Consider the following 144,179-nt stretch of genomic DNA (forward strand, 5'->3'; position numbering starts at 1 on the left):
AATATTCCTTAAAATGTTTGCCTATTCTCAGACTGTCAATGTAACCCTTGAGCTTCCACCTGTTTGTGGTCTCACATTTATTGATAATAACAACAGAAAGAATTATCATTTGATATCTTTATCATGTGAGAACATTCGTTATTTTTCTCCTGATAAGGTGGCTCAATTATTTGTTTCATTGATTGGCTGTAACATTCTCTATCATTTATCTCAATTAAATAGCACAATGCCTGGCATATTATAAGTGCTTAGTAAATGCTTGTTGTTCAGTCATGTCCAACTCTTCATGACCCAGTGGATCATAACATGTCACTATCATCCATAGGGTTTTCTTGACAAAGATACTAGAGTGGTTTGCCATTTCAGTCACCTGTGGATCAAGGCAAACAGATGTTAAATGATTTGCCTAGTTAGTAAATGTTAGACTGCATTTGAACTGGGTTTTTCTGACATCAGGCCCAGCATTCTATCTACTGAGCCATATAGCTGCCTCAGTGTTTACTAAGGACCCTCTCTGGTAATTTTTACAAATATTGACCTCCTCTTTTTTATTTAATTGAGGCTCAGAGAGGTTGTGACTTTCCCATAATTAAGCAAAGTGTAAAAAGCAGAATTCAAATGTGGATCCTTTCTGATTCCTTTCCATTATTCCATGCAGTGTTTTAATACATGACATGTCCTGTTTCCTTTTTCATTCATTGCAAAAGTAGAATGTATTCTACTTCTTTTTTGCAAGCCATGCTAGGTGGCCTAATCACATCCACAGGGTGATCCATTGTTCACTGGATCAGTCACAACTTTGATTTTTCTAACAGAAGACTCTCAGAATTGGAAAGCTACCAGTCATCTCTAAATTATCTATCCAGTGACATTTCTCAACTTTCATTCTTCTTGAACTCTCTGTAGCTTTCAACATTGTCAGTCAGTCACCTCTTCTCTATGATACTTCCTTCTTAATAGGTTTTTTGAGATATTACTCCCTCCTGATGGTCCTACCTATCTGACCACTTCTTCTTAATCCCCTTTGCTGGATTATGATCTAGATTAAGCCCACTGACCACAGGTGTCCCACAGGTCTCTGTCCTGGGTACCCTTCTCTTTTCCTTCTGTACTGCTTCACTTGGTGATCTCATTAGTTCCCATGGATTCCTCTATATACTGATGATTCTCAGATCCTAATTCAGCTTCTCCTTAACTTCTAGTCTCAAAATCCAAATTATCAAACACTGGACTGTTTTTTTGCAGACAACTTAAACTCAGCATGGTCAAAATTGAATTCATTGTCTTTCTCCAAAAACCCTTCTCTTTCCAAACTTTCCTATTACTATCAAAGACACTACCATTCTCCTAGTGACTCCTACTCATTAGGTATCCTTTTTAATGCACCGTTGTCTCTAACCACCCAAACTTAATTTGTTATCAAGTCCTGTTGACATTATCTTTGCAACATATTTAAATATATCCTCCCTCCCTTCACTTTTTTCTTCTGATACTGCCTCATCACTTCAAGCATGAAGTACTGCAATAGTCTGTGACTGGTCTGCCTACCACAAGTCTCTGCCACAAATCCAGTCTTAGACATTTGGCCCAAACAAAGCAATCTTCCTAATGTTCAGGTCTGACCATGTCACTCCTTTATTCAATAAACCAGTAGCTCCTTACTACCTCCATGATTTTTATAAAGCCCCTCTTTGATGTTCAAATCCTTTTAAAATATAATTCCATCCTTCCCTTTGCAATCGTATTCACTCAAGTGACAAAGGCCTCCTTGTTGTTCCTCAATTCAATCTCCTAACTGGCCATTCTCTAGGACATTGTTGTCCTAAAATGAGCTCCCTCCTCATCTTCACATATTGCCTTTCCTGGTTTCCTTCATGTCTAAGCTACCCCACCTACCTGATTTCAAGTTCAGCTTTCCATTCCACATCATTGCTACAATACCCTCAACAAGTGGTTTTCAAGTCTTTGTTGAAGAGAGGGGGCAACTAGGTGGTCCAGTGGATAGAGCACCAGCCCTGAAATCAGGAGGACCTGAGTTCAAATCTGGTCTCAGACATGTAACACTTCCTGGCTGTGTGACCCTGGAAAAGTCACTTAACCCCAATTACCTTGGCAAAGAAGAAGAAGGAGGAGAAAGAGGAGGAGGAGGAAGAGGAGGAGGAGGAGGAGGAGGAGGAGGAGGAAAAGGAGGAAGAGGAGGAAGAGGAGGAGGAGGAGGAGGAAGAGGAGGAAGAGGAGGAAGAGGAGGAAGAGGAGGAAGAGGAGGAAGAGGAGGAGGAAGAGGAGGAGGAGGAGAAAGAGATACCTAGAGAGAATGAAATCAATGCTTCCTGAGGTGGTCCATTCCACTTTTGAATAACTATCATTATTATAGTTTTTCATTATATAAAGCCTACAACTAAGGCTACAATTTCCTTCCAGTGCTTGTAACATATCCCTCACAAGTCAGATACAATTCACAGAATCATAAAAATTCACAATCCCCTTATTTGTACTGATTTTTAACTTCTATTAACCATTTTTTTTGATCTTCACAGTTTTTTTCCTAAACGATGGAACAGCTCTGATTTCTTTCCTTCATTCATTATCCTCATTTCATCCACTGCAAGTCTTTTCTTTGAGAAATATCTTTTCCTCCAATATATTTGAAAAATTCTATTTTATTTTTCTTAGCATTAATTTGATGACCTCAATTCTCTAGGAGCTTTTGAGCTCTTAATACCATTCCAATATTACCTTGTCATGTTTTTGTTTTTGCCTTTTCTGTCTTGGCTTCCACCTTCTATGAACATCTTTTTAAAGATCCAAGTGGATCATTGCATTCTTGCGCCATATCTTTGTCAAGCTTAGTTTCATCTCTTCCTGATATTAATAGTGAACAATACATCATCCCCTCACACACACACACACACACACACACACACACACACACTCCATTCCAGTCTTACACATTACTCCCAGTGACAATGGCTTCCTTGCTATTCCTAAATGCAACATTCCATATCTCACTTCCAGACATTTTTATTCATTGTCTCTATCCCCATCTCTGCCTCTATGTCATGAAATGACTCATTGAAATAAATAAGCAAACATACTCTTTTAGATTGAATAAATACTATGAAACATGTGTATTATTATATTCATGTATTAATTTCATGTATTAGTGTTATTATGATTAATAAAATATAAATGTATTTAAAAGTACTGATTAGAGCAGCTAGATGGCACAATGGATAGAGCACTAGCCCTGGAATCAGGAGGACCTGAGTGCAAATCCAGTCTTAGTCACTTGACACTTCCTAGCTGTGTGACCCTGGGCAAATCACTTAATCCCAAATGCCTCATAAAATAAAAATATAAGTATTGGTGAATTCATAATAAACCACTACAGAAGCAGAAAGGGACAGCATGGCACTAAAGACTCCTTTAAAATCTTTCTATTTTTCCTGGTTTGTCTTTATATAGTGAATTCATCATGTGTACTTATTTACTCATAGACTCAATAGCATATATATTATCCCAATTACATGCACATTGTAATTCAGAGAAGGAAAAAAAAGAAAAGGAGTGAAAATGTCTTTACCAACTGATAAATATCAATATGCAATTCAGCTACACACAAAGGGACAGATTGGACGCTAAGTGGCAAATTTGGGGACTGTGATGACAAAGGGGATCCTTGCATAGGTTGTTGGACTAAATGAAATAATCTCTGAAATCTCTTCTATTTCTAAAATTCTGTTTATGTGGCTTGTGAAATATTTGGGACAAGAGGGAAATTACTAAACAGCTTTAATTTTTAAAAGTTAGTTATTTAACTAAACAACTAAGCAGAAATGTTTTTTTCAGTTTCAGATCCAGAAAAAAACCAAGGAACTCCACTGGAAGAGAGGAGACTCCTAAGGTTCTCATAACTACATTTTGACCAACTTCTGCAACATTTAGTAAATGGAGATCTCTGAGACTGAGGAGAAACCAAAGCATATCCTGTCAGAAAGAATTACCTGATGGAAAACACAAAGAGCATCCCATATTTGTCATATGATAAACTAAAGGTGCTGCTATTTCTGATGTCTTGTCAACAAGAATCAAAATATGTTTCCATAGAGTTCTCAAATACAATGACTTTATTTATGTCTGTGAAGGAGGTCCACAATGCTTTTTGAGGACATGATAGCCAAGAAATGAAATGCTCAGGGTGTCTCACTTATTTTTAGACATGCAAATACCACTCACATCAGAAATGTTTTGCATTCCTATCTTAGAAGTTAAAGGCAAGGGTATAGTTTTGGGTACTGAGAGATGTTTGGGGTTTTATTTATTTTTTTCAATCGAAGCTCAATTCCCAATGGAGTCATTTCTGAAGCAAAAATATTTGGCATTCCCTATAATATAGAAATAATTTTGTAATATTCATACCCCAAATGTTTGATGTACACTAATATAAAAATTTTTATCCTAGTATTTGAAGATATTTTGTAAAACATTGACTCTGCTTCCCAGATACCCTTCTTAAGATAGACTAATGGCAAAAGTCTTTATGGTTGTAAAGATAAATTGTAGAGGTAAAAAAACTGGTCAAAGATTCCCATCTGCCATTACCCCTACATAGAGCGAGGAGGATAGTCTTTGGCCCTAGTACCAGCATTCTTATACAAAGTATCCTCATGAAAAGTCCAACTTTTTCAGTATTCCTTTTGAATATGAGAATCATCCTGTTGTACTGCACTTGTTTACAAATCAGATATTTCTATTGTATGTTAGGAAAAGTTTAAAATTAAAGTGTACTACCAGGTCATCTTATTGACATGGATATTGCCACACTAGTATTCATTTGTTCATGACAATAATCTGACCTAAGCACATTTTAAAATGGAATCTGCTAGAAATAGGTTTTTGGGTTGTTGTTTTTTTTAATCGTTAAAAACATCCCTTTTCCAGAAATAGTTTCTCTGTTTCTGAGCACTACTGTTCAGATGTGCCCCCATTTTTCCCATTGTATATTGTCAGTGACAGGCATCATGATTTAGGGTAAATTGATTAAATTAGCACTCCTGTTAAGATGCAAAAATTTGTGTTTAATGTAGGCTAGCTTACACACTTAAAAATCAAACTGAAAATGTTAATGTTCCTGCTCAATCTTTACATGGCACTCTCTCTGAACAAATCCTTGTTATCTAAGTAACATACATTCTACATACATTCCTCTTTAAAATATGTTTTTTCTGAAGAAAAATAGGAAAACATCATTACAATAAGCTGACTCATTTTATTCCCCACAATTTATGATACTACAGAGTATATGAAATAAACTACTAATAACCACAAGATTTTTTTTCTTATATTTTCTGTGGTTCCTGAAAAGAATTTTCTTTGACAGAAAAATTTCCATGTTAAAAAAAACCCACTATTGGTTACTAGTTTTTAATATATCTTCAGTGGCTCTTGAAAAGAATTATCTTTGACAAGGAAACTTTCCAGATCTCTAAGTGCTTTTTAAAGAAACTTCTGATTTGGCATTTAAGCAAGTTTTTTTTTTTCTTTTTTTTTTCATCATTTAAATATGCTCACCTCAAAATCTTTGACACTAATATCAGTTAACTTTCTTAAAAGAGAATTTGTCTGAGGGTGCTATTGATTGTTAGATATGCATATAAATGCATATATATAGAAGTATTAACCCATTAAACCTATTGTACATTATTACAAATGTAATTTTAAACATATTAAAGTATTTTATAAATCTCATGGCCTTTATAGAGCAAAAAACTTAAATAAGAATTTTTAAATGTTTGGTATTGTGGGGGTTCTCTCCCTATTTTCACTCATTTATTTTATCATTCAGTTTCATATATTCTAGGAGGAAAAAAATCTGCCTTTTATGGGCCTTAAGCATTTACTAAGCACATATTGTATATATGATAAATGTCAAATAGCAAAGAATTTATTCGGTAACATCCCTATGATACTGTTTCACTTAGTGGTTTTTTAAATTATGGTTTGATCCCTGAAAATTATATATGATCAAAAATATGAAGTGGAACTGAAAAGAATTTTTGGAAAGGTCATAATGTATTCCCTAGTTAACAATGACTTGAATTTTAAACTGTTAATGATTTCAAAATGGTACAACATATATAGAAATAAGTGCCTTAAACTTCCTGTATTCTTCAAAGATTATAAATGTTCTAGCTGGAAGGGACCTAGGGATTACCTGATCCAGTCCCTTCATTTTACAGATGAAGATACTGAGACAAAGAGTTGTGACTTGCCCAGTCACACAGCTAAAGGCTAAAAGAGACCCTACAGTTTATCTAATCCAGCCTTCCCCTGTCCCATTCTACAAATGGGTAAACTGAGGTCTAGAGAGGTGAAGTGACTTAACAAGGTCCATATAGCTAATAAGTATCTAAAATGGGATTAAAACCTGAATCTAAGGCCAATAATATCTACTGCCATGTTCTGCTAACTCAGCTGGTATTCAAACCATTTTTTGATTCCAAGGACAGACATTACTAAGAAATTGTTTTATTTCATTATAACCATCTTTTGCTTTCTTTGGAAACATCTGTTGCTTTGTATTTGAACATTTGATATTACAAATTAGTAAAGAGTAAAATGTTTCTATTTCTATTGCCTGATTACTTATTTATTTAAATTTTATTTAAACTGTTACTGCTCTTTCCCCTAAGTGGAGGCACAACCCTCCCCTCACCCAATCCCTGTAAATACAAGTTCAAGGGTGATATATCAGGGTTTTTAAACTGTCAAATTTTTTTACTTTAAACATTGTTTCTGCCTTAAAGTGAAAAGGTCAATATGGTATATTCTATTTCTATGATATTTTTAGTATATTTCCAAGTTCTTCATATTATACTTAGTAACTATAAAGCAAATTATGGTTTAGGTAACTGTGTAAAAGAAGTTTACTAGAGAGAAGATATTTATTAAAATGATGTTCTAGAAGTACTTGAGGAGTTCACCGTAATTCTTTCTCAGGAAGTCATAATCTCTGCAAATACTTATGATATCAAGCATTGAAGTCCCAAGCAAAAAAGGTATAGGATAGGTATAAGTCCTAAGGCTTGTTCAGATAAATCTGCAACCTTGTTGCATTCAATTCTTGTTGCCAGCTCATGGCTTCCACCCCCAGAAAACTACAATTATTTATTCCAAATTTAGACTTTCCCGATTATAGTTTAAATATATCATTGGATTGGCATAAGAAATTAAATGGGAATTTTTGGGGAGCATTGTAGAAGATGCAAATGACACATAAAGGCCAGCAAACAACACAGAAAAAGTTTAGAAACTCAGAAATGATATATGTATAGCATTATATAATATCAACATATTTTAATCTTTTAATACCATAATAATTCAGACTTCTCCAAATAAGGGGGAGAGCCAAAAAATTTTACACAGAATTTCCAGATAGTGGGGAATGCTATATTTCCACTTCTATAGAAGGGATAACAACCATATTTCCATCTTCTTCATAGTTCTTCCTCCTAGCAACTCTTGCTTTTTTTTTTTCCTAGATATGTATTTTGATTCCAATGTATTATGGAAAAGTGAGCCATTTTTCCAAGTGATCTGTACCACCCTTTCCATCCATTGTGTGCTTATTTCATATCTTTATGCCATTTAATGTATTCTGGGAATTTTTTCCCCCCATTCTTCGTAGTCTGTGGAGTCTAGTAGTAACTTGCCCAGTTGAATAGGTTGTTCAATAGGTCTTTAGTTTGAGAGAACTCAAAGTCCATTCAGATAAACAGTAGCTCAAGGGAAGAAACAGTTTCAGGAACTATGGATGTCTCACAGGTGTGTGTCTGGGCCTCTCCCTGCAGAGACTAAATAAATGCCGGAAGATGTCTCTGATTAGTTAATTTGGGAAAGGGGTCTAGCATCTGTCCCACACACTTTCTTTAGGAGCCTAACTACACACTGAGCTTCTCCTGTGTCCCAAAGCCATATTCTAAAGCAGGACCCCTTAACCTTTTTTTCTGTCATGGACTCCTTGGGCAGTCTGGACTCTTCCTCAAAATAATGTTTTTAAGTGCATAAAATACAAAGGATTATAAAGCAAGCCAAATATACTGACATGTACTCCTAAAAATATTTTAAAAGTTCACTGACTTCAGATTAAGAACCCCTGGTTTATAGCCACTAAATCTTTGATTTTAGAACACTGAGGTACTCTAAAGGGATAATCCCAATTGTTCAAAATCATAATTATTTCAATGATATCCCCTCCTTTAAAATTCAGACCCTCTCCTTTAAAATAGCATTTTATTGCTGTTTTTGTTGTTGTTTTTTGCACCACTATCACTTCCTAATACATTACCACCACCATTCTCCTTGTACAAAGGACAATTAAACTCTTCTAAAGAGAGTTTAACAATTGAATAACATTCTTCACAAAAGGAAACATGTATCAGTGCTGATCCTCTAAAGACAAGATTGGTCATTGCATTGAATCTGAGTTTTAATGTCTTGAGTTGTTTTCATTTACACTATTATGGCCCATACACATACATATATACATCTTCTTTGACTTTAGGCTAGTAATAACAATAGACAACATGCTTAAAGTTCATTGAAAAGTATAAAAAGGAATCTAATGAGTGTTCTTATTAATCTGTTTTTCCTACTGTGATTTTACTCTTGTCTGTCAGGTATAAGATGATGTCATTACATTGATGATTGTGATTAAAATGATCTTTAGTCATCTTACCCACTGGGGGAATAGATAAAGAATTTTTCAATTTTAGTTTCAGTCAGTATTACCTAAATAAATCTCTGACTATTTGCAACTCAGCTTCCTTGTTTTACATGCTGCCTCAAAGCAGCATTCACTTGTATAAGCTCTCCTTTAATTTCACCTGCTTGGTAAAATAGATGTCTAGTAGCTCACATGTATGTCATATCACTGACAATCACACCTCCATCTTATTCAATTACTATTATCTTCTATACAGACATCAGAGCTTTACTTTGGATGATATATTTGTATTTGAATAATAAATTTATTTGAATAATAGTTTAATCATATTTTAAAAATAAGAATATCTGTGTGAAATATGTAGAACATGAGAAATCCTTCTGTGACTGACCTGTCTTTGTTATATGCCCAGTAGTGGAATTACAAGGTCAAAAAATTGTGTATGGACTATTTATTAATTTTTCTTACATAATTCCAAATTTTTTTCAGAAGCCTTGGACCAGTTTAAAATACAACAGTGTATATTTCTCAACAATAATTTCCTATAGCCCTCTGTCTTTTAACATGCTTGAGAATTTGCTGCATATGAAATGAAATAAAGTATTTAGAATATTTTACATGGTTCCTTATCTCTTACATTTATTTCTGGCAAATTGTTCATAATCTTTGATAAAATATTAGGGAATGGCTCTTGGTCTTCTTTAATTGTGTTAGTTCCCTTTAGAACTTTCAGACTTTTATTAAAAATATTTGATGCAAAAATTTCTTCTCACTCAAAAATGTATCTATATGCTAGTTGTATTGATCCTAATCAAAAGAGGCATTGGGTTTTTTTTTTTTTAGGTTTTTGTCACTAAAATGATCTATTTTGCCTTTTGTAGTCACTTCTATCTCTTGTTCAATTGTGAATTCTCTCCTTAACCAAAAATCTTAAAGGTATTTCTTTCCATTCATCTCATTTTATAATATGGTCTTTCACATTTAGGTTGCTTATTCATTTGGAATTTATTGTGGCATATGATACAACTATTAGTCTAAACCTAATTTTTTTCCTTCCACCCTTTTACTCTTTTCAGTAATTTAATGGGTTTGTCAACCACCAAGTTTCTTAGTTTATTTGTTTATAGGACTTATTTATCCTCTTTCATTAATCTACTTTTCTGTTTTTTAAACCAGTGCCAAATTGTTTTGATGATGTCTATTCTGTAAAATATTTTGAAATCGGGTAATGTTTATTGCTGTTCAATCATTCAGTCCTATCCAATTCTTCATGACCCCATGCGCCATATTGCCCATTGAGTTTTCTTGACAAAAATACTAGAGTGGCTTGCCATTTCCTTCTCCAGTGAATTAAGGCAAAGGGAATAAGTATATTGTCCAAGGCCACACAGAGAGTGCCAAAGATCTGAATTCAGATTTTCCTGATTCCAGGGCCAGCTCTCTATCCACTAAGCTATCTAACTGCCTTTAACATCTGATTATGTTAAGCCTTTATTACAGCATGTTAAATTTTATTTCCTTGACAATCTTAAACTTTCCCCAAAAAATTAATTATTATTTTGTCAAGATTACGAAGTAAGTTCTTATCTCTTAAAGGTAAATTGTGATTTTAAATGATATACTTTATGCTCATAAAATTAAGGATGACTGTTTTTCTAAGCTGCTCCAAGTAATTCAAGTGTTGTTGATTTAATGCCATATTTCTCAAACTTTGATTTGTTTTACTAACGTCTGCAAAATGTTTCAAGCCCTACTCTGATTTTAATTAATGTCCAGCTCAGCTGAGTAACTGACTGACAAACACTATAATTAGAAAATAAAATTGCTAAGTTCCTATTGTAGACATAATTATAAGATACAGTCACCTAGCAAATCCAATTATGTGACAAGGGAAAAAAGAAAAAAAAAGAAAGAGAGAGAGAGAGAGAGAGAGAGAGAGAGAGAGAGAGAGAGAGAGAGAGAGAGAGAGAGAGAGAGAGAGAGAGAGGAAGAAGGAGGGAGGGAGGGAGGGAGGGAGAGAGGGAGAGAAGGAAGGAAGGAAGGAGGAAGGAAGGAAGGAAGGAAGGAAGGAAGGAAGGAAGGAAGGAAGGAAGGAAGGAAGGAAGGAAGGAAGGAAGGAAGGAAGGAAGGAAGGAAGGAAGGAAGGAAGGAGGGAAGGAAGGAGGGAAGGAAGGAAGGAAGGAAGGAAGGAAGGAAGGAAGGAAGGAAGGAAGGAAGGAGGGAGGGAGGAAAGAAGGAAGGAAGGAAGGAAAGAAGGAAGGAAGGAAGGAAAGAAGGAAGGAAGGAAGGAAGGAAGGAAGGAAAGAAGGAAAGAAGGAAGGAAAGAAGGAAGGAAGGAAGGAAAGAAGGAAGGAAAGAAGGAAGGAAGGAAGGAAGGAAGGAAGGAAGGAAGGAAGGAGGAAGGAAAGAAGGAAGGAAGGAAAGAAGGAAGGAAGGAAGGAAAGAAGGAAGGAAAGAAGGAAGGAAGGAAGGAAGGAAGGAAGGAAGGAAGGAAGGAAGGAAGAAGGAAGGAAAGAAGGAAGGAAGGAAGGAAGGAAAGAAGGAAGGAAGGAAGGAAGGAAGGAAGGAAAGAAGGAAGGAAAGAAGGAAGGAAGGAAGGAAGGAAGGAAGGAAGGAAAGAAGGAAGGAAGAAGGAAGGAAGGAAGGAAGGAAGGAAGGAAGGAAGGAAGAAGGAAAGAAGGAAGGAAGGAAGGAAAGAAGGAAGGAAGGAAGGAAAGAAGGAAGGAAAGAAGGAAGGAAAGAAGGAAGGAAGGAAAGAAGGAAAGAAGGAAGGAAGGAAAGAAGGAAGGAAGGAAAGAAGGAAGGAAGGAAGAAGGAAGGAAGGAAGGAAGGAAGGAAGGAAGGAAGGAAGGAAGGAAGGAAGGAAGGAAGGAAGGAAGGAAGGAAGGAAGGAAGGAAGGAAGGAAGGAAGGAAGGAAGGAAGGAAAGGAAGGAATGGAGGAGGAAGGAAGGAAGAAAGGGAGGAAGGGAAAGAGGAAGGAAGGAAAGAAGGAGGGAGGATGGGAGGGAGGAAGAGAGGGAGGGAGGGAGGAAGAAGCTGCAGTAGACAGAAAGAGATTTTTAAATGCATATAACTGAGTTTGAACTTTGGACTCAGATCTTCCAAATCTGCTCCCTTCCTTATTCCTGGTTATATTAGGATAAAAATAGTCAATGTTAACTCTTTAACTAATTTATTATTAGCAGGACAAGGTCTAGAGTTTAAAGCTCTCCCAACAAATTCTTTTTTCAACTAGTTTGTGAATTGAAAATGCTAGTAATCAACCTAATTGTAGAATTGTACAATCATAGAATAAGAAGAGACTTTTTGAGACTATTTGGGCCAGTTTGATGCTTTTAGGCAAAGTGAATATCTAAACCAGGGATAGTTAAACTTTTTTGTGTCATGGACCTATTTTGGCAGTCTGGCAAACTCTTCTCTGAATAATGTCTTTAAAATGAATACTAATATTAAAATAAGGATATAACTTTTTTTTCCTGTCCAAGTTCACAGAACCCCCTAAAAACTATCTACAGATCCCAGGCTAAGAAGAATCTAGTATGCTTACTCATCTATGAAGATACCAAACTTTTAATCAAATATTTATTACCTTTGAAGAATGTCTCAAATTCAATCAAAATTTCAAATATCTTTCTAGCCAAGGAGTTCTTAATCTGAGGTCCAAAGGCATCTGTAGATGTGGAACTTGGATGTAGAAAAAAAATTACACTTTTATTTTCACTAAGCACTAATTTAGCATTTTCTTCCATTATAAATGTAGATAGCAAACTACTTCTGAGGAGTCACAGATGTCATCAATCTGCCAAAGGGGTCCAGGACACAAATCACTAATTTAGATCCATTTTATCTTGTTTTTGTTAAAACTGTTAAGTAATCTTCCATGAAAAATGTGTTCTGATATTAAGAAGTAACAGTGAGTTCTCAAAGACTTTAAAAGCAGAGCCAAAGTTCTAGCTCGTACAAGTCAGAAAAGCTTTTTGAGGTTATGAATCTTTGAGTCCAGTGAAAAATAAAGAGCAGATATGATAAATTCAAGGTAAATTTGATGAGGTCTAGAATTGGGGTACCTAAATGAAATTAGGATTTAATTGAGGTCTAGTGGCAAGTTTGGGGTACAGGGAGTCAGAGCTCCCCTGCAACCCCTTTGGATTCGATGCAATGGAATTAAATGAGGTCTAGTGGTGGTGCAAGAGTCCTCTATAAAGGGATTTATAGACCTGAAAACCTAGACTGATAAAAGAGATATATTATGGGGTTTGGAAGTAAGGTTAAAGTCTAGCTAGTAAAAGGTGAAGGTAGAGATAAGAGGGTATCAGAAACAGTATTCCAGTGGGCATAAGTCCTTGGCATTCCAGGTGTAAGGCTGCCATGTTTAGGACCTCTGCAAAGAGAGGACTCCAGCTTGGCTCTTTTATAATGAGAGATTTAGCTGAAGGGGCCTGTGAGTATAGTCCTAAATTGGCTCAGATCTGATGGGGGCTGTAAGAGCCCAAGTTGGCTCAGATCTGGTAGGGGGCTGGGACAGGCCCTGATCTTCAATTGGAATTCAAAGGGACTAGGATTTGTGAATCAAAGATCCTAGCTTCCTGAATTAATATTGCATCAACTAGGAGGGGTTGGGAATCAGAAAGGAATAAATCAATTTGAAAGGACTAGTCTTATAGGGAACACAACCCACATCAAATTCATCATCAGGTTAGACTCAATGATGAATTTTTACTCACAGAAATTCAGGAAAATCATTTAATATGCAAAGGACTTCTGATCTGCAATTCTCAGGATACTCACAGTGAGGATTAGAATAGAAATTTCATCTTGAAGTATCTAAGTAAAAAAACCCACATACTTGAAAATATCAAAACACTTCACAGAGAACAAATTACATATTATTATTAAAGATTATCCTTCTCTGGCAAATAGACCCTGAAGAGGCTTTGTTTATAAAGGCAATATATAGAGAAATTATGAAGATAATTGTAAAAAGCATAATCAGCCAATTCTAAAAGAATGGGAGCATAGAAACAGTGAATAGAGAGGCAATGATCAGTGACATTTTCGTAATGCTAATGATTTTAATCAGTCCATTTTAAAAAATAAATTTTATTCATATCTTTTGTTTTCAATATCAATTAAATTATTCACTCTATTGATCCTTCCAGAAAGTCATTCCTTTATTAAAGAAAACAAAAGGGAAAAAACAATAGTTCAGCAAACCAAGATATTGAAAAGAATTTGATTTGTATTCAGTATTCCACACCCATGATGCTCCACCTTTACAAAAAAGAGAGAAATAGGAGGTGTCTTCTCATATCTCCTCGGAGATCAAGTTTGGTCATTATAATTTCATAATATTCAGCTTTTATTGTTTTGTGGTTTATTTGGTTTTATTGTTGTTTTTTTTTCTATTTGCAGTGGTGAACTTGTTTCATATGTTCTTTTCCTGGTTCTGCTTACTTCAGTTTATATTGGTTCAGTATTCAGTAAGTCCTGCAGTAGTTTTCAAGCATGTGGTGAGAACTGGGGATATAGAAAAACAAGACAGTCCCAGATCTCAAGAAGCTCATAAACTAAATGATTTGAAAATATGTAAACAGAGATAGTTCTTACTTTATATAAATGAACCCGTCTGCAGAACTCTATATAAAGCAATTTTTTACAGATTCAAAATGTGCCCAGGATTTGGGGAGTGGGAAGGGGAAGGGAGAGAAAAGGGAAGAAGTGCCCATGAAGGAAAGGACCACCACAGAAATGAGCCAGACTAAATAGTGCTTGGCCAAAATAGAGAAGAGGAACGTGTAGAGGGGTGAAGGAGTGAAAGATTGGGACACAGATAGGATGGACCACACGGGGTCAGAACAGTACTGGAGGCCTGGCATGTGGGCAGGCAGACAGAGTAGGCAAAGATCTTTTTCAGTGCTGAAGGTCTCAAGCCAAGTCCTAATCAGGCATGGTCATAGTGGCAGTCTCTCTAGTACATCCATTCTTCTGCTTTCTCTTGTCAAGGTTTTTTGTTTGTTTGTTTGTTTCTTTTGGGGGCAGGTGAGAGGAAAGAAAAGGGCTGAGCTGAGGGGCATGAGCAGAGAGAGAGATTATATTAACATTAAAATTAACATAGGATTGGTTTGGGGTTTTTTAATATGGTTCTTTTGGAATTTTTCATGAATTTACATAAAGCAAGAACTGACATATACAAATAAGCTATATTTGGGATAAATTAGAAACAGTCAATGGGAGAAGGCACTAGAATTAAAGGCAATCAGGAAAGGTTTCCTGTATTAGGTGAAATTTTATCTGGGACCAGAAGAAAGCCAGGAGGTAGAGATAAAAAGGAATTGCATTCCAATTATGGGGGACAGCCAATGAAAATACCCAGTCAAGAGATGGAATGTATTCATTGTATTCATCCTTTCTTTCAACACTGAAATATCCCATTACATTCATGTACCATAATCTGTTCAGCCATTTCACAAAGTACTAGTATCTATATATACACTGTTTTCAATTCTTTGCTGCTGTGGAGGGAGTGACCTGTAAATTTTGAGGAAACATCTCAGAAACAGTAACCTTAAAAATCAAAGAAACAGAGCTATAGGGTTGTGTAAAAAGAGACCCTCAAAGGAGGAAGGATGGGATGAGACATAATGATTTCTGTGTTGAAGAAAACCTCTCCTACCTTAGAGATTTCCTGCCCCACCAGGAAATTCTGAAGAGATTAATTTCAAAGAAAACAAACCAATAGAAAAAACTTGATCTTTGACAACTCCTAATACCAAGAGATTAAGATTCTAACTCCAATATTAACACAGTTTCTTCCAAATCACCTGAACTTCTGTCCTTTTATTACTTAATGGCCTGAATAAGGAAAGTGACTGAATAATCTCACATGTAAAATTGTATATATGTGCACTTTCCTTTGTTCCAAACATTGCTTACCCAACTGGCTAGGATCCATCAATAGATATTAATTAAAATTTTTATCTTTTGACCCAGTTTCTTAATTTATTGATTATCAATTAAATGGACCCAAATGGGAGAAATTACTGCCCTTGAGAATTTTAGGACCTTTGGGTTGAAGAATTCCCCAAACTAACCTAAGAGTAATGCAGCAAATATGTTGATATACATTGGGCTTTTCTGTCTGTCATTGACCTGTTGGACCAAATCTAGTAGTGGAATCTCTGGGGTAAATGGTACTAGATATTTTATAATTTTAGAATAATTCCAGCTTGCTTTCTTGTAAAGTCAGATCAATTCATAATTCTACCAATACCTATTGTTCATTAAATTCCTGTCTTTTGTCATCTTTGTCAATTTGCTGGATAATGTAGAACTTTACTTCTTTGTAACTTCCCACATTTTATGGATCTGGCTACATTTCCTTGTGCCCAATAAATATTGTGATACTAAGAGATTTATCTTTGTGTTTGGGTGTCAAAACTAAAATATATTCTTTATTACCTATGATTTCATCCAAATGACAAGGTGCTCTTTCTATTAGCAGGTCAGCAATATCATAACAAATTTTTTTTTGGGTTTAATGTTATCTAATAGTTTAAGTTGTTGAAGTTTACATTCTAATTCCTGCCTGATCATCACTGACAGATATGAAAAATGTGTAACTCTCATCATAGGTTGTTTCCCTCTGGTTTGTAGGCCTCTTAATGAAGCTCCTGGGGCTCAGAAAAATTTGCCTAAACAGCTTTCATTTCAAAACCAAATATAAATAATTTTAGGATTTATAAGACTTTCAAGTGCCACTCCTTTCTTAGGGTGAGAGAAGAGTAATTTACATTTACAACTTTTTTTTAGAAAGCATTTTATTTTATTCATTTTGAACTCAACGACAAAAAGACAAAAAAAATTTCGTGTAGGTAACAAAATGAGGATTCAATATAAAATCATGAATCTATTTTTTTTTAAACTATGGAATAAACACTACTTGAGTTTTCTTTTGATCTCTACTATGCCTTTTTATTTTTTTCCTCTCACCCTACACTAGAGAAGGCCCATTACAGAGACACAGATACACACGTGGGTATAAAACTATACTGTACAGGATTTAATTTAACCGTTTTTTCTCTGAAGTTGGATAGCATCTTCCTTCCTAAGTCCTTTGAATTTGATTTGAGTATTTATACTTAAAATAACTTGGCCCTTCACAGTTGTTCTTCGAACTACAATCTCTTGGTTATGCTCCCGTCACTCTTAATTGTTTCATGCATACAAGATTTACGATTCTTCATCTTTTTTTGAGGAAGATTAAGGAAGAGGTCCAAAGACTCCGAGAGGAAATCTTGATTTGAGCATGGATTGTGTTTAAATGAGGCAGAGCTTCCTTACGTCAGCAGCTTCGTGCTCTCTCCATCCCCGAGGTCCGGCGGAACGAGGTGGTCCGAGGATGCCGCGGGTGACTTTGGCCTTTCTAATTTAAGGTCAGGCCTTGTGGATAAATAAGGACTGAGAAGTTAAGCGCTGTCCAGTACTCAATAGAGGAAGTTTCTGAGTCTAGATTCTATCTTCATTTTACTTACACTTACTTTCACAACTCCCCAATTTCTATATAGTGTATCTTGTTCCAATAGAGCAAGCCGTCCCTTACAATAGAGAAAAAAGCTCAGAAAACTAACATGGCAGCTAAGCCTGGCGGCGCTCGCGTGGGTCAGAGCCAGGCTCAGCAAGCCCCTTCTCTAGAAAGGTTTCCGAAGATCTCTCCTTTCCGCAGAATTCTCCTGCAGGTGGTCCCTTTAACTGAGCTTCCCCCAGGTTAGGAGACCCGCGCGCTTCCTCCGCCTTCCTCTGGGAAGGGCCAATTGCGGCGCTCTCTCTGCAGGGGCTCGCCCCAGACTGGGACCAGGAGGCCTTCCCCGGGGCCGGGAGAGTGCCTGGGGGGAGCATGATCCTGAAGATCCCTCACAAGGGAGCGGGAAGAGGGAGCCCAGTCACCGCTGAGAAAGCTCTGGGTCAGTGGCCCCGCCCCGGCCCGCCCCCGGCCTCCCAGCCCCCTCCTCCTCGGTGGTGCGCTGCTCTCCCCTCCCCTGCTAGTTAAGGCCGGAGCGAACTTGGCTGGGGGCGCTTAGTCAGTCGCGCCGAGCAGTCTGCCGGGCCGGCCCTCCGCGCACGCGCACTCCGGCTGCTCCTCCGCTCGCCCGTCCCCTCCGGGGTCCGGGCCGCCTTCCATCGCCCCGGCGCCGCCCGCGACATGCGGGACTACGACGAGGTGACAGCCTTCCTGGGCGAGTGGGGACCCTTCCAGCGCCTCATCTTCTTCCTGCTCAGCGCCAGCATCATCCCCAACGGTTTCAATGGCATCTCTGTGGTGTTTCTGGCGGGGGTCCCCGAGCACCAGTGCCGGTTGCCCGCCTCGGCGAACCTGAGCAGCGAGTGGAGAAACCACAGTATCCCGCGGCAAATGCAGGACGGCCGCGAGGTGCCCAGCAAGTGCCGGCGCTACCGGCTCGCGGCTCTGGCCAACTTCTCGGCCCAGGGGCTGGTGCCCGGCAGGGACGTGAATCTGAGCCAGGTGGAGCTGGAGCCCTGTCTGGACGGCTGGGAGTACAGTCAGGACACGTACCTGTCCACCATCGTCACCGAGGTGGGTGCCGGGCCGGGCCACGCGGGGCGCCGGGGACAAAGCCGCTCGGAGGGCGGCCCCCGCAAGTGAGTGCCGCGTGAACGGTAGTGCTCCCTGCAGCCCTCCTAGCGCCGAGCTGCAGGGGTCACTTCTTGCTAGTGCCTGTCGTTCGTCCGGCCTCTGCCCCTTTAAAGCATCACTGCAGGAGATGGGTTAGAAGTGTACCCTCACTCTTTCCTGAAGCCGCTTGGTTCATGACTGCCTTCCTGACCATCTAAAAGCCCCCTGAAAGCTGTATGGCTTTCAGCCTCTCCCATTGCGCCCCCTTCCACGCACACTCCAAGTGGAGCCCCAGAAACTAGTAAATACATTCACAGTCTTTTCTTTCTTAGATTCTTCAGTTCCTTAGGAAAGAGACAGCTCCGATAGCCATCTACCCCCTGCTCTACGGTGGCATACTTTCTATCAGGAAGGACTAGAACTTTCCTAGAGGGTTAGGATGAAAAGGACTCTCAGAAACCTGCTGGAGTAAATGTCGCGATGCTAAAAGATAGCTTAAACCTTGTGCTTGTCTTTGCGGTTGGGGACACTGAGGCTCCTGGAGAGGAAGTAACTTAGTCAGGGTTACATAGTAGCGATGTCAGATATACAAAGGTGCTTTGTCCTCAGCCTTTTCTCCTATAAACGTTGTTCACTTTCAATAACTTTTACTGATAACAAGAACAGCCAAGTCGTCAACAAAGTGAGTCTCCCCTCTAACACACAGAGGCGTCCTTCTCCTGCCTCCCCCCTCTCTCCTCCAGCCAGTTTTTTATTTGTTTTAAGGGATTGCCTCCGCATTTTTATACAAGAACTTTGCATAAATGAGACGGAAATCCATGGGATATTTCCTGTTTCCCTGCAACTCATCCCTTCTTTACCCATAGCTTCATGTTAACCTCATTTTAAAATGAAAGCAAGTGTATCTGTCCCTAAGAATCCATTCTTGGCACTCAACTACCTAAATGGTATAAATGAGTTTTTTCTTAGTTAAGGGAAAGTGGTTTCATGGGTATCAGTTGAGAATATAAGATAAACTTTGGCAGTTGTTCATATCTTATGATGATGAAAAAGTTGTAAATTTTATTCTTTCATCAATGCATCAATGTTTACAAAAGGCAAATAATGTAATGGAGAAAGTTGTGAGGTCAGACCTCCAAGCTGCCTTCTAGTTTTCACTATTTATGATTTTACCATTTCTTTTTAAGCCAGTGGAAAGAACATCGGATTTAGAGTCAGAGATCATGTTCTTGAATCCTGGCTCCTTGGACAAGTCCCTTAACTTCTTAGAACTTCAGTTTCCATCTCTGTTTTTTAAAAAAGAAAGATGTTATGGGCAAGTTATTTATTTAAAAAATATATAACCTTCCAGTTCTAAATCCTGCATAGGAGTAGGATAGTATAAATGGAAAAACCACTAGAGACTGTGATCAGAAAACCTGGGTATGAATCTCATGAAAGTGTGTTTAGAATTTTGCTGCATTAGTTGTTTAAAAATTTGAATAATACATGTGTAAATAACTTTAGTACCGGAGGAGACAAAGGGGATACAAGGATTGTGAGCATCAAAACACTCAAGGAAATATGTGGAATAAATAAGGCTGCCAATCCTTCAGAAGTTCCTCTCCTCCTTCCCTATTCTTTTTAGCCTAGGAGACTTCAGGGCTGTGGCCTATACCAGTTTTTTCTTCTTCCTGAATTGATCACAGTTACTGATGACTAATCAGACTTTAACATGGGGACAGGGAAGAACTGGTTGTTCTTATTGTGGACTTAGTATCTTTTGCTTTATAGAAGTCCATCATAACTTACTTTCCCTATAGACATAGGGTTTCAGGTTTCAGGGTGGTCTTTGTGTCCCATTCTGCTTTACTTTACAGTAAAGTTGGTGTGTGGTTTCCTTCTCCTTAGTGGCAAAAGTAAAATAGTTCTGGCAGAAAACAGACTAGTTACTTAACAGCCTCAGTTTACTCATCTGTAAAAACAGGGATAATAATTATCTCACAGAAGTGTGAAGACAGTACTTGAAGTCTTAAAATTTGCAATGGCCTGTTTTGCTTTTACCAGAGTGATACTTACAAATTTTGACAAAAGATGTTTATGTGTTTATGTTGGTAAACATAATGAATCAATATGAACTGGTATCTCATTACCAGAGGTTTTTTGGTTGTTTTTTTTTTGCTTGTTTGTTTTTTTTTTTGTTTGTTTGTTTGTTTTTAAATCTAAGATGGTGTTTCAATTCTTTAATGGAAGTTTGGGTAATCCTCCTCAAGAATTACTACAAACATTGAAAACTAGCCTGAGGCATATAGAAATAAGTGATTTAAATGACTGAAAGGTTCCTTTGAAAGTAGGATTTGGAGGTGCTTATAAAAGAAAAGAGTTCTCTTTGGTCACCTGGTATTATTAGGTATTCACTAGGTACTAGGTTTTGTGCTGAGCACTATAAATAGTTACTGGCAGTGCTGAAGATGATACCTGAGTTAGGGATTTTAAAAAGGGAAGGATTCTTTGCTAGATAGAAGGATTGGACCAGATCCTCAACTGTTCCTTCCTTTATCTGGGATTCTCTCTCTTACCACAAAAAACAAATAAGCCAGTTTTGATTTTTGTATCATTTTAAAATATCTTTCTCTTCATTTTGCTTCACTTTTTTCATCTTCAAAGTGCCTTCCTGAAGGCTCAGAACTAGAGCAGACTTTACTAGATTTACTGATGCTAGATTAGTGGGCTGTTATTCTGTCACTGGTGGAGTAATTAATTACTGAGCCTTACCTTTTTACCCACAAGGTAGTAGTGATTTATGCTAACTCAGGAATGGCGCAAGAACTGAGTGCCCTTTCCCCTACATTCAGGCTATCAAAGTTATCCCTTCCTAAGTTTGCTTGAGAACCTCTAGGCCTGGATTTCTTATATTTCTTTGTTCACTGTGACAAACTGTCACTGTTGAGCAACTCATATGCTTAATCTCACTATGCTTTCTTTTTTTCAGAACCAATTTTTTTCCCCCTAACACTGTAGTTTAAGATAAACTGTGCCTTAATCAGAATTTATGGTTTGGCTTGAGGATTGACCTATTGCAGCTTTTCCTTTTCTCAATTATCATCTCCCTTTTTCATTCAAATAAGCAAGGGATCTGAGAGCACCAGAACAAAACACAGACCTCAGAGTCTGCAATCATTACCAGATGTAAGTAGAGATTATGATGCCTGATTCCTAAAATGAAAATGATAGTTATAACTGTCATATCACACTTGAAAGCCTGCAAAACTATTTATAATGGATAGAATTTATATAAGGTTTTAAAGTTGGTCGAGGGCTATCCATATATCATTTGACTAACATATTATCTTGGCCAAGATCACTATACTATTTTCACAGCTCGAGAATGAAAATAATTCTTCAGTGCATCCTTAATTAGCAAGTATCATGTTCTAGGTACTATATTATAAAGGATTTTTTAAAATGAAAGTAATTGAATTCCTGTCCTCAAGGAGTTTACTTTCTACCAGGGGTATTATAAGGGATAAACCTAAAATATAACTATCAGGTTAAATATCATAGCATTGGGGTGATGTAATAGACAGAGTATCCTTGGAGTCAGGAAGCCCTGAATTCAAGGTCCACTTCTATGGCATTCTGGCTTTATGACCCTTGGCAGCCCGTCAAGAGTTCTAGACAACCTTTTAAGATTAGAAGAAACAGAAAAGGTGCCTACCCAAATTGTTAGAAAAAGTTCCTCACCCTGAGTTTCCAAGACTAATGAAATCACAAATCTCTTTTTAAAAGTGACAAAAAGTTATTAGGAAAGTTTACAAAGGAAGAACTCAACTCTAGCAAGGAATGTGAAGATTTGCTGGCCTTTAAAGTAGAGCTAGCATCTGAGCAAGACTTTGAAAAGGAGGATATTGGCAGTTAAAGGTTATCTGAGAAAGACATTATAGGTAGAGAAGAAGATGTAAATAAAGGCATAGAATTAGGAGTTAAGAAGGAGCAGGATGTGTCCTGTGATAAATAAGGCACACTGGCCAAAACAAGAGATGTGCAAAGCGGAGTTCTGTGGCAGATTCAAGTAGGTTAAGGTCAACTCTGGAGGGTTTTGAATTCTGGACAGAGTATAATCTCAAAACCAGTTCTGAATCATATTATTTGATCTCAATTAGTGACCCAAGTAGCAAGCTGGGGGTTAGATGTTCCAGGTTCCAAGTTTTAGTTCTATTGTTAATTCATCTATGAGATGATTCACATGTCCTCACTCAGCCTCAGTTTTTCCATCTGTAAAATGCAAGAGCTAATAGGGTGTTAGTGGCTTACTGCTTAGGTATTATGTATTCCTATCATCCTTTAGCCAGAATTAATTAATGTGAATGCCTTATGTTGAATCATCTCATTAATGGGCAAACATTAGTAAATCATTAGCTTTACAGATGAATAGTGCTTACATACTCCTTTCTTCCTCCTTCTTAAAGTGTGCCCCTACATGAGCCTTCTTTCTTTCCATTTGTCTTCATTTAGTTATTTCTACCCAAATTTTGCTGCTGCCATATTTCCATTTATCCTACTTTTGGGTACCTGTTTAGTTCCTAATTCTTATAAGGCCTAGCCTAGCCTACCTCCAAGGTAAAAAATTAATAGTTAAGCTCACTTTACTTTACACAAGGGTCTTCTGGGGACAATGTATATTTGTTTTTACTTCTAAAATTATTTATCTTAATTAAATAATATATAAAATAGGACAGATGAGGTCATTGTAAAATCTCTCTGGTATTACTGAAAATACTTATATTAAAACAGCTTTTCAGAAAGTTAAATTCTAGGAATATACAAAAATGTCCCTATCCTATGAAAGGTCCACTGAACCAGGTGAACCAGATTCCATGTAGCTCTAATATTGTGTCCCAGTTCCCTCTGGGGACCCTTCTTGCTCTATGCTCTATGCTTAAAGGTCTGGTTGAAGAGTCTTAAGGATTATGGACCTAAGGAAAGTGAATTTTTTTCTTTTGCCTTTTGTAGTAGTTAGGCAAATAAAAGTAGATGGATTGTGGCAAGATGTGGCTTAGCACATGCTACTGATTTAGATAGGTGCTATGGGCTTAGTGTAGCATGGACAAGGTCGTGTTATACAAAAGAGAGACTTTCTTCAAAGGCATCCTTATGCTTTATGGCATGTGTTCTCAAACTATGCTCGCTGAGGACGTTTATGGAGTCCACCGGGTTATGGCAAATGGGCTGAGGGGCGGAGACAGTGTGAGCTTTTATTTTTACTATTGTCCAGCCCTCCAACAGTCTGAAGGACAATGAACTGGCCCCCATTTTAAAATTTTGAGGACCACTGCTTTATGGTCTCCTTAATTCTGGCAACATGGCACACATGGAAAGAGAATGGAGAACTTTCTCTTCTCACTACAGAGGGACAACATAGAGAATGTATCCTATAGATGAAGAACAATATAGTATTCCAGATTTAAAACTGAAAGGAACCTTAATCTAATCTACTTTTACCTTTAATCATGTCCTTGAACTATAAATTTAGCATTCTTTTCATTATTGCTCTTATCTTGTATGGCTGCTTACTGACTCTATTGAATTTGCCGAGATAAATTCAGATTTGCTAGAACCATGGTATGGGACAATGAAGCTTAAACTAAGAGTCGGAGGACTTTTGTTAACTTGTTTATGATGATGGATCTGTGTCATTGTCACAGAAATTGCCTAAAATGCACCTCATACTATTAAATGATCCATGACCCCAGCCTTTAAAAAGTACACTAGAGAAGGAATTAGGATGGACTCCATTCAATCAAAGCTCCAGGTCCTGGATCCAAAGGCAGAATAAGGAGATTGAGATCTGGGATGGGGGGGGGGGGGGAAATGGAGCTCACACTTTTTACCGAGAACAAGTTTTGTTTTCCTCTTTTCTTCTCCTTCCTTCTCACTCTCCTGTTTCATCTGTCAGGACCTCATATCCTTTATATTTTAGGGATTTTCTTTCTTTCTTTTTTTTTTGCTGAGGCAATTGGGTTAAGTGACTTGCCCAAGGTCACCCACCTAGGACATGTTAAGTGTCTGAGGCCAGATTTGAACTCAGGTCCTCCTGACTTCAGGTATAGTGCTGTATCCACTGTGCCACCTAGCTGTCCCCTCATATCTTTTATAAATGAAGAAGATGGCAGTCATCTTTGTTACTTGGCAACTAATTAAAATGCATGCATGCCTAATGGAAGTTTTTCAAAGGCTGACTCAAACCAGTAATATCAAATCCTGTTATAAGAAATGACTATAAGCAACAACTACTTTAATATTTACCAGACAGCTAGGCTGGGAGCTGGTCCACTTCTTGTGTTGTCTCTTAAGTCAGATATAGGGTTTCCACACAGCATGATGGAAATTCAAATCTACTTGGGTGACAGTAAGAGAAGAGTGGGAAAGTCATTGAGTTGGCAGTTCTTGAATCCTTTGGGAAAGGATTCTTGTAGTGGTGGGAGGAGTGTTTGGATATAGAGAGTAACATGGAAGGGAGATAAGGAGTTTTACCTTTTTGAGGCTGGGATTGCACAGTGGATCAGGCACCAGAGTTGGAGACAGGAAGGCCTGAATACAAATGTAACTTAAGATACTTATTGGCTGTGCTGAGAGGGTGGACAAGCCGCTTGATCTGTTTATCTCAGTTTCCTCAATTGTAAAATAACAGCATCTACCTCACAGTGTTGTTGTGAAGATCAGATGAAATATTTTCAAAGCACTTAATGCCTGGCACTTTGGAGGCACTTTAGAAATGCTAATTTCTTTTCCCTTCCCTCCTACCTATAGCTCTAGACCAAACACTCAAAACAGAAGGTGAACTCCAGATCTCTCCTTCTGGTTATCTTGTGTTTATGAGAACATAGTTCTGAGTGAACTGAATGAATATTACATGTTCAAAAACAATAAATGAACTAAGTCAGTGTGGAGTCTGTGTGTTTTTTTAAATACAGTTCTATAATGTCACTGCCTTACTTTAGGTGGGAGAATTTAAGAATAGACTCAATGGGGGACTTCAGAGGGATTAGAGGATGAGAATGAGTTGGAGTATCAGCTTCCATTAATCTCTCTAACGGCAACTTCAGGAAAACCAAAAAGAAACAAAACTTCTAGAAATATCAACAAGAAAAATAAGATGGGTTACATTATAAACAAGATGGAAGACTAGATATTTTCTGATTTCCTTATATCAGAGAAACTGAAACTTCTCCAAAACAGAAACCAAAGATGAAGAAAATCTCACTTGTCTTTGTAATTTAGAGCATTTGGAATCCAAATGAAAGAAATAAAATCCATGAACTGATATCTAGATTAAGCTTACTTAGAACTCCATGCCCATACCCCACATTGAGTAGTGAGGCTGCACCAATTAAGCCACATGAGGTCAAAACAAAACCCAACTGCATACCTGATCTCCCATTCCTCTTTCCAGTGCTCTGTAGACTCTGGCTTCATTCAGGTGCTATGGGAAACCCAGCCTGTGGAAGTCCATTCTGGCCAGGACATATAGATAGTATGCCTCTGTAGGGCTCTAGACCAAGGATATTTTTGTGAGACCAAATAGCCAATACTATCTCAGTGCTTCAAAAGGGGTTGGATAGTATTTGGGCTGTATACAGAGTTCAAATCACATCCTACCCCCATCCTTTCCTTCCAGAGCCACAGAGATCTAAGTTAGAAAAATCAACCCAGTAGCACCAGAGTGTAGCCTTCTGAATGAATAGGGTTAAGGAACAAAGGACATGGGATTGGAAACAATGTGTGCATTAGTGGGTGAAGGGGAACAGCAGGGTATAGCTTTGGGCTCTCCACTAAGACTGAGGGAAAGTGCTCAGCCTCCTGCTGGGGCCAATTCTGACTACCCAAAAGTCACTTGGTTGATAGAACTTTAGACTGGTATGCTAGTGAATTGCCTCACATGGGAGGAGACTGATACACTTTTGAAATTCAACTCCCAAGGAAATCATCAGAGAAAAGAGAACCAAGAAGTGAATAGGAGAAAATGGGGAATTGGTTGGAGAAGGAGAGGAGAAAGAAACTGTAATTCCCAAAGATCTCAAGAAGAAAACTCAAAGACCTTAAACAAAAGCAGATAAATCTACAAGGAAAAATCTAGTAAGTGGGTTCAGGCATCTAGGAATAAATATTTCAAAACAAAGAAAAATGACCCAACATTTGATAAGATGCCACTCCTCTAGTTTAAAAGAGAAATAAGAATTATGAGAGCAAATTTTATGGTCTGCCACAAAAAAAAAAAAAGATGAGCAAAATTGAAAAACTGGAATTTGTAATGGTAGATTTTGCCAAAGAAACAAGAGAAAACAATAGGTTGGAATACAAATACACAGAAGTAAAAGGAAATCTGTAATAAGAACCATAAATGATTACTATGGTGACATAGAAGATGTGGGTTCAAACACAGAACAACACAGTGAAGTTAAAACAGCTACTTCTTCAAAGAAAAAAGTAAAATGGTCATTAAGCTCAAAAAGAGTTTGTGGAAGACCTTAAAAAGAATTTTAAAAATCAAATAAGAGAAGTTGAGGGAAAAATTAGAGAAAAAAAATAAGAGTAATGCAAGAAAATTATGAACAAAAAGGTCAACCAATTAGAAAAAAAGATTTTAAAACTTATAGGATAACTCATTAAAAATTAGAATTGGGCAAAAGGAAGCTATTGACTTCATAAGGCAGCAAGAAATAATAAAATCAAAAAAGTAAAAAAAATTTTTTAAATGTGAAATATCTCATTAGATGAACAACTAATCTACAGAACAGATCAAGGAGAAATAGTATAAGAACTTCTGGACTACCTGAAAGTTATGATAAAAAATAAGAGTGAAGAAATTATTAAGGAAAATTGCCTGAAAGTTTTAGAATTAGAGGATAAAATAGAAATCGAAAAAAAATCCACCAATCACCAGACAAAAGAGATACAAAGATGAAAATTGACAAACAAGTTCAAAACTCACAGGTTAAGGAGAAAATACTACAAGTAATTACAGGCTGTGGAGCTACAGGCAGGGTAACACAGATTTAACAATTTCTATATTAAAAGACTGAAAGGCACAGAACATTGTATTCCATAGAATAAAGAAGCTGGATTTGCAACCAAGAAGAATTTATCCAACAAAGGTAAGTATAATTCTGCATAGGAAAAAGAAAGAGGAGGAAGAAAAGGAGGAATTGAGAACAAATGAAGAAGAAAGAAAAAAGATTTAAGATGTATTGAATTAAATGACTTTCAGATATTTGTGAGGAAAAGACCAGAACTGAAGAAAAATTTGACCTACAAAAATTGGTAGAAACATAAGAAGGTGACATTAAAGACCAATTATAAGGGCTTAGTAAAATCAAACTGTTACATATTTGAGACAATATTCTCTGTGACTCTTAAGAATGTTATTACTTGGGCAATTTGAAAGAGTATACATAGATGGAAGATTTGGGTTTGAGTTGAATATAATAGGATGATCCTAAAAAATAAAATTGGACAGGAAGAAATAAAATGGAGAAATTATCTCATATAAACAAGGTATGAATAAAAGAACTGTTACAGGGGAGGCAGAAGGGAATGGATAATTGGTAGTGTTAGAAGTTTATTTTTATAGAACTGGGTTAAAGAGGAAATAACATCTAAAAGGGTTTTATACAAATCTTTTTAACTTGCAAAGAAACAAGAGGGTGTTGGGATTGGACAGATTCTTAGAAGGGTATGCAGATCAAGAAATAGGAGGATAAGGGAGGGACTCTTAGAAATGTAGTAAATTAAGGAATAGAAAAATAAGGGAAGAGGATAAGGGGAGAGATTTGTAGAAGGGGTGAGGATTAGGGAGGCAATAGAAGTAAGTTAGATTTTGAAAAGGGATAAGATAAAAAGTGAGGAAAAGTAGGATAGAGGGAAATGCAAAACTAGTAATTATAAGTGTGAATATGATTGGGATGAATTCACCCATAAAATGAAAACAGATAACAAAATGGATTAAAAACCAGAATTTATAAGAAACACATTTAATTGGAGCCAAGATGGCAGAGAGGAAACACAATTTTTTCTGAGCTCTCCCCTTAAATTAACAGCAAATTAAGCTTCTAGACTGGTTTTGGAGTGGCCACAAATATTTGGAGTGTAACAAATTTCCAGCAAAAGATAATTTGGAAGATCAGAAAAGGTCTGTTTCAGTTGGGTACAGAGGGAGGCTGACTAAGTGTAGGCAGTACAGAGACCCAGGCAGAGGAATCTACGGCAGTATTGCCTACTCTGTCCTGATTGCAAGCCAGTAGATCACCATTTTAGATGTGAGACTTCCAACACAAATACAAAAAGCAAATAGTGAGCCCCTAAACCCCAGAATATCAGGACCTGGCCATGCCCATCTAGCACCAGAAGTTAGTCAGCACTGACCCAGCACAGCCACTGTTGCTTATAAAGGAAACGTGGACAATCTCTCCTTTTCCCTAAAACAGACCTCAGCTTAAAAAAAAAAAAAGCAAAAAAGCAAAAATAACTCTGACCATAAATAGTTTTTGTGGAGAAAAAGAAGAGCAGATTTTAAACCGTGAGGACACTAAAAGCAGATTGTCTCTAAATGAAGCCCCCAAAGGGTGATATAAATTGGTCCCCATCTCACAAGGCTCTCTTGAAAGAATTCAAAAAATACCATAAAAGAGAGCTAGAAGAAAAATGGGGAAAGGAAATGAGAACTTTGAAAGAGGGTTTGGAAAAGGAAACACAGAAATTATGTGAAGAAAATTCCTTACAAAATAAATTTAGCATAATGGGAAAAGGATATAATTCCTTACAAAATAGATTTGACAAAGTGGAAAAAGAAAACAACTCCATAAAAACAGAATTTGTGAAATGGGGAAAAAATCCATAGAACAAAACAACTAAAATTCAATTGGCCAAATATAAAAAGAACTAAAAAACGTAACTGAAGAAAATAATTCACTAAAAATTAGAACTGAACAAATGGAAATGAATGACTCAATGAGACATCAAGTCAAAACCAAAAAAGAAGAAAAAGAAGAAGAAAAGAAAAAAATAGGAGAAATGTAAAATACTTCATTGGAAAAACAATTGACCTGGAAAATAGATCTAAGATAATTTAAGGATTATTGGACTTCCTGAAAACCACAATGAAAAAAAGAGTCTAGACATTGTATTTCAGGAAATCATCACGAAAACTTCCCTAATGTCCTAGAATCAGAAGGCATAATAGCCATTGAAAGAATATACTGATCACTTCCTAAAAGAGACCCCAAAATGAAAACTCCAAGGAATATTGTAGCTAAATTTCAGAATTATTGGACTAAAGAAATAATATTGCAAGGAGCCAGAAAGAAACACTTCAAATATCGAGGAGCCATAATCAGGATTACCCAGGATCTAGCAGCTTCCAGCTTAAAGGATTGAATGGCCTTGAATTTGATATTCTGAAAGGCAGAGGATCTTGGAAGGCAGCCAAGAACCAACTGCCCAGTTAAATTTAGCATTATCTTTCAGAGGAGAAGATGGACATTCAATAATACAGACGAATTTCATTTATTTCTGATGAAAAGATTGGAGCTGAACAAAAAATTTGATCTCCAAATACAGAAAGAACTCTTGAGAACTATATCTCTGTTATGGTTATACTTAGAGAATGCAGGTATAATTTGATTTTACTGCGATAATATAAAAGAGAAATTAGAGGTGGAAAGGGGATTGTACTGGAAAAAGAAGAAAATGGAAGTAAAATGAGGGAAAATTACATCTCATGAAGAGGTAAAGAAGACCTATTATAATTGAGAGAAAGAAGGGAGGGGGATGAACGTTGTATGAATCTTACTGTCTTCAGAGTTGTCTCAAAGAGAGATTACATACATTTGGTTTCACAGAGAAAATTGTCTGACCTTAAAAGGAAGTGAGAGAGGAAAGAGGGGAACTAATAGAAGGGAAAACAGACATAGTAGGGGAAAGATTTAAGAAAGGGGAGGGAGCTATAAAGGGGGAGGGCTGTTTGAGAGAGGTGGTGGTTAGAAACAAAATACTGGAAAGAAAGAAAAGGGGAAATGAAAGAAAAAAGCATAACTTGGGGTAAATAAGATGTGAATGGGATGAACTCTCCCATAAAACAGAAGCAGATTGCAAAATAGATTAAAAGCCAGAATCCTACAATATGTTGTTTAAAAGAAACACATTTAAAGCAGAATGATATATTTAGAGCAAAGATAAAGGACTGGAGCAGAATCTATTATGCTTCAGGTAAAGTTATAAAAAAAAAAAAAAAAGCAGGGGTAGAGATCCTGATCTCAGATCAAGCAAAAGCAAAAATAGATCTAATTAAAAGAACTAAGGAAGGAAACTATATCTTGCTGAAGGATACCCTACATAATGAAGTAATATCAATACTAAACATATATGTACTAAAGCAGGGGTTCTCAAACTGCGGCCCGTGGGCCAGATGTGGCCCGCTGAGGACATTTATGCTGTCCGCCAGGTTATGGCAAATGGGCTGAGGAGCAGAGACAGAGTGTGAGTTTTTGTTTTTACTATAGTCCAGCCCCAGAGATCTTAAAGAAGGAAAATGAACCTGTATGTGCAAGAAATGTTTGTGGCAACCCTCTTTGTAGTGGCCAGAAACTGGAAACTGAGTGGATGCCCATCAATTGGAGAATGGCTGAATAAACTGTGGTATATGAATGTAATGGAATATTATTGTTCTGGTAGGAATCACCAGCAGGATGATTTCAGAAAGGCCTGGAGAGACTTACATGAACTGATGCTGAGTGAAATGAACAGGACCAAGAGATCATTATATACTTTAACAACAATACTATATGATGATCAATTCTGATGGACATGGCTCTCTTAAACAGTGAGATGAACCAAATCAGTTCTAACAGTGCAGTAATGAATAGAACCAGCTACACCCAGCGAAAGAACTCTGAGAAATGAGTATGAACCACTACATAGAATTTCCAATCCCTCTATTTTTGTCCACCTGCATTTTTGATTTCCTTCACAGGTTAATTGCACATTATTTCAAAGTCTGATTCTTCTTGTGCAGCAAAACAACTGTATGGACATGTATACATATATTGTATTTAACATGTATTGGTCTACCTGCCATTTGGGGGGAGGGGATAGAAGGAAGGAGAGGAAAAAATTGGAACAAAAGGTTTTGCAATTATCAATGCTGAAAAATTACCCATGCATATATCTTGTAAATAAAAAGCTATAATAAAAAAATTTTAAAAGCTAGAAAAAAATTTATCTTCTCCAAATAAATACCAAATTTGAAATTCTGAAAATAACAGGATAAATTAATAAAATTGAACATAAGAAAACTATTGAATTAATAAATAAAACTAAGAGTTGGTTTTATGAAAAAACCAACAAAATAGATAAGTCTTTAGTTAATTTGATTAGAAAAAGGAAAGAAGAAATCAAATTGTTAGTCTCAAAAACAAAAAGGGAGAACTTTATGCTAATGAAGAGAAAATTATGGCAATTATTAGGAGTTATTTTGCCTATATGTCAATAAAGTTGATATTCTAAGTGAAATAAAGGAGTGCCTATAGAAATATAGATTTCCCAGATTAACAGAAGAGGAAATAAATTGTTTAAATAGACCCATCTCAGAAAAAGAAATAGAACAAGCTATTAACCAATTCCCTATGAAAAAATCTCCAGGTCTAGATGGATTTACATGTGAATTCTACCAAACATTGAAAGAACAATTAATTCCAATATTATACAAACTATTTAAAACAATAGGGGAAGAAAGAATCCTAACAAATTACTTTTATGATATAGATATGGTGCTGATACCTAAATCAGGTAGGGTGAAAACAAAGAAAAAAATATAGACCAATTTCCCTAATGAATATTGATGCTAAAATCTTAAATAAGATATTAGCAAAAAGACTACAGAAAATCATTAATACATCATGATCAAGTAGGATTTATACCAAGAAGCTGTTTCAATGTTAGGAAAACTATTAGCATAATTGACTATATCAATAATCAAACTAACAAAAGCCATATGATTATCTCAATATATGAAGAAAAAAAAATTTGATAAAATCCAACATCCATTCCTATTAAAAACACTAGAGAGTACAGGACTTTTCCTTAAAATGATTAGTAGCATTTATCTAAAACTATCAGCAAGCTATCATATGTAATGGGGACAGACTAGAACTGTTCCCAATAAGATGAGGGGTGAAACAAGGTTGGCCACTATCACCATTACAATTCAGTATTGTATTAGAAATGTTAGCTTTGGCAATAAGAAAAGAAAAGGAGATTAAAGGAATCAGAGTAGGTAATGAGGAAAGCAAATTATCACTCTTGATGATATGACAGTATACTTAGAGAACCCTAGAAAATCAACTAAAAAACTAAGAGAAATATTTCACAACTTTAGTAAAGTTGCAGGATACAAAATAATTCCATATATACCATCAGCATTTTATGTATTACCAAAAAAAATCCAGCAGTAGTAGATACAAGAAGAAATTCCATTTAAAATAACTATTGATAATATAAAATATTTTGGAGTCTATCTGCCAAGGCAAAGTCAAGAACTATATGAACAAAACTATAAAACACTTTCCACACAAATAAAATCAGATCCAATCAATTGGAAAAATATTAAGTGTTCATTGGTAAACTGAGTGAATATAATAAAAATTGACAGTACTACCTAAATTAGTCTACTTATTTAGTGCCATACCAATCAAACTCCCAAGAAATTACAGATCTAGGAAAAAAAATAATAATTCATCTGGAAGAACAAAAGGTCAAGAATTTCAAGGGAATTTTTTTTAAAATGCCAATGATGGTGGTCTAGCTATGTCAGACTTAAAATTGTATTATAAAGGAACAATCATCAAAACCCTTTGGTACTGGCTAAAAAATAGAGTAGTCGATCAATGGAATAGGTTAGATTGACAGGACAAATTAGTCAATGACTATAGTAATTTAGTGCTTAACAAACCCAAAGACCCCAGCTTTGGGGATAAGAACTTGCTATTTGACAAAAAAAACTTTTGGGAAAATTGGAAACTAGTATGGCAGAAACTAGGCATTGACCCACACCTAACACCATATACCAAGATAAGATCAAAATGGATTTAGACATAAAAAGTGATATTTTAAAATTAGAAGAACATAGGATAGTTTACTTCTCAAATCTGTGGAGAAGGCAAGAAGTTGTGACCCAAGAAGAACTGGAGCTCATTATTGAACACAAAATTGATAATTTTGATTACATACAAAACTAATAATATAGACAAGATCAGAAAGAAAACCATAAACTAGGAAAACATTTTTACATTCAAGGGTTCTGATAAAGGTCTCATTTCCAAAATATATAATTGACTCAAATTTATAAGAATTCAAGACATTCTCCAATTATTAAATAGTCAAACAATATGAACAGTTTTCAGATGAAGAAATTGAAATCATTCCTAATCATATGAAAAGGTACTCTAAATCACTATTGGTTAGAGATATACAAATGAAGACAACTCTGAGATATCACTACACACCTCTCAGAATGGCTATGATGACAGGAAAAGATAATGATGATTGTTGGAGGGGATTGGGAAAAGTGGGACACTAATACATTGTTGGTGGAGTTGTGGAATGATCCAACCATTCTGGTGAGCAATTTGGAACTATGCCCAAAGGCTTTCAAACTGTGCATACTCTTTGATTCAGCAGTGTTTCTACTGGGCCTATCTATATCCCAAAGAGATCTTAAAGGAGGGAAAGGGATCCACATGTGTAAAAATGTTTATGGCAGCCCTTTTTGTAGTGGCTAGAAACTGGAAATTGAACGGATGTCCAATTAGAGAATGTCTGAATAAGTTGTGGTATATGAATGTTATGGAATATTATTGTTCTGTAAGAAATGATCAGCAGGATGATTTCAGAGAGGCCTAGAGAGACTTACATGAACTGATGCTTTATGAAATGAGCAGAACCAGGAGATCATTATACACGGCAACAACAATACTATATGATGATCAGTTCTGATGGACATGGCTCTTTTCAACAATGAGATGATTCAAGCCAGTTCCAATGAATGGTCTTGTGATGAAGAGAGCCATCTATTCCCAGAGAAAGGATTGTGGGAACTAAGTGTGGATCACAATATAGCATTTTCATTCCTTTTGTAATTGTTTGCTTGCATTTTATTTTCTTTCTCATTCTTTTCCCTTTTTGATTTGATTTATCTTGTGTGGCAAGAGTATTGTATAAATATGGGCATACATTGGATTTAACATATATCTTTACCATGTTAAACATATATTGAATTACTTGCTCTCTAGGGGAAGGATGAGGAGAAGGAGGACAAAAATTGGAACACAACATTTGCAAGGGCTAATGTTGAAAAATTATCCATGCATATCTTTTGGAAACTAAAAAGCTTTAATTAAAAAAAAGAAACCTATTTTAAAAGGAGATGCAGGTAGAGTAAAAATAAAGGAGTAAAGTAGAATTTATTATGCTTCAGCTGATGTGAAAAATGCAGAGGTAGTAACTGTGATCTCATAATTAAAGCTAAAATAGACTCAATTTTAAAAGATGAACAGAGAAACTACGATTTGATGAGGTACCATGGATAATGAAGTAATATCAAAACTAAATCTATATATGCCAAATGATATAACACTCAAAGTTTTAAAGAAAATCTAAATGAATTACAGGTGGAAATAGATGGCAGAATTATAACAGTGGGGTACTTTAACCTTCCCCTCTCAGATCTAAATAAATCTAACCAAAACATAAGTAAGAAAGAAATCAGGAAAATGAATAGAATCTTAAATAAGCTAGATATGATAGATATCTGAAGAGTAGTTTATGGTATCTTTACAAAAGCTGACTATATTTTAAAGATGGAAAGTATATAGTTAAATGTAGAGAAGCAGAAATATTAAATGCATTCTTTTCATATAATAATGCAATATTAATAATATTTAACAAAGGATCATTAAAACACAAATTAAGAATTCATTGGAGACAAAATGACCTAATCTTAAGGAATGAGTATGTTAAAGAACAAGTCATAAAAATGATCATTTTATTAAAGAAAATGGAAAAATGAGACAAATGCCAAAACTTATAGAATGCAACAAAAGCAGTAATCAGAGGAAAACTATATCTCTAAATACTTATATCAATAAAATAGAGAAAAAGCAAAACAATGAGTTGGTTATGCAATTCAAAAAACTAGAAAAACATTTAAAATCCCCAATTAAACACTAAATCAGAAATTCTAAAAATTAAAGGAGACAGTATAAAATTGAAAGTGCAAAAAGAGAGAGTTAAGAAATAAAACTAGGAGTTGGTTTTATGTGGGGAAAAAACAATAAAATAGATAAAGCATTGGTTAATATGATTTTTTTAAAAAAAGACAACAAATTGCTAGTATCAAAAATGAAAAGAGCAAATATACCATCAATGAGGATGAAATTGAAGTAATTATCAGGAATTATTTTGCTAAATTATATGCTAATAAATGTAACAATTTAAATGAAATGAAGAATACTTTTTAAAACTTGTGTAGATTAATAGAGAATACCCAAATAAAGCTATTTTAGAAAAGAAAATTGAAAAAGACCATAAATTAATTTCCTAAGAAAAAAAATATCAGAACAAGATGGATTTACCAGTAAGTTCTACCAAACATTTAAAGACAACTAATTTTAATATTAAATTAGTTATTTGGAATAACAGACAAAGAAGGAATTCTACCAAACTTCTTTTTTTTAAAATAAATATAGTGCTGATATCTAAACCAGGAAGAGCAAAAACAAAGAGAGAAAATTATATACCAATAGCATTAGGGAATATAGGTGCAAAAATCCTAAATAAAATACTATCCAGGAAACTGCAATAATGTTGATCAAGTGGATTTTATATAGGAATGCAGGGATGGTTTAACATAAGGAAATTTATTAACATAATTGATTACATCAAAGACAAAAGTAACAATCAAATGATTATATCACTAGATTCAGTAAAACCTTTTGACAAAATGCAGTACTCATGCCTATTAAAAACACTTCAAAGTATAGGTATAAGTGGATTTTTCCTTAAAATGATAAGAAGCATTATTTATAATGAGAATAAAGTAAAATTCTTTCCAAGAACTGGGCATCAAAGATATCCATCATTACCAATATTATTCAATCTTGTATTTGAAATGCTAGCAGTAGCAATAAGGAAAAAAAAAAAGAAAAGAAATCGAAGGAATCCGAATTGGAAATGAGGTAATAAGCTATCTTTTTGCAGACAGTTATGATGATATATTTGAAAAATATTAAAATTTTAACTAAAATCTTATTTGAACCAATGAATAATGTTAGCAAAGTAACAAGATATAAAATAAACCCACATAAATTATTAGCATTTCTATGTATCACCAGCAAAGCCTGTAAAGAGATACCCCATTTAAAATAACTAGAGTATAAAATAGCTAGAAGTATACCTTTTGCCTCATATTACCTTATCAGATTTATGGATAGAAGAAGAATTTATGAATAAACAAGTTTTGTGAGATGTAAAATGGATAATTTTGATAATGTTGAATTCAGAAGGTTTTATACAAATAAAACCAATGTAGCCAAGAAGAAAAGCAGAAAATGGGAGAAATTTTTATAGACACTTTCTCAGGTAAAGATTGCATATCTCAAATATATAGAGAACTTTGTCAAATTTATAAGAATTCTCTAGTTGATATATATGGTCAAAGTATATGAACAGGAAGTTTTTCAAAGAAGAAATCAAAACTACATATGAAAAATTCTCTAAATCATTTATTAATTTAAAAAATGAAAATTAAAACAATTTTAAGACCTATTAGATTGGCTAAAGTGATAGAAGGGCAAATGACAAATATTGGAAGAGATATAGAAAAATAGGGACATTATTGCTGTTAAAACAATCATTTTGGAGAGCAATCTAAAATTTTGGTAAAACAGTATCAAATTGTGTATACCCTTTGATCCTGCAATACTGCTATTAGGTCTGTTCTCCTAGGTGATCAGGGAAAAGGGAAAAGTACCTATATATTATAAAATGTTTATAGCAACTCTCTCAGTGGTGACAAATTTTTTTTTTTTAATAAAAAAAGGTAAATTGAGCAAATGACCATTAGGGAATGGCTAAATGTTTAAACAAATTCTAGTATATGATTGTGATGGAATACTGCTCTGCTGTAAGAAAAGACGAGCTGATTGATTTTTAGAAAAAATCATGAAATAATGAAGAGTGAAATGAGCAGAACCAAGAGAACATTATTTGAGAACAAATTTGGCCATATTTCAAAGATTTTGATTTGTAGTATTTATAGTTTAATCTTCAAATTTTGTTCATTTCCTTTTGTAATTATATTCTTATTTAATTCTAATTTTGCTAAATTGTTTCTAAAATAGTATGTATATCATTTTCTATTTGCTCATTCTATTGGTCATTTTTTGTATATGTGACTGTTTCTATGAAAGATCTGTGAGCATTTGAGATTTTTAAAAAATTATATTCTTTACTTTTTTCCATTTTGTTTTCTCCAGACATCTGTTAATTCCAATTTACTTATTTTTTACTTCAATCCTAGTTTATTAAAATTTAAGAAACAATAAATGACTGTGTAGTCTATTCAAAGGGCATTTGTTTCCTGTTTCAGTAAGATATTAAATTACTTGATTCAGATCATTTTATGGAAATAATGTAATTGAAATGAAGATGTTGACTCATTTTTGCTGCAGAGCATTTTAAACTTTGTTTTGCTACCATTTTAAGTTCTTGGATGTGAAATCATGATCCTAATCCTTTCCTAATGAGAGAAAAATGAAATATATGCATGTTAATGACATTGGGGGGAAAATAGGAATAAATCTTAAAGAAAGTAGGAAAAGAAAAAGTAATCAAAATATTAATAAACAAATTATGAATATAAAAATGCAGAACAATATGAGAAGACCTTTATTAATTGATGACAGTAAGCAGTATCATGGGAACAATATGTACAATTAGTAAACCAATGTAAATGAAAAGATCAGTAAAGGAAAGTCAAAAAGAATTTTCCCCATTCCAGACTGAACTCTTTTGTGACAAAGAAAACAAGCACAAACCTTAATACAGTGAAATTTGATCATATATAAAAGTCTGCCTTAACAATCTCCTTGCCTACCTCTTTTCTGTGAGCAGAAGGGAACGTTTTGTTAGTAGTGATTATTTTTGCTTAACTGGTTTTCATAGTTACAATTGAAGATTCTCTTTTGGATTTGTGTCAAGGAGACTTAGGGTAAGTTTATAAAAAGACTGTCATGTACAAACAGAAGAGATCAATAAAATGATTTTAAAAGAAGGTGATAAATAAAGTAAGCTTCTAAAATTTTTGATAGCTTTTATTTCTCCAAATATATGCAAAAATAGTTTTCAATATTAACCTTTGCAAAACCTTATATTCCAAAATTTTCTTCCTCCTATGGACAGCAAGCAATCCAATATAGGTTAAATGTTCTTTTAAACATATTTCCATAAGCATCATGCTGCACAAGAAAAATCAGATCATTCACAGGACAAAATAATCAATGATTATAGTAGTGTTTGTTTGACAAACCCAAAGACCCCAGCTTTTGGAATAAGAACTCACTGTTTGACAAAAACTAGTGGGAAAATTGGAAATTAATATGGCAAAAACTAGGCATCAACCTATACCTAACATCATATACCAAGATAAGGTCAAAATGGGTTCATGATTTAGACATAGTGATATTATAAGCAGGTTAGAAGAACATAAGATAGTTTACTTCTCATCTGTGGAGAAGGAATTTGTGACCAAAGAGAACTAGAGAGCATTATTGAACACAAAATAGATAATTTTGATTATATTAAGTTGAAAAGTTTTTGTACAAACAAAACTAATGCAGACAAGATTGGAAGGGAAGCAATAAATTGGGAAACATTTTTACATTTAAGGGTTCTGATAAAGGCTTTATTTCTAAAATAGATAAAGAATAGACTCAAGTTTATAAGAATTCAAGCCATTCTCCAATTGATAAATGGTCAAACAATATGAACAGACAATTTTCAGATGAAGAAATTGAAACTATTTCTAGTCATATGAAAAGGTGCTCTAAAATCAGTATTGATTATAGAAATGAAAATTAAGACAACTCTGGGGTACTACTACACACCTGTCAAGATTGGCTAAAATGATAGGAAAAAATGATGAGGAATGTTGGAGGGAATATGAGAAAAAGAGGGACACTAATACATTGTTGGTGGAGTTGTGAAAGAATCCAACCATTTTGGAGAGCAATTTGGAACTATGCCCAAAAGGTTATCAAACTGTGTATACCCTTTGATCCAGCAGTGTTTCTACTGGGCATATATAATGGACAGAGATCATAAAGGAAAGGGACCCATATGTGCAAAAATGTTTGTGGCAACCCTTTTTATAGTGGATAGAAACTAGAAACTGAGTGGATGCTCATCGGTCGGAATAGGTTATGATATATGAGTGTTTTGGAATATTATTGTTCTATAAGAAATGATCAGCAGAATGAGACAGAGAAGCCTGGACAGATTTACATGAACTGATGCTAAGTGAAATGAGCAGAACCAGGAGATCATTGTGCATAGCAACAAGATTATATGATGATCAATTCTGATGGACATGCCTCTTTCCAACAATGAAATGATTCATGCCAGTTCCATAGATCTTGTGATAATGAGAGCCATGTAAACCAAAGAGAGCACTGTGGGAAGTGAGGGTAGATCACAACATAGCATTTCCAATCTGTTTTCTTGAATTTTATTTTCTTTCTCATTTTTTCTTTACTTTTTGATCTGATTTTTCTTGTGCAGCAAGATAATTGTAGAAATATGTTTGCATATATTGGATTTAAAATACATTTTTGCCATGTTTAATATATGTTTTATATATTGTACCTAGGATATACTATAAGATATTTAATATGTATGGGAATGCCTGCCATCTAGGGGAGAGGGTGGAGGGAAGGAGGGGAAAAATTCGGAACAGAAGGGAGTACAAGGGATAATGTTGTAAAAAATAACCTATGCATATGTACTGTCAAAAATGTTATAATTATAAAATTAATAAAAAAAAACACATTGGATTACTTGTTATCTGGGGGGAGTAGGAAGAAAGGGAGGGAAGAAAAGGATTTTTCAAGAGTCAGTGTTGAAAAACTATCCTTGTATATGCTTTGAAAATAAAAAATTTTAATATAAAATTAAAAAGAAAAATCAGACCAAAAGGTGAAAGAAAAAAAACAAGCAAAAAATGCTATGTTTTGATCCATATTCAGTCTTCATAGTTCTCTATCTGGATATGGATAGTTCTTAACATCACAAGTCTGTAAGAATTGCCTTGAATCATATTATTGTTGAAAAGAATCAAGCCCATAACAATTGATTATCATATAGTTTTGTTGTTGCTGTGTATTATGTTCTCTTGGTTCTATTCACTTTGCTTAGCATCAGCTCATGTCTTGATTTGCATTTCAATAATAGTTTTGAAAATATTTTCATATAATTAGAAATGGCTTTAATTTCATATTCTGAAAATTGTCTTCATATCCTTTGGCCATTTATCAGGTATTGGCTAATGGTCTGTATTCTTTTTTTTTTTTTTTTTTTTTAACAAAAATTTTATGCATAGGTAATTTTCCAGCATTGACAATTGCAAAACCTTTTGTTTCAACTTTTCCCTTTCTTCCCCCCCACCCCTTCCCCCAGATTGCAGGTTGACCAATACATGTTAAATATGTTAAAGTATAAGTTAAATACAATATATGTATACATGTCCAAACAGTTATTTTGCTGAACAAAAAGAATCGGACTTTGAAATAAAGTGCAATTAACCTGTGAAGAAAATCAAAAATTCAGGTGGACAAAAATAGAGGGATTGGTAATTCTATGTAGTGGTTCATAGTCAACACCCAGAGTTCTTTCACTGGGTGTAGCTGGTTCATTTCATTACTGCTCTCTTGGAATTGATTGCTTCATCTCATTGTTGGAGAGGGCCACGTCCATCAGAATTGATCATCATATATTATTGTTGTTGAAATGTTCCTGGTCCTGCTCATTTCCCTCAGCATCAGTTCATGTAAGTCTCTCCAGGCCTTCCTGAAATCATCCTGTTGGTCATTTCTTACAGAACAATAATATTCCATAATATTCATGTACTATAATTTATTCAGCCATTCTCCAGTTGATGGGCATCCACTCAGTTTCCAGTTTCTGGCCAGTATAAAGAGTCTGAAATGGCCTGAATTCTTAGAAATTTGAGTCATTTTTCTCTATATTTTAGAAATGAGGCCTTTATCAGAAACACTGGAATTGTGTCTTGTGAATCTAATCTATTCCACTGACCCATTACTCTATTTCTTAGAGAGTACCAAATGGTTTTAATGACTGCTGCTTTATAATTTAATTTTAGGTCTAGTAGGCTAGGCCACCTTCCTCTGCATTTTTTTTTTCATTAATTCCCTTAAAATTCTTGACCTTTTGTTCTTCCAGATGAATTTTGTTACTATTTTTCTAGTTCTATAATTTCTTGACAGTTTGCTTGGTATGCCACTGAATAAGTAGATTAATTTTTAGGTAGAATTGTCATTTTCATTATATTAGCTCAGCCTATCCATGAGCATTTGATATTTCTCCAGTTGTTTAGATCTAACTTTATTTGTGTAAAATACATTTTGTAGTTGTGTTCACATAATTCTTGTCTTTGTCTTGGCAGGTAGACTCCCAAATATTTTATGTTATCTACAGTTATTTTAAATGGGATTTCTCTATCTCTTGCTACTGGACTCTGGTGGTAACTTATAGAAATGTTGATGATTTATGTGAGTTCATTTTATATCCTACAAGTTTGCTAAATTTGTTAATTCTTAGCAAGTTTTTAAAAGACCATTAAAATTAACAAATCAATGACTAATGTAAAATTTTAAAAGGAGGGAAAGAGAAACATGGAAAGGAGGGAACACAAATTTCCCAAGAAGAAAAAGTGAGATGGCTATAATTAAGTAATATTATAAAATCAGGTGATATTATATTTAGCTGTGTGTAGATGGGTATTTGCAAAAATGTAAAATATTGGGGGCAATGAGGTGGCACAGTGGACTTCTGTACAGCCCTGGACAAACTGAATCAAAATCTGGTCTCAGATTCTTGACCTTTGATTAGCTTTGTGACTTTGGACAAGTCTTTTAATCTCAGTTGCCTCATTTCCCCCCCCCCCCCAAAAAAAAAAAAAAAAAACAATTTATGTGTGTGTCTGTTGTTCAAATTAACAAAACAATAAATAGACAATTTGGACTAATTTTAGAAGAAGCATATCTCCCTCTTCAAGTCATTAATGAAGTCATAAAAAGTAGCTAAAGAGAAGATACAAATAGATACATAAGTTAGACAAAGTAACACCATAAATTAAAGAAGGAAGGAAACTATAATCTTTCAGATCTATGGGTTAAAAAAAAGAATTTATGATCAGACAAGGGATAGGGAAAATTACAGAAGACAAAACAGACAATTCTGACTATATAAAATTGAAGTTTCTGCACACACACACACACAAATAATGGATCTAAAATGGGAAGTCAAGTAAGTTTCTCTGATAAAGGTCTCATTTCCCAGAAATATAAGGAACTGAATCAAATTTATAAGAATCAGCCATTTCTCAATAGCTAATGGCCAAAGAAAATGAGCACATTTCAAAGAGAGAAATACAAATTATGAATAGCAATGATCAAGCCTACTTCTTACCTCCTAATAAACCCCTGAGTATCTCCTAATTAATTCTAGGATATAGAGGTGTTCTGTAGCTATGGAGCACCCACCAACTGACTCAGAAATCAGAGAAAAAGATGCAATGGAAGAAGCCATTGCTTCTCTTTCTCATCATACTGTTGTTAGTCTTTTTATTCTTCCCATAATTTTCCTTGCAGGGTCAAGGCTAAGACTGGAGGGGATGATGCCCCAAAAGCTCAATTTGAAAAGTATAAATGTTGTAAATGTTTTGTACTACTTTTGATAGTCCAGGTTGGGTATGCTATGCTCAGGGGACACGTCACCATTAGGTTATTTGCTGATCCAGAGACAGTGAGAAGTCTCTAAGCTTTTGAAATCATTAATAATAATAACTGTAGTTAAAGTCTATCTAGAGGTTTCTACATTAAATGTTGAGAACATAGACTAATTCTTTTGAGTGTTAAGTTTGTGTCTAAAGACAGATCTAGGGCAGCAAGATGGCTTAATGGATAGACTGCTGAGTCTTGGATCAAGAAAACCTGAATTCAAATGTGACCTCAGACACTTACTAGTTGTATGACCCTGGATAAATCACTTAACTCCATTTGCTTGCGTTTCCCCATCAGCTGGAGAAGGAAATAGAAAACTACTTCAGTATCTTGGCAGAGAAAACTCCAAATATGATTATAGAAGAACTACTAAAGAACAAGAACAGGCTTAGGACTCCCTAGCTATACCCAAACAGCATCATTCCTTTTAGGGAACTAGCAACTCTCAGAGGGTTTTAGAGGTCTGCAAGATAGAAAGAGAGGATGGGCTAGGGAAGGTGGAAGAAAATAAGACTAGGGATGGAGATGAGGAAAAAACAAACCTGGCTCCAGAGACAGGTGTTTCACTCAACCATCTTGGCACCCAGCAGTGTTCAAAACTAGCTCCTTGTTAGGTTGCTTAGTGCTTTCTGTGGCAGACATTTTTTTCAGTTGCTTTTGGGGAATTGGCAGTACTCCCTGTTAAGAACTTCAAATGGATATAGGGCATGTGCTGATCCCTATCTCTGAAGTTGGACTATTTAATGAATGCCCTAAGAACTAGAAATTTAGCCCTTTTCCAAAAGGTCAAAGGAAGAGTGTTTTGTACTTTGTTTCAAGACAGGGATTGGGAGGAAGAGGATGACTTTTGTCTGATTTTGTCAGAGAGAAAAGCTGTTGTTCTCTAAACCAAAAAGTAGCCCTTTGTCCTGGGAGGTGCAAGTACTGGTTTTCTTTGCTTTTATTTGTTTGTTCTCCTGAAGGCTCATTGCTAAGCCAATATACAAAAGAAGAGGGAGAGAGGGGAGGAGAACATTGATTACTGTTCCCAAGAATGTCTTAGTACTGTGTCTTTTGAAGAAAAAAAATCTCAATGTACTAGGGTTTTTCTAATTCCATACCATGTGTCCATGTGAAATATGTCTTGGAACCGTTTAGTTACTGGGCAAATTGGATTGAATATGATGCTAAGTACCCTAAGAATTTCCCACTTCTTCCTCTTCTCATTTATCTTTACCTTCCCTAATGACACACAGACATAAAACATATAGCAGCCAGCTGCATACACGTTTGCATATATGTCTGAAGACATGGGGACTGGAATCCTCACTAAATGTCTGGAACAAGGGGGATAATGGGGTGCCTCTTAATAGAATGTGCCAAGATGATTTTGATAAACTGTCAAAGTGAAGTCTTCCTTTGTTTCTTTTACAGTGGGACCTGGTCTGTGAGGATGACTGGAAAGCTCCACTAACTACCTCCTTATTTTTTGTGGGTGTGCTTGTCGGATCCTTTATTTCAGGACAGCTCTCAGACAAGTAAAGTATATCTACTCTACCGGCTCTGAAGCAATTAGCTATCTCTCTTTGCTGCTCAGTTGTGCTCAGTGTGAAGTACTATCAAACAGCAGGGACTATCAAACAGCAGGACTTGCATAGTCTGCTTTCAGTGAAGAAGTCTTTAACCTCTCCCATAGACTCCACTCTAAGCATCTTTTCTTCATTTTCCCATGATAAGGATCATTTTCAACCGAGACTCAAATGACAAAGGAAGAAGTATGTTGAATTGCTTCCTTAGGCCTGAGAATTATATTTTTAAAGTCTAGCTTTGTCTTTGCTAGCAAATTCCACTGTAAAGCTGGATAGATATCTAACCTCAGGAAGTTAAAAGTCCCCTATTCTCTCTTGTTAATGAAAATCAAAAAGTGTAAGGCCTGAACTATTCAAAGGGTTTATCTATAAAACCCAGTAGAAAAGCAACATTTTAATTTTTTGTCTGTGTGGTCCAAAATATCTGTGCCTGATTTTTATTCTTTCCCTTTCTTCTAGGAATTTGTGAGATCAGTGAGGGTAGGGGGAATAAAGAGAGAAGATTACAAATATAGACAAAATGAAACAAAACCCTCTATCTTCAAGTGACATCAGAACCTTGTTTATATTGCAACCTCTGCATTCTCATAGCATATATCTGCCTGACAAATGAGTAGGTCCTATTAGTGCTAGAGACATTTTACCTCCATTGTATTTCTTGTTCCTGTTTAGTATTTTCCATAAAGTAGTATTGGTGAAGTGGGAATAAAAGTACCAGGAGTGATAATATGAAATAGATTTGAGAGAATATAATAGTTCAATTGACACAAAGAAATTGTATCATAGACATCCATCATAAGTTACAAAGGTTTGCTGTTTTATTTTACATTATTAGTTACATGGGCTCACACAGAAATGCACAGGCAAGGCAGTCATGATAATAAATAAATGAGCAGTTTGCTTTTGGAGGACACAACTTTTTATAGCTCAGGGGAACAGAGGCAGGATTTAAACAGTAAAGGAAGGAACTAGGGAAAGATGGAGAGAGGTCAGGGAAGGATCAAGAAGGAACTAAATGGAACCCACTTGGCTCTTCAAGTCCCAAAACTGTATAAAGATATGCTAATCAAGATAGTCTCAGCGATTGAATGAAAAAGTCAGATGAGCTCTAGCTTCTCATCATTCTCTGCTTAATAAAACAGTTTAGGAAACTGACCTGGTTCTAATTGATAAAGGAGCAAAATGGGCTCATTTTAGCAGTTCCTGAGTTGAAGGTTCACATCATTGGCCAAAGGCCATCTTTTATATGAAATCTTCCCACCCAGATCTTCTCTTCAAATCTTCTAGATGCCCTTACCTGGAAAAAAAATTTAGATTTAGAGAAGAATGGCTTTGAGTAATCATAGTCTTTCTGAGTAAAGGATTTTTGGATCTTACAGGATGAGTATATGAAAAGCTCTTCTTTACAGGAAGGGCTTCTGCTTGAAGGGCAACTAGATCTTAGAGTCTATAAAGTTATCAAAGGAATCAGGATAATAAGGCTACATTATGCTTCTACTATCATTCATTTCAATTATTTTCCTACTGACTATTTTGGGCTTTGAGATTGCTTTTCTGTGCAAGAAGCATAAAAAGAAAATTTTTTCCTTAGAAATAAAACTTATATAGTTTGTGAAATAAAGGTAAGGTTACTTGAAATTGCATAAATATTTTGATATTGATGAAAGTTACAAGAGAAAGCTGAGAATTTTTTTCTAATGAAGGTATTCTCTAGGTTAACTTAGACAGCTTTTGAGATTTCTTCCAATTCCAAGATGCTATGAAAACTAATATGTTTGTTTCTCACTAGAATTGGCTTCTTCTAAGGCATCATGCAAAGGTAAAGAAAGAAAAATTTGTGCAGACTTCTTTGAGCAAGATTAAGTGAAGATATCAATTGAAGACAGTGATAGTTTCTAAAATATGGAATGCCCATGTCTCAGCCATACCAATGGCTGTTACTAACTAACAGAACACTCTCTCCTGACTATGGTCAATCAATTTCCTGGCTTGAACTACACCAAAGCCCCGAAGTATCTAGGCAGAGGGCTAGGAATATAGTTTCATTTCAATCACTAGACTCCTTGATGTGCAAAAGGTTAAGATGACAAACTGTTTCTAACATCATGAGCTGAATCTGAACATGGAATGCATTTTCTCACAAAAGCAATATTGATATTTTAACTAGATTCTTGATTAAATAAATTTATATGGGCTGACCTGGGATCCCAGCACTTAGATCACTGTTTCTCTGAGAATTCCAAGAATTTCTCTGACATTCCAAGTGCCAAGCAACTTGCAAATTTTGAGACTACAACCCATTCATAAGTTAAGGAGTGGTATAGTACTGTGGAAAGAGTGCTGGATTTAGTGGCAGACTAATTGACAAATCCCAGAACTACCATTTACTAACTATCTGTGTCAACTCTTTTTTCATCATCCTCTATAAAATGAGGCGTTTCAACCAGATGACCTCTAAAGTCCTTTCTAGCTCTAGCTGATCCTAATTCTGTAGAATATCTTGTAAGTTGTTAGTAAAGCAGTTGGAAAACCCAGACTAGTACCTTTAAGGACAGCGAGTTTAATTATCATTTTGAATGAACACTTTGTTCATGCAGGTCAGTTTTTAAGTAGGCCAAAATGTAAGCTCTTTCTCTACAAAATAAATGATCCCCAAATTTAAGAATGATTTAAATCTGCATTGGCAGAAACTTGAAACTGACTATTATATATGTATATCTATATATGGGTGTGTATGTATATGTACAAATATATGTTCTCTATATATTTTTAATGGAACAGTAAAAGGTCAGAAGATATAGTTTGATATTTAGTGTTGAATTTTCTTGAAAAAAGTTGTATGTATGTATGTGTATTTTTCCAAAGCTTACTCTTCCTACAACCTAAAAGTTTACCTCTTTAGAATTGGATAGGCCCTAGCCATTGTTTATCCAAGACAGTGGGTTCCCTGGACTACCTTCTCTTTTTTTGCTTTTCAACATTTTTTTGCTTCTTAGAATTTCTCCACTACGAAGGACTAAGAAAGGGAAAAGAGATAAAAAGCAAACCAGTTTAGCTAGGTAAATTGGGTTTAAGAAAAGAAAATGTTGTTCTTTTGACAAAAATTAAGGAAGTTTTGCTTTTTCCTTGCTGTCTCCAGGCTTTCATTTCTAAGGGATACTGAAAAGCTACAGGATTAGCTTGTCATGTTAGCCCACTTTGGGCTGGTTCCAGGTGACATTCTAGATTTTTTTTTTGGCACTTCTTTTTTTACCTGCTCTGTGAAGTGGAAGACAAGTAGTAATCATATATACCTTTCAAATGAACAAAGACTCAGTTTATAAAAACCACAATGATTTTTATCTAAACTCTTTCTCAGGCCTTTTCTAGACAGTTCAGTCTAAAGTCCTTAATATTCTAGCCAGAAGAAATTAACCCTGCCCCTTAGGGTAGCTTTCAAAAAAAATCTGGCTTTGCCTAACGTGCTTGATCCTAGGAATAAGTAAATGTCATTATGTGGTATTTTATAGGAGTTGCATGTAATACGTGGATTCATGTGGACAAAAGGTACAAATGAACCAAGGATTGAGAAGATAGTGGTAGTATTTTACAATGGGAGGTATTTCTTCAGGACTACTAAAAGACTACCTCAAATTCCTGAGTGTCGGTTTGGATTAAAAAGATTCCATGACCAGAATTAGAGACTTTGGCATTTTTGTTTGTGAAAGGGAGCTAGTTAAGGTTTAAATAGTAGAAAGGACCCTGGAATTGACATTGGAATTAGGAATTCTGGCTTTGAGTCCTAGTCCTACTATCTAAATCTTACAAAAATTACTTCTTTGTACTTCAGGGTACAAATGGAGTCATTTCAACTGTCAAATGGGGTAATATCTATACTTCCTCATAAAGTTATGAGGAAAATGATTTACAAACTGTAACATGCCATGGAAGTGGGAGTTATTTATCAGTTTAGGGTAGGAAAGACAAATGAGAAGTCCTAAAGACTTTCTTGAGGTCTCCTTTTCATTCTTTTATGTTGTTTCCAGCGGTCTGGCTTGACCACAACACGAAGCTCATTGCTAGTATTTGTCTTCTTTATTGAAAACAGCTACAATGAAACCTTACAGAATTATGGAGGTATAGTGGCCATTCTGTAGAGGTGCAGTGTCTTAGCTAAAGAGTATAATTTTGAAGATAGTCATTTCTCTGGCTGCTAATCCTCCAAAAAGGGATTACAGATATAGTTTTATACTGTCATCATTCAATGATCTCATCCTCTCACATTAAAGGGAAACTGGTGGAGGCAGTGTAATAATTTTGCCTCAAAGTGCACATGAATTCCAGGTCTTCTGAACTTACCAAGAAAATTATATTTCCCTTTTTTGAAGATTGCAAAGCTATGGGTGAGGGACTGGAGAATTTAAAAATTTTAAACTCTATTTTCCTCATAAGTGCCAATCAAAGGTAAGAGTTCCCAAGGAAGAAAAAAGTAAAGCTTTGAGAAATAAAATGAGAAGATGGCATTTGAGAATAAGATTCAGTTTTCTGCACTGTAGTTTGAAGCATAGGAATGATGTAATCTTGACCAGTGTATCTGCTGAAAGTTAATTTTAAAAATGTATTTGCTTAAAGATTTGTGAATCTGATGTGGAGGACTTCAAATGGAGAAGGGAAAAAAAAATTTACCTACATCCATTTGCCCCAGCCAGATACCTAAGGAAGACAATTAACAATGAAAAGGATTAATAACTCACAATGGACAACATATAAGAAAGAGAGGCTATAATTTAGAAAATCAAAATTCTAAACATATACTCAAAAGATTAAAAGTTAAAATATAAATTAGAGAGCACAAATCAAGAAAATATAGTCAATATCATAGTAATTTGAGGAATATATTAAGACTTGTTTGGGTTATTGATTGCAATATGGCTAAGGAAGGCCATCATACCAATTGAAAAAGAATAACTCAGCTTAAAGGTGAGATGAAATAACATTATTAAGAATATATTCCCATGTGAGAAACTACAGGAAGTATAGTACAGAACATTTGAGTGAGAATCAGTGCAGGGAGAAATAAAAATAATATAGTTGGAAGTAAATGACAGATTTCTCATCCAAATTCAGGAAATGAATCATAAAAGTGGCATAGTAGGTTGTAATAGTGATCAGAGACTTGAGCTTGAGCTCATGTCTGCTAAATCAGAACATCTAATAAATTCTTATCTTATGAGAAAATGGTGATATTGGAGGAACAAAGATACCCCTTCAGCTCTCCTTAACACCTCATGGGGCTAATAAATGTTCCAATTTAATTAGAAATAAGAAGAATAGCCTCTATGATCCTCTACCTTTCCCTGGAATAATATACAGAAGGACCTTTAGAATCCTGAAGTACTCCATTAGCTCTTAGTAGGAGGAAGAACAGAAGGAAGGCTCTCTTGGCATGAAAATGATTACAGTAGATAGAGCCCCAGAATCAGAATCAGGGGGATCTAAGTCCAATCTAGCTAGCCTCAAACACTCAATCACTTACTAGCTATGTGATCTTGCATAAGTTACTTAACTTCTGTCTGCCTCAATTTCATCATTTGTAAAATGGAGATAATAATAGCACTTACCTCTCAGGAGTTGTGAGGATCAAAGAAAAATAAATGCCTGAAAATTAAACGGGTCTAGATAGAAGACAATTCAGTAAGGGATAAAATTTATAACACAATCAAAAGATTGGAGGAGGGAAAACAAAATAAAATCTAATAAATTATATATCTAAAAAAAACCCGGAATACTTGTAAAACACCACAGTGCCTGACACATAGGAAATGCTTAATAATTGCCTTAAAAAATCCTGATTGGGGGGAGGGGAGAGGAAGAGTCTGGTGCTTTGGGGCAAGAAAAAGCCCCTAGGTAAAGAGGAGTTATGTAGTGACCCCAGTATCATGGAAGGAGATGCCTAGTCTTAGATACCATATTCAGCACCAGGAATATCCATGCCATTCAGTGGCAGAACCTGGACCAAATTGAGATGATCAAACAAAGCAAACTCCAAGTGCTATGAAGAAATACCTTTTTAAAGAAATGCCCAAGGAAGGGTCTTCCTCTGAGGAAGACAGCTGCCTTACAAAAAATGCAAATAAAACCTCAAAAAATATGTCCCGGCCACAAAGATTAATGAAATAATTAGAAGAAATTAAATGGGATACAAAAAGACTAGTCAAAGGGGAGAGAATGGAAATGAGAACTGCTGTCTTAGAACAGATGGTGGAAAAACTCACTCAAGAAATAAAGGCCCTGAGAATGGATGTGGACCAGATAGAAAACTGCCATTCAATAAGAAAAGAAATATTACAATAAAATCAAAAGATTGGAGAAAAAGGAAAATCAAATAAATTATATATATACATATATATATGTATATATATTTTAAAACCATGTCTGGAAAGCAAATAAAGTAGTTAAAAAGTATAGCCAAAAATAGCCTGGACACCAACTTTCAAGAAATTGTAAATGAAAACTTCCCAGAACTGGAACGCAACCTGAAAAAAAAAGAACTTGTTGGTCTCCTACAAGAGACTCCCAAACAAAAACTTCTAGGAATATCATAATCAAAATCCAGATCTCCCAGGTCAAAGAAAAAATACTACAAGCATCCAAAAAGAAAGAAATTGAGTACCAAGGTGGGACAGTTGGGATCATAAAAGATTTGGAAGAAGAAACTTGGAATATGCAATTTCAAAAAGGCAAAAGATAAAAACATACAATCAAGATTAATTTATCTTTCAAAACTAGGTATAATCCTTCAGGAAGAAAAGAAAATTGCCCTTTAATTGAAAAGATTTCCAAAAATTCCTGACTAAACAGAGCTGAATAATCATTTTGAAATAGAAATATAGGCTCTAAGAGAAACCCAGAAAAGTACACATATTTAACTAGAATGGAATAGGTAGGAAAGAATTGTTAGCCTATTAATAGAAAAAAATAGCTTCTCAGACCCTAATATCTTTAAGGATCATAAAGAATTGTCAAAAGGAAAAAAGGCTGTGGATGGAATTTTTTTTCTGTTTTGATGGTTTCAGGAAAAAAGGCAAAAATCAAAGGAACAAGAAATTATTCTGGAGAAGAACTAAAAGGAAGGGAAGGGAAGTCACTATCACATAATAGAAGTATATAAGATGAAGATTATATATAATCATGGAAGAAGAGATGGTGGAAAAGGCATCACCTGAACATCAATTTCATCTGAACCAGATAAAGATCAAAAACAATTACACATCACACACAAAGAGACTTTCTGTACAGAAAAACATTAAATTCAAAAGGGAAATAGGAAAGAACAGGAGCAAGGGAGAGGATGACAAAAGAGTCTATAAAGAAGGAAAGTAAATAGTCATAAGCAAAATCTTTCACTTTGTAGAGAGTAATTTGAAGGAGGTATTAAAAGGAAAGGAAGGAAGAAAGAAAGAGAGAAAAACTTGGAATCAGGGTCAGGACAAGGGGAAGAGAAGAGCCCTGTGTGTGGAAACAGACTATTTTATACATGCATCACAAGTGTTAGGCAAACTCATTCTCTTTTGCCACCTTCTTGTTTGTAAAGAAGAGTACAGGAACAGACAGAAGAGACAATACAAAAGAACAGGATGAAAAAAATTACATATTTAACAGTCATAACTGTGAGCGTGAATGGGATGGATTCATCCATAAAACAAAAGATACATAAATAGTATAGAAAATAGAATATAAAAATATGTGAGATTTGGAAAGTTTTGTATTTAAAATAGCCATAAAACTATAAAATATTTGGGTGTCTACCAAGAAACAACCAGAAATTCATAATCTATAACTAAAATATATAAAACTCTTTATAGAAATAAAAATAAATGGACAAACATTTGTTTCATGAGCAGCTGAGCTAATATAATAAAAACAACAAGAATAGCTAAAATAATTTCCTTTTTTAATGCCAAACCAAAATAACAGGAAAATTCATATGAAGAACAAAAATTCAGTCATCTCAAAGGCAGTAATGAAAAAAGATAGGAAAGAAGCAGATAGAAAAATTATCTAGTTTGTAGCAATAATAATTAAAACAATTTGGTTGCTCTACTGATTGATCCGTAGATTAGATAAACATACAAAAGTAATTGAACCCAATAGCATATTGTTTTTTAAACCCATTTACTAGGGTAAGGACTTATCATTTAACAAAAACTATTAGGGAAACTGGACAACAGTTTGACAGAAATTAGATTTATTTCAAAACTTCATACTATATGCCAAGATAAACTCTAAATGGATACATGACCAAAAAACATTGACTAATGTTGAAAGGGGAAAGGCCTACTCCATTTACTGCTTCCTATACTGTTATTCCAGTCATTCTAAAAAGTAATTTGGAATTAATGCCCAAAAAAGTAACTAAACTCTACATACTCTCTATGCTTTAAAAAAAATCAAAGAAAAAAGAAAAGGAGTTACATATGCAAAAGTATTCATAGCATTCTTTTTATAGTAGCCTTGAACTGGGAACTAAGAGATTAATTATCCTTCTATTGGGAAAAGTCTAAACAAATTATGTTATATGAATGTATTGGAAAATTATTGTGCCATAAGAAATGAAAAAAGGATAGTTTCTGAGGAAATAAGGAAGACCTCTATGAATTGGTGCATGGTGAAATGAATAGAACTAAAATAACAATTTATATGATGACAACATTGTGGGAAAAAACAACTTTTGAAAGATATTAGAACTCATTCAGTGCAATGACAGCTATTAATCCAGAGAATTGAAAATGAAATATTCCATTCACCTGCCAGAGAGGTAATGAATTTAAAATATAAAGAGAGACATTCATTTTCAAACATCATCCATAGGGAAATTTATGTTGCAGTTCTATGCAAATGAAGGTTTTGTTTTTTCACAGTGGAGTTTTGGGGGATTTTTATTCAATAAAGGAATTAATGGGAAGAACAGATTATAATTATACATAAAAGCAGATAATATTTAGAAACGGGTAAATAATTAGGGGAAATTATAGACTATTCTTAGCAGGAGAAAAGGATATTAAAAAGGATGAGAATTTTAGAAGAAAGTGACCATTTCATCTTATAATGTGTGATAGATAAGGAAGGGAAAGCTGAAATAATGTATTGTGTATCCTAGAGTAAAGGGAGAAAAGATGAAATATATATGCATGTGTGTGTGTGTGTGTGTGTGTGTGTGTGTGTGTGTGTGTGTGTGTGTGTGTGTGTGTAAAATGTATATAGGTATTCTGTGCCATGGCCTATTCAGCTAAGGAAGTCATTCCAATAGCATTACAGAAATCATCTATGTGTTTGGAATTCCCTCAAGAATGAAATCTGGTAGCACTAATGATTTCAATGAAGAATAGCTCTCTAAAGAAACCAATGCAGGTGTTCATAACATTTAGACACTAACACAGATTTTAAAAGACATACAGAAGATAGGAGCAAGAATGTAGTGTTAGAGGCATTACAATTGTTAAAAGAATGTTAAAAAATGAAAAGGCTTTTTTAAAACTTACTGGAGGCAAGGAAGAATAAAGAAGGGATAGGATTACTATTTAGGGGTATTGGGATAATGGTGGAGAACAACTATTCAACTCTTAATCTGCTTCTGTTTCTACTAAGGAAAACAATCTTCAGCTTGTTTGTGTGAATGGGATAGATTCATCCATAAAACAAGATAGGTAAAATGATATAGAAAACAGAATATGAAAATATGTGAGATTTGGAAAAATGTATATTCAAAATAACCATAGAAGCTATAAAAATTTGGGATGTCTACCAAGAAACAACCAGTAATTATAATATTTAACTATAATCTAACTATAAAACACTTTTTTATAGAAATAATAATAAATGAACAAACATTTGTTTTATGGGCAGTCAGCTGCCCATATATTAGCCCAGGCTAATATAATAAAAATGACAAGAATAGCCAAGACAGAACAACAATAGCTGACAGGAAAATGAAACCCTAAATAGTAAAGAGAAGGTAAGGAACACCTAGCTATCTTCAGTGTTCAAGTCACAAAGTATGAATGAACTTTATTCCAAAATACTCAAGGAATTGGCAAGCCTCCATCAGAAATCTTAGAATAACAGCAGAAATCAGTAGAAATGCCCTAAGGATAGGAGATTGATTTATATACAAATTATTGAAGAAGAGAAAAGGATGAATAAAGTCTACAATGTCTTAAAACTGATCATACCCTTTGACCAAGCTGTTACTGAGACTTTATTGTAAGTGTTTCTTTCATTAAAAAGAACCCAGAGATTTAAAAAAATATTCATGGCCTCTTTATTTACATTAGTGGAAAAACTGGAAACATCCTATAGATCCCTGGAGAATGAGGCAACTCATGGATCTTATGGTGCCATAAAATTATAACTATACAGAATACATGGAAATTTGGAATGACTCATATGAAGTGAGAGAAAACAAGATTAGCAGAAGAACAGCAAACACCATGACTACGAATTCTTCTCAGTAACTGTGATCTCATCAATGTAGGTACTACTTTCCACCAGTCTGGATTTGCAGCACACCAGGCCTTCTGTTTTAATGCCTCCAATACTAGCAGTGATCCAAAGAAACAAACTAAACAGCTCCTGCCTTCAAGGAGTTTGTATTCTATAGGGGAAATATTAAAAATACACAGATAAGGAATTTGAAAAGGTAAATGCATTAATAAGGGACATGTGTATGGGGGGGGAGGTTAGAGTAGGATCTAGTCATTAAACTTTCCCTTGAAGGAAGAAGCTAGGGATTCTAAGAGACAGAGGTCAGGAGAAGTATATTACCAGCAAGGATAAAGGATGAAGCGAGGGGGATAGGAGATAGTGTATCAAGTTTAGAGAAGAACCAGTAAAGCTGTTCAGTTAGAACACAGGAGAGTGAAAGAGAGTAATTTGAAATGAGGCTGGTATGGAAAATTTTAAAGGCCAATCTTAAGACTTTGCATTTTATCTTGAAATCAAATTGTCCCTCAAGATTATTCAGCAACTATATGGAGGATGGAATAGAGAGGGAGAAACTTGAAGCAGAAAGAAAGATTAGGAAACTGGCATAAATTAGTCCAGGCATGAGGTGACTTGGTGCACTAGAATAACAGCTGTGTGGCAGAGAGGGTTGGATATGAGAAATGATGTAGGGGGAAAATAGATACTGTCTCTTCCTCCCCTAGAGGAGTTCGGTAATTAGGCTGATGGTCCCTAATGTCCCCGTTCTCTGGTCTCTTTAAATCCCATTACTCCTTTATTCCACTTCAGCTACACGTGGGTGTAGTCATAACCTAGGTTGCTATTCCCTACCTAAGGGTTCTACCAGAAACTCTTACATTTTCTACGTGAAAATATATGACATTTTATCATTTCGCCTCTCCTGGTGCCTTAACTTTCCTAAACCTATTCTTTTCCCTCATTGTGGTATTAGATCCTTCCACCTCTCAATACTTTGTCAGGCCATTACCCTGGCCATCTTCACTTTTTTTCTTCCCAGTCCTGACCTTCTGGTTAATCAGTTCAACTTCATTCACACTTTTATCAACTCTAAAATCACTTGCCCTTTTGTCTTATGGCCATTTTTCCTTTGCCAAATCCTATTTGTCAAATATTTTCATTTCTCTTCTATTCCTACTTACGTGCTGCTGAACCAACCTGGATGTATTCACACAAACATTATAAATTAATGTCATCCAATTTCAACTGATCCTCACTATAGCAAAGCAGTCTTTTTTTTTCTCCTTAACTGATTCCCTCATTTCCCATAACCTTTTTTTGAGGCAGCTGATGACACAATGACTAATGTACTGGACCTAGAGTCAGGAAAATCTGATTACCAATCTGGACTCAGATATGTACTAGCTATATGACCCTAAGTTTCTTCAGATTAAAATTAATATAATAATATATAATATATATTTCAGTATGTACCTTAAAGGGTTATTATGAGAATCAAATGAGATCATATTTATGAAAGCATTTAGTACAGTATTTGGCACATGCTTTTTCCCTTCCCAAACCTCTCCTCAAGCTTTCTATATTTTCTCTTCTCTTTCCCGTTCTCTCTCTTCCCCCTCTCCTTTTCCCTTTTCCTCTCTCTCCCTCTTTCCCTCTCTCCTTCTCCCTCCTCCCTCTTTTCTCCTTTCTCACATACACATACATGTATGTGTGCACACATACACAGACACAGTAGAGCTCCTTACTTCATTGAGAAAACAAATAATTTACTGTGAAACTCTTCTTCTTGCCTTTTCACCTCAAAACTCCTTGACATCATCTCCTACTCTCTCCTCCTTTGCTTCAAGCTGTAATGAGGTATCCCTTCACCTTGCCAAAACAACCCCCTTCAGCATGTACCCTTGATTCTATTCCCTTCTTCTTCTCCAGCAGATTGAAACTTCAGTAATTCTGTCTCTTAATATTCAATCTCTCCTATCTCCTGGTTTAATCAGTGCGTTTTATAGATGATACAAAACTATCAGGGACAGGTTGCTAAGATGCTGGATGACAGAGACAAGATCTACAAGATCTCAGCAGGCCAGAACAATGGACTATATAAAATTTGATGATTTTGAATATGTATGAATATAAAGTCTTACACTTGGATTCAACAATAGAATAGATGTGATTAGACAATAGTTTTGTGGAAAAAACACTTCCAGGTTTTAGTGTACTATAAGCAAGCTTAGGATGAGTTAGTATGAAACTGCAGCCAAAACACTAATGTCACCTAAGGCCAAGCTTGGGAAATTTCTCACTCTCCATTAGCAGAGAGTGGTAAAACCAGATCACCTGGCATTTCTGCTTCCAAGTTCTGCTTTCCCATGGCTTTAAGGAAGGGCCTCATCCCCATAGAACAAGTCTCCACTTCCTTTCTATAGGTGTGTTGTTTTCATGTCATTCCCTTGTCAATGTACTTTCTCTCTTTCTCTAAGGTTTGGCCGGAAGAATGTTCTTTTTGTGACGATGGCAATGCAGACGGGATTTAGTTTCCTACAAGTCTTCTCCACAAGCTTTGAGATGTTCTCAGTGCTATTTGTCCTTGTGGGCATGGGACAGATATCTAACTATGTGGCTGCTTTTGTTCTTGGTATGACAATCTCAGCTAAGCTAAGTACCTGTTGTATATCACATTCCCATCCCATTTTTTATATTTCCCATAATATCTCTGGTACCCTCACCTATGGGTTCATTCCTGACTAGTAGGCTTTAGTGAATCCGGAAAATTCAGTCAATAAAGTAGACACTTTTTTTAGTGTCTACTATATGCCAGACACTGTGCTAAGTTCTGGGAATAAAAAAAATAAAAATAAAAAAAGAAGTAAAATGGAAATCATTGACTATTTTATCCAAGAAGAGTTAACAGAAGAGCCAAAATTAGAGTTGTTTTCTAATCCTCTGAGCTCCACTGCTGCCTTGATCTCAAAAGCAATTGAGTATCTACGTTCTTTTCTTGTTGGGCTTTTTAAAACAGAGATGTAGTAAAACTCTAGCCTGACCTGTGGAAGATGAATGTTGTTTCATCTTTGGGATTGCATGAATCAAGGGGCACTGTTTTCCAATAAGAAGGTTGTGATCAGAAACCATCTTATCGAAATAGAAATCGCTCCCTCCCAGAGAAAAGCAGAAACAACTTAAAAGAAAATGTTTATTGGAAAGGGCTTTTATTAATATGGACTATAATTCCTATCCAATTATTTAATTAAAATTGTAAGCAGGGTCAGAGAAGACTAGCCAGATCCATAGAAAGGTTTTTGGTTTCTGATATATTATCTGTCTAGAAAATCAAAAATTGCTGAAGCCAGATCTCCTTTCCTCTCCAAGACTTTTGTCCTCTGGACCTCTGGCTCCAGGGTTACTGGCCTTTGGATTCCTTTGGTTTATTCCGTTTCAAGGGAATTATTTTCTCTTCAGACAATCAATAGTTCCCTTTTGGTTTGATTTCATTATCACTACCTCTCCGTCTTCATTGGGGACATTTTTACTTTTCCCTTCATTGGAATTTAATATTGAGTACTAAGAAACACATACTTTATATAATATAATATCAGTAGGATTCTGCTTTGTTCCATTCTCTTCAGGCTGATTTGAAGGGAAAAGTGAGAAATTATATGAGTGAGCAAACAGCATTCTCATGCCACTATTCTGGAATTGTTAATGCAGTTCCTGCCTCATCCTTGGGGTTTGTTAGCTCATCTGAAAAACTTTTCAGTGTCTGAAATAAAAACAATATCTCACTATTGCTATAAACATTCGATAAGGGAAGCTACAATGCTAATATATGTCCCTCTTTTTTTTTTTAAGGAACAGAAATTCTGGGCAAATCAGTTCGAATAATATTCTCCACTTTGGGAGTTTGCATATTTTATGCAATTGGCTATATGCTCCTGCCTCTGTTTGCTTATTTCATCCGAGGATGGAGAATGTTACTGCTGGCCCTAACCCTGCCAGGGTTGCTGTGTGCTCCTCTATGGTGGTGAGTATGACCTCATTCACAGAGACAATATTGTAACTGATTGAATGTGGCCATAAAGCTAATGGGTTCTGTAGTTTGATCCTAAAAAGAAAGAAGAAGGGAAGAAATTGATTACTTCCTAATCACAGCTTCCAAGAACAGGAAGTCAATGATTTTTCAAGTTTTTTGAAAGAAACTATTTCTCCTTCCCACAAAAATTAAAAGAAAAAAAAAATCAACAAATTAATTCACAAGCCTGTTCTTGGAGCTAGAGTCACAAAAGAAGGGAAAAAAAACAGTCTATCTACAGGAATTCTGAGTCTATTTGAGGAGGAAAAAAATACTTAGATAAAATATCAAGTGCTAGATTGTGTAGTTAAAAATCTTTCAGTGCTAAATATATGAGATCACTGAAGGCTAGAGTAATCAGAGAATTCTTTTTTGGAGATGTGGGACTTTGGACTCTAAAGGACAGGTAGAATTTGGATATACTGAAGGAGGAGGACGTTCTAAGTAAGAATAAAATTATAGCAAAAACATAGATCGACACAGAAATAGATCATGGCGTGAGGAAGGTTCAACAAGAAGACTGGCCTAGGAGAAACATAGTGAGGGCAGCGGGAAATGATAGTCAGTGAAGTTTAAATTTTACGTGGTAGAAACTAGGGATTAAGTGATTTGGGATTTGGGTTTTGAGGTTTTGTTTTGTTTTTGAAAGATCAGCCTGTCTGCAGTATGCAGAAAAGCTATTGAACCTGGACTAGGGTAATGGGAAAATGAGAGATGTTCAAGAAATACTTCTAAATTTCCCATTCAGATTCCAAAGGAATCTGTCTACATTACAAACCATTCCTGCCACACCTCTTGTTAATGAAATGCCTGATTGAGACACAACCTAAAAAAAAAAAATTCCCCATCTCCTCCCATTGTCCACAAGATGGCACCATGGTTTTTATGTTGCACTGCTTTGGAATCAGAATCATGGTAATTTCATGAATTGTCACTTTTGATTTACCCACACTAAATAAAAAAAAGGGGGGGGGATTACCAAGCAATCTTCATGGTTATTTTTTATTGTGGCCTGGCACATTTGAGTAGGGAAAACTCTCAGATCTTAGAATATGCATTCATGTTTGATTTTCTAAATATAGATGATAGGACTTCTGCCCTAACTTTGTCCATCAGGATGCCATGTCTGTTTTCCCTGTAGCATCCTGGTAGTGCTTACTTTGTCAATGTCATATAGTTTAGATTAAACAGACTTATCAAACTTGCTGTCACAGGGTCATTCCTGAGTCGCCTAGATGGCTACTGTCTCAGGGAAGGTTAAAAGAGGCAGAAGTCATCATCCAAAAGGCTGCAAAAATCAATGGGATCGTTGGACCATCAATAATATTTGATCCTCTGGAGGTAAGTGCCAAGAGAGAGATGATAAATTAGACATAAATTTACATCAAGAGACCATCTATTTGTATGTTACATGCTAACAGTATTCTCTGTCCTTGGCAGTGGGAGCAGAATTAGTTTCAGGTGAAGGAGCCTCAGGTGTCAACGGATGTCAGTTTCTTATTCTTGAGGATAAATTTAGGATCTTTGAGCTTTAGGATAAATTAAGGCTTTGTTGGCAAAATTGGAGATCAAGCCTTGATTTGTATTTGCTAATACCTGTTGAAGAAGTAGATACTGTTCAAGCATGGAATTCTTAGTCTAGCCACTTAGTCAATCAAAAAAAAAATGTAGAATTAGATCAAGGAGAAGGAGCTATCAGTCAAGTGTTGATCCTTATAGATTAATGCTATTTTTTCCCTCAAAGTAGAAAGCTGAAGCTCCCTATAAAACAACTATTATTTATTAGGTTATTGATAACCCTTTTTTAGTAATAAGTATTAAATATCTAACATTAGCGTTTTGCACCATTTTTATTTATTTGAATTTCTTACTGCTTCAAAATAGCTAATTGAGACTAGTAAATAGAAAGCTGGACTTAGAATCATTAAGATTTGGGTTCAAATCAGTTCTGTGACCCTGGAAAGTTACTTACTCTCTTGGAGTTTCAGTTTACTCACTAATAATAGTACTTACCTCATAGAGTTGTTGTGTGAATCAAATGAAAGAAGATTAACTTCCACTCCTAATTGCCTGGACTTTCTCTTTCATGCCCTCCCAACTCCCACTTTTCCCAGCTTTTCAGCTTTCTTTTATTTATTGGCTTCTCTTTTAAAAATATTAGCTCCCCAATTTGGAAGTATGATCAAAAAATTATCAAACTGTGCATACCCTTTGACCCAGCAGCGTTACTACTGGGCTTATATCCCAAAGAGATCTTAAAGAAGGGAAAGAGACCTGTATGTGCAAGAATGCTTGTGGCAGCCCTCTTTGTGGGGGCCAGAAACTGGAAACTATGTGGATGCCCATCAATTGGAGAATGGCTGAATAAACTGTGGTATATGAATATTATGGAATATCATTGTTCTGTAAGAAATGACCAACAGAATGATTTCAGAAAGGCCTGGAGAGACTTACATGAACTGATGCTGAGGGAAATGAGCAGGACCAGGAGATCATTGCATACTTCAACAACAATACTATATAGGAGGATCAATTCTGATGGATGTGGCCATTTTCAACAACAAGATTAATCAAATCAGTTCCAATTGAGCAGTAATGAACTGAACCAGCTACACTCAGAATTTCCAATCCCTCTAATTTTGTCTGCCTGCATTTTTGGATTTCCTTCACAGGTTAATTGTACACTATTCCAAAGTCCAATTCTTTATTGTATAGCAAAACAGCTGTTTGGTCATGTATATATATATATATATATATAGTATTTAATTTATACTTTAACATATTAAATGTATATTGGTTAACCTGCCATCTGGGCGGGGGGGGGGAAGGAGGGAAATATTAGAACAAAAGCTTTGGCAATTGTCAATGTTGTAAAATTTACCCATGCATATATCTGGTATATTTAAAAAAAAAAAAAAAAGAATATTAGCTCCCAAGGGGCAGCTAGGTGATGCAATAGAATAGAGAACCAGCCCCTGAGTCAGGAGGACCTGAGTTTAAATTTGACCTCAAACACTTAACAGTGGTCCTCAAATTTTTTAAACAGAGGGCCAGGTTATTGTTCCTCAGACTGTGGGAGGGCCGGACTATACTAAAAACAAAAACTCACACTCTGTCTCCACCCCTCAGCCCATTTGCCATAAACCCCCCCCCCATGGGCCGCATAAACGTCCTCAGTGGCTACATCTGGCCCATGGGTCATAGTTTGTGAACCCCTGACTTAACACTTCCTAGCTGACCCTGGGCAAGTCACTTATCCCAATTGCCTCAGAAAAAAAAAATATTATCACTTTGTTTTTAAGATACTTTTTAAGTTGACAAACATTTAATATTGAATATACAAATATAAGCAAATAGTATCTGATTACAAGGAGCATTTATTCTTTATTACTGTTATTTTTGCAAGGCAATTAGGGTTGTGACCTGTTTAATATATATGTAGATATTATTTTAGAGACTTTGCTTATATTTGTATCTTCAGTATTAAATATTTGTCAACTTAAAAAGTGCTTTAAAAACCCAACAATATATAAATATAGATATTATTATTTTAGAGATTTTGCTTGCATTTGTATCTTAAAAAGTACTTTAAAAACAGAGTGATATGTAAATGTGTATGTTATTATTTCAGAGACCTGTCACCTATAATTTTGGGGGTTTTGTTTTGTTTTTGTTTTTTTGCTGAGGCAATTGGGTAAGTTAAGTGACTTGCCCAGGGTTACACAGCTAGGAAGTGTTATATGTCAGAGGCCAGATTTGAACTCAGGTCCTCCTGATTTCAGAGCTGGTGTTCTATCTACTACACCAACTAGCTGCCCCCTATAATTTTTTTTCACATATATAAACCAAAAAGAACCAATAACAACTTTGGAATTTGAATTTGTGGGCAGAAGAGTTACTTGTGGGCATCACCTCATAGGGAGAAGTGGGCAAGTTGCTACATGTATCTGAATCCTGAAATTTGTGGCACAAGAACCCTGTAGAAGGCTGTTTACTTTTGTTCTCACTTCCCTCTACTTTTTTTTTTTTTTTTGACTCAAAGCTATAGCAGAGTTATACTATCCCTTGGTCCTACCACCAACCAGAAAAGGCCAGGAGTGTTTGGTGTTTGTTGCTAAGCTATGTTGTGGCTGTACCTTTGGCAAGCTCCCAGGAACATAGATTTGGGAAATCAAATTTGTAGACTGGGTCCTGGGAATTCTCCAGGGAAACAGTGGTGGTGCTGACAGCAGAAACGTGAAGGATGGCACAGTGAGATATTCTCATTTTCATCATATTCAAAATCCAAGTCTGTTGTAATTTTTGAAGAGATCCAAGAGGAAAAATGCCCTGCATTTCAGGCAGGAGTTCTGACAACTTCAATAGACTCATAGGAGTATAGATTTAGAGATAGAAGGGACTGTAGAAGGTTACCTAATGTTTCAGAGCATGAAAGTGCTTTTACCTAGCTACCAGCCTTCTTACAAACTGTTCCCAGAACTCTGGGTCCGAACCCTCCTCCTTACAATGGCTTATGCCTTCCCCCTTTCCTTTGCTCCCTGGAGAAGGCCCACAACTAAATACTTCCTGACCCTTTAACCTAGATATCCTGGCGCTACAGTAGGAGGGAGGCTTGGAAACACTCACTGATAGCCCCTGATAAATGTAAGAGGAAGGAAGCCTGGTCACAGAAATATGTGTTCAACCAAGGTTCATTTTAGGTGAACCAGAATATTTGAAGAAAATAAATGAGACTACAATCTATTCCTCTCCAAAAGAAGATTTCTTTGAGAAAAAGGCTGTTTCAGTGAATCCCATTAAATTACAAACTGACCTTTTATTGAACTGCTAGCTTGAGGGAAAATCCACCACTGAGAGTCAGGTTTACTTAAGAAGAAACATCAGAATGTTTAGACATGAGCTTGATTAATGGCTGAGGCTGCACCAAGTTTGACAGGAAGTGACTCTGGGTGAAGCTTGGGTCAGTTCTCCTGTTTTTCTTTCCAAATTCTCTTTTCCCTAGGACCAGTTCTATAAACATACAGTGTGAGAACAAATAACAGAAATTCTTCCAAGCAAACAGGCTGGTTTGGGTACAGTTCAAATATCTATTGAATGCCTATCAGATGCAAGCTCCTAGGCTAGAAACTTATAAGGAAAAGGGCTTGTTGTTGTTTGTTTGAAAATCTTTGTTGTTGTTCAGCCTTTATTATCAAAGAGGACCAGTGACAACCTAAGTTCTAAATTGGATTTAAGTGAGGCAGAACTGAGCACTCTCCTCCAGTAGCATCAAAATCTAGTGGCAAGACACATGTCAGGACAACTGGAGATGGCCCAGGATGCAATTGGTGACCTTGGCCTTTTTGAGGCAACACCTGTTCGATGACTGAGGGCTAGGTAAGAATTGAAGCCAAAAAATGACCTAATTAACTATTACAAAAATACCCATCTGGTCAAAATTTCTGACCAGAAAAGAAAACATAAGCTATTTACATTCATACTAAACTATCAAAACTTAATGGCTTATTCTCCAATTGCTAAATGGCCAAAGGATATGAACAGACAATTTTCAAACAAAGAAATTTAAAACATTTCTAGTTATATGAAAAAATGCTCTAAATCACTATTGATCAGGGAAATGCAAATTAATACAACTCTGACGTACCACTACACACCTGTCAGATTGACTAAAAGACAGGAAAAGATAATGATGAATGTTGGGAGGGTATGTGAGAAAACCGGGACACTAATACATAGTTGGTGGAACTGTGAACTGATTCAACCATTCTGGAGAGCAATTTAGAACTATGCCCAAAGGGCCATCAAACTGGACATATCCTTTGATCTAGTAGTGGGCCTGTGTCTCAAAGAGATTAAAAAAAATCATGTGCAAAAATGTTTGTAACAGTCCTTTTTGTGGTGGCAAGGCATTAGAACCTGAGTGAATGCCCAGTTGGAAAATGACTGAACATGTTATGGTATATGAATGTTATGGAGCCTTGGAGAGGCCTACATGAACTGACGCTAAATGAAATGAGTAGAAGAACCAAGAGAACATTGTACATGGCAACAAGACTATGTGATGATTAATTCTGATGGACGTGGCTCTTTTCAACAGTGAGGTGATTCAGGTCAATAGACTTGTGATGGAGAGAACCATCTGCACCCAAAGATAGGATTATGGGGACTGAGTGTGGGTATTTTCACTTTTTGTTGTTATTTGCTTTTGTTTTCTTTTTTCATTTTTTTCCTTTTTGATCTGATTTTTTTTGTGCATCATGATGAATGTGGAAATATATATATAGAAGAATTGTACATTTTTAACATATATTGGATTATTTGCTTCTAGGAGAGGGGGTGAAGGGAAGGGAGAAAGAAAGATTTGGAATGCAAGATTTTGCAAAAGTAAATATTGAAAACTATCTTTGTATATATTTTGAAATAAAAAGCTATTTAAAAAAAAACTTTAAAAAACCCAACACCTAATGGCTTGGGCTAGAGACTTATCATTGGCTGTTCAATGAAAGCCAAAATGATTTGGGTTTAAAGGTGAGGGTGAAAGAGAGAAGAGAGTATAAGTGATAGTTTGAAGCTTAATATAAAAACAAAACAAAAAAGACTAAGATCTTGGCAGCTTCTCCCATCACTTCCTGGTAAACAGAATGAGCAGTAATGGAAGCAGTGTCAAATTTTTTATTCTTAGGCTCAAAGATCCCTACAGATTGTAGTTGCAACCATGAAATTAAAAAATGCTTACTCCTTGGATGGAAAGTTGTGGAAAATCTGGACATTATACTAAAAAGCCGAGACATCACCTTGCCAAGAAAAGTCTGTGTAGTTAAAGCTATGGTTTTTCTTGTAGCATTGTATCATTGTGAGAATTGCAAGGAAAGCTGAGCACTGAAGAATCAGTGCTTTTGAACTGTGCTACTGGAGAAGACTTTTGGGAGTTCTTTGGACAACAAGTGGATCAAATAAGTCAGTACTTAAAATTAATTCAGGCTATTCACTGGAATGTAAAATACTGAAACTGAAGCTTAAATACTTTGGTCACATAATGAGAAGACAAAACTTATTGGAAAAGCTTCTGATATTGAGGAAAAAAGGAAAAGGGAATGGCAGAAGATAAGATATATAGATAGATAGTATCACAGAAACAACCAACATGAACTTGGACAAACTTAAGAGATTGTGAAGGAAAGAAGGACCTCTGAAGTACAATAGTCTATAGGTTCTCAGATTTGGACAAGACTGAGCAAGTAGTTCCATATGAAACACAATGGGCTTTTTTTTAATTGAAAATGCTATGTTGTGATCCACCCTCAGTTCTCACAGTCCTCTCTCTGGGTGCAGATGGCTCTCTTCATCACAAGATCATTGGAACTGGCCTCTGTCATCTCATTGTTAAAGAGAGTGTCTGAAACCAAATCTAAACATAGGTCATCATGATTTCAGGTGTGGCACACTCCATTGTATTCCTAGTTATACTACTAACACCAGGAGAAACATAGTGTTCAGGTAAGACAGGTAAGAAGTCCTTTCCTTCATGGAGTTTGTATCATAGTTTGGCAGGGAAATAAAATAATGATAAAAATAATACATAAAAGTATCAAGGGTAAACAAAATGGTGGATAAAATTGGGGAAGAGGTCATTACTGAAGAGATCAGAAAAAACCTCATTCCATTTGGTAGGGAGTTCAAGCTGATGCATCATTCATGATCTCCAGTGCCATCACCAAATACAAAGGACAAAGTGTTGCAGGGGATGTTGAGAACTTATCAGTCTCAGTGGTTTTTTTTTAACAGCAGCTACTAAAGTCCTAGCAATCTTTTCCTTAGAGAACTGGAAGGGAAAAAATTAAATAACTGCACTAATAATTAGGCTCCCTGCTACTACTAGGCCCAGATGATTTGACATAAACTCCTCAAAGATGTCTGCCACTGAAAATGGAGATTCAAAATCAGGAAAACAAAATAAGGAAAAAACCTATAAGACTGCATCATCCATTATTATTGATGCATTTCAGCTAGGAATAGGATACTCAATGGGTAACCTCACTTCCAAACTAGACAGAAAGGAAAGTGCCCAGTAAAGGGAACAATTTGACCCCAGCTCATCACTACCCAGACTTCAGATTTAAGACATATACTCTAGGGGTGGCTAGATGGCGCAGTGGATAGAGCACCAGCCCTGAAGTCAGGAGGACCTGAGTTCAAATGTGACCTCAGACACAACACTTCCAAGCTGTGTGACCCTGGGTAAGTCACTTAACTCCAATTGCCTCAGGGGGGGGGAAAGACATACTCCAATAACATTTCAATATTTCAGAGAACTTGTTGGTATCAAGCTAAATGATTACTTGTATTCCATTTTCAGTAAGCCTTTAACAGAATTATCCAACCCTGAGGCCAGTGGATGCTTGTTTTTGTAACTAATGATGATGAGTTTATCATCAAAACAGTATAATATAAAGAAGCTGAATTATTGCATAAGTTGTTACTAGGTTACTATATGAATGTAAGGCAGAATCATAAGACTCTTTTGTCAAAGTTTCATGGACTCTACTGCATGCACTCAGGGGACATTAACATCAGGATTCTGGTGATGAACATTTTGCCTCGTTCAAAGACAATGCATTTTATATATGACTTGAAAGATTCTGCCTATAAGCGATGAGTATCCAGAAGAGAAAAAAATTAAACCTTACATTCAAAGACTTGGATTTCTTGCAAGACATGCATGAAGGATTATATTTTAATACAGAAAACATACAATGCATTGATGAAGACGATTCAGTAAGACTGTCAGGCAGAAAGTTTTGAAATAATAGACTATAGTTGTTTGTTTTTGTTTTTTGTTTTGTTTTGTTTTTTGCTGGGAATCCATATATTGGACAGTTCACTAAAAGAAAAAGAAGGAGAGAACTCACAGAATATACTTGATGCTAAGTGGCCTGAGATACAGGAAGTATCAATGGTAATGGAATCTACCCAAGATTCAGGAATTCAGGGAAATCTAAAGATTCTGTAATCATCAAGAGTACTAATACAATAGGAGGCATTCCAGCTACAGGAGAAAAGCTGCTTTTATATGTGGGCATTATTGATATTCTGCAATCTTATAGGTTAATGAAGAAGTTACACCATTCCTGGAAAGCACTTGTTTATGATAGGGATACCATGCCAGTTCATAGACCAAGTTTTTATGAAGATAGGTTTTTAAAGGTCCTAAAAAAGCGGGGGGGTGAATTCCAGAATTTTTTTTAAATCCAAACTTAAAGTCCTCACCTTCTAAGAGAAGATATAATTTCATTGCTGACTTAAAGGCTACATCACAGGAAATTATATCTTCTATGAGCCAGGAAGAGAAGGATGAAAAGTGTGATTTGCTTACCAAAGGACAGCTATAGCAGCCTTGATGAAGAAATATTGGATGCAAGCACTGACAAGACTTTGTGCCAAGCACTCTATCTCTGTTTGAAGCAGCTTCCTTTGTGAAGACAATTTCTTTTCCATATGCCAATGAGCAATACCCACATGATGGAACTATTTAACGGTAAAGGATTACTTTCAAATTCTACTTTCACATTAGAATACAATGCCATCTACTTGACTTCTGAGCAGAGCACAGGGAAATATAGAATGATAATGCCCTGGGTTGGAAGTCTGTTTATAAGAGAAAATGAAAATCTCTACACAGCTACCCGTGTAGATGATCCCAGTGACTGAAAATCCTGTTCTGCACTCCAGCAGTACAAGGCAGAACTTGGCTCAACCTAGCCACACAAAGAGTAATGATTTATCTTTACCAATGAAAGATGTCAGGGGATCTTCAAGCCATAGAAATGGTAGCTCTTCTTACTTGGGAGAAATGATGTGAAAAAAAAACACATGTTCCTAAAATTTGCTGTTGCTTATTGAACTGTAAAAAAAAAAAAACAAAACTGCATAAACTATATTTAAGCTATTTTCTATATTGTTGCCAATCACCCTTTGGAATGTGGAAGTCATATGTTTTCTATTGGTTTTTGTATTTATTTCATTTGCATATATACAGATATCATTGATATGAAATAATGAATAAAGTGTAAATTCTGCTCCTTTTTTCAAAGTTAAAATCACATAATTTCATGTGATTTCATTCAAACTGATTTCATTCAAGGGTCATTGTAGCCTGTCTGCACTGATTTTATGGAGATTTGCTTCTATAAAGATATTTTCACTGTTGATTAGTGAAATGAAAGAGAGAAACATAACAGGGCCTTACATTTATACATATGTTGTCTTTCAAATATTTGTGATTTCAGGTAATTGCTTGTTAAAAAGGAAATTATATAATTTATTTAGCAAATACTACTGTAAATATAGTTTTGTTGACAGAAATAAAAATATTTTGTAAAATACAAAATAAAATAAAGGATGGATAAAAAAAAGGGGATGGATAGAAATTCAATAAGGGTGGGAGGAAAGGAGGAGAGAAGAAAGAGAAGAGGTCATTTTGGACATAGTACTTAAGTAAAGATACAGAGGTGGGACAGACCAAGGATTGTTAAAGGAATAATAAACAAATCCACTTTGATTGGAACATAAAAGTACATGAAGGGGACTAATGCAAAATAAATTAAAAACTCAAGGTGGCAGCAGATTATAAATGCCCTTGAATTCTAGGCTAAGGAGCAATTGGCTGCCTTAGCATTGTGGCATAACTTCATAAAAATTGCAGTAAGAAACTTGCCTCCAATTTTGCTTCTGCTAAGATCTAGGAAATTCTTTAGAAGATTAGAATTCTCAAGGGGAAAAAAAAGCCCTGTGTTATGAAAAGAACTTGGTTTTCTATCCTTTGAAGCCATGTTTGTCTGCTGGCTGAAGTTTCTTCCTTCACTACCCTGTTTTTCCTATAGTTGCAAGACCTGAATTCTCGGAAGCAACAATCCCATAGTATTTTGGACCTACTTCGAACCCAGAACATCCGGACTATCACCATCATGTCTATAATTCTGTGGTAAGTAAATGTGGTCTCCTCAGGGCTATAAGAACAGAACTAGTGGCTGGATTATCACACTTTAAAATCCTGATTTCTTAGAAATAAAAAAGCAGATGGGGATCAAATCAGTAATGTAAATTTGAAGGGAAAAAAATCAGGTGAAGATGTGAAATGTTAAAGATACAACCTTGTGTAAAGCCTTTTTGTCAAATATCTATACCACCTATAATTTGGACTATGCTAGTTGGTGCATATGTGATATTACTTCATTGTGTCCTTTTCCCAGTTTTTCTCTACCACTATTATTTGATTTTTTTGAAATTATTTTTGCTCTTTTTAACATCACTTTCTGTAGCTTTTTCTAAGAATTTTTATTGGGATTGTTCTAATGTGCTTTTTTTTCCTTTTTTTTTTTTTTTAAACAAAATGTAGCTTTCCTGATTATCTCTTTTAATTAGGTCTATTTTTGCTTTTGCATTTTCTGAGATCAAAATTGCTATCTCTGCCTTTTTTACTTCAGAGGAAATGTAGTAGATTTTGCTCCAGTCTCTTAATTTAATTGAGTGTATTTATGTTTTAAGTTATAATCTTATAAACTATATATTACTGTTTATTTCCCTTCTTCGTATTTTCTTCTAATTATTCTTCTCTTTTTTTTTATTTTGTCCCCTCCTCAAAAGTATGTTTTCCTTCTGACTACTGCCTCTTTTAATCCTCCCTTTTCTACTCACCTTTTGCCTTTCTCTTTTTCCATTTCTTTCCTACTTCCCTGTTGGGTAAGATGAATTTCTGTACCCAGTTGTGAGTGTATCTGTATTCTTCCCTTCTTATACCAGTTCACCTAAGAGTAAGGTTATTCACTATTTTCTCCCATTTTCCTCTCCATTGTCTTGCATGACTCTTTTATGTATGATAATTTTTATCATTCTTCTGCTCCCTTTAATATTCTCCTAGTGCATCATTTTTTTTACCTTTTTATTGTTTTTTGGGGATCATTTCAATATAATAGATTCATGCCCATGCCCTCTGTTTAAGTATACTCCTAACTACCCTAATAATGATAATGTTCTTAGCAGTTACAAGCATCATCTCTCCAAATAGAAATGTAAAAAGCTTAACTTTATTATGTTTCTTATATTTTTTCATGCATGTTTTCCTTTTTATTGAATCTTATGTTTAAATGTCAGATTATTTAGCTCTAGTTTTTTCATCAAGAATGCTTGAAAGCCCTCTGTTTTACTAAATATCTATATTTTCCCCCGTAGTCAGTTTTGGTGGGAATATTATCATTAATTGTAATCCTAGATCTTTTGCCTTCTAGAATATCATATTTCAAACCTTCTATTCTTTTAACATGATAACTGCTAAATCTTGTATAATTCTGACTTTGGATCTACAATATTTGAATAATTTCTTCCTGTCTGCTTTCAGTATTTTTTTCCTTTACTTCAGATCTGTGGTTATTAGTTATAATATTCCTAGGAGTTTTTATTTTAGGATTTCTTTTAGGAAGTAGCTTGGGAAGTCGTTCAATTTCTACTTTGCCCTCTGATTTTAAAATATCCAGATAATTTTCCTTTATAATTTTTTGAAATGTGTCTAGACTTTTTTTTAATCATGGCTTTCAGTAGTTTAACAATTCTTAAATGATCCCTTCTCAGTCAATTTTCCAGATGATAAGTTGTTTTTCCTATAAGATATTTAACATTTCTTTTATTTTTTTATTCTTTTAACTTTGTTTTATTGTTTCTTGATATCTCTTGAATACATTAGCTTCCATCTCCCCAATTCTATCTTTTAAGTAGTTATTTTCTTCAATGAGTTTTTATACTTCTTTTTCCATTTGGCCAATTTTAATTTTAAAATAGCTATTTTCTTCAGTATCTTGGGGGGCTTCTTATCAAGCTGTTAATTCTTTTTTCATAGTTTTCTTGCATCTGTCATTCCTTTTCCCAGTTTTTCTCTACCACTATTATTTGATTTTTTTTGAAATTATTTTTGCTCTTTTTAACTTCACTTTCTGTAGCTTTTTCTAAGAATTCTTGTTGGGATTGTTCTAATCTGCTTTTTTTTCCTTTGAAGCTTTGTCTATAAATGTTTTCAAGTCAGTGTCTTCTTCTAAGTTTGAGTCTTAAGTTTTCCTGTCAACCATAGTAGCTTTGTATGATCTGGTTCTTTTTTGTTTTTGTTTGATCATTTTCTTCTCCTTAACTTTGGATTTTATGTGGTGTTGGATTCTGCTTATCTTGGGGTAGGGGAATTGAGGTGAAATGACTGACCTGAGCTTCTGTCTTTTATGCCTTTTTGAGCTATTACAATAACTGTGTTTTACAACAACTAACTTACAACTATGAGCCTTAATCTGAAAAGTGTCTCCTGCTACAGGTAGGTCTCCTGTGACAATATAACTTCTTCACTTTACCCTGGAATTGACCCAGAAATTGTTGATTAGTTGTTGTCCTTCATTCTGGAAGAGGACCAAAATGACATGTTAGAGTAAAGTTATGTCCAACTGTAGCTGATCAGAACAACATGAGCTTGGAATACTCCACCAGAGGTTGGATACAGATAGTCCCTATGATAGTATTTGGGGTGGATTCTCTAACTTGGTGCAGCTTGTATTTTTTCTGAGCTAATTTAATCCTCCACAGTACCTTCTCTAATGAGGGCTTACCATGCTAGGTGGTCCTGTGCCAGTGTCTCCCATCTCATACAGTTAATTCTAAAGTTCTTAAGAGAGACCTTGAGAATATTCCTGTATTGCTTTTTCTGATCACCTTGTGACTGCTTTCCCTGGGTGAATTCTTCATAAAATAGTTTTTTTGGCATGTGAATAATGGTGCAGCACCAATGGTGAGTCATTGCCAAAGCCAGTTGTTGCCTTCATCATTGGTATTGCACCATGCCAGCCCCCCCTAGTGTCTTCTGACCTCTTCTTCTGGTATGCTAAGCTTCCCTGGTCTGGAAAAATGACTCACTGTGACTTTTAATTGGCTTTCTTGGCCAGAATTTGGTTTGGCAACATTTTTTTTTGACCATTATAAAGGAGTGTTAGAAGAGGCTTGGCAAAAATGCTGGATTCACTCTCTACAAAGCTCTTTAATCTTCATATTGGGAGACAAGAGCAGGAAAAATGAAAATGGATCCCCCTAAGAACCAGAACTGAAGAAAAAACATAAATGAAGACAAGTAAGCAAAAGAAGCCCCATGTCACCCCAAATCCTAAGACAACTCCCAGATTCTCTCAGCTTATAGATTCCAAAATAGGAGTCCACCTCAGTTCCACATGGGTAGATAATGGTTATGGGAGTACAGACGAAGCCCCACAAAGAAAACAATATCCCTTTCTCCAAGCTTTCTTGACTGCTGAAAGTAGTGGTGTGGAGGTGGAGGTTCCATATCCTGTGCATTGGTGAGGCCATTATCGCATATCTGGAATGTCTTGGAAAGGACTCTCTGGAGGCAGGGGAATGAACAGGGCTACTTACTTAAGTCTGTTCTAGTCAGAAGGTTCAAGACCAAGAGGGTTTAAAAACTCAAAGTCTATCAGCTTTTCTAAATCATTCACTATAATACACAGGGCTGTAAACACAAAAATTATTAACAAAGACTATTTAATAATAGTAATGATAAGGATGAACTATATTTTCAGGTCTTTAATTTGTTGTTGTTCAATCACATCCAGCTCTTCCAACCCTATTTGGGATTTTCTTGGCAAAGACACTGAAGTGGTTTGCCATTTTCTTCTCCAGTTCATTTTACACATGAGGAAACTGAGGCAGACAGGATTAACTTAATTACCCAGAATCATACAACTAGGAAACATCTGAGGCTGGATTTTAATTCAGGAAGATGAGTCTTCTTGGGTCCAGGCCCAATATTCTATCCACTCTGCCATCTATCTGCCCCTTATTATAAATGTACTCTCATTTATGGGATAATCTGTTTAGAAGTGGCTAGGGGATAGGGGAAGAAAGATGTACTCAATCATATGGTCTTCAGTGTTACTGACAAAACTGCTTATGATAGGACCAAGTAATTTTAGCAACTAAACAATCTTCATGTGTTCAGTATAACCTAAATACAGTATATGTGTGTAAATCCAATTTTCTTGTTGCACATTAAGTATTATATAAGTAATACTTAACGTGCAACAAGAAAATTGGATTTACACACATATATTGCATCTAGGTTATACTGTAACACATGTAAAATGTATGGGATTACCTGTCATCTAGGGGAGAGAGTAGAGGGAGGGAGGGGATAATTTGGAAAAAATGATTACAAGGGATAATGTTATAAAAAAAATTACTCATGCATATATACTGTCAAAAAATTATAATTATAAAATTAAAAAAAAATAAAAATTGCAACAACAACAAAAAAAAAAAAACCACAATCTTCAGCACCTTAGTTAAGAAGGGGGAAATGCTTTTGAAGATTTTCAAGCAAACCCAATATACTCAATTTGGGAAGTCACCCAAGTGATAAAGCATCCCCTGCCTCAGGGAGAGAGAGAGACAGACAAACAGACAGAACAGACAGACACTGAATCATGGCATGTGTACTTTATGAAGCTACTGTAACAGAAAATCCAGGCATGTTATGTTAAGAGATTGAGGGTGTTTGTGAGTCATTCATTTCTAAGGAATAGCATGGATTTCTTAAATACCAGTATCTCACACAAGATACAGCAAGGATCCCAGCCACACTGGGAAATTCCAAGCTACAGTGAATCACTTAGTGGTTCCCTACATTTCACCGTGATTTCAGTTATTGTTCAAGGTGTTGAAGAATATTTTTGAAAAAGTACATCTGTAAGGGTTTCAACATGCAAAACAACCCTAAAAGTTAGCCTCAGATCATACCTGCCACACCCTGACTCAGTATAGCCTCACTCTTAGAATATAAGTGTTGGTCCCTTGGTGCCATGACCTAAACACTTTCTGTATTCAGGGCTCAGCCTATAAATGGGAATGCCAATGAGGGTAGAATATTTCTGTCCAGTTAACTTTGGGGTCTATCAGGTCTCCTGAGACTTGGTGTGGGGGAGAGTACATGTGTGGGAGTGGAATTGAAGGTATTCCCTTCATCCTGTGTCCTAATGCTCCTATATAGAATAACACTAGAATACTAGAGGCCATGGACTTAATTAAAATAAATTAATTTTATTTTATATATTATATATATAAACCTTATGTGTATATATAATATGTAAATTTAAATAAAATGAACCTCCTAGTAAGATTCTCCATCTGAATGACAAATTTGCGAGTTACCTCTAATCTCTGTAAGGAAAAAATGTGTAAGTGATTGGAATTGAGAGTGGGCACAAAAGAAATATTACAATATAATATAGACTGGAATTGAGATCAGGATGACTATATATGAAAGAGGTTTCAAGGTAGGAATTTGACCGTGACAGTGATCAGTGGCTGGTCCATTTTTTGGAGGCTTTAATTCTAATAAAGGCAAATCATTCTACAAATAATAAATGCCAGTTCTTTGAGTTTTTAAGAATATTTAACATAAATTCTCTTATTTGATCTTCACTCAATGAACATTTAAGCATCTACTATGTATGTGCTAAGCACAAAGTCAAAATACGGTCTCTGCTCTTAAGGAGCCCACATTGTGAAGGGAACTGGTGTGGGGGGAGAGGGAATGTGGCGGGACAGGTCAACATATACAGAAATGGGCTATATATCTATATATATGATAAATAAGAAACCGCCAACAAAGGAGAGGTACAACAATTAAAAGAGATCTGAAAAAGATCCTGGAAAAGGTGAAATTGTGTCAGGATTTGAAGGAAATCAGAGATAATACCAGGAGATAGAAATGAGGAGAGAGAGACTTCCAAGCTTGGGGCCAAAGAGATAGAGGGTCTTGGATGTGGTACAACAAAGATGTCAATCACTAGATCATGGAGTAAGGAGTAGGGCTTCTGGGGATGGCCTAAAATTCTAAAAATTCAGGAAAAGAAAGGCCCTTCTCCTTAGAGAGCTGACTTTTGTCTGTTTTTCTCATCTTTTTTTTTTTTTTTTCCTTGATGACTGCAGTCAGAGAGTCTAATCAGTAGCTTTTTTCACTTTCATTTGATCTCGTTCTATAAGCAATTCACTGTGTGATCTGGACTGGGGTACTTTATCTCTCTGAGCCTCAGTTTCCTCAATTGTGAAGTAAAAGGGTTTAACTCAATCAATTCTGAGGTCACTTCCCAGTTCCAACCTGCCATGTTTCTAACATTAACTTCTCATCAATTTTTATCCTATTTATTGGATCTGATATTTCTTCCCTCATAGTATGGGTGTTTCTGGTTTATTAAATTGTTTAATATTCATTATAAATCTGTCCTCATAAAAGTGCCTTTGCACTTTCTTCCTAGTGCGCAGAGAGAGGATTCAGGATCACCCTTCCTCCATGTGTCTAGTTTGTAGTTTTCTGAGATGAACAACAAAGTTCTTTTGTGTATTATATATGCCCAGGGGGGAGGTAGACTAGAAAGCATATTGGAAATTATTCTTTTTTCTTTATCAGCCCTGGCAACAGTTCATTTTTGTATGAAATCATCTGAAGATGAAGCTGAATGTTTGCAGTGATAACTATCCATAGCTAGATGAATTTGTTTGTAACTTCCTTCTCAGCAAATTTACTCAGCAAGTTTCTTCTACTTTTGCTTCTTGCAATAATTCAATCACAAAAGATTCCCTCAGAGGGAATTCATGTTGTGGAATGGGGTGAGATTTGTCTTTCTAGCTTTGTTTTCCCCTTAACTATCACCATTTCTTAACAGGATGACAATATCAGTGGGCTACTTTGGCCTTTCACTTGACACTCCAAACTTACACGGAGATAGCTACGTGAACTGCTTCCTCTCTGCTGTGATCGAAGTCCCTGCATACATTATTGCTTGGCTGCTCTTACGGACCCTGCCCCGGCGGTATTCCATGTCATCTGCCCTTTTTTTGGGCGGCAGTGTTCTTCTCTTCATACAACTAGTACCCCCAGGTGAGGGTCCTATAGGCCATGCTTCTTTTGTTTTCTCGGCACACTCTTGTCTACGAAGGATTCCCTTCCCATGCTAGCAAACCAAGTGTCTGTTCCTACTAGGTGATCTAACATTACTAGCTGAGGACCCCGGATATTCAATTTTCTATAAGACCAGAGTATTCTTTTAAACCAGCATTCAGAGAAGGATCTCCAGCTCCTTTAATTTTGTCCCAGTCCTGAGCGGTTAGGAAATATATCTGGCATTGTTTTCTCTCCAGAAGAGAAAAGAGCTATTCCTGTTCCGTTTTTCCTACCATGAACCTATGCATAATGAGCCCAATCACTGTAAAAACCCTTTTTTCTTACAGACATTGACACTGCCTTGATTGTGGCCAACACATCTGACTCTCGGGTGAGAAATATTTCTTGGTAGAAAGAAAGGAAAACTTGCAAAGCAGGAATTATTTCCTCCTATCCCTCTGACCATCCTGTTACCACAGGCAGGAACCAAATATCCCATGTCATATTCTTGTCCTGTCCTGTATTGAACTGCAGCATCATTTCCCAGTCTTAAGGAAGCCAAAGCAACATAAGAATTAAGGGGAAACCCTGACACTAGGTTTCCTTAGTGAGTAGCCATTCCTAGTCCCATGTTCTTGGGACAGAGTCCTGCTCCAAACTAGGTCAGTGGTTGGGAAATCCAACTAAGAGATTACTTCTAACCTCTAAGAGGTCTTCATTTACCCAGGTCAAGGTGTAGTGGGCAGAAATAGCTTAATAAATAAATATAATTTTATTGCTCACCAGCTCAGGTGACCCTAGAATCTTCCAGCAGAGCAGAAAGGAAGTGCTAAGCTACATACAAGTACTAATGTGAGGAGGCATCCCTAAAGACAGGAGATTCTGACTCCAAGATTGTGTTATCTGACTGAAACTAGTTAAATAACCTAAGGAACAATGGGATGGATCTGAAGAAATCTGCCCTGGGAAGTACAGAATGAAGTAAATGAAGAATATGAACACCCATTTGGGGAACAAACTCCACAGGCAGCTAAAAATGAAGTGAATATCAATGGATGCAGCACAGGGCTCCATACTTTAGAAATAAATTCATCTTGAAATACTATATTTTATAGAGCAAAAGAGCTGGGGTTATGACTAAGGATAACTTATCCAGCAAAGTTAAGTCTAAAAATGAACATTTAACAAACTGAAACTTTCAAGTATTAGTGACAAAAAGAGCAGAACTTAAGGGAAAATTTGACATATAACATTCAGGAAAAATAAAAACACTAAGAAGGACCTATTATAAAGGTCTCAAGAAGATAAAATCATTTATTTCTTATATATGAAAATATCATATGAAAAATGATTGTCATTTTTATTTGTCGTTATTAGTTTGAAAGAAAGGTTTAGGAAAGGGTAGGATAAGAAAGAGGAAGACAAAGTAGCGCATAGAAGTAAAGCAGAACAGTGAGGAGGAATAGGATTACGGTGAGAAAGATAGTGAAGAAAAATAGAAAGGAGGGAAATATACAAGTAATTATAGCTTAGAATTTGAATAGCATGAATTTGTCCATATAACAAAAATAGTGACAATATGTTGTTTCTAGGAAATGCTCTAAAAATGAGAAATACACACAAACATAATATAAACTTAATGAATAGAATTTATTATATTAAAAAGTTGAGGTAGTAATCATGACCAGACAAAAATAAAGCTAAAACAGATTTAATCAAAAGAAAAAAATAGGGAGATTATACTCTGGGTCGACCATATTATTCAATATTGTTTTAGACTATTTAAAATAACTAAACAGTATAAAATATTTTGAGAGTATACCTACCAAAACAGACATAGGAACTATACAAATATAAACATAAAACACTTTATTCAAATGAAGTCAGAACTAAATAATATTTATTGTTCATTGGTAGGTAAAGCCACTATAACTTTTTAAAATTATAATTTTACCTAACCTATTTATGTAATGACATCCCATTTAAATGACTAAGAAAACATCTTTCTAAATGAGAAAAAACAAAAATACTTCATTTAGAAGAACAAAAGATTAGGAACTTCAAAGGAACCAGGGGGAAAAAGACACATTCATTAGTAAGGTAAAAGCATTTTTAAAGTATAAAATGGATCAATTAAAATTTTCCTGTATAAATAAAATCTATACAGCCAAGATAAAAGGAATATAGAAAAGGTGGGGGGGAACTTTCATAGTCTCTTAGAACACAAATGGATTGGAATATTGCTGTGGTATAGGAAATGATGAGTTGGTTGATTTAAAAAAACATGGGAAATCTTGGACTTAGAAAAGAAGTTGCTATCTACATGCAGAGAAACAGATGACAAGTAGAAATAAGCATCATATGATCTTACATATATACATGTATGTATATTAGTGTATGTTTATAGATGTCTATGTGTATATTTACATATATGCATATATAGATATGTTCATATATATATATATATATATATATATATATATATATATATATATATATATATATATAGTAGCTTTCTTCAGAGAGGAGAAAAACAAAGTAAAAAATGCACAGCAAAGAACAAAAGAAAACCTACAAGAAAACAAAGAAAAGCTGGACATTTTAAAAAATGATGATTAGAATTTATTACATAGGTTTTCCTGAAAGGGAAATTTATTGCTTTATATTATTTCTGCTGTGCAATGTTTTCTTATTTTGTATTTAAATTTAAGATAAGCTTAAAAACTTGGAAAAAAAAACAGAAAAGCACATTCACAGTGGGAATGTTTGGGGATCAGGTTCAATAACTATCAATATATAGGACATTATAGAGCCAAATATAACAACCCTTAGGTTATAATAAAGTCAAAAGTTTGGATCTTGAAAGGACCTCAGCAGTATTCTTTCCATATGTAGGCTGAGGCTCTCCATTTCTTCATGACACTATTCCAATAGTGGTCAGCATACATGCTGACCACATGTCCTAGGATTTCCAGGTGGATTTCATATATGCACTAGACTGGAATCAGGACCTTGGGTACAGCTCTCTCTTTAAATTAGGAAGTTATACAAACTAACAAAGAAATGGAGAGAAGGTTTTCATTGTATAATGGGAAAATCTTCAAGCAAGAAGTCGATCAGCACTTTAGAAGTGATCCAAGTGACATGGCAGACAAGGTATTTGTTCCAAACCTCACTGAAGGATGGTCTTCCTGCCCCTGCTTTCTCTCCCCAGATTTATACCTCTTGTCGACTACCTTGGTGATGATCGGGAAGTTCGGGGTCACCTGCGCGTTTGCCATGGTGTACGTGTACACAGCTGAGCTCTATCCCACAGTGGTCAGGAACATGGGTGTGGGAGCCAGTTCCATGGCTTCTCGACTGGGCAGCATCTTGTCTCCTTATTTTGTTTACCTTGGTGAGTCACTATGGAACATGTACAACCTGGACAAAAGGAATATACCAGTCATATTCCTAAGCTAACATGACAGAATTTAGCACGAGATTTGAACAAACTGTTGGCTTTAACAAACATAGTCATTGATTTCCCTATAAAGTTATTCTATGAAAAGCTAAGTTCAACAAAGAGTGAGGTGACCACTTAAATTCTGTTCAGGGGAGTTAAAAGGTGATTTCCAAGGACCCTTCCAACTCTGAAAATTTATGATTCTACCACGTGGTGTCTGTGGATGACCAAAAAGCATTATTCATGGGTTAATGGCAAGAAGGTACATGGGCTGATTTTGGGAATGGAACTTAACTTTTCTTTTTTTTTTTAAATACTATTTTATTTTCCTCCAATTGAATATCAAGACAATTGGGGGGGGTCATTTTTACAAGATTTTGAGTTTCTCCTTCCCCTCCCCTCTTCCTAAAATTGTAGTCAATTTGATAGAAGTTATGCATGTGCTCACTCGTAAAACATATCTCCATATTAGTCTGAGTTGTGAAAGAAGAAACAGATCAAAAAGAAAAAAAAACACAAAAAAGAATAAAGCAAGTGAAAAAAGTATGCATCAATCTGCATTCAGAATCCATCACTTCTTAATCTGGATGTGGATAGCATTTTCCTTCATGAGTTCTTTATACTTGTCTTGGATCATTGTGTTGCTGGGAAGAATTTAGTCAGTCATAGTTGATCATCCCATAATGTTGCTGATATTATAGATAATGTTTTCTTCCTAGTCCTGCTCATTTCACTTTGTATCAATTTATATGAGTCTTTCCAGGTTTTTCTGAAATCTGCCTATTCATCATTTCTTATTGCACAATAGTGTTCTATAACATTGATATACCACTGTTTATTCAGCCATTCCCCAATGGATAGTTATCACCTTAATTTCTAATATTTTATCACCATGAAAATGAAAATATTTTTTACATGTAAGTCCTTTTAGCTTTTTTTATGATCTCTTTAGAATATAGAACTAGTAAAAAATATTGCTAGATCCAATATGCACAGTTTAGTTGCCCTTTGGGCATAGTTCCAAATTGCTTTCCTGAATAATTGGATCAGTTCACAATATTACCAACAATGTATTAGTATTCCAAATTTCCCACATCTTCTCCAATATTTATCATTTTCTTTTTTGTCATATTAGCCAATCTGATAGGTGTGAGGTGGTACCCCAAAGTTATTTTAATTTGTATTTCTCTAATCAAAAGTAATTTAGAGCACTTCTTCATATGATTAGAGATAATTTTGATTTATTTATCTGAAACTGCTTATTAATATCCTTTGACCATTTATGAATTGGGGAATAGCTTATATTCTTATAAATTTGACTCAGTTCTCTATATAGTTGAGAAATGAGGCCTTTATCATAGATACTTGCTGTAAAGAGATCCTTAGTTTTCAAATGAGAAAATAACCAAGAAATATAAAAGCTCACATTTGGTTATTTATTATTTTTGCCTTAGCTACTTTCATAACTTAGTCTCTGGTGTGTTAAAACACTGCAGGTGTTCCCAGTATATATCCTCCTATCTTATCCTGCCCAACATCATCTCTAGATGTATGTTTGAGATCCTGAGAATAAAGGAGCTATATAAAAATCCTCATATTTATTAGGTTCCTAGAGTTGTTAAATGCCCAAGCCAGAATTGAGACTCCTCTTTCCTAACTTCAAATTAAGTGCTTTCAGCACTTGGTTTCTTTTCATAATTTGATGATCTTGTGACCAGTCTTGGCTTTGAAGTAGAGAATTATTCCTCAGCCAGAGGTAGCCACACTTACCCAGCTGTGATCTTTGTCTTTGAATCTGGAGTATTCTGCCCTTGAGCATTTGCAGTCCTTCATGCACAAGCCAGGTGGCTCCAACAAGTGGAAACTTGCCTCATGTCGCATAAAAATACATAGACAGGCTGTAGATCTGTGGAACTCGCCTAGTCAGGTTATTTCTTTCAGCTGATGCACTAGTGGTTTTGGAAGTATGACACTGGGAAACATGCAGTAACAATACCAAGTATACTAGCCCTCAAGAGTGCCCTTTATTAGCTGCAGTCATATAGATGCCCAAGAGGCTGTGATCCTCAGCCCATTGGCCTTTACTTCTGGTAAGTCAGGGCAGTGCTGAACCGATAGGCAAATCTGTTCGGAATTTTGTGTTGTAGGAGCTGGTGAGGGGAAGCAAGGATGGGATAAGGGAGGGGAGATGGGAAGCATAGAAGCTTGAAAGACTCCCTCAGTAAGTATTAGGGCCAAATGACAACCATATAGCACGGCACACTGAAGACCAGTCCCACTGTAATTACCCAGATCTTCTATGTCTTAGGTGCCTATGACCGGTTCTTGCCTTACATCCTCATGGGGAGTCTGACTGTCCTGACAGCCATCCTTACCTTGTTTCTCCCAGAGAGCTTCGGGATCCCTCTCCCAGATACCATTGATCAGATGCTGAGGGTCAAAGGGTAAGGAAACCTCTGAGATCCTGTCTATCTCATTTCTTCTTGATTCAATCAATCCTCACAGGTAGCATTCTCACCGGCTGTTCCATTCTGATACCACAGAACTCTATGGATTTCTATGTAGTGTAACAGGAATAGTTTATTTCCTTGGAGTAACCCAAAATAAAAATTAAAAAGCCCAAAAAATTTTCCATGCAATGCTTATCGGGGAAAGTGGGTCGAGTAATCTTGCTATCTAGTTAGTAAATGTTTATTGAGCACCTACTATGTGGCAGGCACATAACTAAACACTGGGAATACCAGTCTCTCTCCTCAAAGGTGCTCAGAGATGATTCAGGCCAGTTCCAATGATTTTGTGATGAAGAGAGCCATTTATACCCAGGGAAAGGACTGTGGAAACTGAGTGTGGTTCACAAGATATCATTTTCATTTCTTTTGTTGTTGTTTGCTTGAATTTTATTTTCTTTCTTTTTTTTCCTTTTTGGTCTGATTTTTCTTGTGCAGCAAGATAATTATGTAAATATGTATGCCTATATTGGATTTAATATATTTTTGCCATATTTAACATATATTGGATTACTTACCATGTAGGAGAGGGTGTGGAGGAAGGGGGGAAATTTGGAACACAAGGTTTTGCAAGGGTCAGTGTTGAAAAATTATCCATGCATATGTTTTGAAAATAAAAGGCTTTGATAAAAAAATAACAATTAAAAACAAAAGATGCTCAGAATCTAATGGAGGCGACAACATGCAAACAACTCTATACAACTCTGGGTATGTGTGTGTGTTTGTACACACTCATATCACACACAAGATAAACAAGAGATAGTCAACAGAAGGAAAGCACTAGAATTAAGGGGGATCAGAAAAAGTTTCCTGTAGAAGATGGAATTTTATCTGGTTCTTGAAGAAAGCCAGAAGGTGAATATGAGGATAGAGAGCATTCCAGGTATGAGAGATGGCCAGTGAAATAGCCTAGAAATACTTTCTGAATGGAATAGAGATGTGGGGAGAGGGGAGAGTTGAGGGAATAACTTAGTCTCTGGTGTGTTAAAACACTGCAGGTGTTCCCAGTATATATCATCCTATCTGATCCTGCCCAACATCATCTCTATACCTATCTCCACAGAAATGAGAGGGTTAATCCATTGCAGACAATGGAAAGAACGAACATAAGAGACATATAGGATATAGTTTTGCTTTTTTCCTTAGTGAAGTTCTACTCTTTTAAATATATATATACATATTTATTTACATAAATAAACATTTTCTAATATGATGTTAAATGCTATGATTGAATTAGATAATATCTCTGATAGAGGCTGGTTTTCTACATTTGTTACTAAATTTCATTTGCCATGTTTCTTACAGAATAAAATACAGACACACTCCCAGCAGCAACAGCACTGATACAAGGATATTAAAAGAAGGAGAAGAGAGACACACAGTCCTTAAAACCACAGCCTTTTAGTGAAAGCCTGAATTCAATAAGAAGCTACAGAAAACTTTTCTATGAAGGCTTATGAGAACACTGAATATCCTGGGTATTAAACATTCTGGTATTTATGACATTGAATCCATTCCTACCTTTTTTGTTAAGTAGACGCTATCTTTAGAGAAATCAAGATCAGGTTGCTTTCAATATCAGAATGGATTTGGCTTTTCACAAGAAGTACTAGAATTAATGGGTATTTGAAGTGGATCTGGGGGTGATGTACTAAATTTACAGAGTAAATTTGAGATTTTTCTGGAAAAAAGCCATTAATAAAATTGAATATTTATTTTTCTTCCTTTCTTCATTTGTTGAGGGATGGCAATTTTGCTTGTCTTGTTTTCCTGTGTTCCCAAGGAATACTTAAACAGACGTGTTTCCCCAGGGCTAAAGAAAGTACAGAGACTGAAAAAATCTGAATGTTAGAGTAGAAATGGATTTTATTATATAGAATGGCAATATCCTTGCAGCAATTTATCAGCAGAATTTTTCTGATCACTCAGTACAGTTAGTGGGTGATCAAATTAGGATTGGACTTATCCAGACCCACATAAAATAAAACATCACAACTCTGCACTTTTCTCCCATTGTTAAATATGTCAAACCTTCAATGTTGCTCCAAGATCATTGGTTGTAGTTATGGCTGTTATTGTTTTCCTAGAAGTTTGAAGGGAATCCAGAATATGTTGGGGAGGTTAGGGAGAGAAAAATAGGTTATTATCTGTTTTCTCAAAGTCTTGAAATTTTTCTTGCAGAGTATAGAGAGGACAAACTTTTTCTTTAATCATTTGCCCTTCAAATTATACTTGGAAAAGGGGGCTAAATAGACTCTAAACTTCTTCCATCTGTGCCTAGCTGCAAATAAACTGGATGTGAATAAATATTTGCTAGAAGCCAATGCTACTAGCACTTGTATAGATGCCAAAAGTGACGACATGGGGTGCTTTCCTTTTCAGATCTTTATCATGGAAAAAAATGACTAAGACTGTGGATATGATTTGAGTTTCTCCTATTAGATTGTGCGTGTGAGTATAACTACCCATCCAAGTAATAGAGGTACTTACTTAAGTCGTGTGACAACCATAGTTGAAACTTATTGGGGGGTAAGAGGGTAGTAAACTTTCTATTTGTCTTCTTTTTTCTCCTTGATTCTATTGTCATGGTACTACTAAAGCATATTCTTCACCTGGTCAAAAATGCATTTTTGTGAAAACTACTGTGGTATCTTAGGGATATAAGAAATTTTAATAAACAATTTTTTTTTAAAAAGTGTTAGCTGTCTTCAACTTTTACTTCTGTTAAAGCAGCTGATTTATTTATTGCTCTACTACTTTATTTACCTAAGTGATAAAATATTTTATCATAATCCATTCTATCTTCCAAATGATTTTGGTTGTTTTAATGGCCAAGATAAATGGAATAGATCTCCTTTGAGTCAAACAAATTCATCAACCATAAATAATTGCCCCAACCCCCCAGCAATCCTGGTTATACAACCCAAACTTCTCTCACAGCCTGGCCTCTCCATAACCAGTCCATAGATGTGTCCTCCCAAACCTAAATTGACTTAAATATGTAGATTACTAATAGTCACATAGCAGAACTTGGTTAGAGAGAGTGCTGAAGTCAGTGTCACCCATTCTCGTTGCTGGAGAAATCACTCAAAGGACATCCTACCCATAAGATAAAGTACAAATTCCTGAGCCAGTTATCTAAAGATGTCCACAAACTGACTTCCATCTACTTTTTCAACTTTAGAAATACTGATCCTTTTCATATATAATACTATTGTATTCCACCATAATGGAATACTAGCTGTTATTCCTTCCTGCTCAGTCTTCCATGTATTTATTTAAACCATCCTCTATCTCAAAATGATGGCTGCTCTTCACTTTAAGACCTCAAATTGTATTATAAAGTAGTAATCATGAAAACAATTTGAGACTGGCTAAAAATAGAAAAGTAGTTCAATGGAATAGAAAAAATGAGAAAACTGAATTAAACAACTTCATGGTCAATAAACCCAATATAAATTACTCAGGGAAAACCTTCCTATGTGACAAGAACTACTAAAACAAATGAAAAACTTTAGCAGAAATTAAGTTTAGATCAACATCTTATTCCATATACCATAATAAACTCAAAATGACATCTAAATATTAGAGTCATTTTCTGATGGACAGAAGACAATAAAAAAGTAAAGCATTTATTAAATACTTTCTGTGTTCCAGGAACTGTGCTAAATGCTTTTCAAATGTTATTTAGTGGGCAGCTATTTGGTGCAGTGGATAGAGTACCAGCCCTGAAATCAGGAGAACCTGAGTTCAAATTTGACCTCAGACATTTAACATTTCCTAGTTTAAAAAAAAGTTATTTAGTCCTCACAGCTACCCTAGAAATTAGTACTATCATTCCATTTTACAGTAAAGCCAAAGTTTCATTAACTCACCTAAAGTCATACAACTATTAATTTAAGTGTCTGAGGACTGATCTTAATGTCTGCAGGGTAAGTGGTTAAGGGATAAGATGAGGGCAGTTCTCAAAAGAATCAAAAACTATTAACAATCATAATAAAGATTTTCCCAAATGACTAATAAGAACATAGAAATAACTTGAGTTTTCACCTTACACCAACAAGCAAATTGGTTAAGATAACAAATGATGGAAAAAATGTTGAAGGAACAATGGGAAAAGATGCACATAGATTATTAGTGGAACTATAAATTGATTAGATCCTATTGGAAAACAATTTGCAATCTAAAATAATGACTAAAATGTCCATATACTTTAACCTAGAGACTCTACAACTAAGAATATATGCTAAGCATATATTGTCAAAGACAAAAAGATATATCTACAATCATTTTTTTGGTGGTGGCAAAGAAGTGGGAACAAAATAGATTCACGAGGAAAGGATTAAACAAATTGGTTCATGAATGTTGTAATGCTGAATACATGAAGAACTCAAGGAAGAATGGGAAGTCTAATATGAATTAATATGTTAAGCAGAATCATAAAACAATATTCACAATGATTACAAATATGTAAATGGAAAGAGTTATATAACATATAAAGACCAAGCATGGACCCAGAGGATAACTGAAAAAATGCAATACATTTTTAGGTACTTGACCAAAATAGGGGACTAAATACTTTTCCCAGTCCTCAATAACTATCAAAAAAATTCACAAAAAATAATTATGTATTATGTGGAATACTGACAGCTGAGTTTCCATATGGTAAAATTCTTTTTTTTTTTTTGGTAAAATTCTTATACCAGAATGAAAAACCATAACACTGCTCCCTCGGCACCCCTACTATACCACGCTCCATGATCTTATTATTAGACACACACAAACCTGATCCATATGTTGTGGATGGGCCCATGTTAGAACCTCCTGCAGCTGCATTAGTATACCTTCCCTGCCAGCCTCCCATTCTTGCATGTAACTGATCAGCACAAACATGCTACCTTCTACCTAAAAGAATTCCATAGGTTAGAGATCTCAAAAACTTAAAAAACTATTCCAACCTTCTCAGAACCCTGAAAAAAATGACAGACACTTTTTCAGTCAAAACAGAGAAGGAAAGGACAAGAGCTAAGAGAAAAAAAACAGGATGAAGGAACAACATAGAAAACTGCACTAGATCTGAAGAAAAGAATAATGAAACCCAGTGATAGAGGTCAATCTGGCGCTCTCAGAACCAAGAACCAAGACCAGTGAAATCTAAATTTTCTAATAAGGTAGAAAGCTGAGGCAGACCACAATGTATGCCCATAAACAAAAGAGGAATCAGAAAGTAACAGTGACATAGCCTGTAAAAAGAGAAAAGGTTGAAAAATCAAAAATTTCTAGAAGAAAGCTTGATAAAAATTCCAGAACACAAACGGGTAAGTCAACAAAGAATCCTAAAACACGGAGAAATGGTAAGTAAATTTTAATTACAAATTACAAAGAAATTACAAAGCTCTCTTAACAAATATGAGACAAAGGAGAAGGAATCAATGCCCAATGAAATACAGACTCCCAACATGGAATTTGTTGAATCCCAAGAGAGCTTGGATAGCAATTCCAAAATGGCCCAAAAGACAAGAAAAAAAAATCAATAAGAGAAGTTATGTTTCTTCTTACCCAACCCTTCTGCAGAGATGGGAGGTCCACAAGAACTTCACTTTGCACATATTTTTATACTCTTTCAATGTATTTATTAATTATGCTAATTTTTCCTTTCATTTTTTTATCCTAAAAATACTATTTGTTATTTATTTGGTTTGGCACTCTGGGAAAAGTTGAGGGAGGAATACTGGGGGGAACCATGAAGACATAAAAACATTAATAAAATTTATTTTAAAATTAAAGAAGTTTCAGTATAATAATGAACAAGTAAAAGAACAGATGTGGGAAAAAATTTTGAATCCATAATAGTTTCTCAAAAAGCACAAAAGAGAGAATAATAGATATGCAAAATAAAAATGCTAAAGTGGAAGAAATAAGGCTGAAGAAAAGAAAATGGTAACAATATTAAAAGAACTCACAATCAGTATAAGCTATTGACCTCAAAAATAGGATGGACAGAAACAATTTTAAAAAAACATGACAAATCTAAAAAGCTTGAACATCAAAATCCTGGAAGTAATACAAAAGAATTGCCCAAAAATAGGCATTGATTCAAATAATCCGTAGATCACCTCCAGAAAAAATAAAAAGACTAAGATAAATAAATAAATAAACAAATGGATGAATAGATGATTCAAAACCAAAAAAAAAAAAAAAAAAAAAGGAATGGAATCATCAGAAAAGCAAAAGAGCTCAAGCTTAAACTTAACTACCATTGGGGGGGAAAAAAGATAGACATTCAAAAGGAATTTGAAGCAATTTGGGAGGGGGAAAAAAAGACAGAAACAGAATATTTGATTTATAAGAATTATTATTAAAGAAAGAATAAGTAATGAAGTAATGAAATTAGTTACCAATGTTTAGAGGTTATTTTTAAAAGAAAAAGAAAAGCTAATCCACAGGGGTGAGGTGGGAGGGGAAGGGAATCATCACGAGATAAAAGGGGGGAAAATACAGATGAGAACAAAGATGTAAAGGAGTTGGAGGAAGAAAGAGGAGAAACCAAGGTGGAGAAGCAGAACTGAAAGACCATAGATTACTCCCAACAACCCACCTACAAGTGGAATCAGGTATTTTGTGGGACAAAACTGCAAAGTGGAAAGGTGCATCTGCATTGATTGGGAGAGAGGGGAGAAGGAAATGTGTAATGTACTCTTATCAAGTCTCTAGGTGAACAAGTGAAATAATTATGTCTTATGGTTTCTCTGCAAGAAGAGAGAAATGGAGGCTAAAACTGGCAGAATGAAGGGCAGAGAAAAGGCAAGATTATCAATGATTAATAGCCTATATGTTTCATATGTTCAGGCAATATCACTATAGTTAGAGGAAGACTCTTCCACATACTGAATGTCTCCCCTTTTCAAGGATTTATAGAAGAACAAAAATTGCACAAAATGTGCAGGCTTAATTTTGCTTGCTGAAACAACTAGTGACATAAATGAGGTGACAGATTGAGCAGAGTACTGAAATAATCAACAAGTTTAATCACACAAAGACCCAAAAAAAAGGCTTTTTCTCAACATAAAGCAATCTAATTTTTTTTAAAAGATTGGAGAAACTATTTGCATATAAAGTAAACATTACATATCTGTAAAACTTACACATAGTACATTGTACGATAGTACAAGAAAATAATGGTTGAGGAATATGAACAATTTATAGATGTTAATAACCAGATGAAATAGAACTGTGAATTCCCCAATAATCAGAAATCAAGGAAACCTACACAAGAAAACAAAAAATTTCTTATACCTTCTATAATGGCAAAAGAAGTAAAAAAAAAAAACTAACGCCAAGACCAACATAGAATAAAGAAATGAGAATTCTAATACATTGTTGTTGAGACTGTATACTACTACAAACATTCTGTGGAATCAATATACAGTGAGTTAAAAAATTACCACACACTTTTTGACCAAGCAATATTTTGGGGGGGACTTCATCCCCAAAATAATATAAGAAAAAAGTCCCTAGTTTTATAAACATTCATAGATACTTTATTCATAGTAGTAAAAAATTAGAAATAAACTCTATGTCCAACAATTGAAGAATGGCTAAATAAGTTATAGTATATTAATGTAATGGAACATAATGATGCATGTAAGAAATAATAACTACAGGACATAAAAAAGGAAATATGAAAAGACCTATATGATGTAATTGATAATTAAATCAGTAAAACTAGAATTGTATATATGTTGATTACAATATATCATAGCATATGACAAAAGTTTCCATAGCATCCAAAAAAAAGAGAATGAGAAAGAGTCCTCACTGAAGAGCACTTAAGGGAAGAAAAGATTTATTCTTATGATAAAAAGGAGGTGATACCTTGAGATCATCTTTTCTGAAAGAGTATTTTATCACCATGATTAACATCCTAGCTTAGGAAAAAGAAAAATTCAAGATTCTAAGGGCAACTGGCACAGAAAAAAGGATAGGAAGGTAGACACAGACCCAGAGTCATCTCTGCATCATTACTACATGGCTAATAGGAAGGAAAATGATCATGAGGAATTGAATGGATAGAGTGCTGCTTCTAGTCACACTACTTCCCTCATCAATTAATATTTTTAAGAGTGAAACAGGGGCAACTAGGTGGCGCAGTGGATAGAGCACCAGCCCTAAAGTCAGGAGGATCTAAGTTCAAATCTGATCTCAAACACCTAACACTTCCTAGCTGTGTGACTTTGGGCAAGTAACTTAACCCCAATTGCCCCCCCCCAAAAAAAAAAAAAAGAATGAAACAGAAAAAGAGTGAAGCACAATAGGAAAAAAAGTACAGAAGGCAAGATATATAAAGGCAATTAAGTAGAAATTAACTAGAAGATGGAGCTCAAACAGTAATTTAGAAGCTTTAATTCCTATAAAAAATACTAAAAAATTAAAGAAGAAATAAATAGAACTATATAGACATAAATTGAAGAATAAAATTTTGGAACACATAAAAATGGAAGATAATCAGTGAAGAGAATAAGAAAATTTTGCTTTTAAAAATAAAGAAAAATAAATTTACTAGAAAATTAAGATGATGGAGCTGGACCTCTAAAGAGGAAACTTGTGCTTCAAGAAAGAATGAACTGAATCCAGGTGATAATGGGAGAAACATCATCAGTTAGGAGTTGAAGAAAAATAATAAAGTAGAAAAGTTTTTACAACCCCCACATTGACAGGTACCGGGGCAGCAATTTATTTTCTTACTGTAATATGGTGCTCTGCCAGGCTACAGCAAGCAATGGAAGAGTGGAGAAATTAAAATCTAGGTTCTGAAATCTTCAGAGCAACCCAAAGAGTCCTTCCAACTTCCTCCAAGGGCTTTGGGCCTAGAGCTTGGCTGCTGCCAGTCCCTATTCCAGCCTTTCCAGGTCCTGCATGTTTCTCTCTTCAGCTTTGCTCTGGCCTCCGTTTTCTTAGCCAGAGTAGCTTTTCTACTTCCTCTTTCCCATAATCATTTAACACAGGAAAACTACTTCTTAATCAAAGTTAGATCAGAACAAAGCTCCTGAAAGGATGGAGGAAGAGAAGAAAGCTGGGAGGTTTCCATCAGACAACAGGGAAACAATAGGGCAACAACCAGGAAAGTAAGACATGAGGAGAAATCTCTCAAGACTCGCAAAGTCCACCTACTATCCACTTCTGGTGACTCATATCAGGATAATCTGTATGCCAAAAGGAAGCTAGAAAGTAGGACTATAGAGTTTGAAGATCTTGGCCAAAAATTGAAGACTTTGGGAGCACAGATAGTATTTTTGTCATTTTTAATTATTGTATCCCCAGAACTAAGCATAGGGCTATATACATTAGTCAGCCAGCCAGTAATTATTCATTAAGTACCTACTGTGTGCCAGGCATGGTTTTAAGCACTAAAGATACAAAGAAAGGCAAAAGACAATCTCTGACTTTGAGGTACTCAAAAAGTATACAGAGAGAACAATTATAATCCTAGACTGGTCTAAACATTCCATTTTAACAGAGCCAGCTCTGAGGAGCCTTTGAGTTTGTCCAGTTAGTCTAACATGAAGCTGGTCTTATCCACCACCATGGATTCTATCATGGATGAATTAGGCACCTCAGAATGTCTGTCTGTAACTTTGAAACAGGTGAAAAGCCAGGAGCTCTCTTTTACCACCATCTTTTTGGCTCATATATTTTCAAACATTTCTAGTTGCTTTGTTTGCCATGGAGGCCATGAATATAATCAGTAAGGAAAGAACTTGTATTCCCCTGATACTACTTTGTCGCTGAAGCTCCAAGAAATGGGTCTTGCAGCTTTTGTTTCTGCTCTGTTATCTGCCTTTGTTTCAGCTTTCGTGAGCCCAAAAGTTTGGGCTATGACTGCAGGTGGGAAAGTGCAGCAAGCCAGGCCAGCATGGAAGCCCTGAACTCAAGACCAAGAGAGGTTTGGGACTTGGAACTGGGCCTAGGCTCTATGGGAACAAAGCTAAACTATGACCCTAATCCACTTCCCTACTCAAGACTGATTTGGGAGGTAGCAGGGATGAAGAAGAAAAGAAGGAAGATTACACTTCCTATGGGTTGTAAGAAGCAAATTTGTATATTTGTGATTATAAAGTAAACATTCACTTTGTAAAAACTCCAGCACATTATATAACCAATAGAGGAAAGTATTAGCAGTAAGTGGGATTTGGAAAGGCTTCCTGCAGAAGATGGAATTTTAGCTGGGACTTGAATATAGCAGAGATTGATGAGGTTTAGATTTGGGGTACCCAAATGAAATCAGAGTTTTTGGTGGTCAGGGAGTTAAATAAGTTCTAAATGAGGTCTAGTGGCGGCTCAAGGGTAGGGAGTTCTAGGATTCCCTTCTGGTGGTTCAAGAGTCCCCTGTAAAGGAATTTACAGACCCCAAAACCTAGATTGGTAAAAGAGGTTTATTATGGGGTTTGGAAGTAAGGTTAAAATCTAGTTTAGCAAAAGGTGTTAAGCAAAGAGAAGTGGGCAGAGACTCTTGGTTTGCCAAGTATGGCATAGCTGGCATGTTTGGAACCTCTGCAAAGAGAGGATTTTAGTTTGGCTCTTTTATATTAGGAGGTTTTGGCAACAAGCTGAAGGGGGCTTGAGGTTGGGTTTCAGCTAGCATTAGAATTTGAATTGAATTCAATGGGTTTCCAGACTGAGCCAGCCTCACCCAGGTAACAAAGATGAAACTGTGCTTGGGGTGAAGTCCCCTCACTGAGGCAGAGTTGAAGGAGGTTTTCTCCTTTAAGGATTTTCAGTTTTGGGGGTCCCTCTTCAAGTTGAGGAGGGAAACCATTTCAAGTATAAAAGATAGCTAGTGAATAGTTCTAGAATCAGAAAATGGAGTACGTTTTTTAAGGAACAGCAAGGCTGGTATCACTAAGTGAAAGAATATATATGTGGGGGAAGTGTAAAATATGGAAAAAAAAAGGTGGGGATGGGGAAAGTTAGTTGTAAAAGGTTTTGAATGTCAATGGATTTTATATTTGCTCTTACAGGTAATAGGGCACCACTGGAATTTATTGAAAAGGAGAAGTGATATAATTTAACCTGTGTTTTAAGAAAATCACTTTGGCAATTGACTGGGAGAAGACTAGATTGAAGAGAGATCTGGGGCAGTTAGACTAACTAGAAGGCTATATTGTAAAAGTCTAGATGTGAGGAGATGAGAGCCTTCACTAGGGCAGGAGTAATATCAGAGGAAAGATAAAGGCATATTGGAGGGATGTTATAAAGGTAAAATCAATAGGTCTTGGCACAAAACGGATATGGGAGTTGAGAGAGTGAGAAGTCAGGGATGATACCTGGGTTATGAGGCTAGGAAAGATAATAAAGAATAGTGATACCCTTAATAATAAAAGAGAAACTTGAAAGAGAGGAGGACATTGGGGGAGGGGGAAAATTATAAGCTCAGTTTTGTTCTTCTTGAGATAGGATATCCGCTTGGAGATGACTATTAGGTAGTTGGTCAGCAAGAGGTTAACACTGGATTGATAAATTTGAGAATCCTCAACACACAGATGAAAATGAAATCTATGGAAGCTGATGAGATCATTTATATTTGTTAGTCATTTCCTGGATGAAGATCCAACAAAGGAAATTAAGTTTAACTGAATTGTCTTGGGAAGGAGGAGTCCCAGTTTAGGATACATTTGTTTAGAGGAACAGCTAACTGTTAAAGGGTAAAATCTTCCCCTGAGACCTTCTGATAGGGTAAGACATACTAAAAGTGAAGTCAATATAAAACCTGATGTCAAAAGTCAGGTTATATGGGGTTATAGGTTTTGCATTTCAGAAAATACTTTACACCTCTCCATTTACTCTCTGATGTTCTTACACTGGACGCTTTGCTGTTCCACAAACATGATATCCTATCTCCCAACTCCTGGCATTTTCACTGACTATTCTCCATAAGTGGAAAGTACTACTACTTCTTCATCATCACCTCCTGGCTTTCCCCTCCCTCCTTCAAGTCCCAACTAAAATCTCATCTATAGAACTTTTCCAATCCCTTAATTCTAGTTAATTATTTCCCATTCGTCCTGTATGTAGCATGTTTTCATATACCATTTGCTTGTGATTTTACATTTGATTGTGAGTTCCTTGAGGACAGGGACTATCTTTGGCAGATTTTTAACATACAGTACCTGGCCCATAGAAGGCACTTCATTAAATGCTTATTGATAGACTAACATGAAAATTTATAGAGGTCTTATTCTTTGGAAGTGTATATGAAACATGAAAAATGGTTTCAACATAAATCTTAGTGCTTAAAGTGGTTCAGTGTTAATTTATTGAAGGTGTAAAAATTTTTAGTTTTCCCACATGCCCCTACTTCAGAATAAATTTTGAAATGTCTCTGTAAATCTCAATTGCCGTGCCATGCTTCAAAAATTATTTCATTATCATTTGTTTCTCTGATATCAAAGTCCATCTTATATTTTTCTATGAAATTATACCAGCCTCATTACTCTCTCCTATCCTTCATTCTATTGTACAGTTTCTTCTGCCATTTAATTAGCATTTATTATGTACCATCTCATTCTCTAATTGTCTATCCTATATAATTTAGTACTTTTTTACCTAGTTTTCTTTTGTTATGTCATTTGTTTTAGTCTTAAACAAACTATAAACCTCTTGTGGACAAGGATGAATTTTATGATTCTCCTATAATACTTAGCATGGTGCTAAGCATGTAATAAGTAATTAAGTATTTATTAACCCTTTTGGCAGGGAGAGAAGAAATAAGCATTTTTAACAATTGTTTTTTTATCTTCAAAATACATACAAAGATAGTTTTCAACAATTCACCCCTGTAAAATCTTGTATTCCAATTTTTTCTCCCTTTCTTCTCCCCACCCCCTTTCCCTAGATAGCAAAAATCCAATATATTATGTGCAATTCTTCTATATGTATTTCCACATTTATCATGTTGCACAAGAAAAATCACATCAAAAAGAGGAGGGGGGGAAACCAAGCAAACAACAACAAAAAGGTGGGGGGGGAAATGTTGTGATCTGCATTCAATCCCCAAAGTCCTCTTTCTGGGTCCAAATGGTTCTCTCAATCACATGTATTGGAATTGGCCTGAATCATTTCATTGTTGAAAAGAACCACGTCCATCAGAATTGATCATTCTATAATCTTGTTGTTGCTGGGTACAATGTTCTCTTGGTTCTACTCACTTAACTTAGCATCAATTCGTGTAAGTTTTTCCAGCCTTTCTGAAATCTTCTTGCTGATCATTTCTTATAGAATAATAAAATTCCATAACATTCAGCCATTCCCCAGCTGATGGGCATCCACTCAGTTTCCACTTCCTTGCCACTTGGGTGCTACAAATATTTTTGCTCATGTGGCTCCTTTTTCCTTTTTTATGATCTCTTTGGGATACAGACCCAGTAGAGATATTGCTGGATCAAAGAATATCCATAGGTTGATAGCCCTTTGGTTTTGGTTCCAAATTGATCTCCAGAATAGTTGGTTCAGGGAAAAAGCATTTTTAAGTGCCTACTCTGTGCCAGGTATTATATTAAATACTACATAAATATTATCTTATTTGATCTTCATTGCTTTTAACTACTCTGATCTTTTCAATCAAAAGCAATCTGTCTGCCTATATACTATGAAAGCTTTTGGTTCCTATCTCACCACATACTAGTTTTCTATTTTGTTATCACAGAGTATTCAGGTTTGTTCTGGGCTGCAAACTCCACAAACCAAAAAGAATAAAATCTTAATTTGTCTATTTGTTTTTCTATCTACACACACACACTTAACTAGCTGTGTGACCCTGCACAAATCACTTATATTTATCTCAGTTTCCTCAACTGTAAAACTGGGAGATAATAGCACCTACATTGAAGGGTCAGTTCTAGGATGGCATCAAATAAGATAATATTTGTAAAAGTACTTAGCACAATGTGTAGCACATAATAGGTGCTAAATACATGTTTATTATTTTTTCTTCTTTTCTGTTTCTCCCAGAATAAATGCTTGTATTTGACTTTCGATTAATGTGTGTGTTTCTTTTTTAGGAAAAAAAAAAAAAAAGGAATGCACCAGAAAAGTGAAATTTGGGGACTGTATATAAATGGAAGTCGAAGTAATTATTACTTTATTATCCTCAGTGTCACCATTTTTTAAATGGAGCTAAACATATCTTCATAAATTACCCATGAAGTCCTTGTGAACACACATACAAGATGACACATGACAAAAATTTAGTTGCTTTGGTCCCTTGTACCTTGACCTTGTATGAATCAGTCAATAAGTGGTTATTAAGTGCCAGACTCTGGGCAAAACAAGGAAGATACAAAAAGAGGCAAAAGAGGGACCCTTGCCCTGAAGAAAGTAACAATCAAATGGAGAGATGACCAGTAAACAATTATGTGTGTACAAACAAGCCATAGATGAATGACCAGGAAATGATTAACAGAAAGAAGGCAATGAAATTAAGAGGGGCTGGGAAAAGAAAAGGCTCTCTATCTGGTTCAAGCAACGCAGCATAGTAACATACACAAAACAAAACCATTGCAACATACACTTGGAATATTCCTTAAAATGAGCCTTCAAATTTGATAGAAAGGCAGCATGGTGTGGGGGGAAAGAATGAGAGGCTCTAAATGGTTGGTTGGTGATTTTGTTGCTTCTTATCAGGGCAATTTCTGGCCTGAGTTTTAGTTTCACCATCTCTATAAAACCTATTATGTCAGAGACTTCTAGACACAAAAGACTTGGGCACATTTTGAAGACTGATATACATCTCTATCTCATTGCCCCCACTCAGTGGGACCAAGAACTTATTAGCATTCTTCCTTACAAGTCTTCGGGCTCCCAAGGCATCTGACCCTATAACAGTTTATGAGATCCTGTAAAATGGAGATAATAATAGTATGTGCTTCCCAGGGTTGTTGTGAGGATAAGCTGTATCTATATTATAAAAATGCTATTATGTTAACAGTATACCACAAACTCAAGTCCATAGAAAATCAGGAAATTCCTCTTCCATAAGCTGAAGGTCCCTGCTCCCATTACCCTTTATCACCGATCTGTTTAGCCCATGTACTTTATAGTATTACCTTGTGTTGGGGCCTTTAACAAGATGAAAACTCACCTCTGAGTCCACAGAGAAGCAAAGAGGCCTCTTTCTGGGGAGACAATTCGTCTCTCTGGTGCATGTGAAGATCTTATGATTTACACAATCCTAACCTGGGTGGGGCTTTCAAAAAGGGGAAAGGACTAGGGATTCATTCCTCCATACACGAAGCTCTGTATATTTGTATTTTGCAACTCTTCTGTTCCCCTATTTTTGATGCTGAACGAGAGCCAAATAATGGAGAGAACCCAGAAGGTCTCCCACATATCTCTATTATCCTCTACAAAATGACTCACCATTGACAGCTGTTTACCTTTCCCCTCCCCCAATCCCTATGCAATATTCCTATTACTAACTAACATGAGTTCTTCCCACTTTGTTTTGAAATGCCAGGCAAGGATAGCCTCAGGATGCCTTGTTGGTTTAGGTCCAGCACCGGCATAAAGCGGAAATGCTCACAGACCACCTCACACTTAACAAACAAGAAGCAGCTTACTTAGTTTGCCCCAGCACGGAAAGGCTCTTCAGCAAAGATACAACGTTATTCCACGGGGCAGTTTTTCTTCCTCTGAGCCGGCTGTGTGTGAGAACCAGACAAGTCTGAGGAGAGCGGTCCCTAGCTCTTTGCAGCCTGGCTTTCTAGCACCAAAAAGCTACTTTAGCAGCCCAGGTTTTCAGTCCATGAGTTAATTAAATCTGGCCTATGGTTTCACTTTTTGGGAAAAATGGCCAGTAGACCAGGCTAGTTTTCATGAAAGGGCCTTAGTTGGCTCAGGGAACTGATTGTGCAGTGGTTTTCTGATGACCAAAAGCCAGCCAGGAGAGTAAGAGTCACAGTTCCTCAGAGCTGGCCAGAATTTACAAGAAGGAATAAGCAAGTTCACTCGCTGTGGCCCGGGGAGGCCGGGCGGCCCGGAGCTCAGTCGGACACAGCTCCCTTTGCCTTTGGGTTCCATCGAGCTTGTGGACCACTCCTCCATAAAGAGCATCCCGGCATTCCTCACGCACTCGCTCTTGTACTGGGCCATCTTGAACTCAAACCAAGGGTGGTGGTCGCCAGGGAAAATTACGCCTGACGGGCAGTGCAACTACCTTTTTAGAGGAAAACCTCAGCTAACCTCCGCCACGGAGAGCCCCAATACATGTCCTTCCAGCTTTGCGGGAGTGGCCCTGCGGCTCCCTTTCTGCCCCCCAGCTCTTGTCTTATTCTGGGACATCCGGGCGCCCGGGACTGGAGCCAGGCTGATGACTCCTCCTCCAGGCAAGGGAGAGGGCGAGATTCAGAGTCCCTACTAGTGTGGAGTAAGGTTTGGGAATTGGCCTAGACGTTAAAAATCAAACTAAAATTTCTAAAACAAAGTCCTGGGCGATGTCTCGTGGATTAGCAGTGGCTTGAGGCTAGCTGCAAAAAGGGTCTGCTAGACTGCTCTCAATAGGAGGCCTGGGGATTCAGAGCCCTGCAGCTTATGGTTTTTAATTTAACAAAATCCCTTTCCCTTTCCTTCTGTCTCTCCTCCTCACTCTACCGCCACCAGTCCTTCTCCGCTTCATTCCCCTATTTCCCTGGCCTTCCCCCCCCTTTCCTTCCCTCCGGTTCGGTGGCACTCCCGCCCCTGGCCGCCTGGGGGCGCCCTTCCCCCTGCCCGCAGCCCAGGCCTCGGGGAAGCGCGGGCAATCGGACTGGGCGGGCGGCCTTCCGGGCCCAGGAGCGCGGGGCCTGGAGAAAGGAGCCGGGAGGAAGGAAAAGAGAGCGAACGCTGGGGTCCTCCTGCTGGGCTTTTCCAAGGCCGGTTTTCCCCCTTGGAACTTCCAGCCTCTGGATTTCTGCCGGCCTGCAGCCAGGACCCTGACTCAGGCCGGGACTCCCCCTCGCCTGCCGCCCTTGACCCCGGGGGCTCCCCCGCAGGGAGGCAGCCGTCCCGCCCCCCGCCCCGCCCGGGCCGCGCGGAGCGGCTGTGGCTCTGCTTGCTAGTTCCCGGAAACTCCTCGATTTCACAGTCCGAGCGGGCTTTGCAAGAAACCGAAACCGCAGCCGAGCGCCGGACCGAGGCGCGCACGGGGGTGGTACTCCCGCTGTGCCAGGCGCCTCGGGACACTGACCGGAAAACCGTCGCGGAGCCCAGCCGCGGGGGGCCGGGAAACCTGAGGTCATCCAGACCTCGCCCTCCATTTTACAGATGGGGAAACTGAGGCTCGGAGGCGTGGGCCCACATTTCCTCTCCATAAAACACTGGACTGAGCCCTTTCCGGTCCGAAGAAGCGGTTCGGGAAAATCTGCCGTCCCGTTTCTTCCCAGACCCGATCCAGACTCCTTCCTCCGTGATCCATCCTTCATATGCATGAAGTCCGGCTCATATGCACCTCTCCCCATTGTCAGTGCTTAAGGGAGGAGGAGAAAAGGCTCTCAAACTGTGGATAATCAATGAGTATGGAACATTCACTTTTTTAAACAGTAGAGTTACCTCCTGGATTTTGCGCGTCTCGGACTAATTTCGCAGTCCAGGACACCTGCCGGCCACCTGAGAAGTGAGAGCCTAGAGCCGGGACAGTGCAGGAAGGAACGTAAAACCAGGGCCCGCTAGACTGCCCTGCCCCCTCTGTAACCCTCCCCCCTGTGCTGAAACTTTTGCTACAGGTGAGCTCATCTGACCTGCAGAGCGCCCCCTAAAACAGCTGAGGCTGACTCTTCTTGCCTTTTCCAGGAAATCAGCCCAGTTATAACCTCCAAAGCTTCCTCCCCAGGGCTCCTCCCTAGTCCTCTCTTCTCCCCACTCCCTCCCCCCTTTCTGGGTAGGAAATCAGCCGCTTTCCTTTCTAATCCCGGGAGAGTAGCTGAATGCCGGAGGGACCAGAAAATGCCTGAGGAATTTTATTGATAGGATGAGCTGCCCAGGAATAGTCAAACTTCCCTCTCCCTGATCATTCCAAATTCACTTAGTTCGTCCCAGTTCTGAGTATATTCACCCATTACCAATAGTTCAGGAATGCAATCAATGTCATTATTGCTATTGTGTCTCTCGGTGAGAATGTGACAGTCTCTGAGGCCGGCCTTTTTCCTCTCAAAAAGGCATTTACAAGAAAGGAAAACCTGCTCTCCCTAGCTCCCACTCTTCTTATCAAGAGCTCTGTCTAAATTTTGTTCTTAAAAATAGTTCTTTTTTAAAAATAAATAGGTTTGATTTGTTTTCCTGAAAAAAATGGTTCAAAGTTCTTTCTGATTTGTATGGGCACCTTGGTACAGTAGGCTCTCAGCTTAACCACGTGAATTCATCACCTTTTGCTTGAACTACTTCTTAAATGGATTCCTTTCACCTAGCCTCTTCCCTCTACAACCCATTCTCTTCTACAATTACCAAACTGGTATTCCTAAATGGAAGGAATCCTGTCACTCCTTAAAACTTCTGGGGCTCCCTACTGCCTCTTAGATAAAATACACTACCACCCCTCTCCTCGTCCCCCCCAACTCTGATCCTTGAATTTAAAGCCGTTCACAATCTATCCGTTCGGGGTATACACCATTCCAGGCTGCCCAGATGTAGGGAATGCTCCATCTCTTAATGGCTCCCGGTTGCTAGTGCTCATTAACTGCCCCCAGCGAAGTTCCTAGTCTCTTAGAAGGCTGGGACTGTTGTGCCCTAATCTTTAATGTTCTGGATCCTGAAGAGTAATTTGCACAGAATAAGAACTTAATAAATCTTGTTCTTGGATTCTGTGACCTTGATCAAGTCACTTAATCTCTTTATGGGCCTCAATTTCCCCACTTGCAAAAAAGGTGTTGGACTAGATAAGTTTTTTTCCTTTCAAATTCCACCAGTGCGGAGCCTTAGACTTGCCTCTCTTTTGTGTTGGAAACAATGCTGTAATTGTAGTCCCAGAACTTGGTTTCAGATCTCTCCATGGATACCATCTATACCTTCGTGAGACAAGGAAGGGACTTTGCCTTTCTGGGCCTCAGCTCCTTAGCCATAAAATGAGGGGATTGGCCTAAGATTTCTTCCAGCCGTGAATCTATATCATAATCCTGCGATCTCCTTTCCAGAAACCCAGAAACATTATGATTGTTTTAGTCACAAATTGGCCTCATTTCTGCCCCTCCCCATAAACCATATTCACACTCCCAATCACAACTGTGCTTGCCCTGTCTTAAGATTCCTTGTTGATTCCTGTCAACAAATAGTTCCTAAGAAGCAATGGTTCTATGAATTTTCAGATTTTTCCCCCGTTTCTTTTTAGAGTTCAGGAGCCAGGAATTCCAAACAGCAATCAGCATTGCAATCAGCAAAGTTGTTGCACATGGGTGAAAAGTAAAGTTAAAAAAGAGAGGAAGGAGGAGGAAAAGGGTCTAGTTAATATTATTCAGCTGTCTAACTAGGGATAGAGATTAAATGAGGGAAGTATTGAGGAGACCACTATCTTTTTGGATTCAAGTTCAAAATCTCAGTATCATCTTTGACTCTTCTCTCCCACAACTCTCAATATCCAACCAGTCATCAAGATTTGCTAATTCTATCCCCACAAAACCTCTCTAATCCATCCCCTTTCCTCTATATTCACATAGCTACTCCTTTAGTTCAGGCCCCTCTCCTCTGGGTTATGCAATAATCTTCTTTTAGCCTCTCCAATCTAAGCTGCCAAAACAAGCCACAAGTCTGACTATACCACTTTTTTCCCAAAAGAACCTCCAGTGGTTCCCTACTGGCTCTAGAATAAACTGATACAATTCTTAGTTTAGTATTTAAAGTTCAAGCATTGTGCTAAGTAAACACTGGGAATAAAAAGAAAGGCCAGAAAAAAATTCAGTCCATTCTCTCAAGGAACTCAGTCTAATGGAGCAAATAATATGCAAACAACTATGTACAAACAAGAAAGATAGGATAAATTGGAGATGGTCTCAGAGGTAAGGAACTAAGATTTAAGAGACTGGGAAAAGGCTTCTTGCAAATGGGACTTTACCTGAAGGAGGCAAAGTTAAAGGAGAGAGTTTCAGGCTTGGGGACAGCTAGTGAAGATGCTCAGTCAGGATTTAGAGTGTTATGAACAGCAAGGAAGGACAGGATAAGGAGAGGGGAAGGAAATAAGCATTCATATAGCACCTATTATGTACCAGGTATCATACTATTATCTCATTTGATATGATCCTCATATAATCCTTCAAGGTGGGTATTTTTATTCTCTTTTTACACTTGAGGAAACAGAGATTAACCAACCTGCCAAAGGCCACAAAGCTGAGTCTAAAGTGAGATTTGAATTCAAGTCTTCTTGACTCCTGGCCCAGCACTCACTGGGTCACCTTGCTGCCTTCAGAGATGAGTGTTGGTGATGGAGAAGGTAACCGGTTATGAAGAGATTTTACCAAAGAGATTTTATATATGATCCTGGAGGTGACAGGGAGCCTCTGGAGTATATTGAATAGGATTATCAGACCTGCACTTTAGGAAAATCATTTGGACTGGTGAGTAGAGGATGGACTGGAGTGGGGAAAGATTTGTAGCAGAGAGACCAAGTAGCAGTAGGTTGTCGCAATAATCCAAGTATAAGGGGAAGAGGGTTTACACCAGGTGATAGCAAGGAGCAGAAGGAATACTAAAATTCTCCTTGGGATTGAGGGCTAGGCCAGTCACTTAGTCAGTAGGCATGTATCCTACTTTGTACTGGGACCTAGACTCAACGCTGGGGAAACAAAGGGGTTTGTGAACATAAACAAATCACTCACTTCTCTGGACCTCAGTCTTCTCATCTACAAAACAACATTGCTCCTACTGCTTTACACCATTTGATATGTAGTTATTGCCAATATAAACTATGTTTAATATTTGTTGTGTTGATTATGAAAGCACTTGCAAAGTAAAGTTACATGTTTTCTTCAGAAGATACCATCCCCATCCTTCTTTGTAGAGGTGGAGAACTATCAGTGTGGAACACTGCATATAGTGTTACTTTTTTGATGTCAATTACTTCTCTTGAACTTTTTCTTCCTTATTTTATTTTTGTTAAGAGGAACACCTTTCTGGGGGAAAGGATACATTGGGAAATGTAAGTCCATACACAAACAAAAAATATGAAAAAAAATTTAATTATTTTAAGTATCCCGATAAGGACTAGTTCTACTTTTCTACTTCCGTGTGTCTGAAATGATCTTTGTACTGCCCTTATTGATTTTGCCAGTTGATCCTGCCTACTCTGTCCAAATGTGTTCACACAAGGGTTTTCTACTTCTCTTTCCTATGGGTGTAATTCCCTAGTTCTATATATTTTAGAGGGAAATTTTGCCAAGCGACAGAGCCCCAAGGTCCTAAAAGGGCCAAGAACAAGTTCCTCACTAGGGAACCCAAAAGAACTAGGCTGAGAAGAGTTCCAGAGATTTTAAAATCTTTGAAGATATATCCCCAAAAACCTTTTCCCCTCTCTCCTATAAACTTGTTTCTCTAATAAATCAAATCATCCTGTCTGATAATTCTTTCCCTTTACCCCACTGACAGAAGAGGCTGGCCAGCACACCTGAATTGGAACAGCTGAATTGAGAGTTAAGGATATGATTGATAAGGCTTGTGAAGAGGACGGGAGCAGCTTAGTGAGCTCTATCACAGCATATAATTGCCACAAGAAGAGAAATCTCTCCCCAGTGACACCATCTTATTGGTTTTGGCTGTCCATCTGCAATGGTCTGAAGCTAAGGTTTGGAAGGGGAATTACCCAGGAATCATAGTAAGGGAAGTCAACCCAAGGGGAAGGCCCAGGCTGTGTATTAAAATCGAGGCATCCAGCTTCAGACTGTTCTACTGAAGGAAAAGGGTAGAGACAGCGAATGACCTCTCCCCACAGACTGAAACTTGGATGAAATCCCAGCAAGGGGCTGGGCTTCCCCTGAGCTGTTTCCCATTGCAAGGCCTAGCACCCATTGCCACAACTATTCCTGCTTCCCTGTTCCCCTGTTGATCGAACTGTCAAAAGATGGAACACAAGCTTTTTCCATAAAACAAGCTCTTTCTACCGAGTCTTAACTATTAGACATCCTCACTTCCTGTACCTAGCTGGAAGAGACCCAGTCATGACAGGGTCTCTTCCAGCTAGGTCCCTTGAGTCTGAAGCCAAGGCATATTCCTATGATAATAAGGAAGAAGAGGCACTAGTGGGGAAGCATAAGATTTTGGGCAATTTCCCAATGTTTTCAAATGAAAAGTGAATTTGGAAATCACACCTATTACATTTATATTAGCACTTTACACAATTAGAAATAGAATTGTAGCACTGATTTTAGCCTAGTGTTCTTGGCTTACCCTTCTACTGCACTTGTAAAACAGAGTGATTTGGTTCAGATCTTATTGGTGAAGAAGTTATTATCTTTAGACCCACACAAATGCTAGGCTTCTTTCCAATGTAGTTTCCCTGAGAATATATCTTATTGATTAAAAAAAAACATGCTACATGTTTCCCCAAAAGCTGGCTTCTCTAAACCCTGGGTGCAGGAGAATTTTGCTACTAATTAATAATAGTTAATATTTAGTACCAAATCACTATACAAATAGTTGATTCTCACAATAACCTTATCAAGTAGAGGCTGTTATCTTTTCCATTTTACAAATGAAGAAACTAAGGAAATAAGGGACCCATAGCTTGAATCTATACTAGAATTTAAACTCAGTTCTTTCTGACTCTAAGATTAGGACTTTAGCTTTCTCTGATGCATCTTCCCCACATGGTAACTTTTTTCCTCCATCAGCCAGTACACACATATTAGTTCAAAGCAAAGGCATTTAATCAATAGTAAGTGAAAAACATCTCAATAGAACATTTTCCCTACAAAGTTGGGGTATATTCTCCCCCAAATATGTCCTATCACTAGGAAGAGTAAGCATATATAGGAATCATGCATAGATATGACATATACTCACAGGGTACATGTGTGTTAAGCATATGGAAGGAGAGATATTTTGCTAGTTATAATAATACCTGTGCATGTGTATTTCCATTCAAATAGATCTCATTTTAAGAGTGCAGCCAACCGTCAGAGCAATATGACGTTTGCTAGGCAACTATTATATCCAAGGTACTGTGAGGGTTTAAAAAAAAAAAAAACAGCCATAAGAACTGTGCCCCATGGAGATGGAGAAGGGGCCAAAACAAGGCAATAGAAATTATGTGCTAAAGATAGAAAGCAAGTATTAATCAAGGAATTCTAAGGAAGAGTGGTTACTTACAGCTGTAAGGATATGTTTTTTGAGTTGGGTCTTGAAGGATCATAAGTTGATATAGGAAGAGACCCTACAAACCTTCTAATCTAACCTCCTTCCTTTGTATTGTAGATGAAAAGCTTGAAGCTGAGAAAAATAAAGAGGCTTGTTCAGGGTCACTCAGTTAAATGTAAAAGCAAGTTTTGAACTCAAGTTTTCTTGTTTTCAAGCCCAATCTAACCACTCTACTACCTAGCTACCTAACCAAATTTCTGCATGTTCATATTTTGTTAGGTAGCCTAACGCTAGGATATAGGGACTTGAGTATTCCTCTTAGACATATCCAACTGGATGTCTTATTCCCACCCCATGTTCCTCAAACAATCAAGACCACTGCCATCTTCCTAGACACCCAAGATTTGAAACCTATATGTCATTCTCTACTCCTTACTTTCCCTCACTCCCCCCCACTACCCAATTCTTAATAGTCAAATCTTAAATTTCTATTTCCAAAATACTTCTCTGTATATATGCCCTTCTTTTCTCTTACTCTATCACGGACCTGGACTATTGCAATAGCCTTCTGGTTGTGTCCCTACTCCAATTCTCTCCCCGATCCAGTCCATCTTCCATTCAGCTGTCAAACTGGCTTCCATAACTGAAGGCCTCACTATGTCCTCAACCCCTTTCCCTATTCAAAAACTTTCAGTGGTCTCCCATCACTTTCAGAATCAAATATAAAATCCTCTGTTTGGCTTCCAAAGCCCTTTATAACCCAATCTTTCCTTCTTCTACTTTCCTTGGCTTCACATCCTTTTTATTATCCAGTGATAATGGCCTCCAGGCTGTTTCACACTAATTTTTAAAAACAGTACTTTATTTTTCCAAATACATTCGAAGATAGCTTTCAGTATTCATCCCTACAAAACCCTGTGTTCCAATTTTTTCTCCCTCTCTCCCTCCCTTTCCCCTTCCCTAGACAGCAAGCAATCTGATATGGGTTAAACAAGTGTGATTCTTCTAAATGTATTCCCATATCTGTCATCTTATGCAAGAAAAATCAGATCAAAGGGAAAAAAATATGAGAAAGAAAGGGAAAAAAGCAAACAACAAAATAGTGACAATACCATGCTCTAATCCACATTCATTCTCCATAGTTCTTTCTCTAGATGTAGATGGCACTTTCTATCACCAGTCTATTGTTAGCCAGTGAAAATACTCAAAGTCAAAAATTAGTGTGAATGAGGTGATTCAAGGCAATTCCAATAGACTGGTGATAGAAAGTGCCTCTTTACCATCCCTGGATTCCTTCAAATTCTTACCTTCTTCAAGAAGCCTTTCCTAATCCTTCTGAATCTTAGTCCCTTCCCCCAATTTATCCTGTATCTATATTGCCTGCCCATAGTACAGTTTGCATGTTGTCATCTCCACTAGACTGTGGAATCCACTAGACTGACTCCTTATGAGAGAGATGGTTTTTGTTGTTATTTGTTTTGCTTTTATTTGTATCCTCAGGGTTGGATGCAATGTCTGGCATATGGTAGGCACTTAATTAATAATGATAATTGACTATCTGATTTTCTAAGAATGAGTTGTAGAGAATGAGCAAGATATTCATTTGAAGATGTCTAAAAAGCAGTCAGAGATGTGAGACTATTGTTTAGGAAGAGACTGTCAGTTAAGAGAGAGGTTAGGTCTAGACAAGTAGATCTGAAATCATCTACATAGAGATGATAATTAATGCCATGGAAACGGAATAATAATATATTATTGTGTTAATATAATAATAATAAGTGAAACAGTACAGAGCAAGAAGAGAAAAGGGCTAAGGATAAATCTTTGGAGATTCCCTATGTTAGTGGTATGATGTGGATGAAGAACCTTCAAAAGAAAAAATGATTTAAACCAATAGGATGAAAACCAGGAAAGAGAATATCAAAGAGGAGATAGTGATCAACAGCGTCAAAAGTTACAAAGAGGTCAGTGGAGACTGAATGATTGAGAATGAGACCTGAGGAAATGCCATTAGATTTTGCAGCTTGGAGATCACTGGGAACTCTATGAGGGCAGTTTCAGCTGAACCATAAGATTGGAAGCCAGACTGCTGTGAGAGTTGTGGAGAGAGGGAAAGGAGAGAAAGTGGAGGCACCTCCTGCACATCCTTCTCAAGGAGGTTAACCCCAAAAAGGAGAGCCAAAGAGAGGGGAACAGTCACTCTGTGTTAGAAACAGGATATCTGGGAGTCAAGGTCAAGCTCTTCTCCCTCTATCCATGATGGCATGAACCCTCTGGGGATGGATGAAATTTCCATAAGTGGAGGTGGAGAAATGGGGAAAGCATTTCACAAAGGGAAGATAGTATAAGCAAAAGCAAAGAGCCCAGAAGCCAAAGGAGATGCTAGAGGAATAGCAGAGGCGCCATATAAGTATTTAAGTATCAGTATAAGTTGGAACCTTTTGTGGAAGATTATGAACAAGGATTTTGGACAAGTAACTGAAGAGATGTTAAAAAAAATTTGAGCAAGAAATGATCAGACTAGAACGATTTATTTAGAAGATTAAACTGCAGTAGTGTGTTGTTGGAGAGACCAGAGACCAAAGGAGAAGCCACTATGATCATCCGGGTAAGAGGTACAAAAGGCCTAGACTATTGTGGGGGCAGTGAGAACTGAAAGGAAAGAAATATAAGAGATACTGTGGAAGAAGAATCCAAAAATGTTGGAGACAGGCCGCAGATGGGGAGGAGTGAGTGAGAACGGAAGACAAAGCTGACAGAAGTTTTGAACCTTTGGTGATATTTATGATAGGGTGTTGGTGCATAAACATTTATTAAGTACCTACTACAGTAATCCCTTCCACATGGAAACTTTCCCCATTGTGATTTCATTATATTGGGATTCAGCATAAAAAAATTAAATGGGAATTTTTTGGGAATTTTGTCAAAGTCCCACATTCAAAGGCCAAGAGATGATAAAGAAAAATTTAGAAACTCAGAAATGCATAAAATATATGTATGGTTTGGTATCATGTTGACCCAAATTTTGCAATAAGATACTGTTAACATCCCATAAAAGAAAAAGAAAAAATTCAGATTTCTTTTCTGGTACAAAGTGAGGGCCAAAAAAAATTAGGGAAATTTTCTAAATAGAGGGGGTACCATACCCCTAACTCCAAAATATAGAAGGGATAATTATGTGCCAATAATTGTGTTAAGGGTTGGGGCTATTAAAAAAAAAAGAAAAAAAATCACCTTATTTCAAAGAACTCACAATCAATTAAATCTTAAAATCACACTAAGACTTCTGAAATATCCTATATTGACAGGAATGGAAAAGTCAAAAAAAGTCTCTCTTTTGGGGAGAAGATGATTTCTATTTTAGATATGTTGAGTTTAAGGTACCACTAGGATATTCCAGTAGAAATGCACAGTAAGCAGTTAGAAAATTAGAAGGGTAAGTCTAGAGAAATAATCAGAGCTAAAGTCAGCATAGACAACATGGTTGACACCATGTATAGGATCTTTCTGTCATTTGAACAAGTACTAGATTTGGAATCAGTTCCTAGATCCTCCTGTTCTTTCAACTTCATGTTATTGCTAGCTATTCATGTGAAAGGCCCTGTATCCAAGAGAGAGGCAAATTACTTTCCATGTACTCAGCTATCTAATGGAGAAGAGTTGCACAATGTAGTTTAAAAAGATTTTGATTAAAAAGTTAAAATAACTTGAGTATGTGACAGAGGTTGCTTTTTGCCTTCATTACATCACCAATGCTTAAACAGTGCCTATCACATAGTAAGTATTAATAAGAGCTTGTTGACTGAATGACATGGAAATTTTTCTTATCAAGAATTCCTCCTGCTCATATACACAAGATAAATAAGCAGTTACTGGACAAAGAAACTGATTATAAAAAGTAGAATATAATGTAAAATAAAAAATCTTTAAAATCAAAATTCCAATGGGACTCAGTCCAACCATGAGAATCAAACTGATGAATATCGAAAATGAATATCATAATCCAAGGCAAAAAAAAATATAATTTCACTCATGAACAGTTTTCATGAAACTGCTTCTTCATGGTTAAGTCCTTGTCATAAAGGAGTGAGTCATCAAGTCCCTGAAACCACTCAATCAACAAAAAGCTTTTTCTGGTATCCTTAGCAGTTTCCTTTAACCCAAAAAAAGCACATTCCCATGAACTTTTTACAGATGAAATCCTATTCATCCTCTAAAAATGGGAATTATCATTATCAGGGTCTGTTTTGTTCAAAATTTAATAATACTCCTCTAGCATCAGCATTTATTCTCAAACTCATCAGCTAGTAACAATTTGCATAATGACCCATGTAACATGAAGGAAAACAATGCTGGAAGATATCAGAACATTGATCAAAGTGACCAATTATGACTGTAGTGAGGGTGAAGCAGGCAGAGAAGTTTGTAGACTTTAGTCACAGAATGAGGCAGACATAGACATGGTCAGTTTGTTTTACTTAATTGTTCTTCTTTGTTAGAAAGGAGGATTCTGATTGGGGGGAGGTAGTGGATAAGAATCACTGAGAAGTGGTAAAGATGTTTAAAGAAAAGAATTCCAGTAAAATATTTATTAAAAATAAATAAGTAAAACAACCCAAACCATTTAAACTAAACATCTAACTGGAGGATTGATTCTGTTTGCAAGCATTTTACCAAGAGAGGAAATTGTGGTTTCTGTAGATTAGTTTGACTTTTTCTCAGGTCCCACATAGTAAGGGCCACAGACTTAGTAAGAGAGGGCCTTAATCTTCATTTGCCAATCTTGTGGCCTTCGTCCTCCAACAACAAGGGATAATGAATGGTACTGATCTTGAGTCCAACTGTGCCAACAAACTAAGGCAGATAACATCCACGACAACAAACTTAATCTGGGTCACTGGCATCCAGTGTTTGTTTCCCATCTGGCACCACAAGGCAGGTTGACCTGAGATAGGATAGGTCTTTCTTGTATTTCTATCAATTGGATAGCTCTCTTCCATCAAATTATCACCCCGAATAAGTTAAGATCATACAAGATTCCTTAATAAATCTAACTACCTATGCTTTGCCATATACTGTGCAAAATGATGGGGTTACAAAGACAAAAGTAAAACTTTAATACTTGATGTCAAGGAGCTTATAGACTTTCTAGCTCAAGAAGATATCATGGACGTATATAGAAGTATACAAAAATGTTACAAAATATTGGGGTGGGGAAAGCATTAGAAGCTATTAAACTGCATTGTACAAAACCCTCTCATGTGCTCAAAAAAAAATTTGCTTCTTTTAAAAATTCAGGACATTATGAATAGCAAGCAACAGAGAGGATTAGAAAAGGCTTCCGTGAATACTACCCACTTCCTGACAGTGAGGTGATGGAAGTAGGCTGCACAATGAGACAAATTTTATACATATAATCAATGCGGGAATTTATTTTCCTAAACAAAAAAAGATTTTTCCCTTTCATTTTTCCAATTAGAAGAGGGACAGAAAATAGATTTTCTTTTGTTTAAAAAAATTAGTACTATTTTATTTTAGGCATATTATGTAGAAGGTTGTGTCTAGTGCTCAGGTAGTTAGAGCTGTTCATTCAATTTATGTTCAAGTCAAAAGACAATAATCATACCACTCTACCATTTTTATCTACATGAAAATCCTGAAGTGATAGGCAAGTGACAAAGCAACAGGTGTGCATACACTAGGAGTTCTGCACACAGCCAGCCCAGATCATAGCATCATCTTCCCACTGGACCGAAGCAATGGGATTTGGCAGGTCCCTCTGGGTCTCAGCTACCTTTTTTAAAGACCACACTGTTCACTTTCTGGCATAAGAAAGGGGCTAGAAAAGGCTTCCAAAACATTTACTTCAACTAATCTAGCCCTGGCCTGCTCACTGTGGTCCTGTGGTCAGAACACATAAAAAAGTTCAAAAACTTTTACAAAGATGATTCCACATACTTTCTATGCACACTTGTGGACAACAAGAAATCCAATAGAGTTCTCTGAAAAGACGAACAGCTCTTGTCAGAGATCTCAGCAGACACTGCACCCAATACCAACCCTGCATAAAACAAGGCTGGCAAATGAAGTCCAGTTTCCTGAAGTCAGAGCTGGATGTTTTTCTGAAGTGGCTGCCATCATGGGAGCATCATGAAGCCTACATAAGTTTCACAATCAAATCTTAGGTACTCAGCAAGCTCGGATACCTCCCAAAAGGCATGAATAAAGGCTCCTGACAATGTGACTGCCACTTGCTGAAAAGTGCCACACCATCATCATCAGTGTATATGTTTCCACCAGGTAAAATAAAAACTTTTTGAAAACCTGGAGACTCTCCTCTTCAATATGAGGGGAGGTCAGTTTGTAATTCTGGGTGACTTTCATGCCAGAGTTCGCACAAATATGGCAGGGAGTTCTTGGGAGGAATGGAGTCAGATAATAGCAACAGCAATTGTCTTTACTACTGAAGACTTGTGCTTCTCATGACCTCATCACAAAAACTGTCTTCCAAAGTTTGTGGATGCACCCTCAAAGCAAACATTGGCATTTAATAAATTGTGTCATTGTAAGGAAAAGAGACAGTCAGGATGTGAGAGTGCAGAAGGCAATATGTGGCACAGGGCGCTGGACTGATCATAGACTTATCCTCTGCAAGCTAAATCTTTGAACTCACTAAAACAGAGACCCCCAAAGCAAGACAAATGCCAGAAGACTCCATGTCAACAGATTAGAGTGCCTTTCCATGGGTAAATAGTCTGTTATGATCTCGGAGAGAAATATGAACCAACACAGGGTTGACAGTGGTGAAGCAGAAAAGGAAGAAGAAGCTTTCAGAGATTTGGTGTGGAACACTGCTTTTACTCATCAGACAAGAAAATTTGCAAACATCAAGATTGGTTTGACAAAAATGATGGGGAAATTCAGAAGTTGCTAAATGAAAAACAAGAACTCCACAAGGTTTACCAGCAGAATAGTTCATCTGTTTCTAAGAAGGTAGCATTTAACTTTTAACTTTTATGAAAAGCAAACTACAAAAAAAGCTTAGAGAGATGCAGGATTCTTGACTCAGTAAGAAGGCAGGTGATATTCAGTTTTAAGCTGATGATAACAATCTAAGGTACTTTTATGATGCTCGGAAGGCTATTGATAAACCAAAGACTTATACTACATCTTAACTACCCACTGCTCAGTGCAGCCTCAGTGATAAAGACATGATCCTGGAAAGAGAAAATGAACATTCCCATAGCATTGTCAATAGACTGTCATCAACCATTGCTGAAGTCATTGACTTATACCTCCAGTTGAAGTTAGTCCCTCTCTAGCCAGACTTCCAACTAAGGAAGAGGTTTTGAATGTCATTTGGCCCCTCTTGTGTGACAAAATGCCTGGCAATCATTCTATTCCAACTGAGATTTATAAGGGAAAGGGTGTACTGCTCATATAAAAGCTGACTGCTGCCTCCGTTGTCCATCTCTATAAAAGAAAAGGAAATAGATCATCCTGGGACAATCATAAGGGCATCTCTCTCTCAGTCATTGCCAGCAAGATTCTTGCCAGAGTCTTCCTAACTTCAGAAGAGCTGAGGAGTTTGGTGTTTGCTGCCCAAGGAGAAATAATAGGACCAGAATAGAGGAGTGTCCATAGTGTTTGCCAATCTATTCAAGGCTTCTGATACTATCAGTCAGAAGAGTTTGGAGATCACAGGAAAAGTTGGTTGCCCAGAAAAGTTTATCAGTATCATACACTAGTTTCATGATGGCATGCTTGCACAAGTTCTGGATAATAGACAATGCTCTCATGCTTTCCCAGTCGTCAGTGGAATAAAGCTGGAGCATTTATGCTTGTTCCCAGATTTTTTAGTTTGCAGTGAGGCCAGCACCTTCAGTCAAGACTAAAATGGAAGAAGAGTTGATTCGTGAATTTTGGTTTGCAGATGAGTGTGCACTCAGTGAAACCTCTGAGGCTGAGATGCAACAGAATATGGATGCCCTGTCTCTTATGCCAATTTTGGCCTGACAATCAATGCTAAGAAAATAGGTTTTCCATTAGCCAGCATCACACCATCCATGTGTAGGACCATTAATTACAGCAAATGGAGAAATTCTGAATGCTGTGGGTGTTTACTTCCCTTGGCAGTATTCTTTCTAGAGATGTATACATAAATGATGAAGCATACATTTACAGACTAACTTAGCGTTTGAGAGGCTCTGAAGAAAAGTATGGGAGAGGTAAGTTAGGCTGTCTAACAGTCTGACAATCTACAGATCTGTTGTGCTGACTTCATTGTTGTATGCCTCTGAAACCTAGACAGTCGACTAGTGCCATGCCAAGAAACTGAATCACTTCCATTTGAATTGTCTTAGATAGATTCTGAAGATCACCTAGCTAGATATGATCCTAGAAACTGAGATTTTGTTCTTGAACTGAACTCCCAAACATTCAAACTCTATTGCAAAGTACAACTCTGATTGACTGGCTATTTTATTTGAATAGCAAACACTGGTTTGCCTAAAAGACTATTTTACAAAGAGCTCACAAAAAGCAAGTGGTTACACACTTGAAGGTCAGGAGAACCAAGACAAAGTCACCCTCAAGGTCTCTCTGAAAACTTTGGAATTGAGACGTAGGAGATATTGGCGAAGGACCACCCAGCATGGCAAGTCCTTATCAGTCCTTATCTGTGAACAAAGCAGAACTGCAGTAACTCAAAGGAAACATGAAATGTGCAAATTTGGAGATATCCCCACTCTAAACATATGGATTATTTGTACCCAGTCTCTAACAGAACCTTTCAAGCTTATTTTATCAAATCCACTACAGTCACACAATGGGATACCTTGGCTCTCACATAGTGATGTCATTTTGGTTTTCTTTGAATATGAAAGACAACAACCAAGCAGGAACAAATACTACTGATCTACTCCCCCATTTTATAGATGAGGAAATTGAGGTCCAGAAAGATTAAATTACTTGCCAAAAATTATGTAGTATACAAATAACGGAACTGGGATTCAAACCCAATCTGACTTGGATCTATGACTATATACAGTCCTCTTTCCATTCAGGGATGTCTTGGTAACAATAGGCTCGAGTGGGGGGAAAGGGACAGAAAATATCTACAGTATTCACTTTTAAGTTTAATCTGCATTATTAACACTTTTCCCTTCATTTTCCTAGGTCTAGACAAGCAACAATAAATCAAGCCCTGATTTGTAGCAATGTAAATGATCACGCTGAAAATTTAACAATAAGCCCTCACTAGATCTATTTGATATGACTCCAATGCATCCTTTGTTTTCACTACACCAAAGACAGGTGAGAAGAAAAACCCTGACCCTGCCTTTAATAAGGTTGGCTCAGTAATATACAAGCCTTCTATAAGGAAGAACAAAGTTGATTGAATGACACACTGGAAAGGGGAAATATACACACACATTTCTGATCACAAATTATAACAGTCTAAACTCTCTGGGCTGTTAATCAGTGGTTGAAATAAGGGACATAATGAGTTAAGTTCCTGGGGCAGCAACTCCTCCGGAGGTTGAAGGGCTTGGGTTAGACAGGTCATCTGAAAGCAAGGTCATATTTAATGTATCAGGAAGTCAAATACCACAGAGATTAACTATGTGAGAGCAATATCATTGGCCTGAAATCTGATCCAGGTTAATAGGTTATAACTCAGTTCAATTACTGTTCCCTCTGACGAGTCATCAAGTTGTAACTAAGAACAAGAGAAGCCTTGGTTCTTCCTCATTCAGTCTCATCTCATGGGAATAGAGATACAGAATTGAAAGGAATCTTTGGAACTATTTAATCCAACTCTTTCATTTTACAAGTAAAAAAACTGAGACCTAGAGAGCTGAAGTCATTTGTTGAAAATTATAATAGTGGTAACAGGTAGAATTTGAATGCAGGTTTTCGGACACCAAGTCCAGTGCCCTTTTCCACGATATCACACATGGATCACACATGGATATCCAGGTCCTTAAAGCCTTCCAAATATACCTCATATGTGTGTGTGTATCTGTGTCTGTGTACACCGTATATATGTGTATATATGCTTTGATACTTTCTCTTTTGTCTCTGAGATACCATAAATCTGAATTTTCTAAAGGCTATCTTCAGATCTGCTTCTCCCCTTGACAATGGATCTACAAAAGAGGTTCTACCATAATTTCATTCAACAGAACTGTGCTAGATACTGGGTACCCAAAGACAAAAATGAAACAGTCTCTGCCCTCAAGGAACTTACCCTATTAAAGAAAAAATATGTATAGAGAGAAAGATTTATAAAATATGTAATATAATAATAATATAAAATAATATACTGTAATATAAAATAAAATACTGTAATTTGGATGGGGGAGAAAAACTAAGGATTAAAGGTAGAACTTCCCAGGTATGGAAATATACCTGGACAGAGGCAAGGACAGGAGGAGATTGGAATGCAGTGTAGTAGAAATCAGAAGAAGACCAGTTTACCTAGAGAGCAGTGTATGAAGGAGAATGATGCACAGGAAGCTTAAAAAGGTAAATTGGAGACAGAATGTGAAGTGTTTGAAGTGCCAAAATGAGAACAAACCAACCCCCTGCTATCTGGAAGAAGTGGAGCTGATTTTGAATTCCTCCATTAGAGTATGAGTTCTCTGAAGGCAGAAGCTGTTTTGTTTTGAGGGTTTTTGGCCACTTTTGATATACCCATCATTTAGCGTCAGGATACTTGGCATGTAGTGCAAATAGCTATGTGGTTCAATGGATAGTGCACCAGACCTGAAATCAGGGAGATCTGAGTTCAAATGCAGCCTCAGATGTAGTAACCTTGTGACACCCAGCAAATCATTTAACCCTGTTTGCCTCAGTTACCTCATCTATAACAAGAACTGGGAGAAGGAAATTGCAAACTCTCCTGCTATCTTTGCCAAGAAAACCCCAAATGAGATCAGGAAGAGTTTGATACCACCAAACAGCAAGTGGCACATGGTGAGTGCTTAATAAATGTTTACTGATTGAGTTTTCCTTCAACAGTGCTTAGTACTTTAAAAACTTTATTGACTTAGTTGAAGCTGAAGGGATTGATAAAAGGGAAAGATGGGGGAGGGACTCATGTCATTTTATCCTGAATTTGTACTGAACTGCCAAGTGGATTCACTCTACTTCTGCCTCTTCAATATCCAGACCACTAGGGATGAGGGAGTTCAGTATGCTGAAGCTGCTCCTGTAGGGGAAAGCCAGTGACAAGGAAGAGGCCACCTGTAGCGTTTACTCTTAGTGTTCTACGGCTCACAAAACATTTTCCTCATAACTCTGCAATCTAGGTAAAGTAACAGAATCAAGCCTGGAAGTTTTCTACTTTCAAGTTTAAATGACAGACAGATACAGACAGATGGATCTCACTGCCATCTATCTCACACTAGAAAGTCAAGGGTAAGGGGAGAAGTAGAAGCTCCAGGTGTTTCACTGCCTGGTATAATGGCTTGTGCTGACTTTCCTGGTTTCAAGCTCTGTGGCCACCCTGAAGGCGGCAGATACATTCCAGAGAAAGGTGAGTCCCTGGCACCCTCGCCTCGCGCCCTCCCCCCGGGGTAACACCCCTGCCTACTGTTCATCTGGGTCCGGAGAGTGCAAAGATAACAAGAGGAATAAGACAATTGTACAGAAGTGCAGTATTACAAAGCCTGGTGTGAAAAATGAAAGATCATGAGCAGGGTTTTCCGGAATGGCCTCTCTCCTCCTTCTCCCTACGGGCAGGCAGCTGGAAGCTTGGAGCCCAGAGGGCTTCTTTGCTGGGCAAGCCAGACAGCCTTTCGGGGGTGTGTCCGTAACCCGCGGGGGCAGGAGAGGGAAGAGCGCTGGGAAGGCTGAGGGAGATGTAGCAAGCTAGCTAGGGAGGGAAAGAGGCGCTGTACTTCCCCCTTAGCCTCTAGCACTACAACGGCCTGATTTCCCCGAAATGATGCTCTCCGATCCGCCAATCAGCGGTGCCGCGGCTCCCCATTGGGCGGGGGCCGGCTCTGCCCAGAGCGGGGAATCCCGCTCGATGTTTAGTCTTCGCGGCCGGCTCCAGGACCTGAGCTCAGAGTGAAAGGCGCCGTCCAAGAGGTAGGAGGCCAGGAGCAGGAGCCGGATTCTTGCCGCGAGCTCTGCGGACTAAGCGCGGCTGCGGACGCCTGGAGGGGGCTAGCACACTCGCTGATTAGCCTTCCCTGCTCGAATAGCCGCCCCGCGGGAAGCGACAGCGGCCCAGAACTAGGCGGGCGAATATTGGGAACAAGGCGAGCTTCAGTCTCCGAGCCAGACTTCTAAGGCCACGGCGGCGCGGGCCCCTGACCCAGGTAAACTGGGCCTTTAGCTCGCATCTTTTCCTGGACGGTCTGGGCCACTGGCCGCCTCCCTCGCACCCGGAAAGAGCTCTGGGACGGAAGGTGGGAGAGCTGTGTGCCTGCAGCCGGGGCTGACCCTCTGGTACGGGGGGAGGGGCGCGCTCCTAGCTAGGGAGCCCCTGTCTGTCACTGCATCTCCTGGAAGCCCGGGCGTCTCTTTCCCCATACCGGGAAGTAAAGACCATTAAAAAAAAGAAGGCAGGACAGCTAGCCTGGCGCCCCGCTGCTGCCGAGCTGAGTTGTAGCGTGTTGTGTGTACTGTGCATTGTGCCGTGCTCTCTGTGCTGGGCGCCGGGCTGAGCTCGGCTCTGCTGCTCTCCTCCGCTGCGCCTGAGAGCTCGGCCTTGGGAGGGCGTTTGAGGACAGGCAGCCCAGAGGGAGGGGTGCTCGCTGCCCACGGAGAGGAAAGGCCGGGACGCGCTGACCCTCCCTCCACCCATTTCCCTTCCCGAGTCCTCGGGCCAGGAAGCCGTTGGCTTCGGGTTCTCGGCCCCGGGATCACTTTGGGATGCTTTGGCTCGGGCCTAAAGGGGATGATTATTCGACTGCTTTTTCCGAGCCCACGCCGCTGCGAAACCACCAGCCCCGGAGCACAGGCTCCTTACTCGGGACACCTGGAGGGGTAGCTACACGGCTGGGAGCTCTGCGCGGCTGCGCCCGCGGAGCCCGTGTTGCACGTGCGCCCCGGGGAAGGCCTGCTCAGGGCCAGCCTGCCCATCCCCCTAGCGCTGGGAAGCCTGACCCAGAGCCGGCTAGTCCCCAAGTTTCAGGAAACCTAGCGCAGAGCCACCTGCCCTCGGGAAGCAAGTGCATGGGCTCCAGCTCCCGGGACCCCAGGCCAGGACGCTGGGGGCAAATCCCCCGGCCTGGGAAGATCTGGGGCACTCGTTACGGGGACGCCCTGAGGCACTGCCCCCCGAGACAGCCGTGGGAGGGGCTTCCTGGAGGAAGGTTAATTCGGCCGGGAGCGAGCTCCTCCTGAGCATTGGGGGTGGGTGGGGTGAGGCTGTAGTTGACGCTCGGCCCAAAGGCTGGCGGTCGGGAAAGCTGCGTTTTGAGAAGTTGCAGTTGTTTGGAAAATGTTGAAGCTTCCCTTCGCAAAATAGGGAGGGAATCTCTGGCTGCCAAAGTGATTCGTTTTGTTAACAACAGCGGAGAGGGGACTGTTCATCCCCGCCGTGATAATTCGTTACTTTCCTTGGCAACAAGTGGCCTAGAAAATAAAAACGAAGGCCCCGCCTTCACAAAGAATTTTGTATCTGAAAAAAAGCAGGCTGGGCATTTAAACACAAAAAGGGGCCCTAATCTCGCACAGAGTTCTATCTTATTTCCGGCCCTTCTCTGGCTCTCCTGTCTTCGGGCTGTTTGCTGAGAAGGCTTGTGCTCAGAGTGAAGCACGTCCTCTTGCTTTAACCGTCCCTCACACTGCGCGCACCACCTCGGTGCAGTAGCTGCAGTGTGTCCCCCGTGTCCGTGGGATGGAGGTGAGTGTGCAGAGCTTTCCTTCGGCAGTTAAACCTGAGCCTTTTTCTTGGCTTCACAGACAACATGCCCATTGCCAGAATGCGCATGAGACCCTGGCTAGAGATGCAGATTAATTCCAACCAAATCCCAGGCCTGACCTGGATTAACAAGGTGAGAGCTCCACCTGTTGTTGTGTTGTTTTTTTTTCCTCCTCTCCTATTGGCCAAGACCTCAAGCTTTATGAACTAAAGGTCCAAATGGGTCTGGGAGAGGAAAGAGATCAGGAGGCAGAAGAATGGGTTTTCCCAGGCCAGACTCTGTATGAAACACTATCAATGTACAAGGCAGGATCAGCGAGGAACCTGTTCTCCTTGGTGTGCAGAACCGCTGGGCGCTGCGGCCTACGAGTGACCAGCACTTTGAGCTCCTAGGACTGGCGGTACTTAGCCGGTGCAGAGTCCCACCCTCCGGGGACAACTTTCTGTTGTAAGGAATACCTCAGCCAGAAGTGGGTTCTACTTTCAAGACTAGGGTTGAGCCTTTAATCAGTCTTTCCTAATACAGGGTAGTAATAATAACAACTCGTATTTTCCTTCCTGGACTTGTGATTTCATCAGCATAGGGAACCCCCTGTGATGAAATTCCCTCTACCAATGCAGCTCAGCAAGTGGTGAGGCCTTCCTTACCTTTAGGGAGCTGCTTGGGACGCTAGGCTCTCCCAGCCACTGTGTGTCAGAGGGCCTACTTTACCCAGGCTATCCCAAGGTGCCTCCCACCTGTATCTCTTACTACCCATGTTGCCTCTCATTTTGTACTGTTTTTACTTTTCAAAGTTGTCTTATACATCATCTTATTTGATCATCATAAACTCCTATAGAGATAGGTATCCTCATTTTACACATAAGGGAATAGAATTCCAGAGAACTGAGGCAACCTGCTTCTACAGAGTCTGAGAATGAGTTAGTGCAAATCCTGAGCTCTAACATGGGTCTCTTACCCTTCAGCCAATAGTTGTTAGGGGTCAGGAGGTATGTCAGTTTAGAAAACAGTATTGAGAATCACTGCTAAGAGAAGGACTCCATCTCAAAAGAATGGATATAGACTGTTTTGCCAGAAAAAGTTTCCAGACAAGAGCCAGAGTCAGAGGTTGCCTTTAAAGGGCAGGGATGGGTTTTGCTGTGAATGTAGCATATATGCTGAGGAACTTACGAATCCTCTCACCCTTGCCAAAGAGCATCATGTCTTATATGCCATGGGGGCCTAGTTGGGGAGAGGTGAAATGCCCTATCAAAATCAACCTCAGATTTCACACTTGACATACATTTTCTTGTCTCTTTGTTATTGTATAACACCTACCTGTGTAATACTGCCTGTGCATATTATTGCTTCTTGATGACTTTTGGATACACATAGAGGTACAGTTTTATATTCATCCTGAGCTCTGCTTCAAACTTCAGGAGGAGATGACCTTCCAGATCCCATGGAAGCATGCAGCAAAGCAAGGCTGGGACATCAACAAGGATGCCTGTCTTTTTCGGAGCTGGGCCATTCACACAGGTAGGCAGATGTTACTCTGGGATTGGGCCTTTGCTATGGGAAACCTCAATGGTGAAAGAAAATGGGAGGTGGCGATCCAAATGTATGGTTTTTGTTTAAAATGCTCCGAGCTTGTTCTTGTCAGAAGGAGGAATGTTTTCTTTGCATTGAGTCTCTTATCAGAGACCCTTGTTTCTGCTAATCTTGGTGAAATCTCTCTTCTGACTGACGCTAATGCCCAGCTCAGTCTGGGCTTTTTACCTATAATAAAGGAATAGGTAAATATGGCTTTTTTACTTGTTGCTGGACAGCCACTTACTCCATCCAGTTAATCAACCAACCAGATAAGAACTTACAGACCAAAAGTTAAGAAGATTTATAGTCTAATGGAAGAGCTAGAATGTACCTTTGTAAAATAGTTAGTATTATATAGGGAAATGCCAAAGCATGGAGTTAAATAGGGTCTTTTTTGAGCGGGCTAGGATAGCCTGAGGTTTTATAGTTTTCCAATAGGCTATAGGAGCATAGCAGACGCTGCCTTTGTCAAGAGCCGTGTTTGTCAAAAACTTCAATTCCAATGCAAGACTCCCTGTAGTGTGCCTTCTCACAGTGATCTTGACATTCCTCTTTCATCCTCTTCAGGTCGATACAAAGCTGGGGAGAGGGAGCCAGACCCTAAGACATGGAAGGCCAATTTCCGATGTGCCATGAATTCGCTCCCTGACATAGAGGAAGTGAAGGACCAAAGCAGGAACAAGGGCAGCTCTGCTGTGAGAGTGTACCGGATGCTCCCGCCTCTAACTAAGAATCAGCGAAAAGGTACAGGGGAGGAGACCACCAGATGGAAGGTCTGGGGGGGCTAAGAAGGGAGGGCAGATAGGATGAGAAGAGGGAGGCTACGTTCAAAGACATGGCCTAGATGCTAATTTCACATGTGTGCTTCACAGAGAGAAAGTCCAAGTCATCCAAAGACTCTAGAGGCAAGAGCAAGAGAAAGGTAGGTATTTCCCTAAGGAGATTTTCTGGATGATGATCCCTGGGACACGGGAAGAGATCAGGGTCCTGAATCTCTTCTGTCTTTGGCAGTCCTGCACAGATTCCAGCCCCGACACCCAGTCAGATGGGCTTAGCAGCTTGACTCTCCCCGACGACCACAGTGGCTATACAGCTCAGGCTTATGCAGAGCAGGACATGGAGGTGGAGAGCTCCTCAGTCTCTTTGGGTAAGTAATGAATGGGAGCGCTTTCCTGCTCCATGTGGTCCTCAGGATGGGGCTGGCCGCCTCACAGAGCACAATGTCCTGCACTAGGAGGGACCTTAGTCTAACCCTATTTTCCTGAAAATAATAAGGTGCGTGCTAGTTAAGTAGGCAGAGATGTGATAAGAACTGAGCTCTTTCTCAAGATCTGAATAGCTTCTAGGAATAAAGAAGGGATGGTCCCAGTGTACTCTGCCCTGGTCTGACCATACCTAGAGCACTCTACATAGTTCTGAGCACCAAAGTAGGGCATTGATAAGCTGGTTAGCATCCAGAAGATAACCAGGATGGTAGGGTAGATAGTCCTTGAACATGTGCCATATGAGAATGGTTTGAAAAAACTTGTGCTGTTTAACTGAGAATAACGAATAGTCATGGGACCTGATTCCTATTTTCAAATATTTGAAAGACTGTCACATGAAAGAAGGATTATTAGTCTTGTTCTATTTGGTCCCAGAGGTCAAAACCAGGAGCAATGACTAGAAATTGCACAGAGCTTAAAATGGGGGGGGGGGGGGATGCGGAAGCTTCTTAACAATCAGAACTGTCCAAAAATGTAATGAATAGATTGCCAAGGGAAGTCAGTCTTTTGGAGGTCTTCAAGCAGAGATGCCAGGATCGCTTAAATGGGAATTGTTTTTTCAGTTATGAGCTGGCCTAATTGACAGCTGAGGTCCCTGTCTTTGAATGGGAAGAGCTATGATCTTTTACATAAATTTGAAGCTCTTGTCCATTTCCAGATCTCTCCTCCTGTGATGTCAGCAGCACCCTCCCTGATTGGCAAGTTCCAATGGATATCATCCCTGATAGCACCAATGACATATATCCCTTCCAGGTGTCACCAATGCCTTCCAGCTCTGATGGTTTGTATCTCCTGCACCCACACAACTATTGCTAGTCTTGATCACAGAGAGCATTTTAGGATTCCCATTTTTTGTAAAACTTTCCTGAAGGTTCATCTGGAATATCCCAATAGGGATTTCCTTCTCATTGGAAAGCTCCAAAGATAGGCCAGGAAGAAATGAAGTAGCAGAGATACCCAGACATTATGAGCCACAGGTGGCCTATAGTTGGCATGGGAGAGAAAGAGAAGAAGTCCTGTCTGATGGGGTTATTGTCAGGACTGGCAGAGGTGTGGTTTAGAAGGGGGGCGGCACGTTTCCTTGGTTTCTATGTAGGTTACCATTGGTATAGCCCTCTTCCAACATGGAGAAGATGGGATAGGAGCAGTGGCTGGGTTTCCCCGGCATCGAGGAGGCCAGAAATGGCTGACTGCCCAGACTAGTTCCCTGGGAGATGACTATTTCTTGTAGTTCAGTCAGTCCAGCTTTGAGCCCTCCTGCTGTTAGGAGGCTGGCATATACAATTGGGTTCAGGGAGAGTTTGGTGGGGCTGGCTTCCCAAGGAGAGTGCATAGTGACTCAACCACCACCGTTTCTCTATCCTTCACCCCAATACATTAGCAACTGACGAGGAAGAGGAGGAAAAACTACCTGAAGACATCATCAAGGTAAAAACAATCCTTAGGGTCAGCTTTAAGGAAGTGGCAGTTTGTTAGTCATTTAAAAAAAAAACACACACAAAACAAACAAAAAACAAGGAAGCCTTTAGGGGGAAAAATGGCAGGTTACCACAGAAATGAAAGGCACACACAAATTACTACAGTTCTCTTTGTCTAAGTGAAAAAAGGCTCAGTATTGTTGATGGCATTGTAGTAATGAGAAAAAAAAATCTCCATTACTTTCATATGGTTCATGTAAGCTCCCCTGAGGTCACAGCTTAGGTTGATTCCTCAGCCAACTTCCTACACATTAGTCAGTGGGCACTAAAGGAATGGAGGCTGATCTTTAGTATTCACCTTTGACATGCAAGATTGTGTCTCTTCTGGCTGTAGAAAACTTGCGCACCTCATTTTTTTAGAGAAAATTTTCATCCTATGAGCATTAAGTGGCTGGTGTAGACAAAGTAGGCTAGTAACAAGAGTGCTGGGTTTGAATCCTGTCTCCTAAACAAGAGAGCTGTGTGACCTTAGTAAGGTCACTTAATCTCTCATCTTCTGTTTCCTCATCTTGGGACCTACCTCACAGTTATTACAAAGTTCAAATAGAGATAATGCATATAAAGGTGTTTGTAATAATTAAGGCACCACATGAACATGAGCTATTACTGCTAGGTTATTGAGTTTACAAATCTAGATAAAATATAGGCATACAGTCTGGTGAAGGGAAAACACACTTGTAATGATGACATAAGAGAGTGTGATAAAAGTTGTGGAAAAATCATACAAGATGTTAGGGGAAACATGGGATAGTCCATAGAGCTGGGAGGAAATTTAGAGAGCAGAGTTTCATTCTCTTAAGAAGGAAGGGACTATTTTAGCTTTGAGCTAAAAGTGGTAAGAGAGTCAGCTGGATTCACAGAGAAAGAAGTACTTAGGTTGGGTATGGAAAGAAAAGAGAGATTTGAATTGATGGAGGTTGGAATTAAAATCAGGGAATCTATTCAAGGCCTGAGGTTATGCCTTGAGACCATGGAGTACATGGAAAGCCAAGAGTGCAAGAAGTTGAGAATGACTGGTGTGGAGAAATTCAGTTTGGCTACCATTTAAGTAGAGTATATGAAGCAGATGAGATAAGGCTGAGAGGTAGTTGGAGACCAATTAGGGAAGAATTTGAAAGATTCTGGCATTTAAAATTTAATTGGTAAGCAGTGGGGAGAAGCACTGGAGCATTTTGAGTTGTTATATAATCAGAGCAGGTCAAGGCAAGAAAGTTAGAATGACAGAAGACTGTTACAGTAGTGGGGAAGGAAATATGCACACTGAACTGGGTGGTTCCAGATCAACAGAAAGCAGAGGTCAGGTACAGAAGATACTGTGATGATTAAAACCTAGACAACTGAGTAAGAACGAGGAGCTAGGAAAAGTCCAAAAATGCCTCTGAGGCCCAGAAGCCTGGGTGGCTGGGAGGGGGGCAAGGTTCTACTGAGAGAAATGTTAGGAAGGTTGGGGCTTAGCTTTAGACCTGCTGAGTTTAAGGTTTTGCTGGACAAGCAGGTAAAGATATTCAGTAGGCCTTTTACAGTGTGGTCCGCTCTGGGGAATCACTGAAACCTTTTGCACAAAGGCATTGAAGATAATTGAAAACTATATTTCAATTCTGGCTTTGTTTGAAATTTTCTCATTGAATTAAGCTCAACACACCAGCATGATAGAGTTAAGAGCACTGAGTCCAAAAACCTCAGTTCATATCTTGATTTATCACTTGTTGCCTGTGTAGTGCGCAGGTCACTCCTCTCTGAGCTTCAGTTTTCCCATCTGTAAAGTGAAGGATTGAACTTAGATAATCTAAAGTCCATTCCAACTCGGATTGAAGTTTAACTCCAGGTTGTTGGTGGAGCATTGTGGAAAAGGTGTCATGGAGAGAAAGAATAATGTATTAGGGAGTTAATAAAGGCTGAGGGGTCAGTGTAATAGGCTGGTCAGTTAGGGTTTTGCTGTGGGGGAGGGGAATGTTGCCTTTTAAGCTCCTTATGCATCTGATCGCTCTAAAACATTGGTCGCCTCTCACAGGCACTTTGCTTTGTAGTGGTCTGTGGGGACACAAGTACACAGGATGATGATCCCTTTCTTCCTTTTCCCTTCCAGCTAATAGAACAGTCTGAATGGCAGCAGACTGACATCGATGGTAAAGGCTATTTGCTTAATGAACTCGGCACACAGGCCCTCTGCAGTAACTTCAGCTTCAACTTAAAAGAAGAGGAGAGCGACGCGGACGGGCCAGGAGGTAGGGAGAGCCTGGGCTCAGTCCTGTGGGAGAAGAGAGGTTTGGGGCTGGGTCTTCTTGGGCAAGTCATTGGCCTCTGGGTTTCCATTTCCTCCTTTGAGGAGAGGGAGGATAAGGTTTGTGTCTCACTGTGCTGCTGACAGGAGGATCCTCTCTTTCCCTCTGTCACCACTCACCCACTGGGCCCCCATCACCCGTTGCCCAGATGTTTGCAGAATCCTGGCTGGTTTCTGCCTCATGTCCCTCCACTCCAGCCCATCCTCTGCCAGTATTTTCCTTGAAGTGCAAGCTACTCCTCTGGTCAGCAGACTTCTTGGAGTTTCAGATAGGACTCCCTCCGTTTGGCATTCACCCTGGCCCTTACTCAGTCTTCTTTATTACTTCCTGAACTAGCTACACGGCCCTTAATTGTTCCTCTGCACTCCAAGCTCCTGTCCTCTCTGGCTGCTCCCTGACATTTGGAATGGACTCCCTCCTCTTAGAATTTTCTACTTTCCGTGGAGACTTAGCTCTAGTTCCACCTAATACTGTGTCTTTCCTGATCTCCCCAGCTACTGCCCTCTCTTTACCTTTTATCTAGTCTGCTCCCCAGAAAGTAAATTCCCTTTGGACAAGACGTTATTTAGCTTTTGTCTTTGTGTTCCTAGCACCTAACACCAAGTCTGTCACATAAGAGGGACTTAATGAATGCTTTTAAATTGAATGATTAAATGAGATAATGAAGGTGCTTCGGAACCAAAGATTAACAGAAGTGTAATGTGTTATTTATTAGTGGGCAAGCCCCAAAGAGTAACAGAAGCCAAACATCCCCAATTCTAAACTCCTCCTTCACTGAGAACCGCATTTCTAACGACACATTAAGGAATAATAGCCGGTGTTTCTTAACCCCTGAAATGCCGCTTAAATAAGAATGGCTTTCCCAGCCGCTCTCTCACTCACTGACACGCAAGCTTGGACAGAAAATAAAGAATTCAGGCACAGCAACATGTATCTCTTGGCTGTTTCTACTGATTATATTTGGGTCATAGACCTAAGACCTCTTGATCCCTCATGAAGGAATAACCTTAGGGTCTGGGAGCCCTCCCTTTTCCAGTGATGTAAGTAAGGAAAATCACTGGCATGTCTCTTAAAGTTGCAAGTCTTGCAAAAAGATTTTGTCCATCTAGCCTGTGGCTGAGAGATCTCTCATCTCCTTTTTCATTTTCTTCCAGAGGTTATTGAGTTGAATCTACATCGAGCCTTCACAGAACTGAGGACCTTGGATGCAAGTTGGATGGATACAGTGCTGACCCCTGTTAGAACACCTAGCATCCAGGCTATTTCCTGCGGGCAGTAATGTGTCCTCTGTCCCCAGAGAGCTCGAGGGCAGCGTTTTGGGGGCTAATTCAAACAGACCTTGTGGCCTGTCCCCTAAGAATACTGGCATCGGGATTTCAATGCATGGCAGACAAACAGTGAAGCAGGGGCTGCAACTCCATTTCTATCATTAGCTTCCCCCCTTTCCAGCTCCCACCTGCTGTATTCTGGGCTGCCCCAGTGAACTGTTGATGGCTGGGAAATCTGGGCAAACATTCTCTATCCCAATGTGGTGGAAGGAAGGAAGGATCAGTTCAGTCAGGCCTCTTGATGTGTCATGCTGGACAAGAGCATCAGCCAGAACCACTGGTAACACTCATTTGCACTAAAAAAATGGCCCTATTTCATAATTGTTTGCACTAAGTGAGCCCTTTTCCCTAAAAACCCTAGGGCTGGCATGTAAATGTTTTAAGGCCAGTGAAATGTGAAGGAAAAATGAATCACATACAAGGTTACTTCCTTCAGACTTTCTGTTAGAGGTGGAGCCCTCTCCTGAATTCACAAACTGGCTATGAATAGTTTCTCCTCACTGAGCTATGTATACACTATTTCCTCCTCCCCCCAAAATCACTTGACCATCTGCATTTATTTATACTGCCTCTTGAATCAGTGCCCCCTCCAATTCTTCAATAATAAACTTGAGGAAGTGCTGTGTGCCCCACAGTGCTTGAGAGAAATGAATGTGCCTTGGCTTTCGAGTCTGAAATACCATCCATTACTAAGTCATGTATGTGATCCTTTGTACATATGTAAATATGTAAATTTGTTTTTATTAAAAATGTTTATATCAGAAAGTAGAGATGAGGATCAATTTATGCTTTGAAGTCAACATTTATTAAACTCTTTCTGTGTGCCAAGAACAGTGCTAAGAGCTTGGGGTACAAAGAAAGATAAAAAGGTCCCTACTTATTGGGAGAGACAAGCCACCATATACTTACCAGGTACAGAATACAATGGAGGTGATAAAGGGAAAGCTTTAGAATTGAGGATTGGGAAAGGCTTTCTGTAGAAAGTTGGGTTATTGCAGCAAGCCAGGAGGTGGAGGTGAGAGAAGGCAGGGAGAGGCAGCAGGGAAGGCCGGGATCACTGGGATGCAGAGAACTTGGAAGTCAGAAGTAAAAAGAACTGGAAAGGCTAGAAGGGATCAGCTAGTGAACGGCTTTGTTTGTTTGATACTAAAACAGTAGGGAGCCATTAGAGTGAGCTGAATAGGGAATCAGGTGTTCAGAACTGTGCTTCAGGAAAATGCCTGGAAGCTTAGTAGAGAAGGGACTAGTGTGGGGAGAGACTGGAGGCAGAACGCCAGGAAACTGGTCCAGTTGTGGAATGATGAAAGCCTGCCCTCGGTAGTCACAGGCTTGAGGAGAGAAGGGCATGTGTGAGAGATAGGATGTGAAGGTAGAGTCCGCAAGACTTGGAAAATGAATGGATGGGGGAGACGAAGAGTCTGGGTAATTGGGAGATTGATGGAACTCAACAGTAACAAGTTCAGAGGAGAGGATTTGGGGGAAAAGAGATTTTGGGATGCAGAGTTAACATGTCTACAGGACATCCAGTTCAAGATATCCTACTAGCCATTTGGAGATGAAAGATTAGAGGTAAGGAGAGAACTACATAAACAGATCTTAGAATTGTCTGCATAGATGATCAATGCTGAAGTCATTCTTAAATTTCTTGTCCAAGCCTAACCTTTAGGATGCGAGTAACATGTACTTGGGGAAATAGTAAATCCCCCTCTTCATTTTTCAAGGGAAAGAATGCACAGTGGAGCATTCAATTTGATAAATTTAAATACAATATGGTTGCTAAACACTGGGTAGAAAGATAAAATGAGATTTCACAGAATTATGTCTCCAAGAAGCTTGTACTCTTTAACATGTTCCTAAGGAAGGGTCTCTTAAAAACAAAAACTGAAAAATGATAGGAAAGAAATCTTTTTAGAGGAGGTCCAGGCAAAAGGGAGTGCCTTCATGGAAGTGATGTTGGAGCTAGAATTTAACAGATTTTTAACTGGAAAAAATGAAGGGGGAGGCTGAGGAATAGACATCCCTTCTAAACATAAAGACATAGATGGAAGAGAACAAAACAAAGAGTGGGACAGAGTGTAGCTTAGTCCAAATTTGCTTGGAACCTCAGGTTGATTCTTTTGGCAGTTTTAGGAAACCCCAAAAAGAAGGCTGCTACAGGACTGAACTACTGAGATTCCTGACTTTCAGATACTAGGAGATCTCAGGCCTTATCAATGTGGCATTCCCTCCAGGGAGTCAGGTGCTGTCCATCTATGCCAGCCCATCCTGTGTGACCCTTGGCTGCGTTCAAGCGCATCTTTATGTCTTCTTGACTCTGACTATGATATCACTGGTGAATGAGCATTCCAGAAGGTCCCCTCACATGCCTAGGCCATCTTTGATGACATCTTTTACTCTGTCACACTTTCAAAATTTCTTGTTTGTACATGTTGCCATCTAGTCACCCACCTGCATCTCCATTTCTTTGGGGAGGAGAGCCTGAGTATTCCATGACTCATACCCCCAAACTAGGGTTTACATATCACTCCTTAAAAGCCAGTAGAAACAAAAGATGATTTATACAGAATACTAGTAGAGGCAAAGGATGGTCTAGATGACCAGTCCTATGGTCCTTCTACCACATTACACCAGAATGGAAAGTGTGATTCATTTTCTCTCTCTTTTATGGGAGACAGAAAGGGCTGGGGAGAAGGGTTTATTAAGGCCATATAGTTATGGCAGGTATGACCCTGGCTTTTTAGGAGTGAGAGGGAGGAAGTCAGTCAAAATGTGCGTGAGAATTCAAAGCAGAGAACACAAGTCTGGAAAGAGGGAAGAGACCTGAATCAAGGGAAGGGGTATTGTGATCCATCATTCACCTTTTCTGCTTTTTATTCAAAATTTAACAAAGGCTTTCCCAACCAAGATAAGCCGGGATAGCAATGTAATACCAACCACTATTTGACAGCATCAAGGCTGAAGTTAATTTATGTAATTAGAGAGGGAGAGGAATTTCTTGGGCAAAATCTCTTAGATCATAGCCGATTGGTTCAATTCATCACATTTGGCCTGAGAAACTGTGAAGGAGACACACTTGCAGATTCTCATTTATAAATCCCAAAACCTTAATTGATAAATTCAAAGAAAAAACAATTTCCATCATATCTCAAACACAATGCCCTTGGAGCTCCCCTCCTGAGTAGGATCAGAATAGAGACCTGAGGTCTTTATGGTTTCAAGGACTCAAATAATCCTAAATATAAGGACCAAGAACAAAGAGGAATCTCCAGGGCCCCTAATCTAAAAGGAGTCAAAGTTTAAAGCTTGAAAGTCAGACTCATTATAGGAGCAGTTGCTATAATTTTATTCTGTGACCTCCTAATTCTATGACCTCGTTATGCTGACATTTTAAACTAAAAATGTTCATCACTACTGAAATCATTTTACTTATTGGCACTTCCAAAATAATAGGTGCAGATGCTAGACAAACCCTTATGGACCTAACTCCTTGTTTACACAAATATCCTTACCCAAGAGCTCCCTATATCAATTAAATCACAGGTCTAGTCCCTATTCTTTTGCCACCTTAGTGCTCTGATTATTTCAAAATATTTTAAAATTAGATTTAAATTTTTTCAATCAACAAAAATCCAGCTTCTCTATCTGTCCCCTACAAATTAAGAATAAAAGGAAAAAAAACCCCACTGTTACAAATAAATGTAATGAAGCAAAACATATTTCCCTATTGGCCATGTTCAAAATAAAATATTTCTATGTATAGATATAGATATAGATATAGATATAGATATAGATATAGATATAGATATAGATATAGATATAGATATAGATATAGATAAGCATATACATATGTATCTATATCTGCTTTTTGTCTAAAATTTAACAAAGGCTTTCCCAACCTTTCTGCAAGATAAGCCCGGATAGCAATGTAATACCAACCACTATCTGATAGCGTCAGGACTGAGGTTAATTTATGTAATTAGAGAGGGAGAGGAATTTCTTGGGCAAAATCTATGTCTCATTTTGTACTCTAAGTTCTTCACATCTCTATTAGGAGGTAGGTAGTCTGGTTCATTTTAGTTCTCTGGAAGTGATTAGTCATTACACTGATCCAAGTTCCTAAGAATTCCCATTTAACGTTGTTTATTTTTACAATATTCTTGTATTTGTGTAAATTGTTCTTTTCACTTCACTCTGCATAGGTTCATATAAATCTTTCTTGGTTTCTCAGAAAAAAAAATCCTTTTATCATTTCTTAAAGAACAATAGTATTTCATCATACACACACACACATATATGTATATGTATATACATATGCAACACACACACACATATATATATATATATTTCCCTTTTTAAAATTTTTTTTTGAAATATGTTATCTAAGCTCTTTTTTCCAATCAAGGTTTTTAGGCAGTCCAATGATGCTTAATTTTTTTCTTCTTCATTTTCCAGGTCCATTGTTTTTGTTAAGAGATATCTCACATTTTTTGCCTGTAGATTCTCTTCTCCTGGGCTTGTGTCTTCAGTATCCTTATCACTATGAGTTTTTGTTTGTTTTTATAGTGAGATTCTCTTTCTGTTTGCTCATTATTCCAGTCTAATTCTTGACTCTGGACTAAATGTTAAGACTCTGTGTACTTACTTCTAAAGGGAAAGTCTGGACTGCTCCTATTGCTGCTTTCTTAGAAGTATTGAATGTTACATTCATCTAGGCTTTGAGGGGCAGCTAAGCCTAGGAACCTGCATGTTTTCTGTGCTCCCAAAGTGGTTTAATTTAGAACAAAGTCTAATTATGGGTCTCCAGGTCTGAGCTCTTCAAGTACCTGACCAAGGTCTAAATTCGAGCAATACTAGATTGCTATTGGGCTCAGTCATTATACCCGCTGGGAAGCTCCACAGGTTCTGAATGACAGAACTGCAGGTTCCCTTTGGTCTGGAATTTCTGCCCTGGCTATTCTTTGTAAGGTTCATTCTGGGCTAGACTTTGGAACAAAGATCTCTGCTCTGTTCCTAAGATTCTGAGCCACACAGTTACGAGTGGCTTTGGGAGGGCCTGTGATTCCTTACCCTGGCATTCCAGGACTACTAAGAACAGATCCCTTCCTAAATTCATTCTGGATTTGCAAGACAGAACTGGGTAGTGGATGACAAAGTTGGAAATGGGCATCTTTTCTGGAATCCTGCATGAGATTGTGGAATAGAAAAGTAGGCCTGGGACCTTGTTTTGCTCTGGTGGACAATATTTCCCTGCACAATATAGCATGCTTCTGGCCAGACTCCAGTACCAGCATCATTGGGTCCAGAGACCTCTCTGCCTCCCTCAGTCGATGTAGGTTGAAAAAATGTTTTCTTGTGATTCCCTCGCCCCACCCCCAGAATTTCCTTATCAGGATTCAGTCTGGTCTATCTTATAAATATCTTTAGAGGAGTTTTTTTGGGGGGTAGCGTGGCAGAGCTTACTGTATTTCTGCCATTTGAGATCCACTTTACCAAAATTTTTTAAAAAATATTTTATAACTGCCTTTTTGTTTTCAGATCAATTTTATGGAAATATCCTTTCTCCTGACTTCCAAAGTGAACTTCACTAGTAACTAAGAAAAGAGCCAAACAAAAACATCTGACCCAGTGGCCTCATCTGACTACAAAGTCAGTATTCTGTTTCAGGATCCCTTTACCTCTTTGCCAAGAAGGAGATAGATTTTATCTTTCTCTGGGTCCTTTACTGATTTTTCAATTCAAGGTTCAGTCTCTTACTAGTAATTGTTTTTTAAACAATGGTGTCATAATGTATATTGTTCCTTTGGTTCTGCTTACTTCATTCAGCATCAAGTAAGAAAAAAAAAAAACAACAATTAAAAATTACATTGATAAAAGGAATTTCTTCATCCAGGAATTTCCTAAATCAGTGAAACCATGGGTCTAATTCCTATCCTTGTCATTATTCCTTCAATCATTCCATCCTTCTCTAATCTTATCTATTATTTCTTACTGCATAGTAACATTTTATTACATTTGAATATCATTCAGGCATTCTCTATCTGAATATACACTTTGTTCTTTATTACCTAATATGAATATATTTGCATACTTTGTCCTGATCCAAATCCTGTGTCTTAGAAGGGACATTCTTAGCAAGAGGTATTTTGCTCCCCGTAAATAAATATATCAAAATCAGCTCTAGTTTAAAGGACAAAATTATGAAAACTGGATCCTAATAGGGATTTATGCCTTATTTGGAAGCAGATTTGATTCCACGGGTGCTTTTGGTGTGTTTTCCTACTATGTAACAGTACAATATTGTTCAATAAAAGTTAATTCAACTTTAAAAATATTTACTAAGTGCCTAAAATATGCCAGCTACTATTTTAGGTGCTAGGAAAACAAAGGCTAAAACAAAACAGTTCCAATCCTCAGGAAGCTTATATTTTACTGGGGGATAAAATACACATAAAGAGAAACATAATAGAGAGAAATACAGAATAGGGCATGAAGGAGGGCAAAAAAGAACTCTAGTTATAGACATGTGGAAACAATGATGGTCATTCAACATAAAGCAATGAAAAAGGTTAGTAATTTAATCCCATTATTAAAAGTAGATAGAGAAGTAACAAGTTTGCTCCACTTACCTAGTACGATAATCAGAAAATTAGGCAAACTGCAATAAACATCTGACTATATCCACTTACCCTGCCAACAAAAGTGAAAAAAAAATAATTTGCACAAATTATTTCATAAAGCTGGGTGACACAGTGAATAGAGTCTTGGATTTGAAGTCAGGAAGACTCATCTTTGTGAGTTCAAATTTGGCCTCAGATCCTTACTAGTTGTAAGATAACTGAAAAGAATCAAAAAAAATCACAAATTGAGCTTGTACCTCACTCCAGATTAAAATTCAAAAAAATTTCCAAACATAGTTATTTCATTTCCTCACTTATGTTCATCTCAGTTTTATGGAATCCAGAGGGAAGACAAATTTACATTGGTATATTATTGGTATATTGGTAGGTATATTTATTGTAAAAATTGGAAGATAGTAGAACACTCTGTAGAGACTCCCAAATGCTGTTTCCATTGCTTGATTAAAAAAAAAAAAAAAAAAAGTATTAGCCATGAGTAAATAGTACCAGCCACTAAATCAATGACAGAGTTCATACATGTACTCTTCCTAGGGGACTGCTGCGGTGTTTTTATTGTATTCTTCCCATTGGCAAAGCAGAGCTGTTCTGTCCTAGGTAAGGGAGAAGGATGGTCTCATTTGTCCTTATGGATACAGTGAAAGATCTCTGTCTCAAGCTAGGTGACTCTGGAGCTCTCCAGGGTCCTGCAAACTCAACTCCATGTACAATAGCCCTATTCTTCTGACCGTACTTTGGCATCTCTTGCCCATCTCTCCAGCATTCTTGTTAGTCAGGACTTCAATCCAAAAATGATTATGGAAAAAAATTAGGGAGACGGGTGCCATACAAAGTAACTCCTTCATGATATGTCACATGGTAGAAGGATGTGTTATCTATTAGCAATCAGCTAGTTTCCTGCGTAATCACTTTTTCCTAAATCTCCTGCAACATTGTTAGTTTGGTTAAATCCTCTATGACTTGTTTCTGCATTTATACGTGAGAAGGTGGTTAATCTAGACTGATTTTCAAGGTCCTTTAGTATAAACACCTGCATCCTAAAACTTGACTTTATGATGGTTGGCCCACATATTTTGGAATACCTCTGTACTTTAAGGATCTCTACAACTGAATGTGGATTCAATCTTTCCCAGTTACTGGGAGTCCTCCTCAAATTAAGGCAGAATGAGTGGGTCATAGTACACAATGTCTTCTCAATCTGAATCACTATTTTCTAAGCTATCATGTAGTGCAAATAGTCTACACTACTAAAAAACGGTCACTTCTCTCCAGATTCCATTTATCACTTCTTTCTTTACAGAAAGGCTAAAACTCCCCTGAAGACAACAGGCAGTGGAAATGAATTTCAGAGTCTTCAACCCATGATTGAACTTACTAGCTAGTCATTTAATTCTGTTTGCCTCGGTTCCTCATAATCATTCCAATACCTTTGTCAGGAAAACTCCAGATGGGGTCACAAAGAGTTGGACATAACTGAAAAGACCAAACAACAAGATTGTTGAAATTTGAAATCTGAAATTAGCACCATACATAATTTCTTAAATTTTTCAATGAATGTCATATGGAAGAATAAAAGGACGAGAATTGCAAGGGAACTAATGAAAAAAAAAGTCAGAGGAAGGTGGTCTAAGTGTACCTGATTTAAAGCTATATTATATAGCAGTAGTCACCAAAACCATTTGGTATTGGCTAAGAAATAGACCAGTCGATCAGTGGAACAGATTATGATACAAAGGACAAAAAAGGGTACATCTATAGCAATCTAATCTTTGACAAATCCAAAGATACCAACATTAGGAATAAAAATTCATTATTTGAAAAAAAAACTGTTGGGAAAACTGGAAATTAGCATGGCAGAAATTAGATATGGACCCACACTTAACACCATATACCAAGATAAGATCAAAATGGGTCCATGACTTAGGCATAAAGAATGAGATAATAAATAGATTAGAGGAACAGAGAATAGTCTACCTCTCAGACCTGTGGAGGAGGAAGGAATTTATGACCAGAGGAGAACTAGAGATCATTATTGATCACAAAATAGAAGATTTTGATTACATCAAACTAAAAAACTTCTGCACAAACAAAACTAATGCAAACAAGATTAGAAGAGAAGTAACAAATTGGAAAAATATCTTTACAGTTAAAGGTTCTGATAAAGGTCTCATTTCCAAAATATATAGAGAACTGACCCTAATTTATAAGAAATCAAACCATTCTCCAATTGATAAATGGTCAAAGGAAATGAACAGACAATTCTCAGATGATGAAATTGAAATTATATCCACTCATATGAAAGAGTGTTCCAAATCACTACTGATTAGAGAAATGCAAATTAAGACAACTCTGAGATACCACTACACACCTGTCAGATTGGCTAAGATGACAGGAACAAATAATGATGAATGTTGGAGGGGATGTGGGAAAACTGGGACACTGATACATTGTTGGTGGAGTTGTGAAAGAATCCGGCCATTCTGGAGAGCAATCTGGAATTATGCCCAAAAAGTTATCAAACTGTGCATACCCTTTGATCCAGCATTGCTGCTATTGGGCTTATATCCCAAAGAAATACTAAAGAAGGGAAAGGGACCTGTATGTGCCAAAATGTTTGTGGCAGCTCTTTTTGTTGTGGCTAGAAATTGGAAGATGAATGGATGTCCATCAATTGGAGAATGGTTGGGTAAATTACGGTATATGAATGTTATGGAATATTATTGCTCGGTAAGAAATGACCAGCAGGATGAAAAGAGAGAGGTTTGGAAAGACTTACATGAACTGATGCTGAGTGAACTGAGCAGAACCAGAAGATCGCTGTACACTTCAATACTGTATGAGGATGTATTCTGATGGAAGTGGATATCTTCAACATAAAGAAGATCCAACTCACTTCCAGTTGATCAATGATGGACAGAAATAACTAAACCCAGAGATGAAACACTGGGAAGTGAATGTATATTGTTAGCACTACTGTCTGTCTACCCAGGTTACTTACACCTTCGGAATCCAATACGTAATGTTCAACAAGAAAATGGGATTTACACACATATATTATATCTAGGTTATACTGTAACACATGTAAAATGTATGGGATTGCCTGTCATCAGGGGGAGGGAGAAGAGGGAAGGAGGGGATAATTTGGAAAAATGATTACAAGGGATAATGTTATAAAAAATTACTCATGCATATATACTGTCAAAAATTTTATAATTATAAAAATTTTAAAAATAGTTTTTAATATTCAAAAAAATTTTTTTCAATGAATGTCCATTTTAAAAAACAGTAACTCAAGTTCATGTATTGCAATTCTCATTTGTTGGTCACTAAGCATTTATTTAGTGTCTACTTTGGGCTGGGCACTAATATAATTCATATTAATATTAATTGTACTAGTAACTGGTATAGTTTATTAGGCACTGTACTAAACTCTGGAGATACAAAGAAAAGCATAAGACAGTCTCTTCTCTTGAGAAGGTCATTATCTAATGGGAGAGACAGCATGCAAATAATTATGTACAGATAAGCTGTACGCTGGGTAATTTGAAAATAATCAAGAGAGGAAAGGCACAAACAACTAAGAAGAAAAGCTTCCTAGAGAAGGTGAGATTTTAGTTGGGACTCCAATGAAATCCAGGAAGCCAGGAGGTAAAAATGAAGAGGGAGCACATTCCAAGAGTAAGGAACAGCCAGCGAAAATTCCTGGAGCCAAGAGATGAAGTATCTTGTTTGAGGAATGGCAAGCAGGCAGTGTTACTGTATCAAAGAGTAAAGAAAGAGGTAAGGGATATGAAGACAAGCAAAGTGGGGTTGGAGTAGAGTGGGGATGGAGCTAGGTTATGAAGAGTTTCGAATGCCAAAGGAGCTTTTTCATTGCTAGGGAGCCACTGGAGTTTATTGGGAGGAGAAGAGGTGGGATATAAGATCTTCAATTTAGAAAAATCACTGACTACTGAATGGAGGATGGATTAGAAAGAAGATAGACTAGACTATTGCAACAGTCTAGCTACAGGGTGATGAGAGCATACACAAGGGTATCAGAAGAGAAAATAGGGTGTATTCAAGAGATGGTTCTAGGGTGAAATCAACAGGCATTAACAATAGGACATGATGAGTGAGAGAAAGTGATGCTTGTTACTAAGTTATCTTTGGGCAAATGCAATTAGTTTTTGATGAAAATCAAGCTCTCTTGATATAGGACTGTTCTCTAGTTTTCTAGGTTAACATCTGCATGCAAAACAATTGATTTGCTTGGATGTACACAGACCAATATCAGAGCATATGTTTAAAGAAGGAGTCTCCAAAAGCTTGTTCACAGTGATTTCCAAATGGCTTCAGACTTTTCTTGTCATTTTTGCTTGTAGTCCTCTTCAATAATGTATCTACCAGCTAGGTTATTCCAGTGAAGTGAATTAGCATTTATTAAGAGTCTGGCAATAGCAATATAATTCTTTCATTTTAATTTTTTTGATATCTTCTATTTTTATGTCACCTTTATTTCCAAATTTATCCTCCTCCTCTCTTCTCCAATAAGCCTTCCTTTCCAAAAAGAATAAGAAAAAACAGTTCAGCAAAACCAATTCTGTCTGACAGTCTGTGTACTATTTTGTTTCCAATAGTTCCCCCACTTCTTCAAAGAAAGGAGGAAGATGAATTTTATTTAATTCTTTTTCTGAGGCCAAGTTTGGTTGTTATAATTAATGACACTAGGTTCAATTGTGGTTTTTTTGTTCTTTTCATTTCCATTGTATAGAGTTCTTGTTATTTTCCTGATTCTGCTTATTTTATTCTTCACTGGTCTTTTCAGGCTTCTTTAAATTTTTCATATTCAGTATTTCTTAATAGGCTTCTTTACACATTTGCAATAAGAATCAATAAATCCTCAAATCTTTGTTTTGTTGAGGCAATTGGGGTTAAATAGCTTGCCCAGGGTCACGTGACTAGTAAAGATCAAGATCTAAAACTTGGGTCCTCCTAACTCCAAGACCAATGCTCTATCCACTACACTATCTAGCTGCCCCAAGACCTTCAGTCTTAAAGACTGAGCATTTTAGCAAGGAGTGAGTGTTGATCCAGCAAAGATAAAAATATTTCTCAACTGGCCTCATCCAATGTGACCCATCCACTTGATGGAAGTTCTAGCAGAACTGGCTTTTCTCAATTGGCAACTTCAGATCAGCATTCTCTACTTGATTTAATACATTTGGTCTTTTTTCATTTTATTTCAGCAGCTTTCCAAAAACTGTGAGATTACTAAGATAAGCCAACACTTCTAAATGCCTTGAGTTTCCAACTACTTTCTACTATAAAGCCACTGAAAAATGATAAGTGCCTCAAGATACCTTGGAATATACACTTAAAGTGGTAAAAATCCAGTTGGGCAAAAAAAAATAGTCTTCACTTTTTCTTCCTCTGTCACAGGAATATGCTAATATCCACAAGGTAAACCCAACACTGAAAACCATTGGCAGGCTAGCAAACAATATGTTTTATGGGCAATCTTGCCATATTGTATTAGAGTATATTAATTCTCTTATTCAAAATTCAAAGTCCAAGAGTTTGTACACATTTACATTTTCATAATCTTCTGTCAGATCACTATACAGAATAACATAAAAATACAGAATAACAGCATTTATTGGGAGTAAAATTGAGAGCAAAATAATGAACAAAGCAGTTTAGAAACCCCCCCAACATATTTAGCTTTATCTGACAGTATATATAATAGTATCCAGGTGAATAGTTCTATAAACAACTATTGGAACAATCAAGATAAACATTTTTAGGATCTAGGTGAGCTCTGTACCTGACCCTATCCCTGTTTGCAGAAGTTAGTCCAGTGGAAATCAGCCTGTGCAGATCCCAACCTGAATTTGTTTGTCAAGTACAATCAACATAATTGTGGCATTGTAGTACATTTCTCTAGCAGAAAAAAAACTCTCTCTCTTTACTTATCTTCAGCTGGTGTTTTTGCAATGGTCTCTGGATTCCTTTAAAATAGCTTAGATGTCACATTCTAAAGAAGGTCTTTCTTGGTTTCCCCAACTAGTAGGACCTTCTCCCTTTCAGATTACCTCCTATGTGTGTGTGTGTGTGTGTGTGTGTGTGTGTGTGTGTGTCAGCTAGTAATAACTAAAATGTATATATCACTATATGTTAGATACTGTGCTAAGTAAGCCCTTTACAAATATTTTCTCATTTGATCCTCACAACAATCCTGGAAAGCAAGTGCCATTATTATTTTCATCATTTTATAGATGAGGAAACTGAAGAAGAGGTTGATTGATTTGTCCAGGGTCACACAGCTAGTACTTATTTGAGCCTAAATGTTAATTCAGATCTTGACTCCAGACTCAGCTCCTTATTCACTGTATCAACTAGTTGTATTTTAGGTATGTGGTCTTTCTCAATAGAAGGTAAGTTCCTTGAGGTCAGAGACTGTTTTGCTTTTCTTTTGTATCCCTTGGTGGTTTACACAGGAATTGACATACAGTATGTATTTGATAAATGATTGTTGGTTGACCAATACTTAGTTCGAGGTTGTTAGTGATCATCACATAAATCTCTGGATCTAATTTTGCTTTTTTCAATGTTTTTATAACGTCCTTATTTTTATAATCAGGGTCTACATCTAGGATTAAGTCTTAGTCATGTTTTTATAACCATTGCTCATTATTTTTATAGATTGAATAAACTTCCATTTAATTCAAATTTTAAATCAGATTGTATTCAGTAAATCAATAATGCAAAAGCAACTAATAAAACATGCAGGTCCGAGCAACAAAATAGATCCAAATGCAAACAACAATGACTGAACGAAATACAGCAATATCTATAAGACAAGCAATATCAATCAATTCATTGGTACATGCAAATAAGAATGATGTGATCAATAACACATACCTTCAAGCAGCAGTTAATTAACAGTAGTCAGTACTATCTGAACCAAGAACACAAGGCACTATATGATTGGAACATTTAGTCCCAACTGGGCTAGTCCAGAGGCAAAATCCCAACAGGAAAGACAAATATCAAATCTTAAGCTGGAATTCCAAGATTTCCTGAGAGGAAGAAGAAAAAAATATATAAATAATAATTCAAGTGTAATCTTTACTATTAACATTTTCTCCATCTTCTTCTTAAGTCTCTACAATCTACAAAACAATAAATGAAGCCCTAATTTGTAGAGCTTGTGGCAAATGCTTCAGTTTCTGAGGTATAAATGCTCACCTTGAAGATTCAACAATTGACTCTGCCAAGACAGTTTGTATTGGCTCCAGCATACATCATGCCTTGATCTTAACCACAGATTGGCAAGGCTAGCCACAGCCATCCCTTAAATGCATGACATTAGTCACAAGAGGGAATGAAACAGTATGGATGGCCCAATGAACACCCATCCTCATTACTAAAAGCACAACTCCAAGCACTGGCCATACTGTTTTGGGGATGGGAGTGAACAAAGGAAAAGGAGAGAGTATCCCTCCTCTGAAATCATTTCACCGAGTTTCTGTTGCAAGAGTTGTAATCAAGTTACCTCACTTAATAGGATTAATTTACTGCCCATGAACTCCAATCAAGTTCAAGTGATGAGTGGGATGAAGCAGGACAATGAGGCTGTCCGTAATCTTCACAGAGCTTCTTGAAGGGGACAGCAACCATGTCAGTAGTGTGATTTACGTTTTTAAGTCTATGTGTATTTTTTCCCTTTAATCTTCCAGAAGATTCCAATTGAATATTAAGCTGTTCTTCCTCTCCCCATCAAAGAGCACTAGAGTCTTCTCTGCAAGTTTCCATGCCTGATGCCAGTGCTCTCCCATGAGGCTCATCCTCCCCTTCTTAGTCTTAGGCCCCAGCACAAGCCAAATATCAAATATCAAGGCCATGGCTATAGTGATTTCTTATTTTTCAGTCATTTAATTACATTTTGTAAGCTGAAAAAACAACATTAAACCATTATACATAACATGCTTAATATATATTTTTGGTTTTGGTTTGATTTGGAGAAATTTAATTCCAAGGTGGCTGTGCTTCCCCTTTGTTCCCCTAGCAGTCCCATTCTATTCAGTGATCTTTCAAATACAGTCCAGAATATAGAAGGAGGTCCTGAACACAACTTCAACACTGGTCAAACCCTCAATAGATCCTTCTGCCATGTGCTGTATCACTGGACAGAAAAGTCCTACTCAGCAAAGGACCGCCCAGCCTGGCATGCCTGTATCAAAGAAGATGCTGTACTCTCTAAGCAAAGCAAAAGTCAGTGGCTTAAAGGAAATGTGACATGCGCAAATTTAGAGACATCTCACCCCCAATGTCCATATGACCATTTTGCCTGACCTGTGGTAGAGCATTCTAAGCAACAGCTGAACACACAGAACCTTAACTTTAACATAGTGATGCCATTTTGGTCCTTTTCAAGAACAAAAGACAGCAACCAATTAACCTTTACAGGAGTGTGCTCCAATTTCTATCATCCCAAAAAATCAGAATTATCCTCTACTCTTTTCTCTTATTTTTTGGGTTTTAAAGCATAAATTAGAAGCTCAATTACACTGCCTCTTCCTAACCACATAGAAGATAGAATGAACTAGAGACTGTTGTAAGGGTATTATAAACTCCTTTTATAGCAGTTTAATAATTTATATTTATCCGTACTTTGGTCAGAGAGACTAAGGCACATATGAACAGCACACCACAAGACATTGCCTAAATTCAAGCTGGAAAATCTATAGTCTAGACTACCTGGAACACTTGGTGATTTCCTAGCTATTACCCTTTGTGCGCCAGGTTCCTCTAAGATTCTAACCACCAAGGACAAGGAGATATGGAAACTATTTGGAGACTTGGGAAAGGGAGGACGATGGTCCTGCTCTAAGAGATATCCCCAGCAAGATTCAACAAGTGGCCAGCCTTGCCCTGAATTCACTGAATAAAAATATTAAGGG

General features: G+C 37.4%; 3 protein-coding genes and 1 pseudogene across 6 annotated transcripts in view; all 4 read left to right on the forward strand.

The window, feature by feature from the left end:
* Window positions 1–8,290, forward strand: part of SLC22A4 (solute carrier family 22 member 4) — an 81,906-nt gene extending 73,616 nt beyond the window's left edge. The window contains exon 10 of the mRNA XM_074290975.1: window positions 3,850–8,290. Coding sequence (XP_074147076.1) covers window positions 3,850–3,925 — 76 coding nt within the window. The 3' untranslated portion in view covers window positions 3,926–8,290. The remainder of the gene's footprint in view (window positions 1–3,849) is intronic.
* A 9,316-nt stretch (window positions 8,291–17,606) lies between these two features.
* On the forward strand, window positions 17,607–86,182 carry LOC141556597 (organic cation/carnitine transporter 2-like). 2 transcript variants are annotated; one of them, XM_074290979.1, is made up of 10 exons: window positions 17,607–18,318; window positions 44,877–44,980; window positions 57,970–58,124; window positions 59,339–59,510; window positions 60,773–60,899; window positions 70,439–70,539; window positions 77,318–77,532; window positions 80,750–80,932; window positions 83,289–83,424; window positions 84,793–86,182. In XM_074290979.1, exons 1-10 carry the CDS (start codon window positions 17,926–17,928, stop codon window positions 84,890–84,892), a joined length of 1,686 nt encoding a protein of 561 aa, XP_074147080.1. In that variant the 5' UTR covers window positions 17,607–17,925; the 3' UTR covers window positions 84,893–86,182. The 2 variants fall into 2 exon arrangements, with proteins under 2 accessions (XP_074147080.1, XP_074147081.1); XM_074290980.1 differs by lacking the exon at window positions 83,289–83,424 and having other exon boundaries at window positions 17,773–18,318.
* On the forward strand, window positions 63,106–69,482 carry LOC141556600 (phosphatidylinositol 4-phosphate 5-kinase type-1 beta-like; annotated as a pseudogene).
* Window positions 86,183–118,834: 32,652 nt separating the features above from the next.
* On the forward strand, window positions 118,835–129,364 carry IRF1 (interferon regulatory factor 1). 3 transcript variants are annotated; one of them, XM_074290982.1, is made up of 10 exons: window positions 118,835–119,213; window positions 120,715–120,806; window positions 122,093–122,192; window positions 122,814–122,990; window positions 123,119–123,168; window positions 123,258–123,393; window positions 124,170–124,292; window positions 124,893–124,939; window positions 127,076–127,214; window positions 128,426–129,364. In XM_074290982.1, exons 2-10 carry the CDS (start codon window positions 120,720–120,722, stop codon window positions 128,548–128,550), a joined length of 984 nt encoding a protein of 327 aa, XP_074147083.1. In that variant the 5' UTR covers window positions 118,835–119,213; window positions 120,715–120,719; the 3' UTR covers window positions 128,551–129,364. The 3 variants fall into 3 exon arrangements, with proteins under 3 accessions (XP_074147083.1, XP_074147082.1, XP_074147084.1); XM_074290981.1 differs by having other exon boundaries at window positions 118,835–119,123; XM_074290983.1 differs by lacking the exon at window positions 120,715–120,806 and having other exon boundaries at window positions 118,836–119,123.
* Window positions 129,365–144,179: the final 14,815 nt, after the last annotated feature.

The sequence above is a fragment of the Sminthopsis crassicaudata genome, chromosome 2 (genome assembly GCF_048593235.1).
Source record: "Sminthopsis crassicaudata isolate SCR6 chromosome 2, ASM4859323v1, whole genome shotgun sequence".
Taxonomy (NCBI): domain Eukaryota; kingdom Metazoa; phylum Chordata; class Mammalia; order Dasyuromorphia; family Dasyuridae; genus Sminthopsis; species Sminthopsis crassicaudata.

Coding starts and splice junctions, on each gene's coding strand:
- LOC141556597 (XM_074290979.1), top strand. CDS start 17,926: ATGCGGGACTACGACGAGGTGACAGCCTTCCTGGGCGAGTGGGGACCC. Junction 18,319..44,876: donor TGTCCACCATCGTCACCGAG/GTGGGTGCCGGG, acceptor TTTCTTTTACAG/TGGGACCTGGTCTGTGAGGA. Junction 44,981..57,969: donor TCAGGACAGCTCTCAGACAA/GTAAAGTATATC, acceptor TCTTTCTCTAAG/GTTTGGCCGGAAGAATGTTC.
- IRF1 (XM_074290982.1), top strand. CDS start 120,720: ATGCCCATTGCCAGAATGCGCATGAGACCCTGGCTAGAGATGCAGATT. Junction 124,293..124,892: donor AATGCCTTCCAGCTCTGATG/GTTTGTATCTCC, acceptor CCAATACATTAG/CAACTGACGAGGAAGAGGAG. Junction 127,215..128,425: donor CGACGCGGACGGGCCAGGAG/GTAGGGAGAGCC, acceptor ATTTTCTTCCAG/AGGTTATTGAGTTGAATCTA.